A 124,439-nucleotide genomic window follows, 5' to 3' on the forward strand; every position below is an offset into this window, starting at 1 on the left:
GATCCCGTGCTGTGGCTTCTCCTTGGTGATAGGCACGTGACTGACTTCGCCTGTAAAACGGCAGTCTCACTGCAGACGGTTCCATCAATTTCTCAGTTGTGAGATGTTGCGCTGCACGTGCGGTCTCCTTGATCAGTGGCGTAGGACTTGCCGCAATTTCGCGTTTCAGCGGCAAGAAGAGGCACATTTTGAGAGAAGGCGGCGTCTTTGATAACTTGTTAACTAACTCGCATAAAGAACACCAGGACTGAAAAGGTGTGTGTTGATTTAGTCATCTCTTAGTGGCGCTTTAGTTTTACTGAGAATTCCCGCCTTCACAAACGTTTGGTAAACAAGATCTCACCAGGAACATATCTGAGAGATGTGCACAGAGTCCAGTGGCATCATACGCCATGGATTGACACCGGTTAGCATTTTTAAGCGCTACTCTTCAAGCCCAACAACCAGTTCTGAAGAAGGGGAACTCCTCCAGAAGGATCAGAAGCTCTAAATGGGGTAAATGCTACCCTAAGCGTCAACTGTGATACTTTTTCAAAACTGTGAAACATTTTTCAAGGTATCTTCTTGAGTTGAGAATGCGACAATGCAAAGAAGACCATGGTGAAGTAAAACTGAAATAAAACTAGTGAAACTCTTACTTCAAGGACGAGTAGTGCATGTTGATAGTCTGATTAAGATTGTGACTGTGTGGAGAGGACCCAGGGCAGGCACAACAAGAAAATCACTTTTGGAACTTCGATGGAAATTGACTCTTATCTTACTGGACAGTGAAGATTGACTGCGTGTTAATAAATAAGACTGGTGGATCTTTCACTGAAAGCAACATTTCTGTACGTGGAGAGTGTCAAGTTCATGGCTCTCAGCTTCATTGAAACAAGCAGAAATGAACTCAGTTTGAGGTACATGTACAGCAATATCTACAAAAAACACAATCAGCCAAAAGTGTTCCTACATTGCAGGTGGAGTGTCATGATAGGTATACTTTGTATAAACAAAAGGACACGAGAATGTGGCCTTTCATTGGAGATAACCCCTCCTTGGACGGGTTTTTACATCGCAGGCACCACTGTACAATTAACTTTATACAACCACAATGAAGAGATTTAACACACATCTTCAGCAGCTGTGACAGTGTGTGAAACCATTCCATATGACCAGAGACTGGGCTTGTGCATGTATCAAATATGAATGCTATCTGGTTTGATGATATGCTAACATGTGATTCATTGAACAGACATGTGATCTCATTTTTAACAGAAACCAATGTGTTTAACCTGAAAAGGCTACACATGTCGAATTTGTTTATTCATGCGTGTACGTGTGTGTGCGAGAGTGTGTGTATGTGCGAGAGTGTCTGTTGTGTGCACGTGTGTATATATGTATACATGTGTGTGTGTGTGTGTGTGTGTGTGTGTGTGTGTGTGTGTGTGTGTGTGTGTGTGTGTGTGTGTGTGTGAAACTCTCCACAAACTCACCATGAAGTCTAAACATAAGACTGACCAGAACTTGAGAAGTTTAATACAATGTATATGCAAATCAAGAAATAAATGGTCCACTTTTTCACAAATATGTTCTTGTCTTGGTATCAAATTGCTATGCCAAAAACACAGTGCATGATCACATCATACCTATGTACTTCAAATTATCAATGATACAGATACAAAATATGTCTCAAACACAGATGCATGGGCACACGCACATCCACACACACACACACACACACACACACACACACACACACACACACACACACACACAGACACACACACACACAAACACACACACACACACACACACACACACACACACACACACACACAAAAACACACACACACACACACACACACACACACACACACACACACACACAGACACACACACAAATATGAGGATCTTTGAAAACGTGTCCATCTGACGAACGAGATGAAGAAGACTAAAATCGTACGCTCACAAACACACACACACTGGATCACCACCAAAATATCTATGGCATAAAAATGTCTTCTCCTGAGATGCTTAAGACTAGTTACAACGAGAAAGAGGCACACAGACATGCATGAACTCACCATCAGACAGAGAGAGGCAGAAAGACAACATAAATTCAGCAAATTAATCTTCTTAAAAAGTGGCACAATAACTGCTATATACCACCAAGTCCAGCAATCACAGAATCAGAAGAAAAAACTCTAAAATGTTGCAGTCGTCAACTATGCAAGCCAGTCGCCCCAGACGAAATCCATCTAAACACAGGAGAAGAAACCAGCCACAAGCAGAACTCAAACACTGAGATTTTCACCAGTTCCCATCGCTCTGACAGGCGTGTGCGTACCACGCACCGAATGCCATCACAGTGTTTTTGCTTTTCCTCTGCCACCGCTCGCACGCAGCTGCGAGACATGTTGATGAAAGAGGTGGCGTTGGCTCGAATTTTGAGCGCTGCTTCAATGCCTCGAAGGACATCGTTTGTTTTGAGAATGAGCAGGAGCTGCCTGGGGACACGGTTTAGGATGTCGCTGATTTCATAGAGATAGTTGCTCACGTTCGTCTTGATTTCTGAACCCTGGAAAAGTAAAAGCTAACCTATCAGCCATTAGAGCATGGAGACATTATAGAATCCTTTTTTCTTTGCCTAAATGTTCAGATTAGGATGGAGAGTTGGGAGAGCTTCTAAAAGGCCAGAGCACTATCAGCTACAGAAGTAATATGAAATTATTCCTTTTCGTTCAAGGAGTAAGTTCTACATAATTTTAGTCTCCCACAAAGTGAGACATTGATGCAACATATTTATCTCAGTGATAGCTGGTTACGTTTATACCTCTTGCTGTCTCATTACAAAAAGATAAACACCTCTGATCTGAGATGATTCCAAGTACTTAATATATTCACAACACAAAGTTACCAACATGTAGCATATACATTACACAGAGGGAAATATATATTAAAGCCATGGTTGCTGCGTGACTTTAATGGTATTCCAAGATTTGTTTGTTTGTTTGTTTGTTTGCTTAACGCCCAGCCGACCACGAAGGGCCATATCAGGGCGGTGCTGCATTGACATATAACGTGCACCACACACAAGACAGAAGTCGCAGCACAGGCTTCATGTCTCACCCAGTCACATTATTCTGACACCGGACCAACCAGTCCTAGCACTAACCCCATAATGCCAGACGCCAGGCGGAGCAGCCACTAGATTGCCAATTTTAAAGTCTTAGGTATGACCCGGCCAGGGTTCGAACCCACAACCTCCCGATCACGGGGCGGATGCCTTACCACTAGGCCAACCAAGAAGCCAAAAAAGAAACAAATGATCAAACTAAGGTTCACAGAAAAAGGCTGCACAGTGACAAAGATGAATTGATCGATAAAATCAGAAAACACCTTTTAACGAAGCATCCTGATTTAAAATCATATAAAGACGTACCTCTGCCTCCGTAAACTCATGTATGCTGATGCCTGCTTGCAGAGCTTTCCATGATCGTGCAGTCAGCATGCAGGCAAAGAGGCCAAACATGTGTCCCACATTCATGGCATCTGCATGTCTCTTCATCCCTTCAACATCTGCGTTGATCATTGCCAGCCACATCTTGCTGTAGTGCACTCGGAAATCATCTGTAAGAGTCTGTGAGTAGGGCAGAAAGAAAATTTATAGTCAAAATTCATAGAACAAAATATTTTGTTTTACATTATAGTAGCGTAGTTTGAATTAAATTTTGAATAATATGAAGTTTCATACATGTAGATGGTTGTTGATTTACACAAACCATACCTTCACATGAATTTAAAAATATATATATATTGTCCACTCGAGAACAGCAACTGCAGCATGATTAGGAAGTAAAGCACAAACACAGTAAATGATAACCAACCTCAAAATTATTACAATTCACTCAAGCACAAAAATGATTTGAAAAAAAAAAATCTTACTAAGAACACAACGCGGTCTGTGGGGAAAAAAAAATAACGTCCTGCTCAATAAGCACTTTGGCAACTGTGTCCATGACAACAATCATGGCTTTGATAACAAGGATAACATACCATAACAGAAGAAAAAATTCACCCAATAAGTATAGAAGTCTATAAAGACGTAAAGAAACACTATTGGATTTGCAAAACCATTTGTGTGTCACGAGGGGTGGGGTTGACAAATATGTCACCATACCAATAGTAACCACGAAAACATACCTGATAGAGACCATGGTCCAGTAGAACCAGCTGTGTGCCGCGAGGCGTGCGGTTGACAAGGACATTACCAGGGTGAGGGTCACAGTGGACATAGCCTTGAACGAAAATCATCTCACTGTACAGCTGTCCTAATCTTCTGGACACCTGAAAAAAACACCAAGAAACCTCGTGTGACTAACCAACCACACTTTATCAATCACCAAGAAAGCTCTTGTGACTACCCACACACACTTTATCTCCTTCCTCATTTTGTTTTCCGATAGAACAAAGGCAACAGCAGTATCAAGCACAAAGGCTGACAAAACACACAGATAAACAACTAACAATACCATATTTACACAAGTACAAAAGAACTGGTTCTCCTCGATCCTCCTCCCTGCGACTACACACACACACACACACACACACACACACACACACACACACACACACACACACACACACAGAACACATATGCAACAATAATGGTCATTCATGACCGTAGTTGCAAAACGGAAGAAAAGAACACACACACACACACATCGAACACACACAGAATACAAGCTAACTAGTGTAAATCATTCTAAACCAACAGACCTCATCTACAGAGATTCCTTGCTGCTGCATGTAAGCCAGGTCATCCACTTTGCCCCCTTCACAGAACTCCATGGTCAGAACTCGCGGTGATGACAGCTCCCAGTAGATTTGGGGGATCTGACACAAACATGATCACATATCATGGGTTGATCATATTTCAGTGAGTGCAACAGCCTGGTCTTCATAGTTTCTGAACCATAAAGCTACTGATTTTAAACCCCGAACAACTCAAGCTTTCTTTTTTGTTAGAAGTAACAGTGTGTTCACTCCAAGTGAAAAATTCAATCAACTGAGAGTAAGAAAAATGTAAAGCCAATATAAAACAAACAAGAGCACATCCCTTGGTAATCATTCCAACTACATCGTATTTTCACATCCGTTCACCAAACAAACAAATAAACAAATAAACAAACATGTCCTTACAAGTGCAAAATTCTTTCTTTATTTGGTGTTTAACGTCGTTTTCAACCACAAAGGTTATATCGCGACGAGGGAAAGGGGGGAGATGGGATAGGGGAAAGGGGGGGGAGATGGGATAGAGCCACTTGTTAAGTGTTTCTTGTTCACAAAAGCACTAATCAAAAAATTGCTCCAGGGGCTTGCAATGTAGTACAATATATGACCTTACTGGGAGAATGCAAGTTTCCAGTACAAAGGACTAAACATTTCTTACATACTGCTTGACTAAAATCTTTACAAACATTGACTATATTCTATACAAGAACCACTTAACAAGGGTAAAAGGAGAAACAGAATCCGTTAGTCGCCTCATACGACATGCGGGGTGCAGAGAAATAAGGATGTGGAAAAGAAGACTTTTGGTAAGTGAAATAAAGGTGATGGATCCAGTCAGGTAGAAATAAGACAACAAGAAAAGAATTGGAAAACTGCAGGGAATAGTAGGGAGAGTTTTCTTGGAAGGAAATATAGGTGAAAGGACTGGTAAGGCAGAAATAAGACAAAAGAAGAGAAGAAACAGAACCGTTAGTCGCCTCTTACGACATGCTGGGTAGCATCGGGTAAATTCTTTCTAGTCCCAACCAATATGGGACTCCCCCTAACCCGCGGGGGGTTACAAGTGCAAAATAAAATCTAAACAAAAAAGACAGAAGCAATCAAAAACATGGACCTGCCAACCCTTGTAAAACCTCCGGTGCATATATTTTCATTTTTCGGAATTTTCAGCGTAGCAAATGGTGTTTTAGTCTAGTATTGTCTAAAATGTATTCGTACATCCACATTTAGGCTATTTTGCACAAGAATAGACATTTAAAAAAAGTTTATTTTGAAAAGAAACATAATGGCCAATAGAGAGTGTCTGCAGTGCCCTTTTTCAGTGTGGACAATGTTTCATGACACAAATTCTGACCGCTACACGGAGCGAGAATCAGAAATGAGTACCACGACGCACACAAAAAAACATGCTTGAGATTATTTGTTTGAGCGTAGCCATTCAAAGCTTGGCATAACAGTGTATTAATTTGTGTTAAAACGTAGCATGCTATGCTTAAAGCGTAGAAGTTGGTAGCTCTGACCATACAAGCATTAACAAACCTTGAGAAAATCAAAATGATGCAGCTGCCTGGCTACTCTTTCACAGTTCTGTCCTTCATTTACAAAATCTAATTCAACAGGAAGGTTCTTTTTGGTCTCCTCTGCCAGCCAGGCATACTGGAAACCCGGGAATAACCAAGCGATGCCATGAACCAGAAGCTGAAAATAAAAATCACAAATTTCCATTCAGAAAAACAGAACAGAAGTAAACAATCTGTCATCCTAACTCACTATAACCAAGTTCCTAACCTCCTTCCCTAGTCTGATACGCAAAATCTGATTAATCTTTCAAAAACAAACAAACAACAAGTCGCGTAAGGCGAAAATACAACATTTAGTCAAGCTCAGTCGAACTCACAGAATAAAACTGAACGCATTGCATTTTTTCCGCAAGACCGTACACTCGTAGCATTGTCTGTCCACCGCTCGATCGTGGCAAAGGCAGTGAAATTAACAATCCAGAAAAGCGCGGTAGCGGTTGCGTTGAGGAGGATAGCACACTTTTCTATATCTCTATTCTTTTTAACTCTCTGAACTTCTTTTTAATCCAAACATATCATATCTGTATATTTTTGGAATCAGGAACAGACAAGGAATAAGATGAAATTGTTTTTAAATCGATTTCAGAAATTGAATTTTAATGATAATTTTTATATTTTTAATTTTCAGAGCTTGTTTTTAATCCAAATATAACATATTTATATGTTTTTGGAATCAGAAAATAATGAAGAATACGATAAACGTAATTTTGAATCGTTTTATAAAAAAATAATTTTAATTACAATTTTCAGATTTTTAATGACCAAAGTCATTAATTAATTTTTAAGCCTCCTAGCTGAAATGCAACACCAAAGTCCGGCCTTCGTCGAAGATTGCTTGGCCAAAATTTCAATCAATTTGATTGAAAAATGAGGGTGTGGCAGAGCCGCCTCAACTTTTACAAAAGCCGGATATGACGTCATCAAAGACATTTATCGAAAAAATGAAAAACACGTCTGGGGATATCATACCCAGGAACTCTCATGAAAAATTTCATAAAGATCGGTCCAGTAGTTTACTCTGAATCGCTCTACACACACACACACACACACACACACACACAAACACACACACACACACACACACACACACACACACACACACACACACACACACACACACACACACACACACCACGACCCTCGTCTCGATTCCCCCCTCTATGTTAAAACATTTAGTCAAAACTTGACTAAATGTAAAAAGACAAAGAAGACAAAACTCGATTTTGATGACTTTACAAACAAAGTTATTCTTCTCTGACATTTTAATGATAATAATAATAATAAAACATTCTTTTATAGCGCTGTTCACTGCCGAATGGCAGTCTCATGGCGCTTTACATTAGACATTAAAATTTAACATTTTACATATATAAAAAGTTTTCTCGTAAGAAATAACATACAAGCATTAAAAACCATTCATAGACAACGACCACTTATAGTTATATAAGATAATCTAGAAAAATTGTTTTTAAAAAGATGAAAACACATCCAGGGGACAAAGCTCGTATAATTGTTCCGGCCAATAAAAAGCTGCAAGTATGCACTTGTGTAAATTTGAAAAAAGAATCCAATAAAACAATTATTTCAAAACGTATCCGACCTACCAACCCTTTGGCTTTATGATCAATAACAAACATTTGTGTGTGTGTGTGTGTGCCTCATATACCTCCATGGTTTTGATGTCAATGTAGGAGTGGGCCTTTACTCTAGGATGCTGAACCTTGACAGCAACCACAGTTCCGTCTTTCAAGGTGGCTTTGTGGACCTGGGCTAGTGACGCTGCTCCCAGAGGCTCTGGTTCAAACGACGTGAATAGATCTTCTACCTGCAGGAAAGAGTCGACAACAGTTTCCAATCGTTTCTTTTATAATATAATACGATATGATATGATAGATGGGTCGAAGGGGTTGGGTGGACAAAGACACACAAACAAAGACAGACAGACATGCACATGCACATGGACAGACACACACACACACACACACACACACACACACACACACACTCACGAGACACATGCACACAGACAGACAGATACACAAATACAGATGCACACCTACACACCCCTGTCTCACAAACACCCATGACAGTAAGATAAGAATAGACAAAAATAAAACACCACCAAATTGCTAAAAAGTCAAACCTATCGATAGCCACGTACCACATAAGTCATAACTACAAACATATTTAACTTTCAAATAAAATCAACTCACCTTTTCACCCAAATCATCCTCAATGACTTTGTACAGTTCCTTGAGCTCTGACTGTGGGGCCTCATTGTGGAAGATTTTCATGGTGCGCACATACTCTTTGGGCAGCAGGTATTCCAGGGATCCTATGTGCTGACCCACTTTGATGAAGGCACCTCCATTCTTTTTGCACATTTCTCTCAGTCGTTCCGCTGACCGCTGGTGAATCTGAAAAACAGATACAGCAGTGATTGCTGTGAGCAGACACCTGACATGTACGGACAGATTTGCTGGGCACGGAGTTTTTCGAACAATAATTGCACCCTCTTAAGCGGACACCTGCAAAATGTGGACAAGGACAGTCATTTTGGGTTTGAACAGACAGACGATTGTTAAATTTTCCCCACAACAAAATCGATAACAGAGCAGTCCGGTTGTCAGTACAAAGGTCACAGCCGCAGGGTGAAAGAGGAGTGATGAGTCTCGTATTCACTTGAGTGCACGTGTACCCAGCAGGAGGGGGGGAGTTTTGGCCAGGAGTGGAGTACACTTTCTTGCATTCAAATGCAAAGATGCCAACATAAAACTGCAGTTTGGTTTTTTCTTTCTTGTCTTTTGGACATAAACAACAGATCAGAAGCTACAGTCGCTGAAAGCCCTCAGAGAAAGAGAGTGAAAAATCGGCCTCAGTAATCTCAGCATCGTGTGTCTGTGTGTAACCTCTGTCATTGACAAAATTAACAAAGCCACCATATTCTTTTTTCCCCTCAGCCTTGACCAGTGAGTCATTGCCTAATCTGTGGATCAGCCCTTCTGTTTTCTTGCTTTGTAGATCACTATACCTACCCTGAGAAAATCAGGCCTTACAAAGGAGGTAAATCTAGTGAGGCTATGTACAGTAACTCTGAAAAAGCAAGGTCTTAAAAGAGGGAAAAATCTTTGATTAGACTTTAGAGAGCCCTAAAGGAGGTCGGTGAGGGTTGGGGTTGTCGTAAGGTGTGTGTGTGTGTGTGGGGGGGGGGGGGGGGGGGCATTAAACTTAAAGGGGTATTTGTGTATGTACTGTTAGATTTGCCTAAAAACAGCCACCATAAATGAGAATAAATTAAAGGCACAATTTTATTTTGAAAGGTGCTATTTGACTGAGGCCCAATTAAGCAGAGTGATATTAAAAATTGATGAACATCCCTTGCAGATTATGTGTGGTTTTGAACTCTTGGAACCACCAATATTTTGAAAAAAATATAAAGTTCTACTCCTAGTTGCAATACTTGCATATATATCCACATTTCATTATAGGTATTAGAAAGAATCTCACCTGTGATTTGATTTCTGGGTAATCTGGTGAATCAGCATCTGCTCTACCAAGTGTCCACTTATAATCAAAAGCAATACCAGCACACTGCAAAACATAGAGACTAAAAATCAACAAAATAAATCATACTCATAGAATGTTTTCTTCCAAATCATTGTGCGTGCATGTTTACGTATGTACATGTATTGTATCCATCAAATAGTTACAGAGAATAGAACAGAGATTAGAACAGACAGCAGGACAGAGTGAGAGAAAAGAGAAATGAAGAACGGGCGAGAAAGAAAACAAACAAACAAAACAAATATCACAAGAAATCTAACCAGCTTCAACCAGCAAACCAAAATTTTTCCCTGTGCATGTAGACTAGAATGTTTGAGCAACTAAAACTGAGAAAAGGAGATCAAAAAGCTCACACAAGATCTTGATGAAGATCCATTGAATTGAAGTGACTTTAAATACTAACAGAATATGACACTATACATGTATAACCAAGAAGGCTTGAATTTCCATACATTTTACAAAATGCAGTCAATCACGAGTATGAAAAAATACACAAAAAGAAGTAGACGCAGAGGAAGAAGATAAAGAAGTGCGCAATTGATAAACTTTATTTAACTTAGTGGCACTTACAGCCCATGCCGCTCGTCCAAATCGCACAACCCCAACGGTTGACACCTCCCAGTCATTGTTCTTTAGCAGAACGGCTGTACCTCCCACAGTGGCACCCAGTGCCACCACCTTCAGACCTCGCCACACTCGCCTTGACATTTTTCAACTCTGTTTTCACATCTGTAATCAATAGTGCTTTTAGTTATGCGCTACAGAAATCTCCTTTATAATAATAAATTCATGATCTTGGGCTGCGATAATTAAGAAAAATAAATTACACAGGAAACTGGATATTAAGGGCCAGTGAAGTTATAACATACTGAAAATATCAGTTCAAATTTGAAACATGTCTCGCTGATTACAGCAGTACTTGGCATTCATTTTCTAAATATTTTTACTTCTAGATGTTTGCTTTTCGTTGCTTGTGCTGGCAGAATATAAAAGCTTTTCGTTAAGAAAACGAAAGTTACGCAAGAACTGCCTCCTCAAGCAGACGACGTGATAGCAAAGAACTCCAGAGGGATTTGGACAGTTTGGTCGACTGGGCAGACAAGTGGCAGATGCGCTTTAATGCAGATAAGTGTAAGACATTACAGTTGGGTACAAAAAATCAGAAACTTGTGTATAATATGAGAAAACCTGGCAGCGTAGACAGAGTTGATCTGGAGAGCTCAAGTGCAGAAAAGGACCTTGGGGTCAATGTAGACAGTGAATTGAAATTCTCAAAGCACGTGGAAACACAAGTCAACAAAGCAAATAGAATCCTGGGTCTCATTAGACGGTCTTATGAGCATTTGGACGCAGAAACGCTAAGACTTCTCTTTGTTGCACTTGTACGGCCTCATCTAGAATTTGCAAATGTGGTGTGGAGTCCCCGACTCGAGAAAGATAAAAATCTGATTGAAAGTGTGTTAGGCCAACAAAAAAAAATTGTCTGTTTCTGGTCACCCAACCGACCCTAAATTTCGGCGCCGACCCTAAACTTTTTTTTTCCAAACTCAAAATTTTTTTTTTTTTTCTTTTGGGTGGTAAAGGACAGGGTGAGAAAATGAACAACAAAAACGTGTGAAAACAAAAGTCCGCTGACGATTTGTAAATGTGTTGAGTGTCTTGTCTCTATGTATAGTGAATCCAGTCTCTTTGCGCGATTTTTAAAGTTAGCTTTATTGGTCTACATTTGGGGTAAAAAAAAAATTAAAAAAAATAAAAAATCCCTACCTACCTACTCTATTTTTTTTTAGCCATGTTACCAGAAACAGGCAATTTTTTTTTTTTCCTTAAGAAGAGCCACGAAGTGTATCCCAGGGTTGAAGACCTTGAGTTACGAAGAGCGTTTGAGAGTCTTGAAAGTTCCAAGCATGTGCTATAGGCATATCCGGGGAGACATGATTGAAGCATACAAATTCGTGCATGGATACTACGATTGCAAGAACCCACTGGAGCTGAATAGCCTGTGTAATACCTGTGGACATCAGTTCAAGCTCAGGAAGAAACAATGCAGAACAGCTCTCCGACAATCTTTCTTCACGAAAAGAATCATAGACACATGGAACTCCTTGGACAAGAATGTAGTAGAAGCGCCGACAATGAACAGTTTCAAAAATCGCTTGGACAATGCACTGAAAGACTATATATGTATAGCCCAAATGTCAGTATGCCTCTCACTACAAATTCCCACCAGCCAAGAAAAAGTTGATAGAATAGGCCACGGTCAAAAGATCGTGTAGGTTACCTAGCCCAAAGTTAGGCTAGGATAGCAACTGATCAAAAGATCAGACAAAGGCTCAACAGCCTAAGTGACCAGTCTGTCAACATATCATATCATCATATCATACCATCACTGATTATTCCCTTATCACGGACATGTCTTCAACAAACACAAAAGACACTTCTACTGGGAAAAAACAACGATTCTGTTCTGGTTTTGTTACTAAGTAACGGCATTCAATGTATGGAATCAATCCATGCAGGTACTGAAGAAAACGAACTTGCCACAGTCGATGGACACTTCCAATCTGGTCCAGAGGACACAAGAAGTCAACAATTTGGTTGGATAGTGACCTCCCCTGCAGACACTTTTGACCAAAAAATGCCAAAACCATGCTTTTGTGCTCGAATTTTTTTTTATTATGATAGTTCAAAAACGTGTAATTTTTTGTTATCATTACTAACAAATGAACAGCGTCCTTCAGGAGAAACTAGAATGAAGAGGAAACAGACTGCATGAGATCGTTTGGCGATTATTCAGTATTTAGATAACCGGATACGTGGTTTTTGTTTGCAAGACGAGAAACTACGAGATTAGACTACGCCATTTTGGGAGAAGTTGGTAATCTAGTGGAATTTCTACGACAGATCTCGGGGTATAAGGTTCCCCAATACAACGAAAAAATGGTGTCTTTATCAAGGTTAGTAATGCCTTGACAACTAGTAATTGTGAAAGTGCGTGTAGAGGTGCCAATCTATGCAATAGCAGCCACAACTCATCCATACTTTACACGGTCCCACCCGATGAAAACATACCAAATGCAACAGCCAACAACAATTCCCAGCTAAATAACGAGTCGCCAATCCACTCGCCAATGCAAACAGCTAATGCTAACGAGCTGAGAACAGGAAACGAAAGTTCAATACCGTCAGACGTTTCCAAATCAAGTCACGCTTCAACATCGGACAGCGACTCAGAAGCTGATGAGCTTCCACCCGGATAAGTGCCAGACTCTCCCGGTGTCCAGGAAAAGAAACCCCACGCCATGCTCTTACCAACTGCACGGCCATACCCTCAGCCCTGTAAACGAGGCAAAGTACCTCGGAGTGACCCTGTCCCACGACCTGAGGTGGGATATCCACATCCTAAACATCACTAACAAAGCAAACCAGATGCTTGGCTTTCTCCGACGCAACCTAAGAGTCGGCTCACAGGAAGTGAAGCAGAGAGCCTACTTTGCCCTTGTCCGTTCTCCCCTGGAATTTGCGAGTCCCGTGTGGGATCCGTACACCTGCAAGGACGTGGATCGCCTCGAAGCTGTGCAGCGCAGGGCAGCCCGATGGGTTGTAAATCGCCACCGCAAGACTTCGAGCGTTGATGCCATGTTGGAACACTTGCAGTGGCCCACACTTCAAGATCGGCGCCGCAGAGCCCGCCTCATCACCATGTACAAATACACCAATGGCTTGCTGTCGATCAACACCCGCAACACACCCACCCCAAATCCCACCGCCAAAAGCACCAGACTCCTTCACGATGCTGCCTACCAGCTACCGTTGTGCCGCACAACCTACCGCCAGAAGTCCTTCTTTCCACGCACCATCGTGGACTGGAACGCGCTCCCAGGTGAGGTCGCTCTCAGCCCCTCTCTGGAAGCCTTCAAATCCCGGATCTAGACACCCCTCCCCGCCCCCACCCCCCCCCTCCCCTGATCCTCCCCACCTCCCTCCCCTATTTCTACCCCCCACTAGCTACCACTGAACCCCCGGGCAGTTCTAATGACACCAGCTGCAAATCATCTTCGCAACTCTCTCCAAAGTCTGCAGAATCTTCACTTTGATGAAGGCGGCAGTCTAAAGAAAGAAGAAGAAGAAGAAGAAATTACTGCTTCCTCCTCTTCAGACCTATCAGACTTAGGAAATCCAGGAAAAGCGTCGTCACCAAAGTCATCGAGAGACGGCACCAGGAATCCCAAGCCGAGGAAGAGCCTCAGAATCTTAAACATCAACTTTAACTGTGCCAGAAACAAGGAAAAGGACTTAGGAGCACTAATTGACTCAACTGATCCATATATAATCATCGGCACAGACTGACAGAGACATGGCTGGAACACGAAAACAATAGACAATCAGTAGAACTTTTCCCCAACTATCTTGGATTTGATGTTGAACGCAATGACCGCAAAACTCAAACATACGGCGGAGTACTTATTGCCGCCAAAAAAGAGTTGGAAATGCACGACGTCTACAAATCTAAAGACGTCGAACTTTTAAGTGGAAACTTTAGATTGGGACCCAGCAAAAAGAGAGTCACAATAGCAGCCTACTATAGACCATGCATCAGAACTGATGAGGACTATCTAACAAAGTCAAAGGAAGAGTTTGCAAAGATTAGGAAAAAGAATAAACGCAACATTTTCATCGCTGCTGGAGACTTCAATGCTCCAGACATCGATTGGTCGACGTTAACCACTGAACGCAGCCAATACCCCCACCGGGTAAGCAAGTGCGTGCTGGACATCGTGGCAGACACGGACATGGAACAGGTTGTCAATTTCCCAACAAGACAAAAAGCAACGTTGGACATCATTCTCACCACCCATCCTAGCTTTACCATGCGCTGCAAGCCCCTCCCCCCTGTTGGAAAAAGCGATCATGACGTAGTTCTGTACGATACGACACTCATACCCTCGAGACCGAGACCGACCAAACGAAAGATCTACCTATGGCACAAAGCTGATTCCAATGGAATAAAGGAAGACCTCCGCCACCTCTCGAAAGAGATGGAGACTAATACGGCAGAAACCGCTACGATCGATAGATTTTGGTCCTACTTCAAGGAGAGAGTACAAGCGATTATTGAGAAACGCATTCCAACAAAAACAAACTCCCGGAGAAGCAGTAATCCCTGGATCAACACCTCAATCAGGAGAGCGATAAGAAGGAAGCAACGCGCGCATAAGAAAGCGAGAAGAACAGGAAAAAAAAGAGACGTTGATCGCTACAAGAGACTCCAAGCCGCGGTTAGGTTCGAAATAAAGAGAGCCAATAGTACGTACCTTGAAGAAGTCATTAGCGCGGACTACGCCACAAACCCAAAGAAATTCTGGGCTCACGTAAAAGCAAGAGGGCAGGAGTCTGTTGGGGTTGCTCCGCTGAAGAACCAGGATGGTTTCCTGAAGAGCGATAACATCAGCAAGGCGGAGATACTTCAATCCCAATTCCAGTCTGTGTTTACAACGGAAGACCTATCGAGCATCCCAAACAAAGGCACGAGCAAACATCCCGCCCTGGATAGCATCAAAGTATCCGAAGCAGGCGTCCGGAAGCTACTCTTGAATCTGCGTACTAACAAAGCCACAGGACCCGACGCAATCCCAGCCTTCATTCTGAAAACTGGAGCTGAGGAACTCACGCCCCTACTTACCAAAATGTTCCAGAGGTCACTTGACGAGGGCGCTGTGCCGCAGGATTGGAAGGATGCATTGGTGGTGCCAATCTTTAAAAAGGGAGACCGTCACCAGGCAGCTAACTACAGGCCTGTGTCACTTACGTCCATCACGTGCAAACTTCTCGAACACATCATCCACAGTAACATCATGAATCACCTTGACACCCATAAGATCCTGACAGAAGCACAACATGGGTTCAGGAAATTCCGGTCATGTGAGACTCAACTCATCGAGACTGTGCACGACATCGCGAAGAACCTGGCTTCAGAGGACCAAGTCGACGCAATCCTGCTCGACTTCAGCAAGGCGTTTGATAAGGTTCCACACCAGCGACTGTTTCACAAGCTCGACCACTACGGAGTGAGGAACAACACACTTAAAGGGATATGAGGCTGTGCCAAAAGGTGCTCTGTCAGAGGGGGACATTTTATAAGAAAATAAAAGTAACAGTATCATTTCAACACTTACACAATGTGAAAGAATAGTCATTTGGACATACAATTCCAGTCTTAAAAAGATAACTCAGTAAAGCGACTTTGAGAAAATGATGTGTTATCGTAATTTTTGGGAATCTGTCGGATGTAACAATGGACATGAAAGACAAGTAAAATTAGTTGTAAACCTATATCATTTGAGCAAATTTTTACTTGTATCATTTATATAACCATGTAGCAGGTGTTTAAACTAAAATGTACTGATTGCTGATAGAAACTGAACACAATATAGTGCAATGATGATGTCATGTGTTGCATCCGACAGATAGCAATTACTAGCAGTTTGAATTCAAGAACAGCAAAGCACAGTTTTGATCAAAAACCAAGTTTATTCATTTGGTGAAGTCCTTTCATTGCTGTCAGAAACAATAACATTGATCATGCCTGGAGAAAAGATTGCCAGCCATACCATTCATCTGTCGGAGGTAACATATTTTTAGAATGGACACAAATGATGATGTCATGTGTTGCATCCGACAGTAAATGTAAATTTAGCAGTTTTGCCAGAGTAATGGTGGGAATCGCAAACTTAGCCCGTTTGTGGAAAGAAAGGGACATTTTGATCCGTTTTTAGCTCATATCGTGCTGACTGATGAAGGCCAGAGCCAAACGTTCCCACATGACACGAGCGAAGCCGTGTCAAAGTTTCGGTTGACAGTTTGATATCTGTGTCAGGAGTTTCGATCGACGCCTGACTTAACACTTTTGAGGCAGTCTTTGTTATTTTTGAGTTTGTTTCCTGCATATGATAGCCGTGTAAACTGTTTAACACGGTTCCAAAGGTTATTTTAGGTTTCGAACTTTCACTCAGTATTTTTTGTTTTTCGGGTTGAACTTTCTGTTGACCGCAACTTACAAGAAAAAGCTGACATGGAACTGATACTTACCGCTGCGTGTTATCGACGCCATCTTGGTGGGAAAAGTGCGCGAAAGGCATTGTGGGAAGGAATGTCTTTTTACTGCGATGCGACAAACATCCGGTAGAAGTAAAATCGCGGCCAGAATTATTAAATGTTCGATCGAAACACTCTGACATGACGAAGTTACTCCGTAAAAAACATGCCTGATATAAAATATATACAACAATCAGTGCTGTTTTCACCGTTGCTAAACGTCAAACTAAGATTGCAGCACTTGTTTCTGTGTTCTTCTAGAGAGATTTCTGGAGCAAATCACTGCCGTCAACCTTTTCTGCTGGTGTGACATCTGACATGATAGGTTACGATCGTAACAGCTTTTAAAAAAACCGTTTTTCACACATTTCGGGAAGAATTTTGTTCTGCTTTTTACATTGATTAAAAAGCTGAATCTCTCCTCTTTCACCCATCTACAAAAAAATGACTCTCAACTTGAAAGATAAAAAACAAAAAATCGTTGTTTGTGGGTCCCCTAAAATGTCCCCACTTCCGGATCAACATTCGGACCTGGATCTTGTAATTATTTTGTATTTTAACCCTTTCAAAGGCCAACATGCACCTTAATGTTGTGCATGTTGTATCTTTGATATACTTTTAAGCTAAGTGAGGCTAAATCAGGAAAAATGTATGATTACAAAACAAAATATCAATGTGCAAATTTGACAGGGGTCTCCCAGAGCACCTTTTGGCACAGCCTCATATGCTCGTTCCTGACAGGAAGAACGCAACAAGTAGTACTTGAAGGTGTTCATTCATCGGCTGGACCAGTGACGTCAGGGGTGCCCCAAGGTACAGTCCTAGGCCCCCTCCTATTCCTGATCTACATAAACGACATGCCCGAGGCAGTTAAACATTCAAAACTAAAGCTCTTTGCGGACGATAGCCTGCTGTATAAAAAAGTAACAAAGCAGCAAGATCCACTCCTCCTTCAAGAAGATCTGAATGCACTCCAAAATTGGGAACAGAAATGGCAAATGGAGTTTAACCCGAGCAAATGCAACATCATCCGCATACTTCCCAGCAAGAATAAGCCGCCGATATTGTCCACCTACCACCTACATGGACAGACTCTCGAAACTACCAAGGAGAGCAAATACTTAGGAGTCACCATCACCGAAAACCTATCTTGGACCAATCACATCAAGAACGTGACCGCCAAAGGAAACAGAACCGTGGGATTTCTCAGAAGAAACTTCAAAGAATGCACGATGAAGGTGAAGTCAGCTACCTACACAACCATGGTTCGTCCCACTCTCGAATACGCGTCAACAGTGTGGGACCCACATCAGGAAAATGACAAGCAGGCATTAGAAATGGTCCAGAGAAGAGCAGCCAGATACGCCCATAACAACTACTTTGAAAAAACGCCTGGCGTAGTTACCAACATGCTGAACAACCTAGGATGGGAAACTCTGGAAAATAGACGAGAAAACAATCGCCTCATGATGCTGTACAAAATCAAGCACAAGATGGTCGGCATAGATGAAAAGAACTATCTCCATAGCTCCGACGCAAGAACAAGAGGAGATGGGCTGAGGCAGCAACAGGACTTCCATAAAGCCATATGCAACACCTTTTTCCCACGGACTATCTCCAACTGGAACCATCTTCCCACGACGACGACATCAGCCCCAAGCCTTGAGTCGTTCCGCTCACGTCTCCGCGGTAGCAGTCCCCTGCAGCCGCCAGTGGGCAACCCCTAATCCCTCAACCCCTGTACATAGTTTTAAACGCCTCCCAACCTATCCAGTTCCTGCCCTTTCTCAGTGCTGGTTTTTTTAAATTGTCATCCCGATTCCAAGAGGCACACACCGCATCCGGAATCGACAAGTGACATCAACGCGGGACCACTTACGTTTATCAAATAAACCCGGTCCCAACGGAGAGAAGAAGAAGAAGAAGAAGTTGGTCACTTTTTTTGGGGCTGCAGTTCCGATGTCTGTCTGTGCCGTGCGTTGTGTTGATGTTGAGAATATAATGCAACTGTGAACTGTTAGGTGTTAGAACGGCGCTCTTTAAGCCATTGGGACCTCGCGCTGTATGAATAAGACAAGTACAAATAGCAGTTGGGAAAATTTCTGGGATTCCTTGATTTTGAGTAGACTTTGTGTATAAACTGTTGCCTTGGAACTGGAACAGTGGGACGTCATGTAATGATGTATAGATCTAATTCAATAAGTAATTATAAGCATAGTGTGTGTGTGTGATCGTCTTGATCTTATTAATTGTCGACAGATCTGTTATCTTTGCCATATTGTGATTGATGATTCAAGTTAGCGAGTTTACTGTTTACTTTTAATTCTTTGCACCTATTTTGCATTAAAGTTAGCTCAAACCGGTAATCTTGAACTTTAGCGTGTTAAATTCATAGCTCAGAATCCAGTGACATTCTTTACTTATTTTTGATACAAGTCCATGTAAGCAAGCCAAAGAACATTTGTCGTGAAATTAATTGACGGATTGAGCTTCAAACTTAAGCATAATTAATTAATTTGGTTGTTCAATCGACGAAAATGCACCGAAAATGGCGTACGTTGTCAACCATGGGACATCATTTATGTTGCGACCCATCTCGTCATCGGCGCTTTTCCGGAAATGACCTGCGCTTTGTTGGAATTCTAACAATGGCCGCCATTGTAGGAATTCCAACATTGCGCTACGCGATTCTAGAAATGTACCGCGCGCATAGTGAGAATTCTGCTCTTTCTTAGAAAAAAATTGTGTTCAAAATAGATCGATACAGCAGCAACTAGCTAGCTGCATGCGCTGAGTGTCACTGAGAGAATTGTTACACAGTGTAACCCCACCCCCCCCTCCCAATTCAAAACTTCCCCTGTATAAGACCTTGCTTTTTCATATACCTTATTCATGACCTGTGAAAAGGGTATACTTTTTTGTGCCAGTCGAAGGGTTGCCATTTCTAGAACGAGGCAGCTCGTTTCCGGAAATGCGGCGCTTTGTTGGAAATCAAATGAGATTTCGGGAAATCCCGATTATTCCAACTCTGCCCTGGATTCTTACTTTGCGCCCAACAATTTACACGAAAGAGTTGTCTCCCTTGTCTGATCATATGGATAATTCCTTCTTTGACCCATGTAAACAAAATGCATTCGTACAGTTCATCAGAGTTCATTCCGTAACTTCAAAGGGATCTAAAATGACTTGTTATGATTACAAGTGCAGGTTCTACAAATTTGGAGACTTAAATGCCTCTGGATTCTGAGCTATGAATTTAACACGCTAAAGTTCAAGATTACCCTCAAACCTTTCTTAAAATGTTTGATCTTGTACTTGCAGCATCCTGCCTGCGCCCACACAGCGCATCATTGACAGAGATGATGATGAGAAAGCCTACAGAGCACAGATGCAGGTAAAATCGAACGCAAGATTATAGCCCTTAAATGCGCCCCCAACATCTAAAACTAGTAAAAGACTAAAAACTCTTGCAATGAACGGAAACGATTTTATTTTAGGATTTGCGTCATATGAATATCCTCAATATAATTAAAGCTGTTTGTTCATTTCAATGCAGTTTGATCTCTTGGGTGCCAGGAGACTAGTTTTGTATTAATTAGTATTATATTCACTTACTGTTTTGTAGAACGCTTACTTTCCCTTGTTTCTTCAATCTGTGTCAGCAGTGTGTGTTTATTGCATGTAATTGTTTCCATCCTCTTACTATCAGTGTCATGATTTTATTAAGGTGATGCCAGTGAGCAGTCATCCCACAGCCCCTCCTTATGGACACCGTAAGGGATGGATTCCGAGGTCACAGGAGGACTTTGGTGATGGTGGTGCTTACCCAGAAGTGCCCATCGCCCAGTATCCTCTTGGAATGGGCATGAAGAAAACTACGGCCAAATCTCTGGCAGTCTCACTTGATGCTCAGGGGAAGATCAAGTACGATGCCATTGCCAGACAGGGTCATGGAAAGGACAAGGTGAACAAATGTTTATGCTGAGTTGTTCTTTTGTTGAAAATAGGTCAGACATTTGAAACTGTGTTTTAGACTTTCAGGGTGAAAGGGGCAAACTTTTGTGAGAGAGGGTGTGTACAATGTCTGTATTTATCGTCCACATTTTTTTTTCTCTCTCTGTTGTAATGTATTGCTTTTAACCGAATAAATCATACAAATGATTCAAATTTCTCAGTAGATGAAAAAAAACGGCGGAAAAAAGGAATATAAGAAAAGAAGTGTAGTGCAAGCTGATTTACTGTGATTACCGGAGCAGTGAGCAGGGACATAGACGAAGTGCCACACCATATTCCAAAAAAGTTTTAAGTACTACTGCTCTCTGGTGGTTTTGACCTGCACTAATGTTTGTTTTGTGTCTTGTGTGTGTGTCCGTCTGTCTGTTTTTGTCTTTCCAGGTTGTTCATTCACGCCCTCAAGACTTACTGCCAAAGCCAATTGAAGATGATGACCCTGAGCTACAGAAACCTGACGAGGACACGGTGGCTGACACCACAGAGAAGACCCGCGAGGCACTGGAGAAACTCGTGTCAGGAAAGATTTCTGCAGCCATGCCTGTTAGACACGCAGAGAAGACAGCACCGGCCCAGTACATCAGGCAAGTGTTTTGCACAAGACCTTCGATTGTAGACAAGAATTTCTAAGGGAAGGGCCTGTCTGTTGTTGAATCATTTTTATTGTGGTGTGTATAGGAAACAAACTGCTGGTCACATGATGTGACATTTCTGTCACCTTATTTACTGTGAAATGTTTAGTGTTCTAAAGGAGTACAGTTGGTATTATTTACTCACTGTCGTTTATTTGATAACACATTAATGTAATCAATTTATGTGATTGCTACAGGTACACGCCATCTCAACAAGGTGTGTCTTTCAACTCTGGAGCCAAGCAACGGATTATTCGAATGGTTGAGGTACAGAAAGATCCCATGGAGCCACCAAAATTCAAGTAAGATTTGGTGCATATTGGTGTTTTTTTTTCTTTTTTTTTTTCTCCTTGCTCACTGAGTTAATGTGCCTGTGTTATTTTATTGGTGTGATTGCTAAATTTGACCAAGTGATGGAAAGATTGCCTAATTTGACCAAGTGATCATTTCATAGTTCTTGGAAATTATATTTGATCGTGGTGGCTGCAGTTAGTTACATTTGGTTTCAACTGGTTCTAGTTGTTCTAAGTTTCTTTAACACTTACCAGTTCGGGGGTTTTAGGGCATATTTTACAGTGCTGTTGGTGCCTACTTGCCGAGTGGCTATCTGGGGTCATATTCTAAATGAAATATAGAAAGTTATATATCAAATGAAAGGAAAATGAATAAGCTTTTCATATTTGCAAAGAGAATTGTGCTATCTTTAAAGGTAAAAAATGTTATGGGGGTGACAACATGATTTTTGTTGAAATTTGTACGTCCATTTTTTGGAACACGTGACAAACACAAAGAAGACATTTTTTTGTGTTCAGTTTATTTTAGATATGCTGCTAACTAGTCTGTTTTGGCATTCATTTTACATAACAGCACAAAGTTTTATTGAGTTTTGCTGATAAACAAAAAAGTTATTGTCACCTGAATACCCCCACCCAAATTTCAAAGTTGGACGTTTCATGACATACGCATGCCTAAGGCAAAAAAAAAAAAATAGTCTGTTTACGGTATCCCGACCGACCCTATTTTTTCCCGCGACCCTAGACTGTTTTTTGGTATTTGGGAGAAATTTGTTTTTTTTGTTGTGCAAAATAACTTAAAAATACTAGAATGAATACCCGCTTCGTCGGGTAGCCGGCTTCGCCGGGAAGAAGTACTTAGAGCCGTACGCCGGCTTCGCCGGGTCCGAACAATGGACCCGCCAAGCTTAGGTCCCTCCCAGATTCGTGGAATGGGAACAGCACGAAAATGATTCAGTGGCCATAATGCCATTCCTGACCATATCGAGTCCCATCCTTGTCGACGAATGTAACCGTGTTAATCACCTTTGGAGGCGAACTCCACTCAAACAGGATTGAGCAATTTAGAGCTTATCTGTAAGCCCTTTTGAACTGTTATGGCTTTTCAAAGGAAGGCCAGTACATACAAATACACAAAAGCCGCCAGACCACATCACAAACAGAACTGAACAATCCCCAGGTGTTGCTCACATAGAGAGACACACACACACACACACACACACACAAACACAGAGAAGCCGTATCTATAGAGAGATAGATGACAGTGTATTTTTCGCGTGGCTATAAATTGATTCGACCTTTGCACTTTTACAGTGAGGATAATTTACGGGTCCAATTTACGTTCTGGACACTGCGGTGACCTTCTAAAAATAGTAACAGAACGCCGGGAATATCCGAAGACGCACCACTCATACTATAGTGCACCATACGAAGGAAGGGAGGTAAACGCTGAAAACCTGGAGAAGATGAGAAGATAAGGAAGAGTTACTTAAAATGGTGAAATGAACACAAGAACCAAAATCGGTTCAGCGCTGCGCGCTGAGAGCACGTGTTGAAATATCTCATCGATGATATTGTGTCCGGGGTGTAGCTGAATACGGTGTCCAAATTTGAAAAAGATCCACCGAGAACTTTGGCTTTGGTGTGTCGGTATGGGGGCCCGGGTAGCTGAGGTGGAACCAAAATAGCTGAGGTGGAACCAAAATCGGTTCAGCGCTGCGCGCCGAGAGCACGTGTTGAAATATCGACCAGGTTGTGTCCTGTCCCGGGTCTACCTGAATATGCCCACCAAATTTGAAGCAGATCCATCGAGAACTTTGGCCGTGTATCGCGAACTCACACACAGACACACACACAGACACACAGACACAAGTCGTATATATATATATAGATGGTTTTTTGGGGAAAAAAAAAAAAAAAAAGTCCCGACCTACCGACCCTATTTTATTGACCTATGTTACCGTCAACAGACTTTTTTTTATTTGTTTGCCTAATAATGCATTCCTATAACTAACTTATAACAAAAACCCAGCTTGTTTTTGTCATAAAGTGTGTCTAACATATGAGTTTATCCTCTGTCCGACCCATCCAATGTAAAATAACACATTTTTTTCTCAATAATTAGATAATTGGTCAGTGGAAAACTACAGGGGGGGGGGGGGGGGGGGGGGGGGGGGGCATCGTAAGCAAGCTTACGATGGGTAAGGGAGCGAACTGGTAATAGTTAATGAGCCGATTCATACAAAATTGAAAAGCACATTTTTAGCCGAGTAATTGATGCCTGATTCAATGATTGAGAACACACATAGTTTAGGATTTCAAAGAAAAATCCATGGGCTCCAAGTCTAATTGTGATTGAAATGAAATTTTAAAGTTTTATTGAATCAGTACTTACTGTAGCACGCTGAGTTCTAGAAATATGTGTCTTTTGTTACAGGACCAACAAAAAGATTCCTCGAGGCCCTCCTTCACCCCCTGCTCCTGTTATGCACTCACCCAATAGAAAGGTATGCTTATTCAGTTGTGTATAATTTGTGAGTGGCTTGGAAACTTAGGAAAAAGAGGCCTGTGCATTGTAGCTGAGTGAGGTTGCTGTCTGTTTTGACTGGTTGATGGTAGCTTGTAATGCATATATTTCAACTTGCTTGATGCACAGATTGTAGTGCTTCTTTTACTGATATCATAAATCAGATCAGTCCACTGATGGTTTAGTAAAATTAGTTACATCATGAACTTGTGCATGCTTTGCTGTGCCTTTTGATCAGTCAATCCTAGTAGTTTTTGCGTAAAAATCGTTGACATGTTTCATTTTTTCAGGTTACAGTCAAAGAACAGCAGGAATGGAAGATCCCTCCATGCATTTCTAACTGGAAAAACAACAGGGTAAGTTGGTTCTCACCCCCCCCCCCCCCCCCCCCCCCCCCCCTAAAAAAAAAAAGGAAAAGAAAAAAAAGACAGGACTGTATCATAGTCTATTGTGATTCTTTGAAAGAAATGTTTTTGTATGTATAACAAGATTCATAACCCTCGAGTCTAGTGATGAAAAAGTACTCTTGAGTGTTGTGGAAATGTTTGAGTGATATGTCCTCCCTCCATTTATAAAAAAAAGAAAAAAGTTAAAAGTACCAGAAGTAACTACATTTTAGTCTTTACTTTATCCTGTTACATTTGTTTTGTTTGTTTGTAAAGCACTGCAGTCTGTTCTCCTCCTTCCTGCATGTAGGGTTACACCATTCCCCTAGACAAGCGTCTGGCTGCTGACGGGCGTGGAATGCAGACCGTCCACATCAACGAGAACTTTGCCAAACTGGCTGAGGCCTTGTACATTGCTGACAGGAAAGCCAGAGAGGCGGTGGAGGTCAGAGCCCAGATTGAGAAGAAAATGGCACAGAAGGAGAAAGAGAAACGTGAAGAAGGGCTGCGCATGTTGGCTCAGAAGGCTCGAGATGAGCGTGCTGGTATCCGTCGTGCAGAAGGTCAGTTCAGACCTGTTCCTCTTCTTTGTAGATTTACAGTGCCAGTGTGTCGGTTCTTGATTTGGCAGGAAGGGCTGTTTTGTTATGTTTTTACCAATTCATGTTGAGTACTCGTAGATAAACCTTCATTTGGGACATTGAATAGTTATCAGACACAAGTGTCTGAATTTTAGCAAGTGTAGGCAAGTTTTCTTCATTCAGCAAATAATGTTGCTGAGTTTTGGGTCTGAACTCTTGAAAGGAGTTGTCAGTTGATAACTTTTGTCTGTGTATCCTTGTAACAAGTAACAGAATATTGGACTTCCATTTCTGAAATGATGATAACATTAAAAAAAAGTCCATAGGATGTGAATGTCAGTGATTGTGTGTGTCTTGTAGTGGGGGACTTGTTGTGTTTCAGAACGAGATGAGGAGGCTGCAGAGAGAGAGGAGTTACGGCGAGAGAGAGCCAAAGATCGTCAGCGTGACAGGAACATCGCTCGCGCTGCTCCAGACAAAAGGTGCGAGTCTTTTATGTACATGGTGTATCTGCCTTATTTTCATGGCATTGGTTTGTGTGACTTTCAATATATTATTCCTTGAGAGGAATGTTAATCATGTTTTTTATTAATTGATTAAGGTTGAGATCATATTTTTAGCATGTTTACTGTGCTCATCAGATTGAATGATGCCTTGCACAATGGTTAAAAATACGAACTGTGTTGCAGGAACAAGCTGCAGAAGGCTCGTGAGAGAGACATCAGTGAGAAGATTGCCCTGGGTCTGCCCAACACTGGAGCTGGTACTTCTTCGGAGACCCAGTTTGATTCACGTCTTTTCAACACAACCAAGGTGAACAGTCACAAGATCACTACATTTTTATTCAGCCCAGTGTACGAAAATGCAGATAATACTTCATCTATACTCTAATACTCATCTATACTCATCCAGTTGTTTTCACTCCCCCCACCCCATACACATAACACACCTAGACAGTTGCCAATTTACTTAACACGCACGGACACATATTACACACACTTTAGAGCAGTTGCATAACAAAGCATTCTTGGTGTCCATGTGAATTAGAAGTTAGAATACTTCAGCTTGAGTTAATTTTGAGACACGGTTAGTAGACGAGGAAGAAAGGTTGGGATGAGAGTTAATATAGCCACAGCATAGACAACATCTGACAAATTGGCAAAATTGAAAGAGCACTGTTTTGCTTACAATGAGCTGCATCTTCTGATTTCAGATGTGATGAGTTTTAGAGGAAGTGATTATGGTTACTGCTAGATGAAAAATACAAATCCGTTCTTTGTTCCTCACAGGGTATGGACAGTGGTTTTGGAGATGATGAAGCTTACACCGTCTATGACAAGCCTTGGCGTGATGAGCACTCTGTGGCCAACAACATCTACCGCCCGTCCAAGAAAATTGACAATGACCTGTATGGAGATGACCTTGACACACTGATGAAGAACAAAAGGTGAGAGATGACTGAGGAAATCGTTTTATAAAAAGAGGTTTACTTTTGCTGTCTTTGGATGCATTACACATACTTTTGGTTGAAGGATTATGAATGTTGTTCTCATGGATGTGAGGCTGTGGTAGATATCGTACAAAGAACTGTGATTCATGTAAATGTTTTTCGACATATTTCATCCTACTACTTAAATTACTGTCTCCAAGGTTATGATTACAGGAACATTTTTTGAAGACTAATTTAACATTACCGTATTTTCCGGGTTACAAGGCGCTACAGCGCATAAGGCTTCTTTAAAAAAAAAAATTGTAATCCAGTCACCCATTGGGCGCAGGGGGCCGATAGGGCGCACCAAAATTGACAAAGTTGGGGGCTCGTCCGGGATCCTAGCACCTGTTGCTAGAAATTTCAGTCACCTCAACTTAGGCAAAGTCCTTTGTCCTTTTCCCTCAGCAAGTTCGATCGCTTTCAACTTGTAGTCTGCATCGTAAGCAAGTCGCTTCGTCTTCGGCATAGTTACTGTGTGAGGGTGTGTCATGAAATCAAACTGCCGAGAAATGTGACGATCAGTGTGAGTTGTGTAAACAAGTGCTCACGGAATTTAAAAAAACTACTACCGGTATTCGAGGTGGAGGTGAGTTCTTGTCACGTTTTGTTCCCCATGATTTGTTTCCAAATTTTTTTTTTCGTATTTCATACACGGATTAGGCGCTTCGTTATACAAGGCGCAGGGGTCAAACTCAGGAAAAAAGTCGCGCCTTATGACCCGAAAAATACGGTACTTTTAATCAGTTTTCAAGGCAAATTTAATTAAATAAGTTTTTGGTGATGAGCATGTAACTTGTTGCTATCAATGTAAACAGGCATCGGTCCAAAATCTAACAGAGACGTATTCCTTCCAGGTTTGTTCCGGACAAGGAGTTTGATGGGACAGATCGCAGTCGGCGGCGAGAAGGCCCAGTGCAGTTCACACGCGATGTGGAGGAGGATCTTTTCGGTCTGGACAAGTTCTTCAAGGACGCCAAGAAAGGTCAAAAACGTTCCACGGATGAGTCGTCCAGTCGCAGGGACTATGACAGTGGAAAAAGCAGTAGCAAGAAACGGAGAGAGTGATTGCTGCAGGATGATCTGTTTCATCTGTTCGACTGGGGCTCATGTGAGAATCATGCGTAAAGTTTGATGAGATGGCGAAGTACACTCCTCGAAAGGTCTGAAACATTCTGCAGACAAGTCCTCGAGTCTCACCGACTATGATAAGGAAACGACAGTAGCAAAAAGCGAAAAAGGTGATTGCGTAGAGAAAGTCGAATATTTCCTCAGTTTGACTTTGGCTCATATGAGTGAGTGATTGCCGTAAAAAGAATCTGTTTCTTCTGTTTGACTTTGGCTCATATGAGTGAGTGATTGCCGTAAAAAGAATCTTGTTTCTTCTGTTTGACTTTGGCTCATATGAGAGTGAGTGATTGCCGTAAAAAGAATCTGATTCTTCTGTTTGACTTTGGCTCATATGAGTGAGTGATTGCCGTAAAAAGTATCTGATTCTTCTGTTTGACTTTGGCTCATATGAGTGAGTGATTGCCGTAAAAAGTATCTGATTCTTCTGTTTGACTTTGGCTCATATGAGTGAGTGATTGCCGTAAAAAGAATCTTGTTTCTTCTGTTTGACTTTGGCTCATATGAGAATTGTTGGGATGGTGAAGATCGTATTGAAGAATTTTAGCAGAGAGGATGAGAGTTTGCTGATATTGTAAAATGTTGTTCCATTTGGCATTTTTTGCATGTAGTATGACAGACATGAAATTTGTGAGTAACTGTGTACTTATATTTTGTGTACCCTGTTAAACAGCACACTTTGAAAGATGAACAGTTGGTTCTGAGTATTCCAAGTCATATAACACCTCATCACACAATAACTACACACTGATTGATTATTTTGTAAGTGTCATGTTTTAGTATTTTTTGTTTGATTTATTTGGTATTGTGATTGGATAAGGCAAAAGAGTAGATGTTGTGGTCCTGATAGATGCGAATAAAGTGAATATTTCACATAATTTGTCTGTTTGCCATTTTACTGGATGAGAGTCTCAAGAATATTTTGAGGGAGGTTCCATTGCACAAGGATCTTGTGTTTGTAACCTTCACAATGATGTGGGTCGTGTATGACCCATACTTTCTAAAGAAGGATTCAATGTAAAACGTATGGCTCGCACAAACCTGCGCCATCTGAATAGATATAACGTCTTCACCGGCTCTTTGTTGAGTATGGCTTGTACACGACTTTTGTCATCCAAATAAAGATAAACAACATGAAATACCTTCTTTATTTTCATACAGGTCGTACACCAACTGTATAATTCAAATTAGGTCACGGTTTATTTGCTGGTTTTCAAACGATATTATTTAAGACCTGGTCAGTTGGAAGGTTCCATTGTGTTTGAAGTTTACATGAAGTCTCAATCAAAAACTCCCAATAGTTGCAGAGGTACAGACACTTTAGTAAGTCTCTTCGTCCAAAACCCAGGAAGCACAAAGGCTATAAAAAAGTGAAAGTGAAACCAAATTATCTGGATGGGTGGGTTGATTAATGGCAACCTTGTAATTTAATGATTCAATTTCTGTGTGCTTTGTTCAAATGGGTGTAACTATTACATTTTAAAATTTAAGCATAAATACATGTTGTACAATGATGTACATGGCCACACACACACACACAATTCGAACAGGTGAGACAAAATTGCATCCATTTAATACTTGGAATATGGAAGATGAGTATGAAATTCATGATCAAGTGATTCATTCCTCCATGCACTGATAAAGATGGCAACTACTTTTTCTCCAAAACGGTGTCAGTGTTGGGAACAGTGTTTCAAGAAATATTACACATGCACCTGTTTCCACCACAGCAGGCCTATACAAGTACCACTTTACTTCAATTTTTGTGTGGAAAGAAATGTATACTCCCATTACACACAAAAGATACTTGCTACGACTGAACATGAATCGTCTCGATTAAATTGGCCACTGTTTGAAACATCAAAAAGGTTTCCCAAACATGACTTCTCCAAATGCCTAAGCTTTCCTATAATATAATTTGCTTCAACAGTAACACAAACAAATATAACTTGGTCCATGTGCATGCATCTGCTAAAATTGAAAATCAGTACTTGTTAGGTCAATGGAAACAAATAAATGCACAAATGCTGTCTTCTACCCATGTAAACCACTCAAAGCCTGAGCTGCCTTATTATGGCCATGTACCTAGGGAACAAAAGTGTTGCCATGCGCAGAACTGTCAGTACAAACCATATCACTAAAGCTTTTGATAAGCATGCCAAGAATAGTGACTTGAGGACATTGCATATTTATGTTAAAAGTTTCAACAATGCAGTTCCTTCTGACGTTTTCTCATCTAGTAATTTTTTTTCTCCCTGGGAACATGGCCATTGGGTTTTATCACGGAAGCAACAACTCAAGCAACAGACAGCTTGTTGAAATTCCGTTAATTCAACCCAGTTACTGCAAGCACAGTACCATCCTGAACTCAGCTCAAAATGAGTTCGGCTCATTCATAACCCTGACACGATGCCTTGGTTTTTCTTGTCTGGCGAGGAAATCCATTTTGTGTTATGGATGTAAGCAGATTCGCGTTCGTCGATAATGATTTTTCATGGTGTTGTGTAATTTTTAAATTACAAAGGAATTGATATGTAAGACAGTTTCAAGCGAGCTATTTTTTGCGGCTGTATTTACTGTGCAAACAACTCTAAATATGGCAAAAGTGTCACGTGATAATCAACCGTTTGGTTTCCGTCTGGAGCAGACGATTTTTTTACAGTGATGCAACCATATATTACGGTCTCCTTCCGGCAGCAGTCCCAAAATTTTGACTTGTTTTGACCTTAGAACGATGTCTTTATCATAACTGTGAAGAACAGAACGGAGATCACTGTCGAAGTCGGCCAATCTGCAATCATTTTCGTCTCGCGAACACTGCTCGTGAACAACATATGGGAGATAACTCTGTATTCTTGTTTTGATAGATTCGCGTAGGACTTTAGCGTCCGGTCAGAGAGATAACTGGCAATAGCCGTTGAGCGATGATGATCAGAATGGCACAGTACAGCCAACAATAAAAATGTGCAACAGTCAATCATAAAGAGATAAAAGTATACAATGAGGTATGCGATAGCTATTTGTCACATATTTCCGTCCAGCAAACAAGGCAGTGAGAAAACTCCCATGTTTTTCAGGAAGTATTCTAACTACTGTCCGACATAAAATAAAATAATTAAAAAAAAAGTGACTAAAGATCACTGCATAGTATGTGACAGCACAAGAATCTGACACTACTAGTCTACCGTTTGTTCAAATCACACATCTCATGATCTGATGCTGTTAATATTTGTACAACGTCATGGTGGGCTCACTTATTATGGCGATAGTCTGGAGAAAAATAAAAATGCAATGTTAAAAACAGAACGCATGACAATTAAAAAACAAACCTTGTACATTCCCCATTTTTAAAACTAAATATATCTTTCAGACACCTAAAATTCAAAGACAACAGTTTCCAGAAACATTCAATGAGACGACAATAGTCAACTGGCAATCACAAACACATAGTATAATTTAGAGAGATTGTTTCTGAATAATGGGCTGTTGCGAAACATTCCATCTTTGAATCCTAAGGGTTACTGGGAGCATGCAAAGCGCAATGTAAAGCTACAAGGAATGGACTTTTTTTCAATGAAAAGCAGGTGAAAAACTTTGAAGTGAGGGATAAAAATGCTCTGGCCTTTTAGTGGGGAAATTTGTTTATATTTCTGGAATCATATTTCTGTTGGAATCTTTTAACAATCCGTTTTACGTAGGAGGGATACTATGATCAAAATGAAGGGCGGACAGTAATAAATAATATCAAAGTAGCTTATGTCAGAAGAACCTAACAGGAGGCATGATAAATACAGCTGTGATAAACACTAGCTAATTCAACTGCAATGCTCTTGCATGCAAAGCACATCCTTAAATTAACATACACACACATGCACGCACACACACACACGCACGCACACACACACACACACGTGTGCTGAGAGAGAAAATGTTATTTTTTTAGATTTATATACCAACTTGAATATTCTTCCCGAAGCTTTGAAATTGTAGTGTCCATGTGAGTGCACATTTAATGACACAAAATCCTCTGATGAGATCCAGCAGCTACACTCTTTTCAGACACACCTAACATCTGCTCAATGTCTCTTTAAGTTTAACAAATATTTCATCTTCTGGAGATATAGCTGCATGACTAGATTTTTTGGTCCTTTAGACTAGGTGGAAAAGCGTGGAGAAGTGAGTATCAAATTAGTGATCACAACACTGATACTAAACTAGTAATAAGTTGAATTTCTCCCAAGTATACTATGAATATTTACAAGTGAATTTTAAAAGTCTCAAAATTGTCAGCATGTTTTGAAAAATATGAAAGAGGCAAACTTTGTGTCGTGACTTTTGTTTTAATTACTTTTTTTTTTATGTAAGGTGAGAATCATGACTTGCAACAGAAAATAAATAATGAATTTGTACAAAGACCGTATGATGAAAAATGTACCGCACAATTATAACTGGTCCACATACCAAAGTTCCATCTCCAAATTACCAACATCATGAAAGAACTAACACCGTTCATTTAGCAATCATCTACACCTCAGAATCCTAAACACTTCCCGTGCAAGTGTTATTTGTACATATTTCACATTCACAAATGTCAAAGTATGTACATTTTTAGCAATGGGGTGATATAAAACGTCAACAAAAGGCTATGTTTCTACAGACCAGGAATATGTTTATATATTACATACACATTTTTGCAATGTACTGTAAGTAGAAGACCAGAAAATGACTGGTTGCTCTTCCAGAAAGAATCTAAAAAGCTAATCTCACAAATTCCTTTCAAAAGAAGGATTCCAACTACACACATCAAAGAGGAGACATACTAGATATGGATTTCAAGTAGTTTATGGGGATAAAAGCTCAGAACATTATTACACTGTTCTGACAAAACCAATCCCAATTGCTATTTCACAGATCTAGACCTTTCATGAGAAGGATTAATACAAACCCAAGAGCAGAGTTGTTCATTATAAGTAGTTTATGGCGAAAATGCAAAAAGGGGGATACAAGTGCACTTGGTAGAGCTGAAAGTGTGTTCTATACAATCAAGGTGCATTTAATAAAAGTCCACTCTACTACATGTACAGTAGAGTAAGCATATCTAAAAATGTTTGTTACCTCCCCTGCCGAATATTATTTTTATATTAAACAACGCAACTGGGAACAAATACCACAATATGCATCTGCCACTTTGCATGTTCTCATGGAAATCACATCCATAAAAACAGTCCATACCAGAAGCACCCACTGTGCACTGAATTTAATCCTTCGGTCTTATTAACCAACATATGGATGGAAGTCCAGCTTGTGTTCCATTTATTTGAACAGACCAGGTCAACCTTAAAAATGAATAGAACACTCACAAGACTATAGTTGAAGTGCAATGTAGTTGTGCAACAGTATTGCCAATAATCAGCAGATATTATTTAATTTACTCTCTCTTCATCCAGACTTTAGATTTTTTCTACATTCAATCCCAGACACAGAGAGAACCTATCTGATCCCAAGTGAAACAGATCACAAGCATGCTCAGTAACACATTGACAGTGCTTGGGTTGATGAAAGCTAAGTGCAAACATCAGCATATTTTGCTTTTAGAAGCGATGTGCAATCGTCTCTTCAAAACCGAATGAGATCATCGGATGAAAAGAAATTATGAATGAGCATTGAGCATGCTCAGTTTAATCACGATTCTTGGGTATACATGAAAGCTAAGTAAAAAAATCAGCACAGTTTGCTTTTATAAGCAGTTTTCAAACATCTCTTCCCAAGTGAATAAGATGAAGAGAGAAGCATGATAAAAAAGCTCTTCAAACTACAGACAACATGGACTTTGTGAGCTTACAAGAACTATTGGTTATCTGAGAGAAAGCTAAGGTACAAAACTACAAATATAATATAGCCTCAATAGATCACAACACAAAGAGAAGCAAAGGTATCACTATAGCTGATAACAGTCAGCTACACAAACATGCACGAAAACAGAAAAGATCAGAAAAACCAAAAAAACTTCATCAACCATTACATCCCATTCTACCCCACACATAAACATGAAGTAGAAACCCTAGTCGGCTAGAGATAATCTTTTACTAAGCAGGCCTTTTGTCTGGCACACGAAACACACCCAAAGCCTTTCATACTGTCATAACCAAGTGAGGCAAATTGCGAATGACAAGATTACAAAACACACAGAAGCAAGAACTCTAAACACAGACAACAGTGAGTGTTATGCGGAACCACTCTCCTAGCGTCTGAGAGAACAAGAAGCATCGAAAGTCCCTTTTTTATTGCAACGTTCCTTATTCTCTGACTTTGAATGCTTCACTAAGACTCGTTCGGCATAGCTCTCAATTAATGTTGTCTATCTTTACAGTGCTTACTTCCCTTTGCTATTTGATCTTTCATACTGTGTTCAGCTTTCTGGAGATGACATCAGGCCAAAAGTGGCCGTAAACCATCTGCATCACATTTCTTGGAACTGTACAGTCTCCTGCATCGTACATCGATATTAACAAACAAACCCGTCTCCTTCCTTGATCAGTGTACATAATTATATCGAGGTACCTTTGACTTTGAGAACAGTCAAAAGTGTCTCTACATTGCATGTCGACTCACGCAGTAGGTATATTTTAGTAGATAAATGTCAAAGATACAACAGCAAGAGTCTTCTACTGGGAGATGTACTCTCATCGGACAGGCATGGCGTTACACGTACCACTGTACCAGTAACTGTCAACTTGATCCACTGAATAACACATCAGTGGGCGGGTATGTAGCTCAGTCGGTAGCGCGCTGGATTTGTATCCAGTTGGCCACTGTCAGCGTGAGTTCGTCCCCACGTTCGGCGAGAGATTTATTTCTCAGAGTCAACTTTGTGTGCAGACTCTCCTCGGTGTCCGAACTCCCCCCGTGTGTACACGCAAGCACAAGACCAAGTGCGCACGCAAAAGATCCTGTAATCCATGTCAGAGTTCGGTGGGTTATAGAAACACGAAAATACCCAGCATGCTTCCTCCGAAGGCGGCGTATGACTGCCTAAATGGCGGGGTAAAAACGGTCATACACGTAAAAGCTGTGGGAGTTTCAGCCCATGAACGAACAAACAAACACATCAGTGCACACGGAGAGCAAAGACTACTCTGCCCGAAACATGTTAGAGACACCAATTCCATGGGATGATTGTTAGTGTTACTCTTCCTTGGTTCAGACTGCTATGTTCTCCTGTGAACTGCTTGCCAAAATGCTTTCCGAAATGCTGGAATTCCAGTTTTAAGCATAGCTACATGCACATACTGCGTGATAGAGTGTTGAATATTTTGCATGGAACAAGTGGCAAAGACAGAAACCTCTACGTCAGAAGAGTCCCAGCGATAGAACCTCGCCAGTGAAAGTCACAGAGACTGAAAATTCTATGATGCTGTGTCTGTGCGATAGAGCGTTACCAGTGAATGTTCAGCGCGAAGTTAGTCACAAAGACCCAAACCTCTAGATCTCTGCATTGGTAGATTCCGTTCGATAGAGATTTGGCTGCGAATGTTTGCATGACGCAAGCCACAAAGACCCACACCTCTATGTTGCGGCGTCAGTGGAGTCCGTACGATAGAGCTTGGCCGACGTTCCATGATGCACGCCGTTGGAAGGAATGTGCTCCACAACAATGCTGTGGTCCATCAACAAGTTAGCCTGTGTGCCTTTGTCGGCCACCAACACGTCACGACGACAGTTTACACACATGAACGTTCTCATGGTGTTGCGTTTCGACGGGCCCTGAGTCAACACGCGCGCTATCAGCGACATGGGCACAGTGTCTTTGAGGTCCATGGTGTTCGATGGAGCGCCTGCGTTTCCGTTGTGCCTCGGGTCGACGGAAAAGACCATGGCGGTCGGAGGGAATGTTGGAATCGGCACACGTACAAGTCGCTCTTCCTCGGCCTTCTGGGACAGCATCTGCTGCTCTCTTGTCATGTGTTTTCGCACCCTCTCCTGCAGGTCTACTGGAAGCTGGTGAAAGAAATGTGGGAGGGTTGCATTACACAGGTGAGTCAAAAATAGGCTAGTCTAAATAAACGGATTTACAAAATGACTGTTTTTGTTGTTGTAGGTTTTTTTTTTTTTTTTGGGGGGGGGGGGGGGGGGGGGGGGGGGGGGGGTTGGAGCTAGGACAGTACGCATTTGTAAAACATTGCATGTATTGCACTGGAAAATGGCAAGCAGAATCAAACGGATCACTGGAATAACAATTAAGAGACAAATTCAACTCCTAAGATTTTAAATCATTTATGACTTTTTGGGGTTTGTGAAATCTGACAGAAAAGCACACAGTAAAACTCTACCCACTAAGATGCAGAGTTCAAATGAAAAATTTGTGTTGGTAAAGTTTTATCGCCTGGTAAAGTCTTGTAACTGATGGAGTGAGGAAGCCAAGCTTTCTGTAAATTATGCAACCCTAGAAATTCACAACATCACAACATCAAATTGTTTTTGCTGTGTCAGAACTTCTGATACGGTCAATGAACTTGTGCTTGCTTTCAATAGATTTTTGTACTCACAGCGGTCAGTCTCTGGCCAACAAAACTGGAGGGTTTACACTGTAACATCTGGACAGCCGTGTTGCAGTCACTTCGGTACTTTTCCTGAAAACCAAAAGTGGCCTTGGGTAAACAACAGGTGTGCCTGGTTTGAACAGAAACATCAATGGCTGTGGGAAATAAAGATTGAAACAACAGAATGTTTTGAACTGAATATAATTCTGCAAGCATTTATTAGACAGCATGAGCTTAGGATACACTGAGTTTGCTCTGTTGAAGCAGCATTTTTCTGAAATTGAAGAGAAACAAGAAGGGCAAAGCCCATACGACTCACATGCTTTACACATTTTTCCTACCAAAATACATGTGACCTTGACCCAAGGTCAAGGTCATCCAAGGTCATGCAACACAAAGCTGTTAATTCAAGACATAGGAAGTACAATGGTGCTTATTGGCTCTTTCTACCATGAGATATGGTCACTTTTAGTGGTTCACTACCTTATTTTGGGTCACATTTCATAAGGGTCAAAGTGACCTTGACCTTGATCATATGTGACCAAATGTGTCTCATGATGAAAGCATAACATGTGCCCCACATAATTTTTAAGTTTGAAACAGTTATCTTCCATAGTTCAGGGTCAAGGTCACTTCAAAATATGTATACAATCCAACTTTGAAGAGCTCCTGTGACCTTGACCTTGAAGCAAGGTAAACCAAACTGGTATCAAAAGATGGGGCTTACTTTGCCCTATATATCATATATAGGTGAGGTATTGAATCTCAAAAACTTCAGAGAAAATGGGAAAAATGTGAAAAATAGCTGTTTTTTAGGCAACATTTATGGCCCCTGCGACCTTGACCTTGAAGCAAGGTCAAGATGCTATGTATGTTTTTTGGGGCCTTGTCATCATACACCATCTTGCCAAATTTGGTACTGATAGACTGAATAGTGTCCAAGAAATATCCAACGTTAAAGTTTTCCGGACGGCCGGCCGGACGGCCGGCCGGCCGGACGGACGGACGGACGACTCGGGTGAGTACATAGACTCACTTTTGCTTCGCATGTGAGTCAAAAACCTTGACTATTGCGAACCATGTGTTTAACTCATAAAATGGCAAACTGCAGATGAAAGGAACACCCGCCCCCAAAAAGCAACCAACAAAAAACACACAAACAAACAAGCACAAGAAAAGCAACAAGTACAAATGTACACACAAAAAAGAAACACCCAAAGCTAAAAAACAAGACAGTAATCTTTGCCCAACATTGTCTCGAACACCGCTGTCTGGACAGTTTCATGCAAATTACTGCCACAAAGACATCATCATAATGAATTCTTTCAAAAGCATTTGTGTAAATAAGAAATATAATCATCATCTTTCAAAAGATGTTTTAAAACGCAATGTAAACATCAGCATAAAAAAATAAAAATAATATCCCAAACACCATCCGACAAACTCAGACAAACAAACTAAGTTGGCCTGCATACCACCATGACAGTGAACTCACATTTTCTTCCTCCAGCTCTGTGATATATGCTCGTGCATCCTGGAGACGGGTGGTCAGATCAGACAGCTGCTCCTGTAATGCCGTCTTCTCTGCTTCTGATGATTGCACCTGGTAACAAATGCACGCAAAATTAAAAAAAAGAATGGAAAAAAAGAACTGTACAGGTCATTTCAATGTCATTGAAAATATAGAAAACGATGTTTGCAAGAACCATAACTGTTTTCATTTGACACTGTTAAAGTCTGCTGCAGTGAATGACTTTTTCCACCAACATTCGCAATTATTTCCTTTGGTTAATGAAAACATTTCACATTCACACCTACAGGCAGATTACAGAGATGGGGAACAAGAATGGGATGGGGGTGGGCATAGTTAGTTAGAGAGAGAGAGAGAGAGAGAGAGAGAGAGAGAGAGAGAGAGAGAGAGAGAGAGAGAGAGAGAGAGAGAGAGAGAGAGAGAGAGGAGAGAGAGAGAATGACTGACCCGAGTTTTGTTTGTTTGTTTGTTTGCCTTTTTTTTGTTTGTTTGTTTGTTTGCCGCCCAGCCGACCACGAAGGGCCATATCAGGGCGGTGCTGTGTACTCCAAGTTATTGTTGAGCTTCTGCATCTTCCTGTGGCAGTCAGTCAGTCAGTCAGTCAGTCCCCCCCCTAACACAACACATCTTAAACCGACCAACCAGTTTGTGAAGCTTGTCCTCTAAGTTGTTGTTGTGCTTCTGCGTATGCTTGTAACTGGCCATCCCTACCCCCAACACAGAAGAACACAGACGAACACACCCACACACCAACCGACCAGTTTGAGAAGCTTGTCCTCCAAGTTGTTGTTGAGCTTTTGCATCTTCTTGTGGCTGTCCATCAGGCGGTCATAGCGGTCTCGCAGCCTGACCAGCTCCTCGCGCGTCTTGGTCAGCTCCATGTCCATCAGCTGGCGGCCTTCCATCAGCTCTCTGTCCACTTGACCCAGGCTGGCCTGACTGCGCTGTAGCTGACTGCGGAGAGCCTCGATTTGTTCGTGAAGGTCCAAGCTGCACATACAAGGACAAAATGGTTGTAGAGCTTCTGTCATCTCGAGTTCTTCTTCCTCCGTCAATTTTACTCCCTCTCTACCTGACCAAAGCTGGCCTGACTGCCTTGTAGTTGACTGTTAAGTGTCACGATTGTTTGTGGAGGTCAAACAGTTTGTCCCTCTATCAACAGATCAGGCAATGACAATGCTAATGTCAAACACTTAAAATCACTATGCATCATCCGTTATCGTCCCTCCATCAGCTCTCTCTCCACTTGACTAAGGCTGGCCTGACTTCATTGTGGGTGATTGTGGAGTGCCTCAATTTGTTCGTGGAGGTGCAAGCTGTGCGGATTTATGGACAACACTTATCAGAAACTGTTAAAATCACTTCGTATCATCAGCTGTGGACTGAGGCTGCCGTGGCCCATCACATCTGTTGCTGATTGTAGGGGTGTAAACTAAGATCTGAGAAACAAAGCAATGTAAGCACTTTAAATGAATACAACATGTGTAACAAGAGTAAGTGCTCAGAGTTATTGCGGGCTCCCCAATCTCCTGGCATGTAAGACTACTAAGAGCACAACAAGCGTTGACATGAACAAGCGACTTTCATCCTCATTCTAAACTGTACCAAACTGTACCAACAATGACAAAACGGTTGCAGAACTTTCTTGACACAATGGCTATCATGAACTTGTGACAAGGGTTAGCCTGAATGAGTTGAAGCCAGATGTGAAGCACCAAGTTCGTTGGCAAAATTCCAAAATAAACACAGATTGATGTTGAAATTATTTTATCAGCTCAGCTGCCTTCCCTGAATCAGCTTTGGTTCTGCTTTCTTCCTTCAGACTTTCCCACTGGCTTTATCTCTGTCAGACCTGGGTTTGCATGCATCTTTAGAGATCTGCATTAGCTGAGAAGAGATTAACAGCAACAACAACAAGAAAATGCGTAACTGTTGTCAGAATAGTGAAAAGATGGCTGTTTTTTCTGAAGAAGTTCTCAACCTGGCCCAGGTTGTGTGAGCAGATTGAACATGGCTGCTGATATTGAAGCTGTATAAGCGGTGGTAGTTATCACCGTTGCAGTGTTTCCACATCATCAAATGATCAACAGCTGTCGGGTGTCTCTCCTAGATCAACTCTTAACTAACCTTCCAACAGAAAGACTGGTTGATTGCAGTGTAGATCAACAACCATGAACGAAGGGGCTATATGGCCAGGAATCTGTCAGTGTGTCCAAAAAGTGTTACACCAACACCATTTTTTAGACTTGCTTTATCTTATTAATGTTGTTGTGGGTAAGGAAGGAGTATGTGGTTTTTAGCAGAATAAAACTGTTTTTATTGGTATGGGCCGCCTGGGGGGGGGGTCAGTATAGTGCCTCGAGGGGCTTAGATACAGGCCAAAATTCAAATGTGCACAAATGCATATCGATTTGGGCGAGGTAGAATATTAATTCTCCCAAAGCTGGAGAAACAATTCTTACATTCTAAAGCTCCCTTCAACAACAAAATATCCCCTAGCTGGGTATACAAGTCAATCGGAATTTTCTTTTCAATCAATAACAACTTAATAGTCATATGCAGCTTACCTGTGGTTAGAATAAAACACATTGAAGACAAATAAACATTCTTAAATCGCTTCTGTCTGCAGAACAAAACTTACTTCACAGAGCAATTAACACACAATTTTTGTGCTCATGAAATCCCATATAAATATTAGCTGTTATAAACATGTCTTATATTATTTGTCTGGCCTTTTTCAAGGTCTGAACATTTAGAGATATCACAGGTATGAATACTGGAACGTAAAGTCAACTTGACACCAAGGACCTTTCTTTTCAGTGAACCAGCAGCACGCAAAGCCAGACATGACACTCACGTAAAATGTATTCCTATTTTGTGAACCCACATGCATGGCTAAACTCAAATAAGTAAAGCACAGCCCGAAAAAACCTATTTCAAAGAATCAATGTCACTACTGGTGAAATAGCACCCAAACCAACGCCCTAACATCCATAGGCATGTGAAATAAGGTTAAAAATAACTTACAATTTCTTCATGAACATATGATTATGAATATATGGGACCCATTGTTGGTGAAAATTCAAACACATTCTGTGAAAGAAAAGGCCTTAAAAATGGGGGGTGGGGTGGGTTGAGAGCATTGGCAGTTTAAGATATATACCAAGGCTTCCTCCATGCCAATTCAGATCTGACTAGGCTTTTACATGAGATAAAGACATTTTTCTTGTACACTTGTACACATACAGACAGAACCTCCATGTTAAAGACATCCGACACCAATTAAACAACCATTAAAAATCGCTGATGTATGTTTAAAGTCTGATAAAACAAATGTGTTAAAATCAGAGAAATCGATCGTAGCGTTGTTAAGATACAGCCTCCTGAATATGTTGACTTTTCACGTTGTTTTTGTAAATCAGGGTAGGCTATTGGATATGGTATCTAACCGATTAATTAAATCACAACTACTTGTTTTTGTGTGTGGCGTAAATACCGACTTTGTGCACATAAAAATCATGGTTTTTGCTATGAATAAATGTTACCATTCTGTGTGAAATGGCTAATATTCGTCAATGTACATGACGTTTTACGTGCTAAAATTAGACCAGCTGCTCACTTCAACTGAATATATTTGCAAATAGAACCATTAAATTTTCCAGAAAAGTTGACATAAAACACAATAAGATATCAAAAAAGAATAAAAATTGATCGTTAAATTTTTGCACAAGTTTACAAAACGTAACCCTAACCAAATTTTGAATTTTGGTACAAAGAAAGGTGAATATTATGACACTCGTTGCAAATAAATAATATGGTTAAATCTAATGATTTTTTTCCTGTTATATGTTCAGTGCGTGTTACATCAAATTAATATTGTAAGGCCTTTGTCCGTGTTTCCGACCGTCCGTCAGTCTGTCTATCCGTTACGCTTTTGACCGCTAATAAATCCTGTGTTTATGGGCCCGTTGTCTTCAAATTTGGAATGACATATACCATTGTTTCATGGTCCCATCGATAAGCTGGCAACAAGCACTGCCAAACATACAGTAAACCAGATTTCAAATGTTCGAAAAAAAATCAAACAATTAATAACAAAACCAATTTAAACAATGTACCCTCACATACTACAAATACTAAACTACACCTGAATTCTAAATGTAACAGGACAAAAATGGCTGCTAAAATCAATATAACAAATCAAGAAAAAAGTTAAACCCAAACAATAATTATTGCCCTTTTTTTTCACCAATGCATCAAACCCACATTTACTCACTGGATCAAAACTTGGCGGGAGGGGTGCTCTAGAAACTGAAAAGTTTAAGTGCAAAGTTGTACTGATCTGCCAGAAACTTACGGGAACAGAAATATGAAACATGTCTCCCGAGGCTGACTTTTAATGCCTGTTTTTGTAACATCTTCATGTGCTCAAAATTCAACAATGGTGTGACAGAAACTAAAAATTCTATTTTCACTTAATTTAGAGATAACCAAGTTCTTCAACATGCAGCCATTTTCTCTCAGATGATGCATTTTTGGAAATTAGATTAAAAGACAGTGTGACACCAAGTAATACTAATATACATCAGACAGAAATATATACTGTGTGTACAATGAATAACAGTAATTATGACAGATGGCCTATAACTGTTTAACATGAAACTTACATAGAATTTCATCATGGATGCACATGTAAAGGAAAATATCCCAATCCTAACAGATTACCTAAAGAGCCATTCAATGAGACATTAAACCTACCGAATCTTGCTGAAGCAGGATATCACCAGTAACACAATGCACAACAATTATTACAGCCTCAGAAGTCAAGCATTAATTAGTCTTTTGTAGTGTTCCTCAGATCAAGTGAGCGTGTGCAGAGCAACAGCGTACGTCAAACAAGAAGTGACTATATCCTCCTTATAAACAAACATCTTTATTACATAATCCCATCGCTTCGTTATCCCCATCCCGTTGTGCTGTCAATATACATTCTTCCGACAGTATACGTGGCTGTTATTTCAATCGTGATGCGTGTCCCAGGTGTGGACAGTGACACCTGTCAGCACTTGTAAGATATATACTTAAGGCATCAGTTAAGACTATCTTGCATTACAACAAAACAGCAACACAGACAGCCACACACACACAACATGGTTTAGTGTTCCTCCTCATGTATCCACATCATTATGTGTGAAGTATACATGTTTGGAATACAAACACTTTGAAAGCAATGAGAAATACAAGATTATTTCTCTGACCAATCAAAATTTTTGCAAGAAAAAAAAGTTACTTGCATGAAAGTCCATGCACATTACAACCAAGCTGCAAAATGTATTACACCCATCCATCACTTCAGAAAGGGATAGAAAGAAAAACAACACAAAAACACACAAAACAGAAAGAAAGAGAGGAAGGAAGGAAGGAAGGAAGGAATGAAAGAAAGAAGAACCAAAACAAACCGAAAACATATTTTTTATTTTAATTTTTAATTAAATCAATTTCTTTGAGTTGGTAAATTTGAGCTTTTCAAATATATTCAATTTTCAATAAAATCTGCACAAGAAATACTAAGAGAAGCCACTCAAAACCAGGTTGTCCTGTGTGCAAAATGCTCGCCAAAAATCAATGAACTACATGGCAGACAAATTCAGCTTATTGCCAATTAGCTTATTAACGTCTGAAGAAGCAACAGCTGTAGTAGTGTAAGGCTAACTTGGGAATACTCTTCGTCTAAACCAGACCCATCTCATTATTGATTGCTATAAAGATCTTATTCCGATCTATATGAGCTGGTTGAGAAATATCCGAATTTGACGTAGAGGAGCGAATGTACCATAAAATGTGTGATGTGAGGTAAAACTTAAAGTATTAATCAAGAACAACGGAGCAGGTTTCGAGAATGAAATATTCATGATTGGCAGCTGCAATCCTGCTTGTACATACTAAACATGCATATAAATGTCTTAGAAAAAAATGGTACCACATGTAATGAGCACAGAAAGGTTATACTTACTTGGAAGATATCACAGATCCCTTGTGGCACATACAGCCACAATCCTGTAACATTGATAACAATATTATACTATAAGCCACGAGACAAAATTGTTGTACAGGGCATCTTCTACAAATTGAACTCACAAGCACAGACTTCTTCTTTCTTCTTCAGCGTTCAATGAAGCACAGACAACACACGTACATATATAGCACTCAAATATCTTACTGTACCAATGAATACAGAAGGATAGATACATTTTGCATGGATCAGTGCCTTCTTTTTCTTAAAAAAACCCCACAGATCTGTTCAGGCTTTTCTGTAGGAAAAGAGCATCCTTAGTTTCACTTGGATACATGGCTAGCAACACTTTTCAGCCCGACTGTGGTTTTTGGAGATTGGGATTTTTTGTAATGTTGAATTAATTTTTGAACCGACATCTATGCCAATCTGGAAAATTAATTCAGCAAAAATTCCTACTCTGCTCAGGATGCAGGTAGGCTATTGATTTTATAGAATGTAACCAAGCGCAAGGATGCCTTAAACTCCTACAGACAAATCTGGACAGATCTATTGTGATTTAATCACAATGTGGCTTACACAAGTTACAGGGAAAGGCAGCTAATCCTTAAAAAGAAGAATATGACCGACTAGATGAATACCCGCTTCGCCGGGTAGCCGGCTTCGCCGGGAAGAAGTACTTAGAGCCGTACGCTGGCTTTGCCGGGTCCGAACAATGAACCCGCCAAGCTTAGGTCCCTCCAAGATTCGTGGAATGGGAACAGCACGAAAATGATTCAGTGGCCATAATGCCATTCCTGACCATATCGAGTCCCATCCTTGTCGACGAATGTAACCGTGTTAATCACCTTTGGAGGCGAACTCCACTCAAACAGGATTGAGCAATTTAGAGCTTATCTGTAAGCCCTTTTGAACTGTTATGGCTTTTCAAAGGAAGGCCAGTACATACAAATACACAAAAGCCGCCAGACCACATCACAAACAGAACTGAACAATCCCCAGGTGTTGCTCACATAGAGACACACACACACACACACACACACACACACACACACACACAAACACAGAGAAGCCGTATCTATAGAGAGATAGATGACAGTGTATTTTTCGCGTGGCTATAAATTGATTCGACCTTTGCACTTTTACAGTGAGGATAATTTACGGGTCCAATTTACGTTCTGGACACTGCGGTGACCTTCTAAAAATAGTAACAGAACGCCGGGAATATCCGAAGATGCCCCCCTCATACTATAGTGCACCATACGAAGGAAGGGAGGTAAACGCTGAAAACATGGAGAAGATGAGAAGATAAGGAAGAGTTACTGGGAATGGTGAAATGAACACAAAAACCAAAATCGGTTCAGCGCTGCGCGCTGAGAGCACGTGTTGAAATATCTCATCGATGATATTGTGTCCGGGGTGTAGCTGAATACGGTGTCCAAATTTGAAAAAGATCCACCGAGAACTTTGGCTTTGGTGTGTCGGTATGGGGGCCCGGGTAGCTGAGGTGGAACCAAAATCGGTTCAGCGCGCACAAAATCGGTTCAGCGCTGCGCGCTGAGAGCACATGTTGAAATATCTCATCGATCAGGTTGTGTCCGGAGTCTCTGTGAATAAGCCCACCAAATTTGAAGCAGATCCATCGAGAACTTTGGCCGTGCATTGCGAAGACACAGACAGACACACAGATACACACACAGACACAAGTCGTATAAATAGATAGAAGGACCCTACAACACTGCTTGGTGCGAAAATATAAACTAAACGAGGGGGTCAGTATCTTCACGGCGGAGATGTATGCCATTCTCATGGCCTGCTCCCACGTGAACGACAACATGGCCATACCCATGGGAGTGGCAATCCTCTCAGACTCGAAATCCTCCTTGCAAGCGCTGGCAAGCGAGACAGGCAACAGACCAGAACTCCGCATGGAAATCCAGGCTCTATGTCACCAAATTATGGTTCGGGGCACCGACCTCGTTCTCATGTGGTTACCATCCCACACAGGCATCAGGGGCAATGACCTGGCTGACAGGGCAGCAAAAGCCGCGGCCCTCTCCGAGGGCCCGGTCCTAGACCTGAAATATTCGGTCACAGAAGCGAAAGGCAAACTGGCTAAGGCTGTGAGAAAAGGGTATGGCGAGACCCTCAAGGAAAGATGCACAAAGCACGGATGGCTAGCGCTGCCTCCGGACAGAAAGGGCCACCATCACCCGTTCCCCCTGAAGGAGATGCAGTTGCTCCGGCGCATTCGCACCGTGAGCTCCTACTACTCCTTCACCTTCCCCCGCTGCGAATGTGGAATGGCCCTAGACTTCCACCACCTCTTCGCAGGTTGCCAACCTCTGACCCCGGAGATGGCAACACTCTCCCAGTACAGGACTTCCCACGGACTAAGTCTACACGACTTCCTCCGACCTCATCAGTCCCTCGGCCTGATACCGATGAGAACCTTGACCCGTTCCATCCTGAAATCGTCTGTTGCCAAATGGTTCTGAGGATGCTGGAGATGCAGGCCCAGCCAGAACCAGTTCAGACTTTCGAAGGATACCCCCAAACACCCCATCCTGTCAGGCCCACCCCCATTCCTGAAATCGTCTGTGGCCAAATGGCTCTGAGGTTGCTGGAGGCATAGGCCCAGCCAGATCCAGTTCAGACCTTAGAAGGACCTCCCCCCAATCCTCCCTCCTGCTGCCAACCGTCGAAAGGACAAGGAACCCAGAGGTCTGTTGGTAGAGCCTTGGCCCTGGAAAGGACAGGGTTCCCGACCCTCTATCTTGCACAGGCCGGTCGAGCCTAGCCTCTGGACAGGCACGGAACCTGGCAACCTGCCAGTTGAGCCGTGTCCATGGAAGGGGGAAGGTTCCCGGACCTGTGCCCCATGTTTGTTTTTTTTTTAAATTTTTTTTTTATTTTTTTATATGTGGGTGTGGGTAAGTACCACAACCACTTAAGGTTCCCCATATTAAACTATGTGTATTTTTTATTTTTATTTTATTTTATTTTTTTTTCGTACCACAACCATCTAAGGTTCCCCATATTAAACTATGTGTATCTATGTTTATATCAATAGTAAATGTCTATGTGTTTATTGTTAGTAAATGTTCTACGTTACATGTATTATGAGTGTATCTTTGGTCTACATATTAATCTAGCTGGATGATCTCGGCATAGCACATCTTACTTCATTAAGCTACAAATTATTTGCTATTACTATTATTATTGCTATTATTATTATTATTATTATTATGAACCAACCACTTCCTTCGCTGCACCTGCCCACCTGCCGTGTTTTCCGCCGACGGGGCCGAAATCGCGTGTGGCCCGTGCACTTGTAAGTTATTCCTTACTCTTTAATTATTTACTATTATTATTATTATTGTTATTACTATTATTTTTATTATGAACAAATCATTTCCTTCGCTGCACTCGCCCACCTGCCGTGTTTCCGCCGGCGGGGCCGAGGTCGCGTGTGTCCCGTGCGCTAGGCTTATAGTTAATGCCACGTTACATTCATATATTCCATGTGTCACCTTAGGTGTATATATTAGATTAGACAGCCAGCCTCTGCCTACCATATCTGAGACGTCCGTCTCTTTTGGGAGGAGGAGGGTGGCCTTTGTAGCTGTGCGAGAGTATGCGAACGACTGTGTATGACAGTGTAAATAGCCTATCCTCTTTTTCTCACCCCCACCCCAGAGGGGGTTACAGAGACACATCTCTGGCCTCCTCACCTGATCCCCTTCCCATGCCTCTGTAGACAGAGGGTGCCATAAAGGCGTTGATGAATAAACCGACACAAAGTCGCAGCCCTGTACATATGTTTTTAACCGGCCAGTATAGGTCCTAGGGAGGACCGGGTTTGCTTTTCGCCAGTTGACTAGCCGCCGAATCCACAAGTACGTAGAGGGTGCCTCAGCTTCTCCACCACGACCCTCCTTGGTCTGACACTCACTCCTTTGCCATGATCAGTCGGATGCCACTTTTCACAATTTTATTCTAAAGTACCAACAAATCAAATCAATTCCCTTCCGGAATAGCAACGTTCCACGTTTCTTGAATACAAAAGCATTTCTGCCTCGGAATGAAAGAATAAATCTCTACAATCGTGTATCTCCTGCAAGGAATTGATTTTAAATCCTGTTCTTCCAGCATTTCCATTACGGAAAGTAAAAGTTTTTTTTGTTTTTTTTTGTTTTTTGTTTTTGTTTTTTGTTTTTTGTTTTTTTTTGTTTTGTTGCTCATCTTCACCCAGGCACACATCGTAGAGCTTCGGCTCTGATATCTTTGACCCAAATTGCTCTAAGCAGAGAGGTCGTTAAACTGTATTTTCGTCGACAACACTGGCCCAGCTAGGAGATAACTTTTCTCCTCTTAGCAACCGACTGCGCTCCTAACAAGGTGAAATGCAATCTTTCACACACCAGTTAAACAACAAAACTTGAAGGCACTTATATAATTATTTATATATATCTATATCTATATATAATACGGCTTGTGTGTGTCTGTCTGTCTGTGTGTTCGCTATGCACGGCCAAAGTTCTCGATGGATCTGCTTCAAATTTGGTGGGCATATTCAGGTAGACCCCGGACACAATCTGGTCGCTGAACCGATTTTGGTTTTTATGGTTTTTCTGTACATCCATTCCCAGTAACTCTTCCTTATCTTCTCCAGTGTTTTGCGCGTTTATCTCCCTTCCTTCGTGTGGCGTCAATCGCGTACGGTGCGCCACTCACCCGGCGAAGCCGGCGTACGGTGCGCCACTCACCCGGCGAAGCGGGTAATCATCTAGTATATCTATATCTATATACGGCTTGTGTGTGTCTGTCTGTCTGTGTGTTTACGATTCACGGCCGAAGTTCTCGATGGATCTGCTTCAAATTTGGTGGGCATATTCAGGTAGACACGGACACAATCTGGTCGCTAAACCGATTTTGGTTTCTATGGTTTTTCTGTACATCCATTCCCAGTAACTCTTCCTTATCTTCTCCAGTGTTTTGCGCGTTTATCTCCCTTCCTTCGTGTGGCGTCAATCGCGTACGGTGCGCCACTCACCCGGCGTACGGTGCGCCACTCACCCGACGAAGCGAGTAATCATCTATTATATCTATATCTATATACGGCTTGTGTCTGTCTGTCTGTGTGTTCGCTATGCACGGCCAAAGTTCTCGATGGATCTGCTTCAAATTTGGTGGGCATATTCAGGTAGACCCCGGACACAATCGTGGAAAATTTTGAACATGTGCGTGCTCTCAGCGCGCAGCGCTGAACCGATTTTGGTTTTTCTGTACATCCATTCCCAGTAACTCTTCCTTATCTTCTCCAGTGTTTTGCGCGTTTATCTCCCTTCCTTCGTACGGTGCACTGGCGAAGCCGTCGTTTTCCCCGGCGAAGCCGGGTATTCGGCTTTACTTCTTCCCGGTGAAGCGGGTATTCATCTAGTATATATATATCAGAACTAAAAAAAAAAAAAAAGTGTGGTTACGGTAACCCGACCTATCCTGTTTTTAGGGGCCGACCCTATAATTTTTGTATTACATTTGTCACAAAAAAAAATGAAAACAAGAAAACGAGTGCACAAAACGCAATGAAAGCGAAGGCGCTCGAGTCGTCATGCAGTTCAAATATGTTCAAAAGAATATCCATAGTCGCACACTTATTTCCCTGTCAAGTAGGTTTAATTTGTATACATTAGGAAAAAAAGTTTTAAAAAAAAAAGTGATTGCCTACCTTCCTACCCTAATTCTTTTGGCTATGTTACCTTAACCACACCTATTTTTTTTTTGCCTTATCAGAAATTTAGGAGTTCCTTATCCTTTTTTATATCAGTTTATAATCACTCTCCAGTATATATACAGGGGCTTACATCCATAAGAGGCGGCATGGGACAAATGTCCTGGACAATGCAAAAGTGACAGGACATTTGTCCTGAACAAAAATAAATTAATAGGACATTTTTGTCTGCGGCATGTTGCTTTTTCGGAAGAAAAAAACCGCGAAGGGAGGCATGCAACTGTCAACCGGCTTGGAGCATTCAGCGTTGCGACCTTTGGAAACTCTTCTCAATAAAAAGCACATAAAGTCTCCCCAAGTTTCGTCTGCTTGAAGAGACACATCTTTCTTTCTTTCTTTATTTGGTGTTTAACGTCGTTTTCAACCATTCAAGGTTATATCGTGACGGGGAAAGGGGGGAGATGGGATAGGGGAAAGGGGGGAGATGGGATAGAGCCACTTGTTAATTGTTTCTTGTTCACAAAAGCACTAATCAAAAAATTGCTCCAGGGGCTTGCAACGTAGTACAATATATGACCTTACTGGGAGAATGCAAGTTTCCAGTACAAAGGACTTAACATTTCTTACATACTGCTTGACTAAAATCTTTACAAACATTGACTATATTCTATACAAGAAACACTTAACAAGGGTAAAAGGAGAAACAGAACCGTTAGTCGCCTCTTACAACATGCTGGGTAGCATCGGGTAAATTCTTTCTCGTCCCAACCAATATGGGACTCCCCCTAACCCGCGGGGGGTAAGAGACACATCGCTTCGCAAAACATCGATAAAATAGCAAATCAAACTACTGTAAATTGGAAAGTACTGACAATGTCCGTATCAAATAAAAGCACAATCGGACAATGACCACTTTGTGACAAAAACAATAGGACATATATGTCCTCTTGCATGAAAAATGTATGGGACATTTGGAAAAAATATCCGTGTATGTCCGATGTGGATGTGAGCCCCTGAAAATTTTATGGATGATGACCGAATCAGCAAAGGAACACTGTCTTCTTTGTATTGACTAACAATACCTCAGGCTCAGTGCATACTATACTAACACCAGCCTAATCCAAAAGAGACGAAAAATGGCAACCCTAGTTAGAACAATGTATAGTGCGGTTACAACAAATCTGAGTTGAAAACTTACCGGTGTATTCATTAAATTATAAAATACATTATGATTAGCATAGCTAATCAGTCATCTGCAGTTTAATACAAAACAAAAACTTCAAGTGAATCTTATTTAGCCATAAAAAGTGCAGTAAATTAAGTGCTCTGTATCTGGATCTGACCTTGCACACTCCTGCCATAAGGGTGGCTTCCGAACCAGACCGACGATGAACCCTCTCACGTACTGGGACTGCCATGGTTTTCACTTCTCACATGGAACATATCTCATTCTGAAAAAAGGAGGGAAAGGATCTACATTTCACATTCATGTATACACATAGTTTGGTTCTATTTTTTGTTTTTATAACACATGTACTTCCACGTCATGTCATTGTCCAAAGCAAATACTGATTACTCTATCCAAATATGCTGCACAAGATTTTGTCATGTCACTAAATCAAGTTAATGTGCTTACAAGTTTTTCTGTGCAGTTGCGCTATGACAAGTATATACACATCGTTCATAGCTGTTTAAGGACTGTGTTTGCAATTGCACACAAAGCCAAAATTAGTGCAGGGATGTTGCTACAAATTCATACCTATATAGGACAAATGTCCTGAGTTCTTCAGCATCAATAGGACATTTGACCGCTTTCAGAAACTGTAATAGGACATTATGAATTTGCGCCAAACAGCTTATAACATTCCATGGAATTGTTCCAAAGTCATGCGCCCACACACACACGCACATACACCCACGCGCGCGCGCTGTAGAACACACACATAATATAGTAAATACATCAACATAGTGTGCGTATAATGTTGTATTTGTTTAGTTTTAAAGAAACCACAAAAAAGAAACCAACATGAACAACTTCAGAGCCGCTGGAGTTGTCTCCCGTACTCCTGTAGCATGCACTGATCTATTCTAAAAATTATCCACTATTTTTAGATCAGTGCGCTGCACCGAGACGGTTATAAATACCCAAACGGCGCATACCGCAAACGGTTCGGGAATTCCCGACAAAAGAAAAGATCCGCACGCGGCACTGGCAACTTCAGTGTCAGCTGAACACGAGAGCGTTCAGTCTTTTAGAAGATTTGTATCTTGAAATGAAAATTAACGAATATCGCGCTGTCCGAAGGAATGGAGTACATATCGGACAATGACCACGCTCAGGCTAAAACGATAAGACATCTGACCGACATGCGGCAATGTGAATCGGACATTTGGGGATTTTCATCAATAAATGTCCGATGTCCGACGCCTAACGACATCCCTGTTAGTGAAAAGGTCATGACTGACACTGACAGAGGCAGTGGTATTTTCTCTTTGGATTTGTCACCAGCTATTCCTTTTTGTTGTTGTTGAATAGATTTGACTTTTTTGTTCTGTTTTAAGCCTTGTCAGTGTACATTCTTCTCCATCAAGAACACACACACTGACACACGTATGCATTATCATTATGTTGGAATGATGAAAGTTAAACTTTTTACTTAACAAAAACTGAAACACAGTTTGGATACGTAGTAGTAGTGTTATCAAAGGGACCTTACACATGTGTCAGTTAAAATGTACACAATAATATGACAGTTGAAACACGAGAGAATCTCGAACTCACACTCAGGACACATACATGCAAACACACACTAATCCCTATGACTATGAGAGAGAGAGAGAGACTGACTGACTATTAGGGTTTAACGTCCTCTTAGACCAACTGGTCTATATTGGGACAGGTATTGGTAATACGCTGAAGATATGGTGTGATACTTTGATTCGAACAAGCCCGCTGTGGCTGTCTTCTTCGACACACCAGCATTGGGTTTGTCTCGTCAAAGTATCGAAATACGATCATGATAATCAGAGACGAGAGATGATGCATGCGTGTCTTCGTGTTTTCCAAGCCCTGAGACTTTCGCTGTGAACGTGGGATCTTTTTCGTGCGCATGTGTGCACACGGGGGTGTTCGAACACCGAAGAGAGTCTGCACAAAGTTGACTCCGAGAAATAAATCTCTCGCCGAACGTGGGGATCGAACCCACGCTGATTGCGACCAACTGGCATACAAAGCCAGCGCGCTACCAACTGAGCTACGTCCCCGCCCTAGAGAGAGAGAGAGAGAGAGAGAGAGAGAGAGAGAGAGAGAGAGAGAGAGAGAGAGAGAGAGAGAGAGAGAGAGAGATGGGCCTGTGGCTCAAAATCACATGTGTTACATAAATGCATTGCAAGCTAAGGATATAGCTCACATAGCTGAGATTGCTGGACTAACAAAATTACGTAACCACTGTGTCTTCCGTTACGATCGACACATAACAAGTCAAGTTTTTGATCTCACAAACGCAAAAATAGTATCAGAGCAAAAGTTAAAGAAGCAATGTTGTATTTATGGCATTGTCAATGATTTGTCTTTGTCTTGTCTTTCCATTACTGCCCACAATCAACAGTAGTGATTATTTCGGCACTTGATGGGATGTTGCTTAGTTGGATTTCTATTCAGAGTACTAGAATACTCATATTTGCGTGTCACTCGTAACGAGACATAAAATGTTGTTTCAATGCATATTATTCACTTATTTTCACACAGGCTCAGATCTGTTCCAAACATTTAAAACATTCTGAAGTTCTCTGCATCGCAATATATTCGACTGGACATCACAGTACATAGACATTCATTGTTAAATCCACGACAGACCTAAACACAGGGATACGATCATACTAACGGTTACACTCAAAACACAGCGGATTGAAACATGAAGGCAAAATGATAATTTGATGATGACTGAGTCTGATGTTGATGACGACTGTCATTGTCAGTCTGAACTTGCCACGTCTGCCAATGAGGAACAATAACACGGCTCACCTTGACAAGACGAGCAAATTACTGTCTTTAAAGGCAGTATCAGCCATGCGTTAACCAATCACGGTGCATTAATTGACCAGATAAAGAGCTGATCAGCTGGCAATCGCCTCACAACAGCTTCTGCTCAATGTGAAAGTTTACTTCTCGTTGGCTATCGAAGAATGATGGTGGCACTTCCGCTGCCTTTTTACGCATGCGCATTGACAGATTGAGTTTCGTTATCGAGTCAGTGATGCGGGTGCTGCTGGGGTATTATTTTTTCCGATTATTTTATTGTTCCATTGCTGCAAAATTCGGGTCGCTTCCTCCCAGTGGAAAGCTAGCAGCAACAAGATTTACACTACCCAGGTGTACGCGTGTTGAGGTGCAATCAGCAACCTGACTGACTGAACTGAAGTCATGATTTAGCCTAAGCGGGCCCCCGGGTCGGCCGGCTTAGTGTCCGTCAGTGAGTTGGTTTATACGATTTGTTTGTTTGTTTGTTTGTTTGTTTGCTTAACGCCCAGCCGACCACGAAGGGCCATACCAGGGCGGTGCTGCTTTGACATATAACGTGCGCCACACACAAGACAGAAGTCGGTCGCAGCACAGCCGCCGGGCTTCAGTGTCTCACCCAGTCACATCATTATTCTGCGGCCGAACCAACCAGTCCTAGCACTAACCCCATAATGCCAGACGCCAGGCCGCGGAGCAGCCACTAGATTGCCAATTTAAAATCTTAGGGTACTCTTGAACTTTAGCGTGTTGAATTCGGCAAAGCTCATATAGTAATTCAGAGGCATTTAAGTCTCCAAATTTGTAGAACCTGCACTTGTAATCATAACAAGTCATTTTAGATCCCTTTGAAGTTACGGAATGAACTCCGATGAACGAATGCATTTCATTTACATGGGTCAAAGAAGGAATTACTCCGTGTGAGCGAACAAGGGAGACAACTCTTTCGTCGGTAAATGATGTCCCATGGTTGACAACGTACGCCATTTTCGGAGTAATTTCGTCGATTGATTAATTTCACGACAAATGGAAGAATGTGTGGGTGGTAATCTTGTTCTTGATTAATTCGATTTGGCCCTCGTGTTACTAGATCTAGGGTCAGAGCGCTTGTAAAAGGCAGTTGGTTCAATGCCTACCATGCCGGCGTTGATCTTGTACAGCATGGCCAATCGGTTGTTTTTTCTTCGATCTATCATCTTCTAAGCTAACCCAACCTAAGTTCTTGAGCATGGTTATTTACAGTGCCAGGTTCTCTATCTCTGTAGTTCAGGGACTGCAAAAGAGCCAAATTTCGCTGATGTCTCAAGTTGGTGTTCTTTTGAAACTTGTTCTGGTGATGCCTGCCACGAATGCTACAAGCGAGCGTTCTTTCAGTGCCATGAGGAGGGTGAAAATGTACCTTCGCGCCAACATGCTGCAAGAACGTTTAAACCATCTCATGTTGCTTCATGTGCACAAGGAGCGCACAGACAGAATCATTGACTTGGTGCATGTTGCCAACAACTTTGCAGCGTCACCCCATCGTCGTGACATCTTTGGCACGTTCACCACATCAGACTTGGCAGGGACAAGCGTTCTTCAGGCCACCAAGGCCACTCAAACTGTCAAGTTTGACTGAGACAAAGTGAAAAGGCGTGACTGCCCACTGGACAACGTGACAGGGCCTTTCTGTGCGTTCACTGACGTTCAAGTAAGTGTAAAGTAAATATTCCTTGATATTGTTTGATAGCCCCACCACTTTTTCATAGCGTGTGACGCCCCTGAAATATCGTCATTCAAAACGGTCTGTAGTTGCGCACAGAAATGAAGCAGTCCGGCGAAACTGTGTGGAAGAGAGCCGCCGCGACGTCTGGTCACAGGCGGAAATAAAATTGCCTCCGCGCGGAGGAAACCACACAGCTACACAATCAATGATTTAGCCTGCTCTGATTTACTCAGTATAGTTTTATAACCTAATCAAATTTGTCGGCCGTAAAAACTGTCAGAAAAATGTTAGATGAATTTGCAGATGGATTAGTCTTCAGTAATTATATATATGCCGGGGAGATTTATATAGCGCTTGACGTTTTCTAAGCGCTTTACATATTAATTTCTGCCGTGTGAGATGGAATTTTTTACACAATATATCACGCATCGGCCAGTAAATCTCAAGCCATTACGGCGAATACTGATTTACTTTTCACGGCCTATTATTCCAAGTCACACGGGTATTTGGTGGACATTTTTGATCTATGCCTATACAATTTTGCCAGGAAAGACCCTTTTGTCAATCGTGGGATCTTTAACGTGCACACCCCAATGTAGTGTACACGAAGAGACCTCGGTTTTTCGTCTCATCAGGGAAAGACTGACACTTGAACCCACCACCTGGGCTAGGAAAGGGGGAAGAAAATTGCTTTGGGTCGAACTCGCAACCTCTCGCTTCCGAGGCAAGTGCACTTACCACTCGGCCACCCAGTCCCAGTATTAGAACTTTCGCTTGTGTTTGAATGTGTGCAACTGAATGAGTGAGTCCGTGAACGAATCATGTAACTGCAACATAATTTCAGCGACAGGAGACAGTATCTGTGGGCGGCGTGTTCGCCTGTGGATGGACCAAGGGTTTGATGCTATCAAATGACGTAGTTTTCTCGTGAAAACCGGACACTGCGCCTGTTAGCTTGTTGCCGCAAACTCGTAGAGCGCCCTAAACCTGCTGGGGCGGGCTTGTGCTTGGGGACTTGTGTGTGTGTGTGCGTGTGTGTGTGTGTGTGTGTGTGTGTGAGTGTGTGCGTGTGTGTGTGTGTGTGGTGTGTGTGTGTGTGTGTGTGTGTGTGTGTATGTGTATGTGTTTGTTTATGTGTGTTTGTTTGTTTATGTGTGTGTGTGTGTGTTTGTGCGTGCCGTGTGTGTGTGTGTGTGTGTGTGTGTGTGTGTGTGTGTGCCGCCAGGTTGAAAAGCAGGCGAATCTTCAAATAAAATTAAACGATCTAGTTTGTTTGTTTGTTGTTGCCAGTTTAGTTTTATCGTCGCCGACGAAGTTCACTAGCTACTGTTGCACAAAAGGACGATTTAAAAAAAATGCCGGAAAACTTCCATATATTATAAACTAATAAAGGAACACAAGTGAATTGATGCCACATATTCAATACGCAAATAAATGAACGTGTTTAAAACCCAAACACCAAAGAAGAAATCATATAGTCCCCCCCCCCCCCCCTCTCTCTCTCTCTTTGTCCTTCCTCTGTGTGTATTTCGTCTCTCTCTCTCTCTCACACTCACTGTGTCTCTCGCTCTTTCTTTCTCTCTCTATTTCTTTCTCTCTTTCTTCCCCACTCTATTTTTTTTATTGACCTACGCACTCACTATAGAACTCTTTTTTTTTTGTAATTAAAAGTGTTCTGATGTGTATGTGAGTGATAAGGTTTCTTTTAATGAAAATCAGTTACTTGCAGGCTAAGAGAGTTTCGGAAAGACTAAACATGCATAAGTCATCCTAGCTGAAGGTGTCATGAATCAGAACCGTGACTATAATTATGTCATCGTCAGTGTAAAAAGTACATGATCAGGAACCACCGATGTCAAATATCTCCATTGAAGACGTTCATTACGTCTCTGGTCAACGGATAGCGGAGGCACCTTACCAGACAAAAACACAACACGCGGAGGCACCCATCCAGATTTGTAACGGTATAAAAAATAATTGATGAAGTGCATACAAATGCTCAGACTGAAAGTTGCCAAATTTTGAGGATAGGATGTCACGGAATAGATAATGCTTCAAGACCAAATACAAAAAAAATGAGAGAAATTAGAACGGTCTTTAAGAAGATTCGTTTTCTGTTCATTAAATTACCATACAAACTACCTTGAAACAATGCCATGTTAAACTTCAAAGTCTTCTTTTACTTCAAACACAAAATGGAAGACATTTCAGGCAGCCCCCATAGGACATCTGGTGATTTTCTTCAAGGCAAAATAATGTTAGCTCAGTTAGTTGAGAGAGAGAGAGAGAGAGAGAGAGAGAGAGAGAGAGAGAGAGAGAGAGAGAGAGAGAGAGAGCGCAAACTAAGGGAAGCAATCACAAATTTGCTAACAGTTTTGGCCAGTGCTAGGTAGATGCTTACTTCCCATGCACTGGTTTTTTTTGCCTTCTCACATTTTTCTTTGCGAGTTCTTCAGTGACAGTGTGATCTTCAGAATCTCTCTGTCTCGGAGCAGTTACACCGACGACGTGAATATTTCCATGATTGTGCGTGCGTGATGACATGCTTGCGAGCGTGTGGAGTTAAAAAACCCGAACTTAGAGTGATTTTGTTCTCAAATGATAATGATTTAGTCATTTAATTTCAAATGCCAATCTACGTTATATTGAGATGTTTACTAAACTTGGCCAAAACATTATTGCAACAAATTTCGCACCAAAATTAAAGTATTAATTATCGTGTAATGTCATTAAACTTTACATGCCAGTTAAGGCCGTTCACTTGACTATCAGGATCACTTTTTGGATTAAAGATATCTTTTACAGGGATCACGTGACCGCCGCTCAAATAAGGGTACCCTCAAAATCGATCTGACAAAAACGGAAGGGCCCAATTAAAAAATCGAAAAAAAATCACAATAGGCACAACGTTGCAACGTTTACATACGAGATGAAAGTCCAACGAATTATCTGATTGATTTGTTTAGCTAGCTTACGTATTTCGTGTGCTATGCTATTCCTACTTATGCAGGTGTCGATCGCAAGAGCGGTCAAAAACGGGACTTTTTGCGTCATTTTTTAGGGGTATCATGACATAAAGCGCTGCACTTGCATGCGTAAGCTAGACTGTAGGTTTGACTTTCTCAATCTATGAAAACTAAATGAATAATGATGACGGCCGGACTCTTGACAGGAGAGCTGGCGATGGAAACCACTCGCTGATTAAAATTCATTTAATTATTTGGCATAGTTTGGAAGCAGTTTTGAGCAAATCATTGCAGGTGTTTCTAAATTACAGTACAGCGAATGTCCCTTTTTAAGGTCAAATCGTCCTGAGCATTTGTATTTTGTTTTGTTTGAATGTACTCGAGCCAATCAATTTTCCGAGTGTACTGCACATGGTTGAAATAAAATCTTAGATCTTGTGAGTAGCATAATATAAATGTATATATAGGAAGCTGTAGGTGTTTATGTGTCATGTCAAATGTTTACTAGTGAACAAGAACAAGAACAAGAACAACAGCAACAACAAGAACCAGGACAAGACCAACAGCAAGAAGAAGAAGAAGAAGAAGGAGAAGGAGAAGGAGAAGTAGGAAGGTCATTCGTGACGCTGAGGTAAGAGCTTATATCTGCCTTTTACATGGCAAAATACCATTACTGTACTTAGACATATTCAAAAATCTACATCCTGGCTCCTATTTCTCTCACAAAAAGCCACAGGGACTTGGTCGTGTACACGGGAAGGACGATGGCTTTAAGTGCTGTGGGAAACGTTAAAGCCCAAGTATGTCTCACATGGTTTACAGAACGATTTAAATCTTCTCATGGAAAAAGCGCCAAAACGAATGTGGTACTGAACAATCCGGCTGGCCACGCAAAAATAAATTCTTTGACAAATGCTCGCTCTTTAGGGATGTTCTCAAGCGGTGAGTGTTTAAACGAAAGGGTGTTTATACTAAGTGTGAAAGCGTGACAGTGTCTGTGACCAGAAACTGATTGGTTACGGGAAGCTGACTGTGCCTTTAACTGAACTGAGCAAAAATATTATTGCACCCATTTTTGCACCCCAACAACATTTTTTTTTATTCCCGTGTAATTTCATTCTAACTTTATATGCCAATAAAGGCCCTTTAGGTAGCTATCTTGCACACTTTTCAGATTAAAGATTTCTGTCATAGGTATTACGTGACCGCCACCGAAGTAAGGGTACCCCCAAAATCAACCTGACAAAAACGTTAGGTACCAATAAAAAAAATCGGCAAGAATTGAGAATAGGCGCCACTTGGCATCTTTTACATACACAGAGAAAGTATCCAGAACAGGTTGTTTTGTTTTTCTATCTTGCGTATCTCTTGTGTTATGTCATTTCTACTGGTGCAGGTGTGGAAAGCATGAGCAGTAGAAAACGAGAGGTTTTCGCGTTCATTTTGAGGGGTTTAGGGACAAAAAGCGCCGTATTTCAGCAATTCCATGTTGGATTTCTTTAACAATTTCAGGATCGTACGTCTAAATACGAGACTTACCCTGGGTACAATTTCGCACCATTACAGATATTTATTGAGACGATATACAATCTTCCGGAAAATGTTTTAAAACTTGTCATAGGTTTAAAGGCTTACATCCAAAAAGATCATGACTTGGCATGCATACAGACAAATAATTGTAACAATAGCTGCCGAAGTGGCATTAGAGTACAATCATTAGTTTACGTTTGCTAGTCCTGTAAACACGATCAATTTTTTGGGGAGGATTGCAGTGTGACAGCGTTGTTCAGTCATCCGCGAGGGCCCCAAAGGGTTTAACGTGATTGCCGAAATTTCAATTTCTGTGATCGTGATGGGACTTTGCCCGTGATCCGTGATGACAAAAAAATCAAGTCTCGTGATCGTGATCGTCATTTGTTTTCGTGATCGTGATGGGCATTATTGCAAAGCATTTTATTTTCAACGTACATTTTTCACAGCTGTATCACTCTATGATCCTCTATTCGTCAAGGAGTCAATCCCGATTGAAGGGAAGCAACAACACATTCAGAAATATGATTTTGACAGCGATTGCTTCCCTTTAAGAGAACCAATCACACAAAAAAAGAGATCCAATCAGAAGGCAAATTGCAAAAGTCTGCCAAACTTCATCCAATGGAAGGGCTTCGTTCAAAAGTTTTGAGCGCATTCAGTCAAATTCGAATTCGAAGATAAAAAATGGCGTGCAGCGGTACTGTCATCGAACTTCTGTTATATTTTGTGGATTCAAGCCAGACCAAAGCAGGCGGCGAGAATGCCTTCCTTGGTGGAAAGGTCAGGCTACGGGTCGGTCTTTCCGAAGACGAAATATCAAGGTATGTTGATCTATGTTGCTCTATGACTGTTCTGAATGTAGGCAAAGATCTTGACATTTGTTCAAGATCTTTGAGTTTGAGTGACATCATTGACATTGCCACGTCCGGTTGTCACTCGCTTAGTGTGACCTCGACTGGCTCGAGATCGAGTCTGCGTGTAGCCAAAACCGAAACTAGAAATGTGTTTTTCATCCCAGCAACGTGGACACGCTTGGCATAGATTCTAATTGTCGCTTCTTTGTATTAAGCTTAGATTTATTTTAGCGCCTGTAATTGTAAACTTTAATATCAACAATGGGTTAAATTCAGAAACAATGGCGGGGAGACGTGCCAGTTTGGGTCACTTGATCCTCATGTCAAAGACGATCAAAGTCATGTTCGTTGGGGATTTTGTCAGGCATGCTACTTTTCCGGTAATTGCCGGAAATCCGATAAAGCCGTTTTCAAAATCCGGTAAAGTCAAATTTATTCCGGTGAAGTTGAAAAATTTCCGCAAAAACGATCCGTGTGAATATCGCGCAACGCGATCGGGCGCCGGTCTCAATGAAGCCAGCGCATAGTAGCGTTGTTTTCACCAGTTTGGAGGTGTGTTGAATGGTGGTGGGGGGAGGCTAAAATGAGATTTTTAACAAGATCACAACACTATTACAGCCCTGTAAATGATGCCCAGAATGCACCAGATTGCACAGATTTTAACCGTTTTTTGAAAAAAAATCCGGGGGGCATGCCCCCGGACCCCCCTAGTTGGCTCGCCTGCTTCGCAGGCTCAGGCTTGTGGGTTCGCCACTGGCACTGCGCGCTTCTTTCAGGTAAACCCATTTTTGGTCTGTAGCATTCCTGTTTGTTTTTCAAGGCCATAAAACCAGGCGATGGTGTACCTCAAATTGTATGGCAAAGTTAAAAATAAAGATCCCATCACACATACATGTACTTTAATTTCAATCCACCCAATAGTTTTTGAGAAAATGGGTTTTCAAGATTTAGCTCTGGAAATGTGAAATTGTGCAAGTATATATTCATGTGTGTGAGAGAGGGTGTGGGAGTTGAATGTGTATGAGTGGAGAGAGAGAGAGAGAGAGAGAGAGAGAGAGAGAGAGAGAGAGAGAGAGAGAGAGAGAGAGAGAGAGAGAGAGAGAGAGAGAGAGAGAACAATGAAAACAACATTCTTGTTACTGATTACAAATCATGATATGTATTTCTATGTGTGTATGAAAGGGAATTCAAAAAATAATAATAAAAAAGTGCAACCGTTCTCACTTTGTGTTGAATAGATCCAGAGGAGCGAATTACTGTGTGGTTGTGTTTACTTTGACACGTGCTTTCCGTACATGCAACTTTTACCGTGACCGTGATTTGCCACTGGTGTTCGTGATCGTGAAAACAAAAATCAAGGTAACTGTGATCGTGAAAGCTAAAATTTCCCTTCCCGTGATCGTGATGATACCCCCCCCCCCCCCCCCTTTGGGGCCCTCATCCGTGACAGCAGCATGTTTTGAGAGGCACTTACCTGATAACCGCTGTCAATAGGAAACAACCTGAACGTTCCTTTTTGGCTCACGTAAGTGTAGCCTATGCGATCGTAACTTTGTCTGTCTGTGCGTGTGTGCGTGTGTATGTCTGTGTTAGAAACTTTAACATTTGACTAAACACCGAGAGAGAAAGGGGGAATGTACGTTCTGGCTCACCGATTCCGACAGACCCTAAATATTAACGCAAAATAGGCTTCTGGACTAAACTTTTACTAAAATGAAACATGCGACAAAATCAGAAAAATACTGCATAAATCCATACAAAAAAAATACAGTAAAGTAAGGTTGTTTTGAACCAATGCCGGGTCTGTCGGAATCAGTAACCCAGAACGTACATTCTCCCTTTCTCTGATACAACATTCTTAAGCTCAATACGCTCTCTCATTTACAAACTTTACTTCATATGTTCTTTCACTGTTAGAATTATATCTGATACATGCAATGTGACTGTCTAAACGAATAGTTAACTCTTTACAAGTGATTCTATTTTTACTTTTTCTTCCCGTCCTATTTGAATCCCCTTTTTTAAAAACTGCTTTTTCAGATCTTCTATATCGAGTGGCTTGTTATATTCAGCTCGTGTTTTTGTTTGAATACTTGCTTTCTTACTTTTGTAGTCATCAAAGTCTGTTTGTATCTGTTTGAATTCTTCGTCAGAAACTTTTGAATCTTCAAGTGCTTTACTGATAGACAATTTTAGGCTAGACAATTTTGATGATGCAAGAGTGGAAATGGATTCGTGTTTTTCAAGCTTTTTCACAATTTTTTTCATTATAGCTGATGCTATAAATGATAAACCACCAACTGCTGCTGCCACACCACCTAGGATTAGAGAAACTGGAGTCCCTACTCCGGTAGCTAACAGAATTGTTCCCGTTACACCTGCAGCTGATGCAAGGATAGTAGAACCAGTGCTGGCATTAGAAAGGCTGTTGTAAGTTGTTGAGTACTTACGTCTAGCGCGAGAATATTTTTCTAATTCATCTTCTAGTTGTTTTTGTATATTACTAATGTGTGCCAGTCTGAATTGTTGACTTTCTGCTGCACTTTCATCAATATTAGGATAAAGCTTCACACTGCTAGTCATCTTTTAATGCAAAATATAAAATATTTATCTTAATTCTCACTGGCCAGTGTTTCTGCTAAGCTTTGAAGCTGTTCATTGCTTAACACCTTATCTGTATAGTAGAAAGCAATCAAATCAAGATAAGTAAGATTAATACTTCTTATTTCTGTTAAATTATTTATATCTGCGTTAACAACAACATTTTGGTTTGACGTCTGTTTTTTTATTGTGTTAGAATCCTTTTGAACAGCAATAAATACTCTGACTTCTTCAACATTTAATGGTCTCCAGTTGAGATTTATTCCTCTCATTAGAACAGTGTTTGTGGTTTCTTCCCTTTTCCTGACAACTATATCAAATATCATAGTTGCATTCTGCCCTATTGGAAGCTTGGGTATAAAATCGACAATGGTGTCAGCGTCCTTTTCAACACTTTGTTTTCTGTGAATGAGATAGTTGTTCTTATGGAAAGGTTTAACTGCAACTTCTCCCCTGCTGTTAAACGCAGGAACAAGGCTAACAATTAGTGGTTTAGCATTGATTGACTTACGGAATGTGTCGTCTTTTCCAACAAGAGTGTATGGACTCACAAATTCAAACTTCATTTCCCAGTCAATCTTTTTCATAACAGGACTAAGTACCCATTTTTTATTCTGATGTTTCCACATGTAGAATGTGTCATCGACAATTGGATCAGGTACATTAACATCACGGATTTGACCTAGTTTGAGGAATCTTGGTTTCTTTTCATCGTCGATTTCCTTTCTCTTGTAATAACCGGTGTCTGTAAACTCGAATGCATACACTGCACCAACTTCAGCATTGCTCTCAAAGTCGATAGCGTCTGCTAAATCTTTCAACTCTATAGTTGAACATGCAACAGGATAAGCTATTGTAGGTCCACTCGACATTTTAATACTCAATATTTTATGGAACTATTTCCAATGTAATGTTAAACAAACAATCAACTGGTTGTCCACTTTGATTTTTCAGATCAATGTGTAGGAATTCATGACACCCTTCCTCCAAGTCCTTGAACTGAAGTGTCTTAAATGTTGGCACGTGCATTTTACAAAAAGAGGCATCACTCGGTGGAAGAATCCTAAGCAGATCAGAACGCTGATCATTAAACAGATTATAGGATGTGTTAAGCTCTCTCATGTGAACAAACAGTACACTGTTAACATCCATGTCAATGGGACGTGTTCCCTTGTATATTTTTGTAATTCCAAGCATATCAAGGAGTTTGGTTGGAAACTCAACGTTTACTTCTCTAGTTTTGGGCATAGTAAGAGTAGCAATGAGACTTGCATGATTTAAACTCGCTGTAATACCTACTGGAGCAAACAATTCTTTCTCTAAAGTGCAGAAGTCATAGTAACCATCTTCTACAGAATGTGTTTTACCATTAATTCTAACCCAGTTGTTATTCTTTTTTTTACTGATATTATACCAAGTAACCTTGTACATAATTTCATGCAGTGCAACTTTCATTCCTCCATTTTGATTGTTGATAGGGTTTGCAAGTTTAACTGGCACACCAGTCTTCACATTTGTTAGTGTGATAAACATTTTTTATTCAACAACAAAAATGAGTCAGTATAAATTCAACAAAGATGTTAAATACAAAACTGGACCATATTACAATCCAAAGACTATTTCTTTCCATGAGTTGGACTTTGCTGTAACAGAAACAGAATCCATTCGCGTTAAAGTGCCTGACCCATTCCATTCTTACCTAAATCCCCCAATCAAAAATGATAGTGTTCCAAAGATGTGGAACTCTCACCCAATTCAGTTCTATCAGAATCAGTTAAACTTTGCAATATTCTGTGCAACCACAGGATGTGGAGTGTCCTATGCAGACCACATGAATAATTCAAACTTACTGACAAAGTGTGTGTACACATTTCACGTTTACTATCAGTGCAGGAGAATCTTGTCTGAACTTCAGGCACCAATGCCGCATGAAAAGAGCTGGAACCCATTCAACAATAGGATAAACATGAAAGTGTATGAGCGTCTCTGCAATGAATTCAATATAGATTTTAAGACCGACTTTAGGCAAAAGCAAGACAAAAACCATGGTATGGGAACACTATATTTATGGGGTGTCCACAGGAGGTATAATTTTGATTACTGGCCAGGTCATACATCTTTTTCTTCAAATGTGCAGGTACAGTTAGGATCAATAGAACAAGAGCACCACAATGCATGGACTACTTTTATATTAGACACCGGCAAAGGTTTCACTGGATCAGGTGTTGAAAGGATCAATGAATCTATCCGAACATATGCGTGGTGCTTGCTAGGCTCGCAGGCACAGACACGATCAAACATAATGAGAACAAGCACAGGGTTTGGTGCACAGAAACAGTTGTTATCAAATTTAGAAGATGTCATAAACTCTGCAGTTGATCTGCCTTCCAGCATCAAAAGGTATCAAGACTCTCTCCGTTATGCAAGATCAAAAGTTGACTTTGCTGTTGGTAACGGCCTTTACATGTTACCTTCTGATCTCCAGCTGCAGATTGGAACAATAACAAATTATAACAATGAAATCATTATTGCTAGTGACACCCAGCCGCTTGGAAAGGGTGAAGAACTGAATTCAGAAATCAGAACGATGTTACAGCCATATCACAATGAACAGAAACAAAGCGTGACAAGTGAAGATCACGCTGCAGGTGAAGATCATTCTGTCACTAGTGATGATCAAGCTGTTAGTATTAGTGATGATCATGAATCGCAGAAGACTGCTCTAGTAATTGGTGGAGTGGGTGTAGGCTTACTTTTGCTTTATTCTCGTTAGCAGAACACCTGCAATTAAAACTATTAGAGTCCAGAGATGTTCAGCCATGAAACCAACAACTTTACCTGCAAAAGATAACAGCCAGCTAACAATTGAACCAATGATTCCTGGAAGTGCATCCAAAGCTTTTGCTGCTAGTTTCTTTAATAGTTCTGCAATGTGTTTGAGTTGTTTCTTTACCCATCCCGGATCAGATGGAGATGAAGGTGGAGGTGGAGGTGGAGGTGTGACAGTGCCACCTGTGAGTGTTAACACTAATGTGCTTATTGCAAATCCTAACGCAGTTAGTATACTAGCTATTGTGATTCCCTGCTCTCTGAAAAGCGTTCTAATTCTTTCAGCAAGAGTTGTGTCTTCGTAAAGGATTCTTTGAATTGTATTTTTTATTCTGCTGACCTGTGTTCTCAGTTGTTCTCTATTGTTACTTAGAACTTCTAACCTTATGGCTTTCTCCTCCTGCAAATCTTTTAAACGCTTAGAAATTCTGTTTTTTACTTCTTGTTCTAGGTTCAAATCATCAGCATCAGCAAGTTTTTGTTTCTCTTTGTTTATATCTTCATCCAGCTGACCTAGTTTTGACAGATTATTTGCTATTTCACCTCTGATGGTTTGTAGTGATTGATTAAGGGCTTCTATTTCTCTCATAGGTAATAGTTCATGTGGAGTCTTCAGTGAAGTTTCCTCAGAAAAAGAAGTCTCTATCTCTTGTATAAGTTGATCAGCCTCATCTGCAAGTTTATTAAGATCTTGCAATGGAACAGATTCTATTTGAGTAGCAGTTGGTAGTCCTAGTTCTGCTTGTTGAAGTAAGGAAACAACATGGGAAGGTGATGACCGTGTGCTAGGCACAATATCTAATTGCCTAAGTCGATTAGCAGTAAGTTTTTGTTTTAGTGAAACTTTTGATAGAAACTTAGCAGGATTAGATTTATATGTAAGTTGGACTTTTTCTCCTTTATCGTTAGTTGTATATAAATGATTTGCTTCCATTTTGAACTGGTTTGGATCTAAAACATCAGGTTCTTCTCCTAAACTTTTGTAGAAATCTCTAACTTTACCTTCCAGAAGTTCATGTCGTGCCACCTCATAATGCAGTGAATGATGGTAGGGAACCAAAGGGATTGCTTCGCTCATGTCGTCCGCTGGCTCAAATAAATCTTCAAATCCACCTTCTGCCATTTGTAACTTATTTTTTATTTTGAAAATAAAAAAAGATGGCACAATCGTTCGGTTCTGTTCTTGATCCTTACAGAAGGCTGAAAGAACCTCTCGGGGTAAAAGGAATAAGGCAAACAGTTATAGTTACAAATAATCCTTCTACTATTGATCAGAATGAAATACTTACTGTTAGGTTTCCTAATCTAGGTAAGAACGATGTTATTGTACCAGGCACTGTAAGACTATCATTCAAATTAGAATTAGAATCTGGCTCAGATGAAAATAGGACTTTGGCTTATAATGTAGGAAGAGCAATTGTGAGGAAGATTACTGTCAAACTGGAAGGGCGGGAAGTGATGTCATTGAATAATGCAGATGTATTTTTAGTTTACGCAGATAATTGGTTGACTGACAATGAAAAGAAAAACAGAGTGTTTCAAGGGATTCAGTCAGACAATGGGATAAAAGTTAGAATAGGAGCAGGAGATAAAGCTGACAACAAAAAAGATAACGCTGTCAATGTTGCTTTTGGAAACAAATTTTGTATTCCACTTGATTTTGAACTCATAAATTCACATCCTCCCTTCTATCAAGGAGCATTGCGTGACAGGCTGTCATACGACCTGACTTTCAATAGTTATGATCGTGTTATGCTTTCACAAGACCCGGAAGCAAAGTATAAGGTGTCTGGAATTTCTTTAGAGTTTGATGTTGTAAACCATCCTGAACTGGCTAGACTTATAGAAAATCAGTACAGTTCTAAGCTGCCTATCTATTATGAAAGAGTGTTGAATCACAGTACACTTTCAAAAAGCCAGGCTGATCCAATCTGGAACATTAACTTGAATACACCAGCTAGGTCAATGAAGGGAATACTTATGTTGTTTGAGGAACCAAAAGATTCATATGAAAGGCAAATAGAAAAGTTTTACAATCCACTAATCAATAGAGTATATTGCACAATTGAAGGGCAGCCAAACCAAATATTTGCATCTGGCATGCTGCCATACCAACACTATGATGAAGCAAGAAAGTACTTTACTGGAGGAAGATTGAAAGACCCAACATCTGATCTTGTGGCTAAAGATCTACATTTACACGGTGTTGGCGTAGAAGATTTCTTGACAAATAAATATGCGTTATGGCTGGATCTCAGAACAACTGACGACAACAAACTGCATGGAAGTGGAAGGCGAATTGAAAACGGATCAGAAGGAATCACAATACAAATTGAAAAGGAAGTAGGGAGTAGTAGTAAATCAGTTAAGATCTACGTGTTTGTTGTGTCAGATGCGCAGTTAAACATCTCTGAAAGCAGATTACAGGATATTGTTTATTGAACGTGTTAAAATGAAGTATCTAGATTTTCTTCCAAAAGATCCACACTGTTCTTTGATTTGTGGGGCAACAGGTTGCGGCAAAACAAGATATGTTTTGGATTTATTACAGACTGTTTACATAAATCACTTTGAACACATAGTCATATTCTGTCCAACCATAAAGCATAACAGAACATACAAGGAGAGAAAATTCATATGGTCTGATCAAAATATATTTATTGTAAATCCTTCTGATCGTCTAAATGTTTGCTTGGAGCATTATTTCGATCTTTTTCAGAACACGCCAACACTGTTTATTATTGATGACTGTGCAGCAGAACGTGACATTGTTAGAAAGAAAAGTGCACTAGCAAAGCTTGCATTCAGTGGACGACATGCATTAATATCAGTTTGGATATTAACACAAAAATACAATGCAGTTCTGAAAGACTTTAGAGAGCAACTCAAAACAATAACATTGTTCTATTCAAAGGACCGTGACAGTTTTGAAGAGTGTCTTCGAGAAAATGATGTCATTGAAAACAAACAGGAGAGAGAAAGAATAAAGAATAATCTGAAATCTTCTAAGCACTCGAAACTGGTTTTAAAAACTGATCAACCAGTTCAGTATGTATGTTTGTAGAAATCCTTGCTAAGTTCTTACTCAAGTTCTTGTCAAGTTCTTGTCAAGTTCTTACTCAAGTTCTTACTCAAGTTCTTGTCAAGTTCTTACTAAGTTCTTGTCAAGTTCTTACTCAAGTTCTTGTTAAGTTCCTACCTAAGTTCTTACTCAAGTTCCTACCTAAGTTCTTGTTAAGTTCCTACCTAAGTTCTTACTCAAGTTTAATTACTAGATTTTTATTTTATTCTGCATCAAAATAAAATGAACTGTGATGAATTGCTGATGCAGACTGCTACAGATATTGAAATCTGTGACAGTAGGACTATACCTGATAAAAAAGAAAGATTGTATTCACTTGCTGTTTGTGGAAAAACAAAACACTACCTTGGGCAGCAGTTAACTGTGGAAGAAGTACAACATCTTTCCTCAGAAGATATAGAAAAGTATCATGGACGGTATGAATCAGTGCTTGGTTCTAAGATGGTTAGAAGTATTGGACAGACTGTTATAGGTTTGTACACAAAGATTTTTGGACATTTTACACCTCTCGACTCGGAGGAAGACTTAACACATGATCTAACTCATGACCCTGTTGTTTCCAAGTCCCTCGAATCTCTTGCCTGTGGCCTGTATTATCGATTTGGTGCTTTATTAGTACCATTTGTTGCTGGATTAATTACTTTCAAACACATTAATTTTCAGAATAAAAAAGATGACAGATCAGTTGAAGCAGACAGTGGAGCAGACGAAAATACCAGAAGTGAACACAGTGACAAAGAAACCTGGTAGAGTAGAAGCAGGAAAAAAACTAGCCGAATGGAACAGACAAAAAAAGTTAAATCAAAAGGCAAAGCAGAACATTATGTCTGAGGTTGAGCAGACACCAAACATTCCTGAAGTGACTAAGGTCACACAAACTGATCAAGAATTAAAATCTTCATTTCTATCATACAGAAAAGTAGCTGTAGCAGCTGTTGTTGGAGGAGGTGGATACTTGCTTTACAAACTTTGGCAAGGCAAATATAAAGTGTCAGAAAAACCAAAATCAGAAACACCAAAATCAGAAACACCAAAACCAACAAACAAAGCAGTACAAACAATAACAAAGCCCACAGTAGTACCTGCAGTGGATTCATTTCATATGGAATAATTTTAATATTTTAATTTTGATAACATAAAAATGAGTTCTGAAAAGACAATAGTTAATCTAGTTTATCACGCTGCAGTGATTGGAGGCTTGAGTGTAGGTTACACAATGCTGGGTAAAAGTCTCCTCAGAATGAAACCAGCCGACTTGGGAAAGTTAGACTTCGAAGACGGTGCTAAACTAATTGGTGTTGTGACAGCTTCCTTTGCAACAAAAGACTTCCTGGTGAAGCAAGGAATTATTCCAGAAAATATAAACATGTAAGACAATAAAATGGCTAGCTTGGTTATGATGGTGGGAGGTGCGATTGTAAATGCGCTTGCATTTTCTGGCAGCAACTATTTGTTTTCTAAACTGCAAAATGGTGAAGAGAGGGAAAGGCACAACAAAGCCATGGAACAACTGGCGAAAGCACAGGATGAATACGAGAAGAAACGAATTGCGCAGTTAGACTTTATGAATGATAAACTCAGGCAGCAAGGACATGCAAACAAAACCTTTGCCAATGTTGATGCAGCCATTCAAGAATACTATCTTGTAACTGGAAAGAAAATGAAGACAAGTGCTCCTCCAAAACTGGGTGACTTTTATCAGCCTTCAGAAGAGCAGAAGGTGGGCGAGATTGTTTTCATTGTTATTGGTATGGCTGTTGTTTACTTTATTGCGCGTGCTGTCAAATCTTAATATTCTGTCATTTAAAAAACCATGAGTGATGCTTTGTTATCTAAAATATATTATTCCCCAAAAGGATACTGGAAAGGAAGAACTGCTATTGACAAGCTCAGTGACGCAGCAGGTGTTTCTCAAGATATAGCAAAGAAATGGTTGTCAAAGCAGGCAGTTTGGCAGATCTATTTACCTGCACCAAGAAAAATTACACGACCACACTTTGTTAACATTAAACCGAATGACACTCATCAAATAGACCTGCTGTATTTACCGCATGACACAGTCAGAAGGAAGAAATATAAGTATGCACTGACTGTAGTTGATGTTGCAACAAGATACAAAGATGCTGAACCGTTGACAGAGAAAAGTGCTATAGCTACAGCTGTTGCCCTGCAAGAAATTTACAGACGTGGACCACTAAAGTATCCCAGAATGATTCAGTGCGATGATGGTAAGGAGTTTAAAGGAGCTGTCAACCAGCTTCTGTTAAAACATCATGTTACAGTGAAGAGAGGTATTCCAGGAAACCACAGGTCACAGGCTATTGTTGAGAGCTTTAACAAACAGTTGGCAGAAAAACTGTTTTCATATCAGTACCATCAGGAATTTTTGGACACAGAAAGTAAATTGCGTAACACTGAATGGGTCAAAAGATTACCATCAGTACTTAGAGCAATGAATCTGGAGGTATTTAAAGCTACAGGGTTAAGACCAGTTGATGCAATCAAACAGAAAACAATACCTGTTGCTCCAAAGTCAACAACACCAGTGGCATTACTACCTTTCAATCAGAAAGTCAGATATTTATATGCACCCGGTGAAGCTGAGGGTGACAGCAGGAAGCGTGCAACGGATCCAATCTGGAGTATTGACATTCATGAAATCAAGAGAGTAGTAGAGACAAATCCACCTATATATTACTTGAGAGAACCAGCACCGCAAAGAGCCTTTGTAAAAGAGGAATTACAATTAGTTCCACGTGGTACAAATGTTAAATGATTTTTTATTTCAGATTTTATAGTGTTAACAAAAATGGAAGCTCTGAGAAAGAATTCTAAGCAACTTCATTTTTTTAATTTATATTTTTATTTTGAGTTATAAAATCAAACTCACAGCGATGGAAGACTCTGTATTAGAATCTTTATCGACAGTATTTGACACCGTTGAATTACAAGTAACGGATCCTCAAAATGTGCAGTCCAGTGTGCAAGACGCCATTGAACAAATTCCAAACAATTTGTTGATTGAACCTCCAGTAAAAGTGCAGATAGTCAGTTTAATAAAATACAAAACAGTCAGTGATGAGGTGCTAGAAGTTCATGTTTCAACCAGACAACTAGCACTTAATTCTATGGCAGAATTGAATGGAAACTGGGCAGATGAAATGATGAAACGGTTTGAGCAAGCTGCAGAGGATGCAAAGATGAAAGGATCCGGATGGTCAGAAGGTGAAATTCTAAAAATAGAATTGAAGCTAAGTAAATTTGCCCCCATCAGAGGTAGAAGTTACATACCTTTACCTCCTGCTCTTGTCAAAAAACGTGCTGTGCTGAACATAAAGAATGATGATGACAAATGTTTTATGTGGTGTGTTCTGGCAAGACTGTACAGTGTAAAGAAAAATGCAGAAAGAGTGTCTAACTATCATGCATACAGAAATAAACTAAACTTTACTGGTATTGAATTTCCTGTCAGCATTACAAGCATTGACAAATTTGAACAGCAAAACAAACCCATCACCGTAAATGTTTACACGTGGGATGAGGAAGATGAACTGAAACCAGTCAGAATATCAAAGAACTCACCAACGATTGGTGATTGTGATACTAACCATGTTGACATGTTACTAATGACTGATGGTGTAAAATATCATTACACTTTGATTCGTACAATGAGTAGACTGATGGCGAGCACAAGCAATCACAATAGTAAACAAGACTTTTGTAGGCGATGTCTCTTGCGTATTCCATCAATTCATGCAGCACTTATACACAAGCAACATTGTAAGAGCGTTGATGATGCGGTTGTGAAGTTAACAACACCACCGCCAGACAGCAAAGTGTATTTTAAGAATGTATGCAAACTACAGAAAAGTCCTTATGTTGTTTATGCTGACTTTGAATCTATCATTGTGCCATATGAAGGACCTTTACCAAAAGACCTACCTAAAACAGTAACTCTAAGTAATCATCAAGTCTGTTCATATGCATTTATTGTTGTTAGTTCAGATGGTAAACATTCTAAACCGCAATTGTACAGAGGACCTAATGCAGCAAAGAACTTCTTACAGCAAATGAACCAAGTGCGAAATGACTGCTCCAAACAACTGAATCTTTCAGACATTGTTATGAAACCTGAAGACCAAGAACAGTTTAACTCTACCACACAGTGTTGGATATGCGAACAAAGTCTAACACCAAACACAGACAATCCAATAGTAAGAGATCATGATCATGTAAGTGGGCAGTTCCGAGGAGCAGCACACAGCAAATGTAATCTACAATTAAAGTTTGATCCTAAGACTTGGAAGCTTCCAATCTTCTTCCATAACTTGCGCGGTTATGATTCACATCTGATCATGCAGGCAGTAACTGATGAATACAAAGCAAGATGCATTGCGCAGTCTTCAGAAAAGTACATGGCCTTTACTCTGAATAGTTTATACTTCTACGATTCTGCTCAACATCTGATGGGAACACTTGAGTCTTTATCTTCATCACTAACTGCTTTCCCAATCACATGTAAGTACTTTGACAGTGACTTAGTTAGAAAGGGAGTCTATCCATATGAATACATGGATTCGTGGGAGAGGTTTGATGAAGATGAGTTACCACCAAAGGATGCTTACTTCTCACGGCTGAAGGGTAAAGGTATAAGTGACGAAGACTATGAACACGCTAAGACTGCATGGAATAAATTAGGATGTAATACAATGGGTGATTATCATGATCAATATTTGTTGGCTGATGTTTGTTTACTTGCAGATATATTTGAGAATTACAGAAGAACATGTATGAAGCACTACAATCTAGATCCTTCACATTACATATCTGCACCAGGCATGAGCTGGGATGCATTTCTTAGATTTACAGGAGTAAAGATTGACTTGCTATCAGATCTACCTACACTTCAGATGATTGAAAATGGACTACGTGGAGGAATCAGTATGGCTTCACACAATTACTGCAAAGCCAACAACAAATACTTGGACGACTTTGATCCTATGAAACCTTCTAATTACATCATGTATCTAGATGCAAACAATTTGTATGGTTGGGCAATGTGTCAGACGCTTCCACTTCGGAACTTTAAGATCTATTCAGGACCATTTTCACAATGTGTTGTGCTGGCAATATTAAAAGCAGGTCCAGACAGTCGAAAGGGATGGATACTAGAAGTTGACTTAGACTATCCACTATCACTTCATGATCTACATAATGATTATCCTTTAGCGGCTGAGAGGTTAAAAGTAAACCCAAGAGAACCTCCAAAGCTGGTGCCCAATCTGTTTCACAAAAAGAAGTATGTGTGTCACTACAGACTGTTACAGTTTTACATTAGACATGGATTAATTTTGAAGGCTGTTCATCGTATAATTTTATTTGATCAAGAACAGTTTATGAAACCTTACATCATGAAAAACACAGAACTGAGAACCAAAGCCGCTGATGCATCAGAGAAAGACTTTTTTAAACTGATGAACAACAGTTGCTTTGGTAAGACAATGGAAAACCCACACAAGAGAAAGGATGTTAGACTTGTTACAAGAGAAAATGAGGCCATCAAGCTGACATCCAAACCACAGTATCAAGACTTTAAATACTTTCATGAACAGCTGTATGGTATCTTAATGAAAAAACTTGTAGTCAAGCTTGACAAACCAGTATTCATAGGCTTTACTGTGCTAGAGTTGTCAAAACTGTTGATGCTTGAGTTTTTGTATGATTATTTGAAACCAAGATATCCCAAATCGAGAGTACTTTACACAGACACAGATTCATTCTTACTTGACATTCCAGCGGATGACATTTACAAAGATCTAGAAGCTGAAAGTCCTGCAGTAAAAGGAAAAGATTCTTTTTATGACACTTGCGACTACCCTAAAGAATCACCATTGCACTCAAATGTTAACAAGAAGGTTATTGGAAAGATGAAAGATGAAATGAATGGGAAGATAATTAAGGAGTATGTTGGATTGCGTGCAAAGATGTACAGTGTTGCAAGTGAGAAAGGGGTGGTTAAAAAAGCAAAGGGTGTAAGCAAACAGGTTGTAAAGTCGAGCATATCGCATGATAACTACAAGGAAGCACTGTTTCAGAAGCGAGTGTTTCACCATGACAACCCTAAGATCAGTTCCGCGCTTCATCAGATCAACACAACTATTGTAAACAAGAAATCTTTAGATGCTAATGACACAAAGCGCGTTTATTCATCACCAGAATATTCTTATGCAATTGGGCACTGGAGAACAAACGCGGCTTCAAATAGTCTGAGTGTGTAATAAGAATTTTTGTCAATCGGGAAAACCCGCTATGACGGGGAAGTGTTTGTGAAAGGGGAGTAGGCTTTGTTGAGTTTCAAAGCAGCCACCAAGTACACTTGTCAAAGCTTGATTCAATAAACAAGTTTTAATATTCATGAACCACGTGATACACCAGAACCAATCGTGGTGGAACAATATTACACAAGTCATTTGCATAAAGTGCACTCGGTGGCCGCCTGAAAAGGCAGCCTAAATATTGAAGCGTTGTGAAGCGAAGCGTTGGAACAGAGTGACCCAAGCCGCCGGTTTACCAGCAAGACCTACCGTTCACGCGTGAACGGTACTATTTTTAGAATCCTAGAATTCTTGAGAATGTTGGAGCTGGCTTGTTTCTGGTACAGGCAAAATTGAGTTTGTGTAACACAGGAAGTTGTGAAATACGTCACGGCAAAATTGTTACCAAAAAACATCATAGATCGTATTGTGCAGGGTCAACTACAACAAACTCAAACCGAGCCATTCATACCTATCTGTATTTGAGTGACTTATATACCAACATTTTTATGTCTTATTTTCAGCACAGGTGTAGGAAAAATCATATACCAAAGTCTTATTTATTTTCTAATTTAACATTTTTTTTACAAATATGACCATGGTCTTTTAAACATACAGTGACATTAAACATTGTTATGTTAAGAAAAAGAAAAAAGAAAGAAAGCTTTTGCGCACAAATCAGAAATACAGGCCAAACCGTGAGTTTCTGTGGCAAAGCGCGACAGAGGAAATTGCACTGGTTTTATTTTTAGATCAGTGGGAAATTTTCAAGAACAGACGCTTGCATTTGGATGTGTCCAATGATAGTAGGTTTGGTTGTGATCAATCAGAATAATGTAGGCAGGGATGTCGTTAGGCGTCGGACATCGGACATATAACGATGAAAATCCCCAAATGTCCGATTCACATTGTCGCATGTCGGTCAGATGTCCTATCGTTTTAGCCTGAGCGTGGTCATTGTCCGATATGTACTCCATTCCTTCAGACAGCGCGATATTCGTTAATTTTCATTTCAAGATACAAATCTTCTAAAAGACCGAACGCTCTCGTGTTCAGCTGACACTGAAGTTGTCAGTGCCGTATGATCTTTTCTTTTGTTGGGAATTCCCGAACCGTCTGGTGCAGCCACAGAGTCTGAGATGCAGCGCTGATCTAAACTGAATAGTGCATGCTACAGGAGTACGGGAGACAACTCCAACTGACTAAATTTGTCGTCTGCTTTTGTTTTCGATACGAGACGATTATTTAGCTTGAACACCTGCAACGGCTCGTAATTTCCGTGGTTGTATAAGAGAAAGGGAGAATGTACGTTCTGGGTTACTGATTCCGACAGACCCGGGATTGGTTCAAAACAACCTTACTTTACTGTATTTTTTTTGTATGGATTTATGCAGTATTTTTCTGATTTTGTCGCATGTTTCATTTTAGTAAAAGTTTAGTCCAGAAGCCTATTTTGCGTTAATATTTAGGGTCTGTCGGAATCGGTGAGCCAGAACGTACATTCTCCCTTTCTCTCACCGAAATACTCATTTCACCTGGTTATTTTTCAAGCACCATCTTCAAAATATTGAAGCAATGATCAACATTGTGTCGGCATGCGTGTAGTTAAAGCGTGTATCCTAAGAAAACGGGTGGTGGGGGGTTTTGAAGGGGTACAAGCAGTTGACTGGTTTGTGTCGTGTGTGGTATGTAGACCAGGTCAGGTGTCAAGACCAGGTCAGGGGTCGCGCGAAGGATTCTGGTATAGATTCACTTCTCCAGTTCTCACTTCTGCATTCGCCGATTCGGGGAAGACGATTTCATGTTGTTCGGGTTCTAAGCTCCAGAAAAGTAAATAAAGAAGATACCAAAGGGAGATGTCCTACAATTTGATCTGCACAGCGTTTTTCCAATGTCCACGCGAGGAAGAGCTGTCGAAAGCGCAGTGTCGATCTGGCAACCGTATCCCGGTAAGTACAGAGACAGATCTAGTGTTTCCCACTCTGATAACGTGTCACCTACTGTTAATCCGTTTTGTTTTAATTTATTTTTTATTTCAGCAGACACGGATGTCAAACACAGTGCTAGGAAGTCACCTCTAGTGAAATGAGTTGATCTAAAGTGCCTGTAATGTTTGGATGTCTTTAATTGTTCGTGGTTCGATTTATATGAATTTCAAGACTTGCAGTAGAGTCTCAAGTTAAGTTTACTCTGCCCGAAAAAAAACCTGTTCATCATTTACTTGAACATGCAGATATAAGGAAACGGAATGAATCTGTTCTCAAAGTCAAAAATGATCACGATTTTTTTCCTCAGATTCAAAACATGCACTGTCATGGTTTTGTCTGAACAATTTAGTAAGTCTTACCTTGCAACAACTTCCTTGAACTTGAAAGACCGTTTTGGCTCACGTAAGTGTAGCTTATGCGATAAATGTGTCTGTCTGTGCGTGCGTGTGTGCGTGTGTATGTCTGTGGTAGAAACTTTAACATTTGACTAAACACCGAAATTCTCATTTGACATTTCACTTGGTTATTTTTCAAGCAACATCTTCAAAGTATTGAAGCAATGATCAACACTGTGTCGGCATGTGTGTAGTTAAAGCGTGTATCCAAAGAAAACGGGTGGTGGGGGGTTTTGAAGGGGTACAAGCAGTTGACTGGTTTCTGTCGTGTGTGGTATGTAGACCAGGTCAGGACGTGTCAAGACCAGGTCAGGGTTCGCGCGAAGGATTGTGGTATAGATTCACTTCTCCAGTTCTCACTTCTGCATTCGCCGATTCGGGGAAGACGATTTCATGTTGTTCGGTTTCTAAGCTCCAGAAAAGTAAATAAAGAAGCTACCAAAGGGAGATTTCCTACAATTTGATTTGCACAGCGTTTTTCCAATGTCCACGCGAGGAAGAGCTGTCGAAAGCGCAGTGTCGATCTGGCAGCCGTATCCCGGTAAGTACAGAGACAGATCTAGTGTCTCCCACTCTGATAACGTGTCACCTACTGTTAATCCGTTTTGTTTTAATTTCTTTTTATTTCAGTAGACACGAATGTCAAACACAGTGCTAGGCAGTCACCTCTAGTGAAATGAGTTGATCTAAAGTGCCTGTAATGTTTGGATGTCTTTAATTGTTCGTGGTTCGATTTATGTGAATTTCAAGACTTGCAGTAGAGTCTCAAGTTAAGTTTACTCTGCCCGAAAAATGTCCATCATTTACTTGAACATGCAGATATAAGGAAACGGAATGAATCTGTTCTCAAAGTCAAAATGATCACGATTTTTTCCTCAGATTCAAAACATGCACTGTCAAGTGTCATGGTTTTGTCTGTACAATTTAGTAAGTCTTACCTTGCAACAACTTCCTTGAACTTGAAAGACAGTTTTTGAATGCTAGATCTGTATCGCGTTTCATTCCAGACTCGATTCTCTCTTTGATTGTACTGTTTGCTGTTTACGCACTATCATGATTCGCTATGTAACGTTTGGTAAGCTTACCTTGCAACAGCTTTCTTGTCTTTGTTGGCATTTTCTTTCAAGGCAGTACAACGTAAGATTAGATTCTTTCGGACAGAAGGTAGAATGTGAGTTTTGAGACAACGACAGTCGTCCAAAGAAAGCTTGCTGTGGCATTTGTTTGTAGCCTAAATAATGGTACATGTGTCGCAGTGATTCTGTATTTTTCTGCGGTTGATGTGGTTTCTTATTTCCTCTCTTGTTTTTTACCTCCTGAGTTGATCGTTATCATTTAAACAAGACCCTCAGAGAGTACCTCCGTTGCTCCTTAAAATGGAATGTGAATAGTGTGTTGGTTGTGTTGACCGTCAGAATTATTTTAAGAACCAGGCTGCTGCAGTCAGTTGACATGTTTCGCATATTGTAGGGTTACCATGCTGCATAGGTAAAGTGGCTTGTATAACCTGACTATTCTGTTTCAAAACACTGTTTATATTTGTGTAGGTTGCAGTCATCATAACTAATCGCATTTTGCCATTTGTTTCAGAAAGGAGGTTAACCTACAAGATCGACGCTATGTCAGATATGCCTCAGCCACATGAAGACTTCCGAATTTAGATCCACTCAGCATGGTGACAAGTCTTGAAGAAAAGTATCTTGTAGGTTAACCTCCTTTCTGAAACAAATGGCAAAATGCGATTAGTTATGATGACTACAACCTACAAACAGACAGACACACACACACACGCACGCACGCACGCACACACACATACACGCACGCATGCACCCACCCGCCCACACACACACACACACACAGACAGACAGACAGACAGACAGACAGACAGACAGACACAGACACACACAGACACACACACACACACACACACACATCGCTGGTATCGCTGGCATCGCTGGCGCGTTATTTTGTTCACACGGTTTCAACATGTGTTTTAACCTAAGCCCTGGTTTAACCTTTTTGGCTCACGTAAGTGTAGCCTATGCGATGATAAACTTTGTCTGTCTGTGCGTGCGTGCGTGCGTGCGTGCGTGCGTATGTATGTATGTGTGTATGTCTGTGGTAGAAACTTTAACATTTCCGAGTCTATGGATTACGTCAGTCTCGGTCAAAAGTGTTCGACGTGTGTGATAGAAACTATTTGAAGACGTCACAGTATGACGTAAGAGGGTTAGACGTCACGCAAAGGAATTACTGAAAGTCTCGGTCATTGTTATTGTGAGCGGGCCGAGACTTCTTGGCAGATCCAGGGTCTCGCTTTCTTGCATAGTTTCACCTATGCTTACTGTGTGTGTGTGTGTGTGTGTGTGTGTGTGTGTGTGTGTGTGTGTGTGTGTGTGTGTGTGTGTGTGTGTGTGTGTGTGTGTGTATGTGTGACGGAGTGATTGAGTTTGTGTTACTGTTTGTCGATTTCTTACGTGAGCCTTGAAGGCTTCGCCTCTTGTTTAAATGTATTTTTTATGGTGTTGTTGTTTTTCTATACACAAAAGTAGTTAATTCCGAAGCCGGTTACAAAAATGTGATGTTAACAACCAGTGTATAGCTTTTCAATTTCTTTCTGCTTTACAGTCATTCTAATTTTACATGAAAAAAACCATCTATTTTATTTTAGCATTTTGAACGGGAAAGCGTATGTAAAAGCCATGAGTGAAAGTTTTATTTTAAAATGACATTGTTTTAGCTTCACTTTGACGCGTTGGCGTTTATCAGCCCTTTACAGAAGAGAAATCAGCTTTATAATGAAATACATTCACACATTTTAAGCCACAGATAAATATACTCTTCTCTTTTGAAAACTCAAAGGTAATTTTGCAAATACACGAAGAAAATCCAGAAAACCGTGTTAATTTTTTCATCAGTCGCGCGATTCAATATTGATATCATTTCGAGTGAATTCGGGGCGTTAGTTTTCATCAAAATATTGCCAGAAATGCACGTGCAAAAATACCTGGTCTGCTTGCATCCGAAGTAGTTAGGCCATTCCTTTTGCGTTCAAATGAGGAACGATGCACGGCTAAGGTAATAGAGACATGACATTTATATATAACATTTGACGAAAGATATTGTAAACAGAGAAAGAGGTAGGCTAAGTGTGTGTCTCAAAGTCCATTTTAGAATTTTCATGAGAGCAAACTGGACTAACTAACGCTCGGTCCACAACGCATAATCACGCCACAGAATCAAATGGTTTCCGGTGTCTTGCTGCCGATCACGTTCACGCGCACCCTGTGATGAAGAACACGCGCTTTTTAAATACAAATTTGTTATCGCCACGATCTATTTTGGAATAGGGTTTGCATTTTATCAGCTGTGATGGGTACGTAAACACGGACATACGCAGACAGACAAACAGACAGACAAACAGTAACAAATATCGAGGCGCAAATACTCAGCTCATAATAGTGCAGAGGGGGGGGGGGGGGTGGGGTGCACACACACACACACACACATAAACACACACACCGTCGAACACACACACACACGCGCGCGCGCACGCACACACAAACAAACGCACCATTATACCCGCACGCACGCACTCGCACAAATACATACAAACACATAATTATACGCACACGCACACACACACACACACACACACACACATGTACGCGCGTGCACGCAAACAAACGAATGAATGAACAGACGCACAACTACACACGCACACACACACACACACACTCTCACACACAAACACACACTCACACATGCACACAACGACGCCTATTTACATAGAAACACCACCTGTATAAGCGGGGATGAAAGAGTGGTGGCCAGTGACCCAGAACGAACAAAAGTCAAAGCAGGCAACTCAGGTTTGTATTCAGGGACATTTGCACGAAATGCACGCACGAGATACGACTTTTCCTTATATTTTCTCTCTTTGGGACTTTCATTTGTGTTAGCTCGGTTTGATATGAAAAACCGAAGAAAAGCCCTGCCATTTTGCACTGAGAAACTTTGGAAGTTGCGTGTTTACTCCTGGATCTCGCTGTAGTACAATTACCCTCACTTAATTCCTCGTTTGCTTCCAAAGTGGGCCCTTTTTCCGTCCCATGCATGTGAAAGTGAGGATGTACTTCCGATGTCGCTGAAAACTTTGGGAGTAGTCGCAAACTACCCTCAGTTACTTCCTCGCTTTGCTTCGAAGTAAGCCATTCTTCCGGCCCATGCATACGAAAGTGAGGCAAGTACTTCCGATGTCACTCAAAACTTCGGGAGTTGTCGCGAACTTCCCCCAAAAGTATACGGGTCCTGGGTAGCGCGACTCTTGTTGCTGCTAGCTTTCCACTGGTAGGAAGCGATCTTAATTTCCCAGCATTGGGATCCATGTAATAAGTAGATGAAATGAAATGACCCATCTCCTCTAGCAAGAGAGGTATGTGGGAGGTGTGTTTATAACCTGCCCTGTTATTAACAGCTATTGTGTTTTCAGCGTAGCAATAGGGCCCGATATTTAGACGAGACAAGTATAATGCCGACGAGTCGAAGACGAGTCGCATTATACTTGTTCGAGTCTAAATATCGGGCCCTATTGCTACGCTGAAAACACAATAGCGTTTATATAGCTATTCTGACATTAAATTCTGTGTTAGAATCATGTTTTTGTCAGCGACAAGTACCAGAATGGTCCATGTCGTTGATTGCAGACGACGGTTCCCTTTCCGCATGAAGCCACGGAAATAACCGAACATTGAAAAACCCACGGACATGTATTACGGAGAAAACTCGAGATAACCGGATGCTTAGCATTACGTCAATATGTTAGGAATCATATGACGTCATGACGTATCATGCTTGCCTACGTAGATTGTATGTTCGAAAGTCTGACTTCTGTTGGGATGTATTCGCGTGGTGAAGACAGCGGTAAATCTGTAGATGATAAGAGAACAAGGATTGTCTCAGAAGAAACGACGAAATGTTTCAGACCGGTAACTCATTTCAACATTGCACTATACAATGGACGTTCTATGTGACAGGAGAGTTTGCTGATTTTGTGTTAAACATTGGAGAGATCGTCTGCTAGAATCCGAGATAGGTCGCTTCAGATTGCAGCTTCTGGAAATTTGCAAGGTTTGTTGCCTGTTAAAGAACTGGATTTTACACGTAATGTAGGGCCTATGTCATGTACAGTAAGCAACAACAAAAACACACACAAAGCAAATGGCATCGTCTGTCGACTAGTCACAGAGTGACAGAAACAAACCTGGCGAGGTATGCGTGTACTTTATACACGTGGAAGAAACCGGAACCACGCGTCTTTGTTATTGCCGATATCGTTTGGATATCGGCAAAAATGGCCAACTTTTGTATCGTTATGCTTTGATGATCGGAAAAGGGATGTGTGAGACCATCCAATCACAGCCCCCGAATTCCCCCACGTGTCCATCAGAATAGCTATATTAACAGCTATTGTGTTTTCAGCGTAGCAATAGGGCCCGATATTTAGACGAGACAAGTATAATGCCGACGAGTCGAAGACGAGTCGCATTATACTTGTTCGAGTCTAAATATCGGACCCTATTGCTACGATGAAAACACAATAGCGTTTATATAGCTATTCTGACATTAAATTCTGTGTTAAAATCATGTTTTTGTCAGCAACAAGGACCAGAATGGTCCATGTCATTGATTGCAGACGACGGTTCCCTTTCTGCATGAAGCCACGGAAATAACCGAACATTGAAAAACCCACGGACATGTATTACGGAGAAAACTCAAGATAACCGGATGCTTAGCATTACGTCAATATCTTAGGAATCATATGACGTTATGACGTATCATGCTTGCCTACGTAGATTGTATGTTCGAAAGTCTGACTTCTGTTGGGAATTCGCGTGGTGAAGACTGCGGTAAATCTGTAGATGATAAGAGAACAAGGATTGTCTCAGAAGAAACGACGAAATGTTTCAGACCGGTAACTTCATTTCAACATTGCACTACACAATGGACGTTCTATGTGACAGGAGAGTTTGCTGATTTTGTGTTAAACATTGGTGATTGGAGAGATCGTCTGCAAAAATCAGAGATAGGTCGCTTCAGATTGCAGCTTCTGGAAATTTGCAAGGTTTGCTGCCAGTTAAAGAACTGGATTTTACACGTAATGTATGTCATGTACAGTAAGCAACAACAAAAACACACACAAAGCAAATTGCATCGTCTGTCGACTAGCCACAGACACAAGCCTGGCGAGGTATGCGTGTACTTTATACACGTGGAAGAAACCGGAACCATGCGTCTTTGTTATTGCCGATATCGTTTGGATATCGGCAAAAATGGCCAACTTTCGTAGCGTTATGCTTTGATGATCGGAAAAGGGATGTGTGAGACCATCCAATCACAGCCCCCGAATCCCCCCACGTGTCCATCAGAATAGCTATATATAGTGCTATATGTCTTATGTAAAAACAATGTCCTGTTTGTATTATTGTTATGTACCACGCCTGAATTTCTCTATGAGATAATAAAGTATTCTTATTCTTATTCTTATTCTTATTCAATAAAAAAACCCAACATAATTGTATCCATGATTCTGAGATAAGAGCTTATGATTGTAGTATAATGGCGGCCCCTGTCATAAAATAAACTGCAGCTATACTGACTGGCCGAGTAGCTTATGTACGGAGCTGATGGAAGATGCTAAAGGTGTTTAAAGTACCACGTGAAACGTTTACTGGCCAGTAATGACAAACCAGAGCTGCACACGAGATGCTACACAACAGCAAGCTAGCACGGATCGATAGCTAGACACTGTGTTCCATGTTGCATCGTGATTCTCTCCCTTTGACGCACTCTTTCGCCTCGGTACTCAAAGCCCATCTTTGGCGGGCCTCACAAGCCGTTTGTTTATTGTAGTTCTTTTTTCTTTTGTTGAGTTGGTTCGTCCTATTTTGCGTGTAAGGTCGTGAAAAGTGATCAGTGTTAGTTTTTTTCTTTAAAGGCCAACGACTTATTAGTATTGGTGCAATATTTCACCAATAAGAAGAACGTTGACAACGCATAGTAGGAATTACACTGATTTAAACGGCACGCGGATGGAATCCAATCCAGGGGTCTTATTTATGTGTAAACAACACGCCGTCTACTTTATTTGCACCTGAGCTCCACCGGCGTGAACTTTGTCATATAAGTTGACACTCGTCTTTTTCTTTTTGGTTTACTGCTGAGCGCTTGCGAACAAGGCTATTATGGACTGAATCCTATAACTAACGAAGTGAAAGTAATATTCTTGTTGTGCATTATTGTTTGGTTTTACTTTGCTTCCGTTTGTTCTTTAAAATTTCATATTATTAAATTTGTGGATTTTTGTTGTTGTTGCAAAAGGAAAAAGGTTAAAAGACTGAAACTGAAAATAGTTTCCTGGACTGGTACGTACTGAAACAGAAAAAGACAGCAGTAAACGCAAAGATACAGAAGAAAAAAAAGGAGGAAAAAAAAAGAGAACCAAGAAGATAGTTAGAAAGCAACAAGAGAAAGAACGACAGTAGCAACAACAACGACAATTAACAGCTGTTACTAGATTTGTGTTAACATGCAGTATACAATAGTGATCTTTAAACAATAATATGGTTTAAATTAAAGAAAAAGAGAGACAGAAGAAAAGAAAGGAAGAAAAGACAGGTAAAGAAGAAAAAGAAGAAAAAAGAAGAAGAAAGAAAGATACAAAAGAAGAGACTTGAAAACGACACCTAACGTACCGAGAGTGGGCGATTTCTAAACTTAGAATACTGATTGGAGTAGGCCTATAAGTGGAGGGGCCCCCCCCCAAAAAAAAACGCCCAAAAAGGAAAGGTGGATCTAACACTAAACGAAACGTAACCAACGAGTACAATCCCCGAGGGTTAGGCTAAGTGCACACCACTCGTCAAGTTGACCTAAGATTGTACCCCCTTGTTTTATGCGAGTTTGATACACACGGATTAAAGACACGCCAAGGCGATAACCCCGAGAAGCAAAAATAGTTTGGTTACTCAACTACAACCGATTAAAAGGCTTTCCCCGACAGCCCACCTTCAACGGATGTTCTTCCTCGCAGCAGACGACATTTAAACCGGGTGGTTTTATGCTCTGCAGGGGTGGCTAGCAACATTTCAGCCCATGAGGATCGCTTCATCAAGCCACCCCCACAAACAAACACCCGTTAAACCGCTACCACCTTTCGTCATCTCGACTCATCAACGACCGTAGAAAACGTGGCGTCTGCGTCAGGGCTATACCGGAAAGCGGAGTAGGAGTATCTGGTGCTCGCGATAGCGCAGTGGGTCCAGGAAAGCCATGCACGCCGAAAGAGCAGCAATGAAGGAAAGCGACTGTGAGTGACTATCCTGAGAAAGCGACGGCGACGACTGTGAAAAAGAGAAGGTAAGTTTTCCTGCTCGATTTATCATTCAAACTTGTTTTGTTTTGTTTGATGACCGGTTATTTTCTTGTGATTTTGCGGTAAAAAAAACCCGTCAGGTTTAAGTTTCTGAACGAAAGTTGAGCAGCTTATCAGAAGAGGTTTTCCTGCCGTTGCGAGTTTCATAACAAAATCCCCGGAGAGGAATTCTTCATACAATAGTCACTCAGTGTGTAATACGTACTGATTTCGGCGGAGATTTTGTGATACTTTAAAATAGTTAAGATATTCACTTTCTTGCTTTTCTGTTGAATTCATTCTCAGAAGTATTAGCACGAAGAAAAGGAAAGATGCCGCAGCACCGCTTGTTGTTGTTCGAATTTTATTCATTGTATGACCTGTAACTAAAACGAAACTAAAGCTTTCTGAAAAGCAACTACAGTAGAAAAGAGGTTATCTGTCAGTTTTATCTTAAAAAAAAGCCTCATCGTTGACGACTCGGACTGTAATTAATACAGCAATGCCCATGTGAACAAAACAATTTAAATTGCATGAACAAAGACAGCTACGCTAATGACCAAACACAAAGTACAATTCTGAAATGGAAGGCGACAATTTTCATTTTTATTTCATTTTAATTTTCTACAATTTTCATTTGATGCAAATGCGATTTCTGTGGTGAAAACCATGCCCTCTCCTCTTTCTTCCGCTAACCTTCCCTCCTCCCCTCTCCCCCTAATTCTCAGCCATTTTTATCGATTTACCCCTGTTGAGGAACAAAAGTGAACAAACAGTTATGCAAAATGTAAACTGGGAGAGAGGAGCGAGAGGGGACTCAGTTATTTATGCACGAATGCGCTGGTTCGATCTTGTTGACACACGTACACACACACTTTGTCCCCCCCCTCTCTCTCTTTCCTTCCCTCGTTCTCTTTTCTCACTCCCCCAACCCACCTTTCTCCATTTCTACAACATCTCTCTCACCCCTTAGGTGTGTGTGTGTGTGTGTGTGTGTGTGTGTGTGTGAGTAGGTGTGTGTGTGTGTGTGTGTGTATGTGTGTGTGTGTGTGTGAATTTGTGTGTTTGTGTGTGTGTGTGTGTGTACGTTTGTGCAAGTGTGTGAAAGTGTGCGTGTGTGAACGTGTGTATGTATGTGTGTATATACATGTGTGTGTGTGTGAGTGTGTGTGTGTATGTGTGTGTGTATGTGTGTGTGTGTGTGTGTGTGTGTGCACGGCCATATCTGACTCTCTCTTTTTTTTTCATTCTTTCTTTCTTTTTTTTCTTCCTTGCTTTCTTTTTTTCTTTCTTTCCTTTTTTTATTTATTTATTTAGTGTGTGTGTCTTTCAATTGTTTCTTTCACAATTTCTGATGTTTTATATATATAACAAAATCAAGGAAAAGAAAAGCCAAACAAAGAATTTCAAGTGGCAGCCCAAATTTTCGACCTGTTGCCAGGCCTTCCTCAGGGGCGTGTAATTCTGCGAGACGCCAATTCATGCATCAATTACTAAGCAACACAATACCATGGTTAATTCAGTTACGACTCACAAAGCAAATATTTCAAAGATAAAATTTACATTCAAGCAAAGATCTACTTTCGTTTTGATTGTAATCAAAACAAATGTACACGTGCGAATTCCAAAGTTATTACGTCAAAGGTATACCTATCTTGTAGTGAAGTATTTGTCGCTGGTGACGTAATTTCAAAGTTCGAACAAAATATATGGCTTGTGTGTGTCTGTCTGTCTGTCTGTGTGTTCACGATTCACGGCCATAGTTCTCGACGGATCTGCTTCAAATTTGGTGGGAATATTCAGGTAGACCTCGGACACAATCGTGGAAAATGTTGAACACGTGCGTGCTCTCAGCGCGCAGCGCTGAACCGATTTTGGTTTTTCTGTACATCCATTCCCAGTAACTCTTCCTTATCTTCTCCAGTGTTTTGCGCGTTTATCTCCCTTCCTTCGTACGGTGCGGCTCGACTTCTTCCTGGCGAAGCCGTACCCGGCAGGCTTTGCAGGCGCACCGCACGAAGGAAGGGAGATAAACGCGCAAAACACTGGAGAAGAGTAATACCCGGCTTTGCCGGGACAGTGACCTTCTAAAAATAGTATAACAGGAATATGGATTGAGCGTTGTCGACAGTGACCTTCTAAAAATAGAAACGGGAATATGGATTGACGCCACACGAAGGAAGGGAGATAAACGCTGAAAACACTGGAGAAGATAAGGAAGAGTTACTGGGAATGGATCCAGAGAAAAACCAAAATCGGTTCAGCGCTGCGCGCTGAGAGCACGTGTTGAAATATCTCATCGAGCAGGTTGTGTCCGGGGTGTACCTGAATATGGCCACCAAATTTGAAACAGATCCATCGAGAACCTTGGGCGTGCATCGCGAACACACACACACACACACACACACACACACACACACACACACACACACACACACACACACACACACACACACACACACACACACACACACAAGTCGTATACGACTTGTGTGTGTGTGTGTGTGTGTGTGTGTGTGTGTGTGTGTGTGTGTGTGTGTGTGTGTGTGTGTGTGTGTTTAATCCAGATTTGTACATGCCATTACAGCGCAAGCCCCTTAAGATTTATCACATGGAAGTGCATGGGACTGAAACTGTTGAATGAATATGCGACAATGAGAGTATCATAGGACTGTCCTCATAATTTTAAAGGCTTTTTGAATACTTCGTTGTTCAAACGTTTTCACTGCAATCTTATATGTTTTTTCAACGTCAGATTTTTCATATAAAATTAAACTTACAACTTTTGTAGAGGGGAGCATTAGACGCTCACAGCCTGAATCTCTGCGAACAATGGATTCAATTTAAATCGCAACCTTCCTGGTGAAATCATTTTGCAAATCAAATGGTGCATTATTTATGTCTTTGATTTGTTTGATTGTCAGCCAGACAGTTGTTTTGATTTTGCAGATTATGGCTAGTTCTTTCCGATTGATGGATAATAATCGTTTATGCTTTGAGTAATAATGATAGCAGTCGTTTAAGCTTTGGGTCAGAGCGATATGAAACAGAAATTCTTTGAGACTCAGGATACCAATCATAACGTTTTTGAGTATGAGGAATAACAACTGTGAATTATTAAGTATAAGGTAATTGAAGCGTTAATTCTATTGGTGTATCAGGAATAGTACGCGCTAATTCTGTAAGCATCAGGCATAGTAAGCGTTACTCCTTTGAGTATCAGTCATAGTAAGCGTTAATTTTTTTGAATATTTTTGCATAGTAAGCGGTATTCTTTGAACATGTGGCAAAGTAAGCATTAATTCTATATATGAGTATCTGGCATAGTAAACGTTGATTCTATGAGTATCTGGCATAGAGGGCGTTGATTCTATGAGTATCTGGCATAGAGGGCGTTGATTCTATGAGTATCTGGCATAGTAAGCGTTGATTCTAGGCTATGAGTATCTGGCATAGTAAGCGATGATTCTATGAGTATCTGGCATAGAAGGCATTAATTCTATGAGTATTTGGTTTAGTAAGCGTTGATTTTATGAGTATCGGGGATAGAAGGCGTTGATGTTTTGAGTGCACGGGCATATACATCGTGAATTCTTTGGTTTAAACAATTTATTCAGACAATTACAGATATAACAATGCCGAATACATTCAATTTAATGGAGCACAACAAGCAAAGCTTATGCACGTGCTCTTAAAAAGCAATATTATATCTGACTTGGCGGACGATACGGGGATCTGTAGAAGGGAAACAGAAGGAGGAAAAACACACAAACCGAAATACATAATTTATATAATATCAACAACATCAAAAACAGAATAAGACTAACAACATACAAATTAACACACACACACACACACACACACACACACACACACACACACACACACACACACACACACACAGACACACACACACACACACACACACACACACACACACACACACACACATGTTGTCCCCATTAGAAATTCATTCTGAATCGGATAATAAAATTAAAGAAATATACCTCATAGTGTCAATAAACATGTATCGTGAATCCTTTGAGTATCATGTGTAGACAGCGTTCACATTTTGCTGTTATGGTATCATACGGGATTCACGTGCAATCAGAAGATACTTTTGTTCGTACACAACCATAGATCTGTCCAGGCCTTTACACGGGATGAGGGGGCCGGGTAGCTCCTTTAGTAGAACACTGCACTTGTGATCCGAGGGTTACACCTTTTCATAGCGACCACCTGTCTACAAGGGCCGTTTTTGATAGGTCCCTTGGATGATCGTTATGGACAGGTTTGACTGTATATTGAAAATATATCAAAGGGAATGCTTTTGGGTGGTGGTTATATGGGCAGGCGGTCGTTATCGAGAGGTGATCGCCAGAGCAGGTTTAACTGTATCTTTGAGATCGCCTCTCACGTCCGCAACCACTATACCCCCCTCCTTATATATATTAAGACATCAATCAGCTAGAGTAGTGGATGGATTGGACGCATGTAGTAAGTTGTCTCAGATCGTTTTATTTCATTGGGACAATCAGTCGCCAGACAGTTTTATTACCAGGACGAAGATTTCTTGGTTCAAGCGGATATTTTTGGACGAGAGAAAATGTCGGTTTTTTCCCCCAGTGGTACTCAAATGGAGTTCCTTGAGTGAAGCAAGGAGAACCGGTTCATCAACCTTATCCTAACCAGCCACCCATCCCTCCCTCCGCTCCACATCCCTCCAGCTCCATTCTCATCTTTTATTTTCTTGTCCCATGAACCCCTCCCCCCTCCTTTGCTCCGTTCGTCTTCGTCCGCCTCCTCCCCCCCCCTCCCCCGCCATTTTCTTTCTGTATTTCAACTACTCGACTACGTCCACTCCTTCACACACACACACACACATACACACACACACACTTCAGCATATTTTAGTTCCATATGGGTTTATGACTGTTTGCTATCACGGACACACCACGCCATTTTCGTTGCAGATGTCTGTGTGCATGGTTCGACTGTGCGTGTGTGTGTGTGTGTGTGTGTGTGTGTGTGTGTGTTTGTGTGTGTGTGTGTGTTTGTGTGTGTGTGTGAGTGCGTGCGTGCGTGCGTGCGTGCGTGCGTGCGTGCGTGCGTGCGTGTGTGTATGTGTGTGTGTGAGAGAGAGAGAACGAAAGAACGAACGAACGAACGAACTTTATTACTCAAGGATGGAGATTTTAGGCTCACGCCTAGTCTTACAATCTGTCCCTGCTAAACTAAGACATAAAAATTAAGACAATAAAAGGAAAATTGTCAATCGCAATCATACAGTATTACTAATTACAACATTACCTATACGACTACATAATGCATAATAGAACATTGAAATGTACATGTATGTCAATATAATACAAAGGAAAAGAAAAGTCGACTCGCACACACACGCGCGCCGCATGCCTGCAGTCACGTTCGCACTCAATACAACACACACACTCACACACACACATACATACACACACACACACACACACACACTCACACACACACACACACACACACACACACACACACACACACACATACACATGCGCACACACACATACACACGCACGCACACACACATACACACACACACACACACACACACACACACGCACACGTACACGCACAACAACAATTTCATCGTCATCATCATCATCATCATCATGATCATCGTCGACATCATTATCATCATCAACAAAATATATAGAGGTTAGTGATAGCAATGCATTCTTGCTAGAAACAGCTTCAGAATGTAACTGTTCGTGACAACAGATATTTGCGAAGCTGCGATTTGAGAGAGAGAGAGAGAGAGAGAGAGAGAGAGAGAGAGAGAGAGAGAGAGAGAGAGAGAGAGAGAGAGAGAGAGAGAGAGAGAGAGAGAGAGAGAGAGAGAGAGAGAGAGAGAGAGAGAGAGAGAGAGAGCGCGAGGGGTGTGTAGCGATTTTTTGTAATCAACATATTTTTGGCTTTGACTATCTGCTAGAAAAAAAAGTAGATATCAGCAGAATATTAATTATGGCCGCCATTTGCATTTCATTATTTCCAAATTTCTAATTCCTTTAAATCAGATGATGAAAACTAAACAAACGTTCACAGATACATAAGGATACATAAGGATGTAGACCGACTGTTGATGTGATACCCTCCTCAATAGCAGGTTCCAATTAATCACCAGTATGTATCTTAATCGAAAAAAACACCCTAGTCACTTCATTCAATAGCGACTATCTCGTGTTTGATCCCGTTATTAACGGTGAGCCATGTAGTACAAGAAAGTGCAGAGTCTTAGGAACACAAGGGGGCCAAATCAAGAGAATTGGTCAAGAAACAAAAGCGAACGAAGCAATTGAAAACTATGACTGTTGTAGGTAATAATTTAGTTCACTATCATCAAATCAAATCAAATCAACTTTATTATCTCACATGGAGAAATGACAGTGGTGGTGCATGTCACGTAAAGACAAACGAAACACTCCAACATCAGCATTATATTTAAATATAGAGTAATAACATTGTTCTCAACTAAACACCTCTCTGCATACACAATTCTCGCTGTTCACCCTCTTCCTTTCTTGTCGTCGTTTTTTTAATTTCCTTCTAATCCTCTTTCCGTCGTCAAAACTGTTCTTCTCTTTCTCTGTTCCTTTTTTAGTCTACCTTTTCTCTTTCTGTCTGTCCATAACGTTTAGGCTTTCCTTTCCTTACTCTTCATCTGTCTTCGGTGACGGGCGCAATGGCATAGTGGATAAGACATCGGTCTCCTAAACGGAAGGTCGTGAGTTCAAATCCCGGCCGCGGCCACATGGGTTGTTTAAGGATGGAGATTTTTCCGATCTCCCAGATCAACTCATGTGCAGACCTGCTAGTACCTTATCCACCGTACGTTCACGCAAGCACAAGACCAAGTGCGCTCGCTGTGACCCATGTTAGAGTTCGGTGGGTTAAAGAAACACGAAAATACCCAGCATGCTTCTTCCGAAAGCGGCGTATGGTTGTCTGAATGTTCGTCATAATCATCATAAGAATGATTCTTTCTCGTTAATTTTTCTAAAGGTTATTCATTTTTGTGTTTTGATGCATGTTAATTATTTTCTTTATCCTAATATAGGCCTCATATAACGAACTAGATGATTACCCGCTTCGCCGGGTACCGGCTTCGCCGGGAAGAAGTAGAGCCGAATACCAGGCTGCGCCTGGGACGCCGGCTTCGCCGGCGCACGAAGGAAAGGAGATAAACGCGTAAAACACTGGAGACCTTCTAAAAATAGTAACGTGCAGTGACCTTCTAAAAATAGTAACGTAGTAACGGGAATATGGATTGACGCCACACGGAGGAAGGGAGATAATCGCGGCTGAAAACACTGGAGAAGATAAGGAAGAGTTACTGGTAGTGGATCCAGACAAAAAACAAAAAAAAATCGGTTCAGTGCGCACAGCGCTGCGCGCTGAGAGCACGTGTTGAAATATCTCATCGATGAGGTTGTGTCCGGGGTGTAGCTGAATACGGTGTCCAAATTTGAAAAAGATCCACCGAGAATTTTGGCCGTGCATCGCGAACAGACAGACAGACAGACACTAGTCGTATATATGTAGAGGTTAAACGCCGAGTCTCAGTGATTATTAAAAATAATGGTCGAAGTTCGCGGATCATGAAAAATGCGAGCTTTAGCGAGCTTTTTCATGACCGCGAACTGAGACCATTATTTTTTATAATCACCGAGACGAGGTGTGTAACCTCTTTATTCCTCCTTTCTTCAGTTATTCAAAGAAAAGAGGAGGTTTTTTGCAAAAGTTTGATCGAATCCTATTCACTCAACCAGTCAACCTGCGCAGGCGATCGATTAATGCGCGGTTGTATAGTTCCGTGCAAATCATTCCATTCTGTCAACACTTCTTGTCAGTTTTCCTATTTTGGACTGCTGTTATTCTGCTGTGGCGGCAAAGGCAGATATTGTGTGTTCTATATATGTTTTGGTATCGCTTAGGATAATGTTCTTTCGTCAAATGGGACTAGCAGACGAACTTTTGCACCCGTGTTCCAACGTTAAAAACTGTATGAAGTTCAGTTTTCTGGGGAAAATAGTGTATGAAACCGCTTTATGTTGTTTAAATTGATGAGATGTGTGCATTTGGTTGCGTGTGATCTGTTTATTAAATGAAATATTGTTGAAAACTGACCGTCGGATTGCAGTCTGTTGTCGAAGAAACTGAGTGAAAAGAAGGGGAACTACTCTTGTTGCTAGACAAAGTATGAGTTACTTGCCTTGCGGGAAATTGCTTGTGATGAACGTTTGAGCACGGCAAATCTAGATTCAGAAAACAACCGATCCGAACTCATGGATTTTATATGAAGATTCATGTGTTCAGGCCTGTAGTTGTTAATTTAAATGCGGTATGTTTGTATTGTTTGCTCCAGAGATGTATACTTCGTACGTTAGAGCGTTCGGAACTTTTCAGTCGCAAAAAGTAGTACCGAAACAGAACAACTTCTCAGCCCATTGCACTATCGAGGATTCAGGCTGTTGCTGGGTCGTTATTTGTTTGGTTGCTGGGTCATTATCGAAAAATAACTACCCCTACAAGTTTACAGAGGTAAAGAAGCAGAGGGGGGAATAAATATAGATACGTATCTGGAATCCTCCCCCCTCAACCCTCTCCCCCCTTTCCCCGTGTTTATTTGCCGGATCTTGCCTCTCTCGATCGAATGGCTCAGCAGGCTAGAGCTAAATTGCTTCGTTGTCTACGAGCCAAGAAAAGCAAGAAGGAAATGAAATTGAATTAAATGAATGAAAACAAGGTAATGAAAAGATTTTCTGGCAATACATAACATTTCATGGTCAACAAATAAAATTATGAGCTTATGGCAAGCCGGCGAGTGTTCTTGTTTGTCGTTGTTGATTTTAGTCGTAGTTGAAAGGGAAAACAGAGGTGAAAGATGCTCTTGCCTTATGTAAAAAACAAAGACAAATTTGGTGTGTTTTTAAGTATCGTTTTTCTGTCAAGGAAGGTAAGCGATATTCGTATGCCATGTTAAAGCCTAGACATATCTGCAATGGGTAACATGGCGGTTTTATATGGCCAGCCATTGTGCCAAGTTTTGCTTCATTAGTTGCATTCAAAGACGTCGCTTGGCAGTAAACAAAGAAACAGACGGACGTCGGGACGAATCTGGAGTCAAGAGCGGATGAGAGAGAGAGAGAGAGAGAGAGAGAGAGAGAGAGAGAGAGAGAGAGAGAGAGAGAGAGAGAGAGAGAGAGAAAGAGAGAGAGAGACAGAGAGAAAGAGAGAGAGACAGAGACAGAGAGAGGGAGAGAGAGAGAGAGAGAGAGAGAGAGAGAGAGAGAGAGAGAGAATTGAATTGAATTGAAATTTATTTTACGAGGGTAACAGAATAAGCAATGTATACATGCTTCTTTTCATCCGGCCCTCGCCCATTGAGGGAGAGAGAGAGAGCGAGAGAGCGAGAGAGAGAGAGAGAGAGAGAGAGAGAGAGAGAGAGAGAGAGAGAGAGAGAGAGAGAGAGAGAGAGAGAGAGAGAATTTTACTATAACTATGACTAGGGGGAAAAAAAAAGGTTACATAAAAACATTAATGGTAGAACATATAAGTTTATGTACATGAAGCGCATTATGTAGAAGCATTGTAGATCATAAGGTAGTGTTCAAAATTGGGTGTAAAGCAATGAAGATAAACGCAAAGTAAGCATACTTTGCAACAATACATTAGCTCAGCAAAACAATGTATTACAGAGCCTAATCTTCGTGATTTTGTCACAATAAACCATAATTCCGATAATGAACAACTGTATACAAAGAGAACATACCAATCAAGTTTATTTGTTCATAGAGTTCATTAAATGGAAAGAATATTTGGTTCTAAAAGAATCCGTATTAGTGGATTGCCGCAGGGCGTCCGCCGAAGAGCGTTCCAGAGCCTGCTTCCTGAATAAACAAGACTTGATTTAAATAGGTCTATCCTAGGAAGAGGAGTGTTTAGTTTTATAAAGTGGTGCAAATTCTTCAAAGAGAACTTTGAACAAATGGTTTTGGGTGCATTTTCTGTTATAAATTTATGCATCATTATTCCTTTGTTATAATTCATTCTTGACTTTAGAGGTAGGACCCCTATGTTGATGTAGTCTGAGTCGGTGAGAGTAGTCTGTTTGAGTAATACTACTTTTAGCCTGAGAGAGAGAGAGACAATGACAATGACAATGACAATCTCTCTCTCTCTCTTTCTCACTCAGACAGTCAGCATTATTCTCTCTCTCCCTCTCGCTCTCTCTCTCTCTCTCTCTCTCTCTCTCTCTCTCTCTCTCTCTCTCTCACTCTCTCACTCTCTCTATATTATGTGCGTCTGTATTAAGTGCGTCTGTATTAAGTGTTTGTATAAGGGACAGGTTGTAAGATTAGGCTTTGCCTAAAACCTCTATCCTTTGGTAATACAGTTCAGTTTCACTTTCAGTTTATCTCTCTCTCGCTCTCGCTCTCTCTCTCTCTCTCTCTCTCTCTCTCTCTCTCTCTCTCTCTCTCTCTCTCTCTCTCTGTGCCCTTCTCTCTGCCTCTCCCCCCCTCTACTTATTTATCATTTAATATAATGTTGTATTAGATTTAAGGACTGGTTGTAAGAAAAGGCGTAGCCCGAAAGCTCTATCCTTGGAAAATAAAGTTCCATCATCATGATGATGATGATGATGATCATCATCTCTCTCCCTCTCCCTCCCTCTCTCTCTCTCTCTCTCTCTCTCTCTCTCTCTCTCTCTCTTTCCATCTCTTTCCATCTCTCTCTCCCTCCCTCCCTCTCACTCTCTCTCTCTTTCTCTGGCTCTCTCTCTGGCTGTCTCTCTCTCTGGCTCTGTCCCTCTTTCTCTATCTCTTCCCCTCTCCATCTGCCTCTTCACCCACCCACCCCCTTCACCAAACACCACCCCCCCCCCCACCTCCTCTCTCTTCCGCTCTTGACTCCTGGTCGGTTTTTCTTCTGAAGATTCGTCCCCACCTCTGTCTGTTTCAAGGGTTTGTTTCCTGCCAAGTGACGCCTTTGAAGATGACTAATGAAGCAAAACTTGTCACAATGGCTGATAAAGGGCAGGTCACTCGCCGGTATTGCTACGCTCTCACACACTGACGAGCTGTCGTGAGCGAAAATCGATGCATTGTTTTGTATTATGATCGGATGAAAATCAGATTAGGTTTCCTTTATGAACAAAAATCGTTTGCTTGTTTCATCTGCGTGTAGTAATCTGGATGTTTTATGGCACTGCAAGTCGTCATGAATCGTGGGTATTATTTCCTTGTTATTGTATTTTGATTAAACAGAGCTAGCCGCCCACACATCGTTTGACTGTATACTCCCTCCAGACAGCTTCGCTCCTCTGCTGGTTCCCGACTATTTTGCATTCCCCGTGTAAGAACTGAAACGTTTGGTCACAGGTCCTTCTCCTATGCTGCCCCTAAACAATGGAACTCCCTCCCCTATAACATTCGCCACATGGAGTCAACCCTCGCCTTTAAAACCGCTTTATAAACCCATATGTTCATACTCTATCTGGATGCATAGACAACTCTCTGCCTATCGTATTTAAAGAGATGGTTGTACATGATGTGTGCTGTGTCATTGGCACAGTTGTGTGTGTGTGTGTGTGTGTGTGTGTGTGTGCGCGCGCGTGTGTGTGTGCATGTGTGTGTGTGCATGTGTGTGTGTGTGAGAGCGAGAGAGAGAGAGAGAGAGAGAGAGAGAGAGAGAGAGAGAGAGAGAGAGCGAGAGAAAGAGAGAGAGAGCACCTTATTGAGCTTTGTATGGAGCATTTAACTGAGTATACGGGCCAAGGCTATCACATTCAAAGCTAAACTTATATAGCCTATGATTACAGCCCGTATAGCTCTAAGCAGAGATCTGCTACAGTATCTCTGCTCAGACGTCACGTGAATCACACCATTGAAATGACATTCTTTCCGTCCCCTATAGGCGACGAAATAGGTCACACTTTTTAGTGGAAAATGCTTCGACGCCGGAGCGGGTACTGGACCCAGTGCCGTTGGATTGCACTACACTACAACGGCACTGGGTCCAGTACCCGCTCCGGCGTCGAAGCCATTTCCACTAAATAGTGCACAAAATTTGACCTATTTCGTCGCCTATAGAGGACGGAAAGAATGTCATTTCAATGGTGTGATAACATTCTTTCCGTCACGTGACGTCTGGGCTATACGGGCTGTTTAGCTGTGAACGTGATAGCCTTGGCCCGTATACTCAGTTAAATGCTCCATAAGCTCAATAAGGTGCACCGAGAGAGAGAGAGAGAGAGAGAGAGAGAGAGAGAGAGAGAGAGAGAGAGAGAGAGAGAGAGAGAGAGAGAGAGAGAGAGCGAGAGAGAGAGAGAGAGAGAGAGAGAGAGAGAGAGAGAGAGAGCGAGCGAGAGAGACGCTGATTTTAGGTACGTGCGCTTATTTGTGTGTTTGTGCCTGCCTGTGCATGCACGCGAGCAAGGTGTTCAACTGACACGCACAGAACAAGACATCATTTCGAAATGATGAGTGGATTGTGTGGGTGTTTTCGTGAATGAGAGAGTGTGTGAGAAAGAGAGAGAGAGAGAGAGAGAGAGAGAGAGAGAGAGAGAGAGAGAGAGAGAGAGAGAGAGAGAGAGAGAGAGAGAGAGAGAGAGAGAGAGAGAGAGAACAAGAACAAGAACAATTCTTTATTTAACGAGGGTAATAGAGTAAGCAGTGATCTGCCTTTTTACATCTGGCCCTCGCCCTAAAGAGGGACTAGTCTAAAATTGCTAAAGAATAAGCAAGTAAAGAAAACTACTGCTACATGATTATATTAAAATGAAAGTAAGAACATTTCATCAATTTACATACAATACATTGCTTAAATGAAAAATGTAAGTTCGTTTGACATGAGTTAAGAATTATAGAGTAGATTGCACTGACGCAACAAAGCTGTAAATGCCATGCCCATTGACATATATTCATATATACTAGATGATTACCCGCTTCGCCGGGAAGAAGTAGAGCCGAATACCAGGCTGCGCCTGGGACCCGGCTTTGCCGGGTGTACGCCGGCTTTGCCGGCCCACGAAGGAAAGGAGATAAACGCGCAAAACACTGGAGACCTTCTAAAAATAGTAACGTGCAGTGACCTTCTAAAAATAGTAAACGTAGTAACGGGAATATGGATTGACGCCACACGGAGGAAGGGAGATAATCGCGGCTGAAAACACTGGAGAAGATAAGGAAGAGTTACTGGTAGTGGATCCAGACCAAAAAAACCAAAATCGGTTCAGCACGCACAGCGCTGCGCGCTGAGAGCACGTGTTGAAATATCTCATCGATGAGGTTGTGTCCGGGGTGTAGCTGAATACGGTGTCCAAATTTGAAAAAGATCCACCGAGAACTTTGGCCGTGCATCGCGAACAGACAGACAGACAGACAGACAGACAGACAGACAGACAGACAGACACTAGTCGTATATATATATATATATATATATATATATATATATATATATATATATATATATATATATATATAAAGATATATGTATATAAAAATAATAATACATTGTTAAAAAGCATCGGTTGTTGGTTTTAACAACCATTTTAGAGAGAGAGAGGGAGGGGAGGGAGAGAGAGAGAGAGAGGGGAGAGAGAGGGTGAGTGAGTGTATGGAGGGCTTTGGGTGTGGGTGCTATAGTTTGCGTGTGCGTGTGCGTGTGTGTGTGTGTGTGTGTGTGTGTGTGAGTGTGCGTGTGCGTGTGTGTGTGTGTGCGTGTGTAAGTGTGCCGAACATTTTTCTGAAAATATAAATTTACATTTTTCTTTTAGACGTCTGTCTCCCGTGAGAGAAAATTTAAGGGTGTGAAGTAGGAGAAAAAAAAAACACAAACCTAATAACCAAGTGCACTGCAATCTTAAACTCAACTGTATAGCTATATAATTATACAATCGAACCTCTCAAAAAATCACTTTCAAACGGGGGAAACTTAGCTGTCACAGACCTTCTAAATTTTCTCTTTTTTTTAAAAAGAGGAGAAAATAGAACAGGAAAATGTACTCGGTTTTAATCTAATCTATCTCTTACTTGAACCGAAAACAGACTTTTGTAAACGACTTTTTCAGTTTTGAAAAAAAGAAAGATCTATGAATTAATAAAACATTCAGCAATGAGAATTTCAGGAAAAAAAGGCAATAGTTGTTCAGTGCGCTAACTCTCTTGTTTATTCTTTTTGTTAATACATGTACAAAACAAAAACCTGCACGAAATCATTTCACTCATAAGAAAAACGCGATTTTTTTTACAAAAATTGTTGTCCGTTTTGAAACTTACCTATGAGTAGATTAAGTAATCCAATTGTAATCAGCACAACAACAGTTGTTTGAAGGAAGATCGGGCTAGTTTCTTCTTTTTGCTACTTAAAAGTGACTTTCCTTTTTCTATAAGTGATTGTGTACAGATCCTAAAATCAATATAGCATGGCAGCTTTGTGGACAGATTAGGAATTGTGTCTGTTTGCTGAACGACTTTCACAGACTGACGTAGGACTAAGGCAAAAAAAAAAAAAAAAACAAGTCGCGTAAGGCGAAAATACAATATTTAGTCAAGTAGCTGTCGAACTCACAGAATGAAACTGAACGCAATGCCATTTTTCAGCAAGACCGTATGCATCGTCAGTCCACCGCTCATGGCAAAGGCAGTGAAATTGACAAGAAGAGCGGGGTAGTAGTTGCGCTAAGAAGGATAGCACGCTTTTCTGTACCTCTCTTTGTTTTAACTTTCTGAGCGTGTTTTTAATCCAAACATATCATATCTATATGTTTTTGGAATCAGGAACCGACAAGGAATAAGATGAAAGTGTTTTTAAATTGATTTCGACAATTTAATTTTGATAATAATTTTTATATATTTAATTTTCAGAGCTTGTTTTTAATCCGAATATAACATATTTATATGTTTTTGGAATCAGCAAATGATGGAGAATAAGATAAACGTAAATTTGGATCGTTTTATAAATTTTTTTTTTTTTTTTACAATTTTCAGATTTTTAATGACCAAAGTCATTAATTAATTTTTAAGCCACCAAGCTGAAATGCAATACCGAACCCCGGGCTTCGTCGAAGATTACTTGACCAAAATTTCAACCAATTTGGTTGAAAAATGAGGGCGTGACAGTGCCGCCTCAACTTTCACGAAAAGCCGGATATGACGTCATCAAAGACATTTATCAAAAAAAATGAAAAAAACATTCGGGGATTTCATACCCAGGAACTCTCATGTCAAATTTCATAAAGATCGGTCCAGTAGTTTAGTCTGAATCGCTCTACACACACACACACACGCACACACGCACACACACACACACATACACCACGACCCTCGTTTCGATTCCCCCTCGATGTTAAAATATTTAGTCAAAACTTGACTAAATATAAAAAATAGGTGTGGTTACGGTAACATAGCCAAAAAAAAATAGGGTAGGTAGGTAGGCAATCACTTTTTTTTTAAAACTTTTTTTTCTAATGTGTACAAATTAAACCTACTTGACAGGGAAATAAGTGTGCGACTCGGGCGCTTTCGCTTTCATTGCGTTTTTTGCACTCGTTTTTACATTTAGTCAAGTTTTGACTAAATGTTTTAACGTAGAGGGGGGAATCGAGACGAGGGTGTGGTGTATGTGTGTGTGTCTGTGCGTGTGTGTGTGTGTGTGTGTGTGTGTAGAGCGATGCAGACTAAACTACTGGACCGATCTTTATGAAATTTGACATGAGAGTTCCTGGGTATGATATCCCCATACGTTTTTTTCATTTTTTTGATAAATGTCTTTGATGACGTCATATCCGGCTTTTCGTGAAAGTTGAGGCGGCACTGTCACGCCCTCATTTTTCAACCAAATTGGTTGAAATTTTGGTCAAGTAATGTTCGACGAAGCCCGGACTTCGGTATTGCATTTCAGCTTGGTGGCTTAAAATTTAATTAATGACTTTGGTCATTAAAAATCTGAAAATTGTAAAAAAAATATTTTTTTTATAAAACGATCCAAATTTACGTACATCTTATTCTCCATCATTTGCTGATTCCAAAAACATATAAATATGTTATATTTGGATTAAAAACAAGCTCTGAAAATTAAATATATAAAAATTATTACCAAAATTAAATTTTCCAAATCAATTTAAAAACACTTTCATCTTATTCCTTGTCGGTTCCTGATTCCAAAAACATATAGATATGATATGTTTGGATTAAAAACACGCTCAGAAAGTTAAAACGAAGAGAGGTGCAGAAAAGCGTGCTATCCTTCTCAGCGCAACTACTACCCCGCTCTTCTTGTCAATTTCACTGCCTTTGCCGTGAGCGGTGGTCTGACGATGCTACGAGTATACGGTCTTGCTGCGTTGCATTGCGTTCAGTTTCATTCTGTGAGTTCGACAGCTACTTGACTAAATGTTGTATTTTCGCCTTGCGCGACTTGTTGTTTTGTGTGTGTGACAAATGTAACAAGTCGCGTAAGGCGAAAATACAATATTTAGTCAAGTAGCTGTCGAACTCACAGAATGAAACTGAACGCAACGCAACGCAGCAAGACCGTATACTCGTAGCATCGTCACTCCACCGCCCGTGGCAAAGGCAGTGCCCGTGGAATTGACAAGAAGAGCGGGATATTCGTTGCGCTGAGAAGGATAGCACGCTTTTCTGTACCTCTCTTCGTTTTAACTTTCTGAGCGTGTTTTTAATCCAAACATATCATATCTATATATTTTTGGAATCAGGAACCGACAAGGAATAAGATGAAAGTGTTTTTAAATTGATTTCGAAAAAAAAACTTTGATAATAATTTTTATATATTTAATTTTCAGAGCTTGTTTTTAATCCGAATATAACATATTTATATGTTTTTGGAATCAGCAAATGATGGAGAATAAGATAAACGTAAATTTGGATCGTTTTATAAATTTTTATTTTTTTTTTACAATTTTCAGATTTTTAATGACCTAAGTCATTAATTAATTTTTAAGCCACCAAGCTGAAATGCAATACCGAACCCCGGGCTTCGTCGAAGATTACTTGACCAAAACTTCAACCAATTTGGTTGAAAAATGAGGGCGTGACAGTGCCGCCTCAACTTTCACGAAAAGCCGGATATGACGTCATCAAAGACATTTATCAAAAAAATGAAAAAAACGTTCGGGGATTTCATACCCAGGAACTCTCATGTCAAATTTCATAAAGATCGGTCCAGTAGTTTAGTCTGAATCGCTCTACACACACACACACACACACACACGCACACACATACACCATACCCTCGTTTCGATTCCCCCTCGATGTTAAAATATTTAGTCAAAACTTGACTAAATATAATAAAAAGTTATAGGATCGGCCCCTAAAAATAGGGTAGGTCGGGTTACCGTAACCACACCTATTTTTTTTAGGCCTAAGGTTTAATTTTCAAATCATATTCATCAAAAACAAACATTTAAAAGCATTGACACCCTTACGTGTAGACAATAACTTTGTATTGGAATGAAAAGTTGTAAAATACCTTTCGGCGACAGATTCCCTTTTTGGATGACGGTCACTCGTAACGCAAAAAGCTTGTTTACAACCTAGACTACGTGATAGCCAGAGTGACCCATGACAAGCAGAAAACGTGAGAGCAAAGTAAATTTAAATGAAATCAAACATATTTCAAAGCACAATAGTTTTGCACGAGTAAAGCTCATTTTGAAAGAGACAACATTCACTGATGAGTTACAGTTCCATTTATCGTCATTTGTTGTCTCTTGTGTATCTTGTTTGTCCACTTTATAGACCAATAGATTGAATTTTTGTGGCTGTTTCGCTTTGTCTATAATTATCCGTTCCATACATTTACCTTTCTTGATTTTTTTGTAAAAAAAAAAAAGAAAAAAGAAAAAAGAATGACGCATTAAAACTATCCCCCTCCCTCTCTCTCTCTCTAGAATGGTTGTTAAAACCAACTATTGCCTTTTTTTTCCTTAAAAAGACACAAAAGTGAAAAATTGTCTTGAATGCACATGACGCACAAAACGTAGACACAGGTTGAAAATGGAAATGACCTGTGTACATTCTATTTTGTTTGATTAATTATTTTGACGCACGAATAAAACTGGACTGGTCTGAGAATTTTTTTAAAACTAGTGTTTCCTAATTCTGACGATGTCGTCGAACTTACAAGGGACGCTGCTCTAAGAAAAAAGCCAAACTGTCAAAGAAATAATCCCAAAGGTTTTTGGTTCTTAGATGTTTTGCTATGGATGCGAATACCTGTCATATTCACACAAGGAATCGCCCAAACGTATCCCCTGTTTGCAAGTGTCAGGTTTCACGAGGGCAACACTTTGATCAAAAACACCTTCCTTCCATGGATCGAATTAACGGACGGTTTTTGCGTATTTGACGCATTTGAAAAATTTCCTGAGACTTTTTTCCCACCGCATACGCTATAATAATAATGTGCCTGTTACCCTTCCCAATGCCAATACTGAACGGAAAAATGCATAGCATGGCTTTCAAATAAAATTAAACACACAGTCGAAATTCTGTGATAAATGTGCCTCAACGCTTTCACAAAAGGTTGTTCCGACGTGCAAAACGAACTATTGTTGTGTGACGTATTTCTTAAACTGTCGTTACGTGATTTAAAAATAAATACATGTTTGGACATTACTTTACAGATAATCTTTTAAACTTTTTTTTGTTAAAGCTGGTGCGTTCTCTGGTTTATCATTATGTAAGCCACCACAGAAGTGTCCACACTTTTACATTGGAAAGACCAATCCTTACACCGGTCCCGACACATACCAACAATCTACATCCTGCCATGGCTGCTTTCCTCGCACAGTGTTTTTTTTTTAGGTTAAATTAATTTTGCATGGGTGAAACCTATGAAAATCAAATTGACTGAAAATTTTTTGAGGCAGGGGTCCAGGGGCCACCCAGGCCCTGGCGGGGTACGGGGCAGGGCCCCGTTAGGGGGTCCAGGGGGCAACGCCCCCCGGCCGAAAACGAATATTTGCACTATACATTGTGATTTTGTGGCCTTTCCTGGCAAAAAATACACTTTTTGTCACTATCATGCAGGTCAAAAAAATACCTTCAGATTCTAATGATATGGTAAAAAGGGTAAACAAAATCAAAACAATTCACAGAAGTAATAATTTTTCTTTTGTATCTTTTCACACTTGCATCTTCCAACACAACGACACAATTGATAACAATTAACATTGACAACAGCCAATTACTAAATGAAATAGAAACTGAACAACTGAACAACTGAAATAAAAGTTCGAAATATTTAATTATAAGAAGCAAACATTGCCAGACAGGCATTGAAATAAATGATGAAACAGAATGTCACACATGCAAACAGCATGATGTAGCACTGCACAAAGTAGCAACTAAGCAGTAGCATCTCTTATAGTGTAAAGTTCTCAAGGAAAAGCACTTGAGTTTCAAGCACCAAACTTATCACACACAGTTTTAGTTTCATGAACTCCAACCAGTCCCATCGCCATTTGTTGGCTAGACCAGCATCAATAAGATCTGTCCATGCGTTTTCCGTCAAAACCGGTATCTTTGTCGCAGAAATCGTGTCACCACTTCGTAATGCCTGCCAAAACGCGAGAACTTTTTTTTTATCGTGATGCAGAGCGAATCCGAAAGCGAAGAATCCTCACCTACGGGGTTTACCGCATAGCAGTTCGAAAACGCGTTCCGCCTAAAAATTAAAAAAAAAAAAAAAAAATGTTTTAAATTTTTTTTTTTTTTTAATAAAAATTGCGGATTGACGGAATTTCCGTCAGACTTATTTCAGATTGACGGATTTCAGTCAATTGACGGGCTACTTTCACCCATGATTTTGTAGCTTGACATGGGGGAGAATCTAGCTAAATTGAAAAAATTGTCATCTAACAAATAAAAATCAACGTCCATCATATTCATAATCATTTGTCTGTTGTTTAACATGTTCGTTCACTTTGAAGACTGATAGGCCAGATTTCTGGTCAATGTTTTGTTTTGTCTATGATTAAAAGTTGCATAAACTCATATTTCTTGTTTTTTGTGTGTGCATGTTGTAAATTATAAGTAAGGAAAGCTAAAAGAAGTAGGAGAAAAAGTAGTGGGAGGAGGGGAGACAATCCAAAAAAGGAGAACAGAAAGGAGGAGGAGAAGAAGGCCAAAAAAACCCGGACACCATTGATTCAGCTTTTAACAAAACTTCGATGGAACACTTCACGTTGGGATTTCAACGTGAAAAGGACTCAGCCGCAAATCCAGCAATCACCAAAACCAAATCCCTAGCAAATCGCCTTCAAGATGCCATTGACGTACCCGCTTCTCCTTTCAGAAATGTCCTCCTAATTTCCCAAGTACACCCCTCTGTCTAGAAAAGACACTGCACGTACCTTACATCGATTCGCAGAGCGGAGAGAAATTTAAGCACTTAATCTGACCAGCCACAAACGCTTTTAGATCAACGATACATTTAAATGATAACAGCGAAAAAAGGATAAAAAAAACCCACTTGAGTTACATCAAGTTTAATGATCGGATCGACTCCTTGCTTAGAACGTCAGATTAGAAATTGTGTGATGAGCTTTTCCCGTATAGCACGTGTAATGTTAAAAATAGCTCAGACCTGCTACGTAAACGGCCAAAAAATGGAGGAGATCAGTTTTCAATATAGCGCACTCATTTCAGAACAAGAATCTCTGACATATATGAATTATTGAGGAGATCAATTTTCAATATAGCGCGCTCATTTCAGAACAAGAATCTCTGATATTTATGAATTATTGAGGAGCGTGATGTCTCTGATCATGCTTTCCTTGCTCCTAAGGGGGTTGGGGGTGGGGGATGGGGGTGGGGGTCGTGTTGAGGGTGGTGGCAGGATGCGTAAGAGGGGAGGTTGTGGGTGGTTGAGTACATGGACAACTGATGGAGGGATCGTCTTCCTTTCGTTCCCCTGAGGTGGTCGGGGTATTGCTCAACCTGATATGCCGAGAGCAAGGACACTTTTCCCCATTTCTGCTGCCTTTAAGTACAGACGTTAAGCCAACTGCTGAAGCACTTTTCGCTTTGCATTCTGCTCGAGTGGACACCATTTGTCAAGCTTGTCTGTGGAGGCGTCTTAGTGGGTTCAGGTTACAGAAGATCGGAAGTTATACACACGTTGTAGGGAGGTTGTGTAGGGACAGTTTTTCTCAAGGAAGAAAGGTACCTCCCGGACAGAACAGACAACTTCTGCGTTAACATTGATGGCCTCGTGAGAGAGCGAAGCGTGGAGTGACCGATTACTGATAGACAGACTGTCAGCCAGCCAGACGGACAAACGGACGGACGGACAGACACATATGTCATAAAGGCAATACGCATGTTCTAGAAAGGCATCGGCTGTGATGGCACTCTTGTTGATTGATTCGATATCTACGAATATGTTTACTTATTATGCACTGAAAACATTTGCTTCAGAATACCAAGATGTCTACCTTGAATTTGATATATCCCGTAAAATGAACCTGGGATTTTCGAAAGAAGAGAGAGAGAGCGTTTGTGTGTGTGTGTGTGTGTGTGTGTGTGGGGGGGGGGGGGGAGAGCTTCTTCGTCTTCTTTCACAAAATGGTAAAAAATGGCTTATCCTCTCCTGTGTTTATTTTTCAGGGAAGCAGGCAGAAGCAGAAACAGCAACAACACAAAGGAATATTAGCAATTTTCTATAAGCAAGCGAAACAACAAAGCATCCCGGACAACGTACCAACCGACAAACAGACCAACCAAACTACTACCCCGATCAACAACCAAACGCTGTCAACCTAAGCTGTAAATGCAAAAAGGGATTTCCGAGGAGAACACTCTTGACACTTTACACGCAACAGCATAAGAAGAAGAAGAAGAAGGCACCGACTATCTCAAGACCAGAGGCTGTAACAGGCAAAGAGTAGTCTTTGCTAGCACGTTGAAGTAGCGTAGTAAAATCACTTGAACAACAATCGTGCCATTGAGAAAGCCAACTGACAACACTGACACAGTCAACTTTCATCGTTGTGCTTGTCAAAACTCCAATTCTTGGACCATTTAAACATCTTGTCTTCTCTATTGCGACCTCTCGTCGAACTTTTGTTGTGAAAAGGGGAGACAATCCTATCGCCAACACCTAACTACAGAGTGACCTCGCTTCCTCGAACGATCTCCTGACATGAAGTCGTGTTTGACGAAGGGTTTCAGAGACTGTCACAGACACGCGAAGACATCGCGGCGACACAGATGGACCTTTTCCTCGGTGATGACAGTGTTGTGTATACTGGTGTGTGGACACTTGGAACAGTGTGCGGCAGACAGCAGCAGCAGCAGCAGCAGTAGCAGCAGCAGCGCGTCAGCTGTGCATCATTCTTGGCAGGCACCTGGCTGCCATCTTGTAGGTAAGTCTCGTTTAGATAACAACTCTGATGAGTAATGTATCAAAAGCATGTACATTCTGTCCAGGTTGTGGCAGTGAAATGGTTGCTTATCCAGAGAAATGGATCATCCCACAACCATGCATCACCGTGCAATGAATCACCTATCATCATCAGGCTCATCATCGTCCTCATCGTCGTTTTTGTCGTCGTCATCGACATCGTCCACCTCATCATCATCGTCGTCATCATCGTCGTCGCCATCATCATCATCATCATCATCATCATCATCATCATCATCATCATCATCATCATCATCATCATCATCATCATCATCATCATCATCACACCTCTCTTTTCTTATACCGCCCTTGCTCCCCGGCTTGGTCGCGTTCCTTTCGTCGTGTGCCGCCCTACGCCATTCCTTTCGTCGTGTGCCGCCCTACGCCATTCCTTTCGTCGTGTGCCGCCCTACGCCATTCCTTTCTTTTTCACGGACCGTTTAGTTCTTTCTCCGACCAGCCCAGGATAGAACTCCCTTCGAAGTGCCTGGAGGCATTCAGACCTTGTGTGAAATTAATTCAGTAAATGTCCTACTTTGACCTGCACGGTTGGCCTAGTGGTAAGGTGTCCGCCCCGTGATCGGGAGGTCGTGGGTTCGAACCCCGGCCGGGTCATACCTAAGACTTTAAAATTGGCAATCTAGTGGTTGCTCCGCCTGGCGTCTGGCATTATGGGGTTAGTGCTAGGACTGGTTGGTCCGGTGTCAGAATAATGTGACTGGGTGAGACATGAAGCCTGTGCTGCGACTTCTGTCTTGTGTGTGGCGCACGTTATATGTCAAAGCAGCACCGCCCTGATATGGCCCTTCGTGGTCGGCTGGGCGTTAAACAAACAAACAAACAAAAATGTCCTACTTTGCACAGGGAGCAGCCAAACTGTTGATTTCCGTCAAGTGGCGGATTGCACCTAAACACGATGTGCGTGTTTAGGCACGATGTGCGTGTTTTGGTGCAATCCGCCACCTGCATATATGGCAGAATCTTTTACGTGTCACTGTGGTAATACGGGGGTGGGACATGGATACCGCCTCTGAGTCTGCACAAACAGTTGACCCGTGTCCGTCACAGCCTTGATTGAAACCAGTGACTCGAAGATCACAAACCCAGTGCTCTACCAATTGACCTACCAGGGCCCCAATCGCTTTCTCGGGAAGAAATACGTACCTTGTGCCCTCCTGTGTACAATTGTCTGCTCTCAGACTTCTTTGGGTTTTATTTTAATTCCGGTTTTTCCCTCGCGTCCTTTCCAAGTTTGATCATGAGTTCTTCTCTTTCCCTCATTAACTTAGTTGTTGACTTCTTCTTGAACCTGTTTCTTCTTTTGTTCTCAGACAATGTAGTTATTTGCATCCAGTTCCTGATGGTAGTCATGATAACATTATACTTCACTGAGACTGATCCGACCCAGGGGTATAATTATCATTGTGTCATGCGGCGTTCAACCGTACCCTGAACTCCATCTGTATAGAGTTTAAGTTTCGCCCGTCAATTACCCAACTGAGGACAAAATGCCAGCGACATTCTCAAAAAGTGTCATTGGCTTGAATGTTCATGCTATAGCGTGTTTCCCAAATAGTGGACAGTGAAGTTCTGGATTTGCCGTCAAACTACAGAAGTTTTGTTTGTAGCCTGAGGGGAAAGGGTATTGCATAAGAGCAGTACTAACCTCACTTTTTCATTATCTTCTCAGAGTTTGATAGCTACCTCATACCTGTACAGATCCTCCTTGGCTTTCAGACACGCGTCGGGTATCTATCCATTTAGAAAATCACCAAGTTTCAATCACTTTCTTGGAAGGAGTCGAACACAACAAATTTGCGACGAGGTAATTGTTATCATTATCCCTGTTGGTTAGTGTGAGACGGGAACAGCCGAAGTAAGCGATGCGGATGTGCCCGATCACGTGTTGCACGTGAAATAATTACATTAAAAGCCAATATAGAGGTCTAGTAGTTTCGACGAGAGCGAGAGTTTTTCTTCTTCTATCTTTGGTAGTTTTCATGAAGGCATTGGGTTGATCACGGAAGACAGTTGTAAAACATTGTATTTGGTTCCAGACCATATTTATCTCTGGATCGTTTTTACAGGAAATATTTATCATATTCAGTCGGGAAATACGAGTTGAAAACCCGCGTAAAGTTTCATTTGGCTGGCAACACTAAAATAAGGGTATGTGTAGTCATCTATTGGACAGTTGTGTTACTGTTTCGACTATGTATATCCTTATCTGCGACAAAAAGACAAAACGTTGCTTCAAAAGTGCTATAAGGCGCACTTCATCTTTATGTGACTGCAAGTGCTGATCATGATTAAACCTAAACAAAGGCTAAAGATTACGCCATAACATGCGCCAATGAGGCTCTGTTTGGTTCTAGAAAAGGTAGAAAAAGTACAATGGTTAGCGTGTTCCGAGCTAAATGGAAAAGTACAGCTAATCCCAATGATATAAGAACTTATTACCAGACGTCCGGAACATAATATTCTATGACACCAACCTACCTTTTAAACATGATTAAACATGAATTCACCAGAGCTTGGAGAAACAAATAAATGTTTTTCCATGCTGTGGGTTGAACATTTTCACTCTTATCTAATTGAACACCTTCTCTTCCATGCTCTCTCGTTTTTTGTTTCCTTCGTTTAAACAAGCTTTTATTCAATTAAACACGATAGAATAATAAAATGAGAAACAATAGGGACACGAACTTAAGCGAACGCTTATATTACGTGCCCTACGCAATATTTTGTTTCCTTGCACGGTTACTTAGATACAAATGTACTGTTCACTGCTCGGGAAGCGCACTATACTTGCACCTTGGGGTCCGGTTTGCTTAGCTATGGGGCATCATGCAGGATCGGAATCTATACACCCTGACCGTCTGTTGCACTCACGCACTCACGCTCGGCAAGCATGCGCGGGCGTTGCATACAAATGGTGCATTTACTCACTGTTCTATAATGGAATAGCCACTACCTTTTTGCGTTAAGGTCTATTTCGGTGCTGGCTTGATATCTTGTGGTGAAATCACCTTTGTCTGGTTCACAAAGCTTGCATTCAAATGCCTTGATCAGAGACATGAGGAAAATGTGTAGGTGTGATGCATTCTGGAATCCTCAGACACTAAATTACTGGCGTCATGTCTTTGTATATACTTAAAAATTACAGCCGGTTGCAGACAGTACTTAACTTTCTTGCCTGAAGGGCAGATTATCAGAAAGGCGACAGAAAAATCATGGTATTGATTGTTTTGAAATATTACAGAAAGAGGATAATTTTCTTGCCTAAAAGTTTAATTGGAAGATAATAAGAATCAGATAACGCTCATAATTTGTTTTGTTTTAAAACTTATGATTAATAAAATAACACTTTATGCTGGTTGATTAAAAATCAGAAGTTAATCTGAACCCACTCATCCAGAACACAGGGTCCCTTATATTCTGGTTATTCCTAGCATCATTGGCAGTGATTGCGTTTTACTGTCCGAACTATTGCTTGAAGATTACCGTCCATTCGCTAAACTTTTGTGCCCGGTGCAGTCTATGTCTGCAAAGACGCATGTTCTTCTGCACATAAGGGTACAACTAATGTTATTACCATGGCTGTTCGTTGAAGACTTGAAGGAAATGGGCTTGGTGTAACCAACAAGGCAGTGATAATGCTTGAAGGTGTGCTTTATTGGTCGACTGAAGGAACATATTGTGTTGTTTGTCAGCTGCAACTAAACATTTGCAATATTTTGTTTCTCATCAGGGCGCCAAGGATGCTTATTATGGGGGCCAGGAGGCCCCCATTCTATACGGGTAGTTTCGAGGTTGACCATGGGCAGCGCCATTTTGTTGTGAGATACGTCATCAGTTTGTGTACACAGGAAGTTGTGACATCCGTCACCCTATGGGAGGGGTGAAGGCAACATTGTTCATCAGTAGAAAGTTGTGAAATCCGACACCCTATGGGAGGGGTGACGGCAAAATTGTTCAACAAAAACATAATAGGGTTAACCGCAACAAACTCAAACCAATCATACTACTCTGCACTTGAGTGACTTAATTATATACCAACATTTTTATGTCTTATTTTCAGCACAGGTGTAGGAAAAATCATGAACCAAAATGTTATTTATTTTCTAATTTAACATTTGTTTTACAAATTTGACCATGGTCTTTCAAACATACAGTGACATTAAACATTGTTATGTTAAAAAAAAAAGAAGAAAAAGAAAAGCTTTTGTGCACAAATCAGAAAATACATTGTACATTTTACCTACAGGCCAAACAAGAGATCCAAGCAAGTTGCACTGATCTAAAAATATATTTTTAGATCAATGGCAAGTTGTCAAAAACAGGCGCTTGCATTTGGATGTGTCCAATGATAGTAGGTTTGGTTGTGATCAATCAGAATAATGTAGGAATAAAAATGTATGACAGTTTGGTATGATGACATGTAATTCACATATGCTGAAATATAAAATTATACATCATATAATATTAATATGGCTGTTGCCATGACCAGGAACCCCAAGAAAGGTTTAATGTTATGTAAATCAAAATACCAAAATCAAGCACCTATTAATCTGGTCTACGGCGCGGGAAGATTGAGGCCTTCGTAAACGTTCAACGTTGGCCAATAATGATTTTAACAATGTTGTGTCGTTTTGTATTATGTTGTATTTTGTTGATCAATTGATAAATATGTCTTCCCAACATATTACAAATCAAACAGAAATAAAGTCTTAGAGAACTACAATAATTATTGTTGCCGTCAAAACCTTGCAAGGCCTCAACCGTTCTCACGAGATCAGTTACATTTTCTCTCTCTCTCTCTCTCTCTCTCTCTCTCTCTCTCTCTCTCTCTCTCTCTCTCTCTCTCCCTCTCTCTCTCTCTCTGTATGTATGTGTTTGTCTGTGTCTCCCTCTGAGTCTCTCCGCTTCTGTCTTTCTATGTCTGTCTCTGTCTATGTGTGTGTGTGTGTGTGTGTGTGTGTGTGTCTCTCTCTCTCGCTCTCGCTTTCTCTCTCTCTCATCTGACTCTTGGCACACAGGTCAAACCAGAGGTTAACTTGAGTGCACGTGTACCTAGGAGGGGGGGTGATTTCTTGAATTAGCTGAGGGCGGAAGGAAATCGCTCACCTTCCACGTCCAAAACGTAGTGATATTGACACGCCAGATTAGTGCGGTAGCGTATTGTGCTAAGCAGGGAAAGCGCGCTTTTCTGCCGGTATTCTTGTCAACTTCGCAATTTCTGGAAAACATCCACTTTCACTTTGAGACTGTTCTGTTTACACTCGACACTATCAAAACCGCTTTGCAATACTGAAATAATTTTTTCTGTGTTCGAAAGCTACAGCCAATCGTTATTATGTCCCCTTAGGTACAGTTTTATAACATTATTGGCACATGTAAACAATAGGAATTAATTAATGAACGCTACGAAAAGGGCAGCCTTTAACCTCCCTGTTGTCACTCAGCATTTGTTTTTTTATATTCTTATCCACACTTTCACCACTTCCCCCACCCGCCCTCCCTATCTCAGATGTAATTTGTAAATGACGTTTTCAGCCTTCAATCCACTATTTAACATAGTAAGTCAAGCTTTTCAAACCTTATTAATAATTGCTTTGATGTTTTGCTGATGTTCAGTTTATTATTTAATAAAGATCTCATGGTTCAAAATTTCATATTGTTTTTTTCAAAAACGTGCGTGTTCCATTTCAAACTAACCTCACTGATGTGAACTCCATTATTACTGTCACATCTGTTTTACAAATTACACCCATAATCCAAACCAACGCGCAAACACACATACACACCACAACTACACACATATGTACTCGTTACCATTAGCCAACGCTCGTCACAACACTGTCAGTCTCAAGTCTAAATAATAATAGTATAAATCATAACTAATTTTCTTCACATCATCATAGACATAATGTTGCTTCACATGTTCTTTGTACAATCGTTGGTTTTCACAATAAATATTGCATTACTGTAATTGTCTTCTTTTTCTTTAACAATATCTTTCCAAAAACAAAACTCAAAGACCACACAAGCTATTGCAACCTACTCCTATCTCTGGTCTCTCTTCCTGGGTACAATGGTACCTAAGACTTACATTCAAATGCTTACATTTCCATGCTACCCACATTGTCAAAATACCAATAATTATTCAAAACAAATGTTAACTACTACCTAACTTCATTTCAGACCCACACCCATTATTTTTCACACATTTCACATTTAAACCATTAGTCGGCCCCCTGTCGATATTTATCGACTAATTTCCTTGTGTCCTCTGTGAAAGGTTGTGCAGATTTGTGTTGGAGCACATTGTTATTTAAACGGAAGGAATGTATCTCGTTTTACACTTAGGACAAATACATGAAAATGAAAGTTCAACGTTTACACTAATGGACAATTAAACTTAAACAAAAGTATAACTTTTACACTTAAGGACAATTAAATGGAAATGAAAGTACAACGTTTATACTAAGACCAATGAAATAAAAGTGCAGCGTTCACGCTTAGGACAATTAAATGAGAATGCAAGGACAGTATTTACACTTAATTCTATTATGGTGAGTAATATACTTTTAAACTGGTTTAAACAAAACTGTTTTTATCATGACAAGAAACAATGCATGGATTTTACGATTACTAACTCAAGCATATAAAGCTTATTTTAAGCAATCATAATAAGTACAAAACAAAGGTTAACACTTTTAAACTAAGCTTCAATGATCACATTACGGCGACTGACGTCAAACCCCGCACATTTCCACGATTATTCCTGATGAGAAACCGACATCTGAAGCAACGCGAGCATTAGTGTGGGTGTTTTCCCCCAACGGTAGAATTTGAATGCTCTGATTTGCAAAGATATTAATATTTTGTAGCGGCTTGTACAGAGGCGGGTGCTCGAGTGTTTCAGATCTCAAGCAAACGAATTGAAATTTTTGTCCAGCATTTTTGCCGGTGTAACATCCCGTTCTGACCCCCAACTGTGGAAAACCTGCGCCAAACCTGCGAGTTGATACGATCAGCAGGCCTAAGTGTATGAGGGACACAACCGTCGAACGCTGAAGGAGAAGAAGAAGTTCTGACCTCCACCTGCAAGGGGCCCCCGGTATTCGTTCATTAGGTTTTCCATCCAAAAAAGGGCGAACAATTATGATAAAGGTTTTGTTGTCAGTGAAACGTTATCGCCACTTTCGTGCGTACTTAGTAGTATCACAGTAGCTTTTTGTTTTGACAAACGTTGTTCTTGTCATACTCTCAGGCAGACATAAGCCTACATCTTGTAGGCTAGTACGCCTGGAGAGTAAATTCTTAATTCAATTTAAAGGCACACTCCTTCTCGCGAGAACAGTCGGCTCACCATCTGAGATCTTGCCAGGCTTTTTACTTTGGATAAGGCCATCGCTCTATTTGGTCACATACCAATGATCAACACCCTGACTGCTTGCTGTGGTGAATAGGATTTTGTTCTGAAGAATTCCTTTATTTAAAAAGCGACTAGTTGCTATTACGAAACTAGTTCTCGCCCTCATGACGCATATATGAAACCTGCGTGTTCTGTGAACATTGTCCAGTCTAGATTTTGCTTGTCATTTTCATTTGAAATGGCGTAGCTTGGGCCCAACGTTACCGGCCTCAGTGCTACGTTTTAACATCCTATACAAAGCACCAATGCTGACATGAGTCAGAAAAAGGTGTTTTCATGGGAAAAACTGTAAGATGGGTTAAGATAAGCCGCTTAGTCGATAAAGTATTAATTGGTAATTTGCCCCCAGGCTATATATTTGCAGGCCATAAAAACATAGACGGTCTGAATGTCAACAAAATGCAGCCAAACAAAAACGACAACTCCAACCATATGAAGACGAAGCCCATAATCAGAATAACTGATTCTGCCCTCTTACTGCAGATCACAACAGCCGCACTAATTACTATCATAGGTCAGACGGTTACAACTAGACTCTATAGGTGTCTGACCTGAACTAAAGACGTGAGCGTCACGTCACTCAAAGTCCTCTCAGAAAATGTCTTTTGATGGTTCTTCTTCTTCTTCTTCTGCGTTCGTGGGCTGAAACTCCCACGTACACTCGTGTTTTTTGCACGAGTGGAATTTTACGTGTATGACCGTTTTTTACCACGCCATTTAGGCAGCCATACGCCGTTTTCGGAGGAAGCATGCTGGGTATTTTCGTGTTTCTATAACCCACCGAACTCTGACATGGATTACAGGATCTTTTTCGTGCGCACTTGGTCTTGTGCTTGCGTGTACACACGGGGGTGTTCGGACACCGAGGAGAGTCTGCACACAAAGTTGACTCTGAGAAATAAATCTCTCGCCGAACGTGGGGACGAACTCACGCTGACAGCGGCCAACTGGATACAAATCCAGCGCGCTACCGACTGAGCTACATCCCCGCCCGCGTTGATGGTTCATATGGCATGATAAACAGCCAATTTCCACTTGACAAGGTGTCTGGCTATCTGATGCCCTGTCGAGTGAAAATTGACTGTTATTCATGCCACATGAGCCAGCCAAGAAAACAATCTCAGATGCTATTGGGAGACGAGACGCGTGCGTCTTCAATTCAGGTCAGACAAGACTAAATGTGACCCTCCACCACGGAATGAGTCGCATGTCACCTTTGCATGATTTTCATATTTGTGACCCTCCACCACGGAATGAGTCGCATGTCACCTTTGCATGATTTTCATATTTTTACATTTTCCTAAAGAGTTTTTTATGCTCTATCCAGTGGTGAAAACCGTTTTAGAAAAGAGCGAAAACTGTTTGAGTTATAGGCCTGTGACTAAGGTGACCCTCACACTGTTACCAGACACTCCCCGGACTTATATTAAGCCTAGCGCAGAACCGCGCGAGGTGACATGCGACTCATTTCGTGGTGGAGGGTCACATTTTTACATTTTCCTAAAGAGTTTTTTTTATGCTCTATCCAGTGGTGAAAACCGTTTTAGAAAAGAGCGAAAACTGTTTGAGGTATAAGCCTGTGACTAAGGTGACCCTCACACTGTTACCAGACACTCCCCGGACTTATATTAAGCCTAGCGCAGAACCGCGCGAGGTGACATGCGACTCATTTCGTGGTGGAGGGTCACAAATTTCAAAGAGTCTCTTCGAAATTCAGGTTTGCTCACTATATGTCACATTTTGATGGTCGAGTCAATGTGTGAAGGGCATTTTTTTTAAACATCTCTGCGCTGGAGAACAATTAACCTGATAGCTATATGCTCAGCACAGCAAGACAAGTTCTTGGTGCGCAAAAGGCAGCCAGTAAAATAGGAGACTCTCCGAAATTAGTCTAGTCCTTTAAAGAACAAACCCTCGAGTGCGAAAGGCGTTTTTGGCCATCTTGAGCAGTCCCTAGATTGTCTCCTGAATCTTGAAAAAGGGGGTTCCCTCCTTTACCAGATGTTTTTCTCTCATTCGACATTTTGGTGAAGGTTTCACCAATGCTTCATCGGCACAACTGAGTTATCTAAAACTTGACAAAACTTAAATGTCAAAGTCCAAATACTTTGTTCCTGGTGCAGAATTTTCAAAGTGTCCCTTGAATTCTTTTGAGTGGTATATAACTAGAAGGTACCAGCTAGCTACTGTCCGAAGTCGCCGCAAACCTCTGAACACAAAGCCAGTTTAAACTTATATATTGAACAGCATCCGTGTTTAACAAATTAACATAAGTCGACATCAACTGCACCTCAGTGCTGAGAACGGTTGATATAGAAGTATGCATTACAAGATGCTAACAAGAGAAGGAATTAATAAAAAAAATACTAGCAATGAGATAAATATATAAGCATTCAAGAGTTTACGCACATTGTCTTACAATTACAATATTTGTACAAACCAAGACACTCACGAGGGCGAAAATAAGTATCCAAACACCCACACACCTTGTATATCAAATGACTAATTTTCGCATACGCCACCCACACCCTTTTATCAGACTGCGTATTGTGGCTCTGTACAAATGTACCTATTCACAGCTCATAATTGCTAATTGTGGAAAGCTTCGGTTTTCTCACAACATCTCAAATGTAGAAGGATGTTTGGTGTGACAATTGATGTGAACCCTAATTAACACTTGCATAATGGAGGCGCCCTTTGGGAACAATGGCAGGTTTCTTCTCTCGGAAATTGAGGTGCTATGGCCACTGGCGTCTCCCTCTTGAAAATGTTATATTCGGTAACCGCAATAATTGCTTTTCTGTTAGGTGCAACCGGCGTACGGCTGCAACTAGAATATTTATTGTTCCGTGGTTGTGCGTTATGAGGTTTTCTTTGTCTGTTTGTTGTGGAATGGTGGCAAGTTTAATTAGTATTGAGTTATGAGGTTTTCCTGTTTCGTTTTTTCTTTGTCTATGGCTCTCTCTGTTTGTCGCGGTCTCTCTCTCATTCTCACCCACTCTCTCTCTCTCTCTCTCTCTCTCTCTCTCTCTCTCTCTCTCTCTCTCTCTCTCTCTCTCTCTCTCTCTTTCTCTCTTTCTCCTTCCTCTCTACCCCTTCGCTCTCTTGCTCTATCTCTCTCTCTTCTCTCTCTCTTCCCTCTCTACACCCCTCTCTCGCCTTCTATCTCTCTTTTTTTCATGCCCATTGTTAACATTTAACAAGAGCAAACCAGTTCTTGGCTATTTGTGTGTGTGTGTGTGTGTGTGTGTGTGTGTGTGTGTGTGTGTGTGTGTGTGTGTGTGTGTGTGTGTGTGTGTGTGTGGGATTATTGGCATTGGTCGTTTTAGGTCTTGAGATTGTGTTGCTATTTTTGTTTTGATTTTGTTTCCATGAATAGCGCATTAAGTATTAACCGAATTTAGCATTTATTTGTAATGTTGACGCTTTTTACATTTAGTCAAGTTTTGACTAAATGTTTTAACATCGAGGGGGAATCGAAACGAGGGTCGTGGTGTATGTATGTGCGTGTGTGCGTGTGTGCGTGTGTGCGTGCGTGTAGAGCGATTCAGACCAAACTACTAGACCGATCTTTATGAAATTTAACATGAGAGTTCCTGGGTATGATATCCCCGAACGTTTTTTTCATTTTTTGGATTAATGTCTTTGATGACGTCATATCCGGCTTTTCGTGAAAGTTGAGGCGGCACTGTCACGCTCTCATTTTTCAACCAAATTGGTTGAAATTTTGGTCAAGTAGTCTTCGACGAAGCCCGGACTTCGGTATTGCATTTCAGCTTGATGGCTTAAAAATTAGTTAATGACTTTGGTCATTAAAAATCTGAAAATTGTAAAAAAAATTATTTTTTTCTAAAACGATCCAAATTTACGTTCATCTTATTCGCCATCATTTTCTGATTCCAAAAACATATAAATATGTTATATTTGGATTAAAAACAAGCTCTGAAAATTAAAAATATAAAAATTATTATCAACATTTTTTTTTCGAAATCAATTTAAAAACACTTTCATCTTATTCCTTGTCGGTTCCTGATTCCAAAAACATATAGATATGATATGTTTGGATTAAAAACACGCTCAGAAAGTTAAAACGAAGAGAGGTACAGAAAAGCGTGCTATCCTTCTCAGCGCAACGAATACCCAGCTCTTCTTGTCAATTTCACTGGCACTGCCTTTGCCACGGGCGGTGGAGTGACGATGCTACGAGTATACGGTCTTGCTGCGTTGCGTTGCGTTCAGTTTCATTCTGTGAGTTCGACAGCTACTTGACTAAATGTTGTATTTTCGCCTTACGCGACTTGTTTTATTTACTAAATTTCCTTTTTGTTCAGTAAATAACAAACAAAACAAGTCGCGTAAGGCGAAAATACAACATTTAGTCAAGTAGCTGTCGAACTCACAGAATGAAACTGAACGCAATGCAACGCAGCAAGACCGTATACTCGTAGCATCGTCAGTCCACCGCTCATGGCAAAGGCAGTGAAATTGACAAGAAGAGCGGGGTAGTAGTTGCGCTGAGAAGGATAGCACGCTTTTCTGTACCTCTCTTCGTTTTAACTTTCTGAGCGTGTTTTCAATCCAAACATATCATATCTATATGTTTTTGGAATCAGGAACCGACAAGGAATAAGATGAAAGTGTTTTTAAATTGATTTCGAAAATTTGATTTTGATCATAATTTTTATATTTTTAATTTTCAGAGCTTGTTTTTAATCCAAATATAACATATTTATATGTTTTTGGCATCAGAAAATGATGGAGAATAAGATGAACGTAAATTTGGATCGTTTTATAAAAAAAACATTTTTTTGTACAATTTTCAGATTTTTAATGACCAAAGTCATTACTTAATTTTTAAGCCACCAAGCTGAAATGCAATACCAAAGTCCGGGCTTCGTCGGAGATTACTTGACCAAAATTTCAACCAATTTGGTTGAAAAATGAGAGCGTGACAGTGCCGCCTCAACTTTCACGAAAAGCCGGATATGACGTCATCAAAGACATTTATCAAAAAAATGAAAAAAATGTCTGAGGATATCATACCCAGGAACTCTCATGTCAAATTTCATAAAGATCGGTCCAGTAGTTTAGTCTGAATCGCTCTACACACACACACAGACAGACAGACACACACACATACACCACGACCCTCGTCTCGATTCCCCCCTCTATGTTAAAACATTTAGTCAAAACTTGACTAAATGTAAAAACCGAAGGAATATAATGTTATATATGTTTAAAAGATATACCTTACATTACAACCAAATTGTCGGTGATAAAACAATGGGACAGTGGAATCTAGACTATAACACACACACTTGAACTTTATTTTTACTACATTAAACGTTAATCACTTTCTAGCGCTCCTGCTGTGGTATGCACAAGGAAGGCATGTCACGTATACACGGGTGTTGCTAAAGACATTTAGTTTGTTTGTGGTTCTCCGTGCATTTTGTGTTTGTATTTAAATTTTACAGTTTAATGAAAAGGGCATATTATGAAGGCGAGGAGGACGAAAAGAGAGAGAGAGAGAGAGAGAGAGAGAGAGAGAGAGAGAGAGAGAGAGAGAGAGAGAGAGAGAGAGAGAGAGAGAGAGAGAGACAGAGAGAAAGACAGAGAGAAAGACAGAGAGAGAGACAGAGAGAGAGAGAGAGTTGTAATCTCAATTTACCTCGATGCTTTTAATGGCGACCTTGTCGTTACTATTTGCGCAAAATAAAGTATGATTTCGTTTTTCTCTCTGACCTTGTTATGCACAGTTATCTGTATCTGGATATTTTTATCTTCAACATTGCCGCGTCTCTTCGTATATATACATATCTTTTCCCGTTTCTGTTGTGGTGAAAAAAATAACCTTCGCAAAGACCGTAGCTTTATTCTCCCACGCAGAATATTTTTGTAGCCGCCTCGTGTCCCTGATCTCTTGTGATACCTTTCATTCTGTGTTTTATTTTTCTTCCTTTTAAACTTCTATGGCATACCTTTCGGGGAAGAAAAGCAAAACCCACACACGAAAAGCTTTTTCACCGTTATATTCACAAGCGACATCAGTTTAACGCGTTGTGACACGACTTCGTGAGACATTTTAGTCGAAACTGAAGAGTTTGGGTCTTTGTATGCGCGAAGTTACCCACCGACGTCATATCAGTGTCAGCCCCAATGTCCACTAGTGGATCTGGACCAGCTTGTCGCACGCACATCATAACCCCACCCCACACACCCTCCTTCTCCCTGGAGCTGCGTACAGTCCAACCCCCCCTTTTAAGACCCGCCCATTTAAGACTTATCTTCATTTACGACCCTGCTTTTTCAGATTTCATGTTCGTAACTTCTGTTAATGTGCCTCCACTTTGACACTCCCTACTTTTTTAAGGCCTGATTTTCTCAGATTTTCGGAGGTCTTAAATGATGGGTTCCACTGTGTATACATGAAGCGGTCGTCTGTTGTGTGGAGAATATTGATCCCAGAGCGCCCCATTACTAGTACTTATCTCCATTATTTCTCGTCGCACGCCGCGGCTAAATGAGAGATGAAGACATTAAGTTCATTTAACGGAGCGCAAGGGGATAGAAGGGAGGTGGAACGCAGACTGGGTCGTTGCGCAGGCTGATCCCCGTCTCTCAGATCATCTGTTGGTCGTTGTTGTTGCTGCCTGGCTTTTGGCTGTGCTTGCTCTGGACACAGGAGCTTGTAGCATGATCTTTATGGTTGAGAACAAAGTATGTATTCGCCGCAGAATCGTTGTTGTTGCTGCTTGGCTTTGCACAGGAATTTGTATTACAGTCGAACCTGCCCCTTCGATCACCTCTCAAAAGTGACCCCCTGCCCACGACGACCTCTCTGAAAGATCCCAGACGAATTGTCTTCAATAATTCCAATTTCCGCAGCAACCACCTGTCTATAACGAACCCTTTTGGTCGGTCCCTTGGGTAATAGTCAGGTTGAACGGCACAAGCTTCAGGGTTGGCCCAAAAGTATTTGCTTGTAAGAGACCTGGGTCACGGGAGCCTGTATCAGTGTGCAGTCGCTCAGATCGTCCGTGGTCGTGGTTGTTGCTGCCTGGGTTTGACTTTACGTTCTCTGGTCACGAAGCGTGTATTAATAGTGACTGTATCATAGTGCTTGTATCACAGGGCTGGAAGAGCTGGGCACAAAGGCTTGGCCTGTTCCGTTGACAAACGCTTGCATTATAAGGGGTTCACTTTGTTTTGAATGTGACAACTTGAAATATAAGTTAGATTATTGTTGTATTTGTTTGAACTCGGATGTTCTGGGAACCTCGGCGAGCTTTGGCTACGGTGATTGGGCCAGGCGAGTATAAATCGGTTCTATTTCTTCGTTCGTTAATCGATCGGACGAGTTCAAATCGGTTCTCGCCTTCAGCTGTGAGGAAAAGGTTATACGTAGCGGTACTGAAATCGACTGGCCCCAGCCAGGCACTTTGATAGCACTTCAATCTCCTGTTGCTCCGAACATCATCCACACTCCCCCCTCTAGTACATTTTGATGCCTTTTCTTCCAACAACCCGTTCCGCAACAATGGCGGCCTTTGACTGCAATGACATATGCTCCGATTGCTTTTGACCATGATCCACCCCCCACCCCCCCACCCCACACCCCCCCACCCCCCCACCCCCCCACCCAGATCCCCGTCCCCCTCTCTACCGATAAGCAGCAGTACACTTTTCTTCCTTTCTTCTCAGACCGTTGAACTATTCTCCGTTGGTAGTTTGTTTTTTTACGCCTTTTCTTGCGACAATAAACCGCTCCGCACCAACAGTGGCGGTTGACTGCAATGATTCAAGGCCCTGTTGCTCCGATCATAACACACCCATCCCCTCCCGCTAGGCAGTGAGCTGTTCTTCCCCCGCTCTCAGACTGATGGACGGTAGCAGTCTTTATGTACTCTTCTTCCAGCAAACCGTTCCGCAACAATA

The 124,439-nt window shown here is 40.9% G+C and overlaps 3 protein-coding genes across 5 annotated transcripts; 1 reads left to right on the forward strand and 2 right to left on the reverse strand.

Annotated features, from left to right (window-relative positions):
* Nucleotides 1-1,496: 1,496 nt before the first annotated feature.
* On the reverse strand, nucleotides 1,497-12,580 carry LOC138952297 (aarF domain-containing protein kinase 1-like). Of its 3 annotated transcripts, none has more exons than XM_070323930.1 (10): nucleotides 12,462-12,580; nucleotides 10,491-10,649; nucleotides 9,864-9,947; nucleotides 8,570-8,773; nucleotides 8,023-8,181; nucleotides 6,316-6,474; nucleotides 4,762-4,878; nucleotides 4,186-4,329; nucleotides 3,425-3,622; nucleotides 1,497-2,560 (listed from the first exon to the last, which is right to left on the reverse strand). In XM_070323930.1, exons 2-10 carry the CDS (start codon nucleotides 10,626-10,628, stop codon nucleotides 2,204-2,206), a joined length of 1,560 nt encoding a protein of 519 aa, XP_070180031.1. In that variant the 5' UTR covers nucleotides 10,629-10,649; nucleotides 12,462-12,580; the 3' UTR covers nucleotides 1,497-2,203. The 3 variants fall into 3 exon arrangements, with proteins under 3 accessions (XP_070180031.1, XP_070180032.1, XP_070180033.1); XM_070323931.1 differs by having other exon boundaries at nucleotides 12,458-12,552; XM_070323932.1 differs by lacking the exon at nucleotides 12,462-12,580 and adding an exon at nucleotides 11,932-12,430.
* A 161-nt stretch (nucleotides 12,581-12,741) lies between these two features.
* Nucleotides 12,742-28,940, forward strand: LOC138952296 (SNW domain-containing protein 1-like). The gene is made up of 12 exons (XM_070323928.1): nucleotides 12,742-12,877; nucleotides 20,337-20,409; nucleotides 20,743-20,979; nucleotides 21,411-21,610; nucleotides 21,856-21,960; nucleotides 24,389-24,458; nucleotides 24,769-24,834; nucleotides 25,175-25,427; nucleotides 25,828-25,927; nucleotides 26,135-26,258; nucleotides 26,735-26,892; nucleotides 27,792-28,940. The coding sequence occupies exons 1-12, from the start codon at nucleotides 12,861-12,863 to the stop codon at nucleotides 28,000-28,002; spliced, it is 1,614 nt and encodes a 537-aa protein (XP_070180029.1). The 5' UTR covers nucleotides 12,742-12,860; the 3' UTR covers nucleotides 28,003-28,940.
* Nucleotides 28,941-29,618: 678 nt separating this feature from the next.
* LOC138952298 (tight junction-associated protein 1-like) lies at nucleotides 29,619-54,062 on the reverse strand. The gene is made up of 7 exons (XM_070323933.1): nucleotides 53,905-54,062; nucleotides 51,224-51,331; nucleotides 44,147-44,190; nucleotides 38,892-39,123; nucleotides 38,098-38,205; nucleotides 36,609-36,692; nucleotides 29,619-36,060 (listed from the first exon to the last, which is right to left on the reverse strand). Exons 2-7 carry the CDS (start codon nucleotides 51,296-51,298, stop codon nucleotides 35,629-35,631), a joined length of 975 nt encoding a protein of 324 aa, XP_070180034.1. The 5' UTR covers nucleotides 51,299-51,331; nucleotides 53,905-54,062; the 3' UTR covers nucleotides 29,619-35,628.
* Nucleotides 54,063-124,439: the final 70,377 nt, after the last annotated feature.

The sequence above is a fragment of the Littorina saxatilis genome, linkage group LG17 (genome assembly GCF_037325665.1).
Source record: "Littorina saxatilis isolate snail1 linkage group LG17, US_GU_Lsax_2.0, whole genome shotgun sequence".
NCBI lineage: Eukaryota > Metazoa > Mollusca > Gastropoda > Littorinimorpha > Littorinidae > Littorina > Littorina saxatilis.

What these genes read in the sequence shown, in the direction of transcription:
- LOC138952297 (XM_070323930.1), bottom strand. Translation starts at nt 10,628, where the DNA reads ATGTCAAGGCGAGTGTGGCGAGGTCTGAAGGTGGTGGCACTGGGTGCC. An exon ending in ACCCAGAAATCAAATCACAG is followed by an intron (nt 8,774 to 9,863) that starts GTGAGATTCTTT and finishes TCTGTTTTTCAG; the next exon opens with ATTCACCAGCGGTCAGCGGA. An exon ending in AAGGAATCTCTGTAGATGAG is followed by an intron (nt 4,330 to 4,761) that starts GTCTGTTGGTTT and finishes TGTTTTTTTCAG; the next exon opens with GTGTCCAGAAGATTAGGACA.
- LOC138952296 (XM_070323928.1), top strand. An exon ending in GCACCGGCCCAGTACATCAG is followed by an intron (nt 21,611 to 21,855) that starts GCAAGTGTTTTG and finishes TGATTGCTACAG; the next exon opens with GTACACGCCATCTCAACAAG. An exon ending in CGCGCTGCTCCAGACAAAAG is followed by an intron (nt 25,928 to 26,134) that starts GTGCGAGTCTTT and finishes ACTGTGTTGCAG; the next exon opens with GAACAAGCTGCAGAAGGCTC.
- LOC138952298 (XM_070323933.1), bottom strand. Translation starts at nt 51,298, where the DNA reads ATGGCAGTCCCAGTACGTGAGAGGGTTCATCGTCGGTCTGGTTCGGAA. An exon ending in AGGACAAGCTTCTCAAACTG is followed by an intron (nt 38,206 to 38,891) that starts GTCGGTTGGTGT and finishes ATTTGTTACCAG; the next exon opens with GTGCAATCATCAGAAGCAGA. An exon ending in TTGGCCAGAGACTGACCGCT is followed by an intron (nt 36,061 to 36,608) that starts GTGAGTACAAAA and finishes TTCTTTCACCAG; the next exon opens with CTTCCAGTAGACCTGCAGGA.